Genomic DNA, 144,179 nt, shown 5'->3' on the forward strand with positions numbered 1-144,179 from the left:
TAGATTCAGTGTTATATGCAGTGAATAATCAACAGAACACTATCAAATACACTTATACGCCTATTTCAACATTACACACCAGCACACATTGTATTCACTTATAAAGACATCCTTCTGACTTATGCAAACAATTGATTATACTTACATTTACTCAACTACACACTTATACAAACACCACTTCATCTATTTATATAGATAGTAACTCACACTTAGTGTGTTATAAAATCACTATTACAAGTCTACAGTTATCCATATAGTGACTCATACAATCACTAAGTCTTAGGCACACTTAATTAGATATAACTGTCACATACACTGCCTTTTTTTCCAAGTTTAATGGAGATGTACCATTGAGAGAAACATTTCATCACCACCACACCCATAAACATATACACTCACTGAAACAACAGTTATAACATGTAGTCTTAACCTCATATAACTACTGAATGAACTATTCACACATTTTCTGGCAATCACACCCCCCACCAAACCACATAGACATTCATTTACCCATATAAATACTCAGTTAGGAAACCAATAACAAATATAGTCTTTAACATAGCAATTAAGACAAAGCAATAAAGATTTTCACACAGTTTAGTAACTACACATTATATATAGTGAGACTCTACAAGTTACTAAATCCACCATCAACACATTTATATTTATATATCCACTCATTCTTCAATGCAAAGTAGTGTATTTATAATACATATTTAAATATCAAAGCAAACCACATTCACTGGATGATGTCATCAGTGATGTCATCAGTGATGTCACTGACCATGTCATGAATGATGTAATATGTGACATCATCAGCAGTGGATTGCGGGCGCGTGAGTTATAGTGAGTACAACTAACTATAACGGAGGAAGTTCAATGGTTTTGTATGAGTAAAATGTCCAGCTAACTATAATATATATATATTTATATATATGTGCGCGGACCTTCGCGTGCGCGAGCTGCATGCTGATTGGCTGCCAATGTCAACACTCCAAAACAGAAATTGTTGGCAGCCATCTTGTGCCTCGGTAGACTGTGTCATCAGTGATGTCACTGACCATGTCATGAATGATGTAATATGTGACATCATCAGCAGTGGATTGCGGGTGCGCGAAATATAGTTACTACAACTAACTATATAGGAGCAATTTCAATGGTTTTGTATGAGTGAAATGTCCAGCTAACTATAACACCCCTAAAACTTATAGTTTTTTGAGTGAATTTTAAAGGTTTTTTAAATGCTAATTCCTAACTATATAAGGCCTGAAATCTATGGTTTTTTCAGTGAATATATTTATATCTCTCTCTATATATATATCTCTCTCTTTCTCTATAGATATATATATATATAAATATTTCGTTACGTGATCTCGACTCAGGAGTTCAAATTCCTTGATGTAGAACATCCAGTGATGCCCAGATTATATTTAATCCCTAAGATCCACAAGGAAACCTTACCCGTTCCAGGAAGACCCATTATATCGGCAATTGACAGTATGGCGGAACATATTGCCATCTACGTGGATTACTTTTTGCAAAGTTTGGGCAAGGATCTACCCACCTATGTGAAGGACACGGGAGATTTTCTGCGTAAAATAAAAAATACTCCTTGGACATCTGACTCTTTACTCATTGCCCTTGATATAGAGTCCCTATACACCAGCATTGAACATAACAAGGGACTGAGGGCATTGGAATTCTTTTTAGGGATTAGACCCCTTAATTGTTAGAACCACAATAAGATGATTTTAGAGCTTATCACATGGAGTTTACACAACAATTACTTTATCTTTGGTAAAGAGATTTATCTGCCGAAAAGGGGTGTTGCTATGGGGGCCTGTTTCTCTCCCAGCTACGCGTTCTTGCACGTGGGCTGGTGGGAGAAACAGGTCCTCATGGGAAAACATCAGGATACCTACTCACAACACATAGTACAGTGGATACGGTTCATTGATGATGTTTTTATGATTTGGAGGGGGATGAAACCAGTGCCATCGGTTTCATTGAACAACTTAACATCAATCAAGAAAATGTGAAAATTACTTATAAAATGAGTAAACAAACTATAAATTTTTTAGATGCTAAAGGTTTTGTGAAAAATGACAAGATTGCAACCACCCTGTTTAGAAAGAAGACAGCGGGTAACTCAGTTCTCCACTCTAGCAACGCACACCCTTGCCATGTCGTTGACAACATCCCCTATTGGGAGTTGCTCCGGCTTAAAAGGATTTGTAGTACAGAAGAAGAATTAACAGTCTGCACCAATGAAGCTCTCAAAAGATTCAAAGACAGGGGATATAGTGACAGGGTGCTCAAAATAGCTACCAAAAAATTAAAGGAAAGATCTAGGGAATCCCTGTTAAATCCCGCAGTAGCTCCCTGTCCAGAGAATATCAACAGTAAAGACGATTCAAGTCTAAGATTTATGCCAACATATAACTGTCAGGAATGGCGCATTAAAGCCATCTTAACTAAAAGTTGGCCAATATTGATGACTGATGGTGTCCTAGCACCTCAACTAACATGTGGACCCAACATCACATATTGAAAGGGTCCTTCAATGCGCCAACATGTCTCCAATTCTTTCCCTGAACTTTTGAAAACTGAATCCTGGCTAAAACCCCGGCTGGGGTTTACCAAATGTTCTAGTTGTAGAGCATGTAAGTTTGGCATCAACACTACCAAGTATGCCACTCCGTTCAGTCCAACTCTGTCACCAATCAAGGGCATTTTCAATTGTAAGACGGAGTATGCTGTTTACGTTCTGACATGCACCTGTGGCCTGAGATGTGTCGGGAGTACCAGGCTTCAGGTGCATGTCAGAATCTTGCAGCACCTCCAAGCTATTGTAAACAACGACAGCTCCTATCCTGTCGCAACACATTTTAAGATGGTCCATAATAACAACCTTGACTGTCTTACATACTTGGTATTAGCTGCTGTCCCCAAACCACGCAGGGGAACGACAGAGACAGAATGCTCAGACAATTGGAATCTAAGATGATTCTTGAACTGGACAGTAAGGTCCCAAATGGCCTTAACACAACGGAAGATCTTTATCATTTCCTATAAAATGTGCAGCTGCTTATTCATCTACTTCGTATCTGATCTCAATTTGCTTCCTATTAACATTAGTTTAATCACTATTACCTTCCAAGCTCATGTAATAAAACACTGTTTCTTAGCCATTCTTTTTAACTGTATATATTTTCCACTTAGGGGCAGAAACTGATTCGTAGTCTTTACTGCACCATGGAAATTCAACTGGGGTTTTTTTTGTTGTTTGTATAATACACATATAATTGCTAACATACACTTCAATACAGTCGTATCTCAAGAAGGGTTGCCATCTTCATAGATGTCCCTACTGTCTTTATCTATTTATATCATTCAGACATGTATATCCATTGTTATAGTCTATTGTAGTATACATATAATTTTTTACGTATTTTGCACAATCATGATGTTTACATTTTCTATAAGAACTGTCCAAATTTTATTATGTATGTTATTTAAGTTTGAAAAATTTTAGCCACTATTTATTGATTTTTAATCAAATCGATAAATTATTATCAAACTGCATATATTTGCACAGTCAATATGTTTACACTTGTTGATATAGAATGTTTAGTCTATACATGTTTACATTTGCAATTTTGCACTAATACTAGTTAGACTATTTCGACGATTATCTTGCATTTAGGCAGATATATTTATTTCTACATGTTTTAAATGAAATTTGACAATAGAGAATAACACCACTGAATTTATTCGGTACAAGATTTTATTTGATGGGTTCATATTTGCATCTATTACCCTTCTGTTCGAAACCTAAGAACTTGAGACATTGTGAGTAGTATGTTGTCTATATTTATGATCACATGGTTTTCACTAACTCATTTAAAAATAATGGCACACACCGGCCAGACTATCTGTAAATACGATCAAATAGTCACTGTTAAAATTGTAAACTGACTTGCATATATCAAGAATGGTAGTATGTACACGAAATATGAATACTTATTGTTCTTAATGAATTTTTAACTATGCACTTTAAGCACTTTATTTAAAATTGCCATTACAAGTCACTGATAATGAATGTAAAATTGCACACTATAAGATGGCCGCCGCCTTTTTAATGTATAAACCGTCTTTTATGTTGATGAATTAATTCAGGTTTATTTTCCTGATTGATGCTTGAATTTTTTTGGTATCGTGCCTAGCCCTCCGGCTTTCAGCTCTGGCTTCTGTTTGCATTTGCTTTAATGTAGCAAACATTATATCCAACTTCCCACCTTCACTTTGAACATCTTGCTCATCTTCCTTGTACATACTAGAGGTAACAGAATAGTCCCATAGCAGTTTTTTTATGAGTATTCTTAAATGAGCTCATAGGAGAACCTGTTTTCCTAGAAGACACCTTGCGCTTTTTTTGCGTACCTCTCCCCTTAGAGCCACCAGTATCGCCTGAGCTTGACCCTGAGTCTGATGAATCTCTTTCCTCTTCGCTGCTTGTTATCGTGGACTCCGACTCTTCGGGGACAGAGAAAAACATATCCCCCTCGGCTCCCTCTGTAAATTCAGGGTCTGCCAGATCATTTTGCTCTCTCTGTGGCCTGGGGCTCGTAGCGCTGTCTCTCTGTATAACTCTTACAAGTTGGGCTTGCTCCTCTAAAATCTAAGCCTCCACTTCTTGCAGAGCTTCTAGCATTTGCCCAGTGCTCAAAGCCTCAGTCAATCCGGCCCCGCCAGCGCTCTCTCTCACCTCTTTTACTGCATCTGAATGCTCTTCGTGGCTCTCCTGGCTCCCCTGCTCCGATTCTCTCCCAGCAGCATTCGACCGGCTTGCCGCCGGGCGCTCCGCAGGAAGCGTTAGAACTGTTTGGCTTGGTTGCCTGGCAACTCCTCCGCTTGCATCCTCGAGGACGCTGCTGCTGGTTCCGTCGGGTGGAGGGGTTGCTGTATTTTTCGGGATTGCCGTGCCAGCTCCTAAAGCCCCCGGGGATGCCTTGACGCTGAAGACTTCCGACATCGAGGGCTGACGGTAGGTGGTATCGTTTTTCTTTTTATCCAGGATATCTCTTTCCGCTTGCTTGTTGTTACCACTGCGAATGTCTTTACACAGCTTCAGGTCTTTGTCTCTCTTGCTGGCTTTCTCCATTTTTCGCTGCTGGGCTTTAGACGCCGTGGAAATTGTGGGTGTCGATCTTTTACCAGAGAGTGGCATTTTTGTTTTCGGGATGGTACCGGTCTTCCCCAAATCCTTCTGACATGTTTCTTTAGTGAAACCGCTAGGCGTAGGCTGTTTATCCCTCCCGCGGGTTGCCATCTCCGCCTTAATAACCTTTAGGAATGTGGCGATCAGAGACTTTGTTTTTGTAAAGGCACGTTTAAGGATGTCAAAACCGCCGCTTTGCTTCTTAGATCTCAGTCTGTTATGACACTCAAGTTGGCCCCAAGAACTCAGCTGCATACTGCCTTCAAAAGCCCATCAAGTGCCTGGGACTAGCCGTGGGTTGGAGAGGGGTTGAGATGCGACTAACACCTACAATGCTTCAGCGGCCATCTTGCCGGTACCCACCAATAGAAATCGGCGTTTGGGCAGATATGACCCACGGACACGGTTTATGACTTTTCTTGAGAAACATTTGGATTTGGATTATCATGTCCTATACTTTGGAAATTTTGAAAGACTGACTTTGAGGAATCTATAAATTTCTCAAGTCCATGGATGCTGCTGGGAACGCCCCCAGCAACACCCATTGCACACCCCTTTAACGCAGGACACTGCATTAAAGGGACTGATATTTATCAGGCAGGATTACGCCACAAAAAGTGGCTTAGTCCTGCCTGATAAATATCACTCAGTCTTCTGCACCACCAGAACGTCACAAAAATTGCATCATTCATGACATGGTCAGTGACATCACTGATGGCATCACTGATGACATCTCAAATGACATCACTGATGACATAACTGATGACATCATCCATGTGACAATCAAATAAACCAACAAATAAGAAAGGGAGTTAGAGGAACTTTAGCTAGGCTCGCCCTCCAAAAGTTAAATCAAACAAAAAGGTCTCCGTTTCCAGATACCTAAGAGCCTTGCTAGATCGCAGTCAGCACACACTGGGGTTGACTGTGGAAATATGTTTTTGTGTATAAAAAAGGAGAAATGCTCCTTTTTTAGGTGTCCCCTCACTCACCGGGGTTGCCCCACGGTGACATGCTTCATCATTGGGGCCATCCCAGTCCTCTACGGGCTGGGGCGTGCTGCGACTTGCGAAGTTACGTAGGAGCACTTTTTGAACCTATGTGTAATTGTGGGGAGTGGACTATGTGATGTATGTTAAAAATACCTGCCCAGTAGGTTTTCAATAAACTTTATTCTTGCCTCTAGGTGGTAACATTAAAAACGGGGTGGAAAGATAGGCTGCCCTAAACTTAATGTGTCCAGATGTACCTATCAACTCCTATAGTCGACATGTTTCGTGCATACCCCAAGCACTTCTTCGGGACTACACAGGGACCAGCCCTGTGTTCGCCACTCCTTAACTCTTCAATGAGATATTATAAAAAAAATGTAAACTCTTAACTGCAGCAAACTCTATTAAGTGCATGCAATGATACCTACGTATTTTGTTCCAAAAAACACGTGGTTCCTGAAAGATAAAAAACAACTTAAGAAGTCACGGGTTGAATATCCCCATATCTTATCACACATAGTTTGCAAGCAGAAAATGTGATGATTTCCTGTGATCCATAAACGGACATGTTGACCGTGGTTGTATTCATGCACAAAACGTGATTCATTTCGTGCATTGTAACGTGATTAAAAACACACCTTTCTTAGTGACACGCCCAAGCATTCATCTGTCATTCACACTCATACATACATTTCAAGAGACCTAACTGGGCCCCATGGAGTCGGAGGGGTTCGATATCCTAGCAACTCTGGTGAGAGAAAATCGGAGTTTGTAAATAACCGAAAATGCGGGCCGATTAGCGATGTTAAACTGACCCATTGATGGTCTTCGCAGCCCCGTTTTAACTTACTTGTGCACCGGATACCTCCTACATTTAGGCACCTACTTGTGTCCCACCGGCATAATCATACCTTAGGTATAATTTCTGGCGTTGTATAGGGTGTTTGCCGTATTATCAAGCTATTGGGGCAGTTTACTTAAATGTGAGATGTCTGTAACAGGAGAACTGAATCATAAAGAAAAAGACTCATTGACTGTCCTATATGTAAAACAATACCATCGACCCAAACTGCTCAGGAACTATGATGGTCTAACTTGACTCTTTGAGTCATCACTAGCAATCCTTAGAATTTATTTGAGAGACTTGAAATAACCAACAGGGCAGAACTGTTTGTCTTGGTCTGCCAAAAAATCCCCCCGTTTTTCTTAATGAGTTGAAGCTAGAAAGTAGCTTATATGCTTTAAAAAATTAACATGCTAGCAAATAGCTTGATAATACGGCAAACACCCTATACAACGCCCGAAATTACACCTAAGGTATGATTATGCCCGTATATCCTATTTAAGAACGTTTCCAAATTATAAACACGGAAACGATACACCAAAGATGGCCGCCACCCACAACGTCATGTATCATGACGAAGGACTGCACGCTCTAGTCTGCGTATGGGCGTTCCCACGCTAGCGTAAGCAGACCGCGAACGGCACTTCCTTAAAAACAATCCTGAAACCCTCAGTCCAATACCATCCGGACCGGAGGGACACAAGTAGGTTCCCAAATGTAGGAGGTATCCGGTGCACAAGTAAGTTAAAACGGGGCTGCGAAGACCATCAATGGGTCAGTTTAACATCGCTAATCGGCCCGCATTTTCGGTTATTTACAAACTCCGATTTTCTCTCACCAGAGTTGCTAGGATATCGAACCCCTCCGACTCCATGGGGCCCATTTAGGTCTCTTGAAATGTATGTATGAGTGTGAATGACAGATGAATGCTTGGGCGTGTCACTAAGAAAGGTGTGTTTTTAATCACGTTACAATGCACGAAATGAATCACGTTTTGTGCATGAATACAACCACGGTCAACATGTCCGTTTATGGATCACAGGAAATCATCACATTTTCTGCTTGCAAACTATGTGTGATAAGATATGGGGGTATTCACTCCGTGACTTCTTAAGTTGTTTTTTATCTTTCAGGAACCACGTGTTTTTTGGAACAAAATACGTAAATATCATTGCATGCACTTAATAGAGTTTGCTGCAGTTAAGAGTTTAAATTTTTTTTATAATATCTCATTGAAGAGTTAAGGAGTGGCGAACACAGGGCTGGTCCCTGTGTAGTCCCGAAGAAGTGCTTGGGGTATGCACGAAACATGTCGACTATAGGAGTTGATAGGTACATCTGGACACATTAAGTTTAGGGCAGCCTATCTTTCCACCCCGTTTTTAATGTTACCACCTAGAGGCAAGAATAAAGTTTATTGAAAACCTACTGGGCAGGTATTTTTAACATACATCACATAGTCCACTCCCCACAATTACACATGCACCACACATAGTCTCAAAAAGTGCTCCTACGTAACTTCGCAAGTCGCAGCACGCCCCAGCCCGTAGAGGACTGGGATGGCCCCAATGATGAAGCATGTCACCGTGGGGCAACCCCGGTGAGTGAGGGGACACCTAAAAAAGGAGCATTCCTCCTTTTTTATACACAAAAACATATTTCCACAGTCAACCCCAGTGTGTGCTGACTGCGATCTAGCAAGGCTCTTAGGTATCTGGAAACGGAGACCTTTTTGTTTGATACAATCAAATAAACCTCGTCACACACTAGTATAATCTTCCTTCACTCACTGTAAAATAGAAAGCGCCATATTTGAAACCATTGACACACCAATAGAAATTTCTAAACACCCACTCAGTTATTCATAGAACTATACACACATCTAATCACTTACCTATAGATTCAGTGTTATATGCAGTGAATAATCAACAGAACACTATCAAATACACTTATACGCCTATTTCAACATTACACACCAGCACACATTGTATTCACTTATAAAGACATCCTTCTGACTTATGCAAACAATTGATTATACTTACATTTACTCAACTACACACTTATACAAACACCACTTCATCTATTTATATAGATAGTAACTCACACTTAGTGTGTTATAAAATCACTATTACAAGTCTACAGTTATCCATATAGTGACTCATACAATCACTAAGTCTTAGGCACACTTAATTAGATATAACTGTCACATACACTGCCTTTTTTTTCCAAGTTTAATGGAGATGTACCATTGAGAGAAACATTTCATCACCACCACACCCATAAACATATACACTCACTGAAACAACAGTTATAACATGTAGTCTTAACCTCATATAACTACTGAATGAACTATTCACACATTTTTTGGCAATCACACCCCCCACCAACCCACATAGACATTCATTTACCCATATAAATACTTAGTTAGGAAACCAATAACAAATATAGTCTTTAACATAGCAATTAAGACAAAGCAATAAAGATTTTCACACAGTTTAGTAACTACACATTATATATAGTGAGACTCTACAAGTTACTAAATCCACCATCAACACATTTATATTTATATATCCACTCATTCTTCAATGCAAAGTAGTGTATTTATAATACATATTTAAATATCAGAGCAAACCACATTCACTGGATGATGTCATCAGTGATGTCACTGACCATGTCATGAATGATGTAATATGTGACATCATCAGCAGTGGATTGCGGGCGCGTGAGTTATAGTGAGTACAACTAACTATAACGGAGGAAGTTCAATGGTTTTGTATGAGTAAAATGTCCAGCTAACTATAATATATATATATTTATATATACGTGCGCGGACCTTCGCGTGCGCGAGCTGCATGCTGATTGGCTGCCAATGTCAACACTCCAAAACAGAAATTGTTGGCAGCCATCTTGTGCCTCGGTAGACTGTGTCATCAGTGATGTCACTGACCATGTCATGAATGATGTAATATGTGACATCATCAGCAGTGGATTGCGGGTGCGCGAAATATAGTTACTACAACTAACTATATAGGAGCAATTTCAATGGTTTTGTATGAGTGAAATGTCCAGCTAACTATAACACCCCTAAAACTTATAGTTTTTTGAGTGAATTTTAAAGGTTTTTTAAATGCTAATTCCTAACTATATAAGGCCTGAAATCTATGGTTTTTTCAGTGAATATATTTATATCTCTCCCTATATATATATATCTCTCTCTTTCTCTATAGATATATATATATATATATATATATATATTTCGTTACGTGATCTCGACTCAGGAGTTCAAATTCCTTGATGTAGAACATCCAGTGATGCCCAGATTATATTTAATCCCTAAGATCCACAAGGAAACCTTACCCGTTCCAGGAAGACCGATTATATCGGCAATTGACAGTATGGCGGAACATATTGCCATCTACGCAGTAGCGGTCGGCAGTAGGTGTTTCTATAGGGCGGTGACGTGGGCAGGAGGAGGGGGCAGGGTGGGGGGAAATAATGTATGGATTACGGAGTTTTACAGGTAAGTAAACATTTAAATACATAAAACGAATTTCGTTGCGCACACTGCATCACCAAATGTGATGCAGTGCACGCAACGAAATTCGTTTTATGTATTTAAATGTTTACTTACCTGTAAAACTCCGTAATCCATACATTATTTCCCCCCACCCTGCCCCTCCTCCTGCCCACGTCACCGCCCTATAGAAACACCTACTGCCGACCGCTACTGCATCTACGTGGATTACTTTTTGCAAAGCTTGGGCAAGGATCTACCCACCTATGTGAAGGACACGGGAGATTTTCTGCGTAAAATAAAAAATACTCCTTGGACATCTGACTCTTTACTCATTGCCCTTGATATAGAGTCCCTATACACCAGCATTGAACATAACAAGGGACTGAGGGCATTGGAATTCTTTTTAGGGATTAGACCCCTTAATTGTTAGAACCACAATAAGATGATTTTAGAGCTTATCACATGGAGTTTACACAACAATTACTTTATCTTTGGTAAAGAGATTTATCTGCCGAAAAGGGGTGTTGCTATGGGGGCCTGTTTCTCTCCCAGCTACGCGTGCTTGCACGTGGGCTGGTGGGAGAAACAGGTCCTCATGGGAAAACATCAGAATACCTACTCACAACACATAGTACAGTGGATACGGTTCATTGAGGATGTTTTTATGATTTGGAGGGGGATGAAACCAGTGCCATCGGTTTCATTGAACAACTTAACATCAATCAAGAAAATGTGAAAATTACTTATAAAATGAGTAAACAAGCTATAGATTTTTTAGATGTTAAAGGTTTTGTGAAAAATGACAAGATTGCAACCACCCTGTTTAGAAAGAAGACAGCGGGTAACTCAGTTCTCCACTCTAGCAACGCACACCCTTGCCATGTCGTTGACAACATCCCCTATTGGGAGTTGCTCCGGCTTAAAAGGATTTGTAGTACAGAAGAAGAATTAACAGTCTGCACCAATGAAGCTCTCAAAAGATTCAAAGACAGGGGATATAGTGACAGGGTGCTCAAAATAGCTACCAAAAAATTAAAGGAAAGATCTAGGGAATCCCTGTTAAATCCCGCAGTAGCTCCCTGTCCAGAGAATATCAACAGTAAAGACGATTCAAGTCTAAGATTTATGCCAACATATAACTGTCAGGAACGGCGCATTAGAGCCATCTTAACTAAAAGTTGGCCAATATTGATGACTGATGGTGTCCTAGCACCTCAACTAACATGTGGACCCAACATCACATATTGAAAGGGTCCTTCAATGCGCCAACATGTCTCCAATTCTTTCCCTGAACTTTTGAAAACTGAATCCTAGCTAAAACCCCGGCTGGGGTTTACCAAATGTTCTAGTTGTAGAGCATGTAAGTTTGGCATCAACACTACCAAGTATGCCACTCCGTTCAGTCCAACTCTGTCACCAATCAAGGGCATTTTCAATTGTAAGACGGAGTATGCTGTTTACGTTCTGACATGCACCTGTGGCCTGAGATGTGTCGGGAGTACCAGGCTTCAGGTGCATGTCAGAATCTTGCAGCACCTCCAAGCTATTGTAAACAACGACAGCTCCTATCCTGTCGCAACACATTTTAAGATGGTCCATAATAACAACCTTGACTGTCTTACATACTTGGTATTAGCTGCTGTCCCCAAACCACGCAGGGGAGGCGACAGAGACAGAATGCTCAGACAAATGGAATCTAAGATGATTCTTGAACTGGACAGTAAGGTCCCAAATGGCCTTAACACAACGGAAGATCTTTATAATTTCCTATAAAATGTGCAGCTGCTTATTCATCCACTTCGTATCTGATCTCAATTTGCTTCCTATTAACATTAGTTTAATCACTATTACCTTCCAAGCTCATGTAATAAAACACTGTTTCTTAGCCATTCTTTTTAACTGTATATATTTTCCACTTAGGGGCAGAAACTGATTCGTAGTCTTTACTGCACCATGGAAATTCACCTGGGGTTTTTCTTGTTGTTTGTATAATACACATATAATTGCTAACATACACTTCAATACAGTCGTATATAATCTCAAGAAGGGTTGCCATCTTCATAGATGTCCCTACTGTCTTTATCTATTTATATCATTCAGACATGTATATCCATTGTTATAGTCTATTGTAGTATACATATCATTTTTTACGTATTTTGCACAATCATGATGTTTACATTTTCTATAAGAACTGTCCAAATTTTATTATGTATGTTATTTAAGTTTGAAAAATTTTAGCCAGTATTTATTGATTTTTAATCAAATCGATAAATTATTATCAAACTGCATATATTTGCACAGTCAATATGTTTACACTTGTTGATATAGAATGTTTAGTCTATACATGTTTACATTTGCAATTTTGCACTAATACTAGTTAGACTATTTCGACGATTATCTTGCATTTAGGCAGATATAGTTATTTCTACATGTTTTAAATGAAATTTGACAATAGAGAATAACACCACTGAATTTATTCGGTACAAGATTTTATTTGATGGGTTCATATTTGCATCTATTACCCTTCTGTTCGAAACCTAAGAACTTGAGACATTGTGAGTAGTATGTTGTCTATATTTATGATCACATGGTTTTCACTAACTCATTTAAAAATAATGGCACACACCGGCCAGACTATCTGTAAATACGATCAAATAGTCACTGTTAAAATTGTAAACTGACTTGCATATATCAAGAATGGTAGTATGTACACGAAATATGAATACTTATTGTTCTTAATGAATTTTTAACTATGCACTTTAAGCACTTTATTTAAAATTGCCATTACAAGTCACTGATAATGAATGTAAAATTGCACACTATAAGATGGCCGCCGCCTTTTTAATGTATAAACCGTCTTTTATGTTGATGAATTAATTCAGGCTGGGTGGGCTTTAAAATGGCAATTAGGCACTAACACGAATTGACACTGACGAAGCTTCTATAGCGAACGCGTCTGTCTGGGGTGAGGGAGGTTGCAATTAAAAATACTAAGTATACCGAAAAAAAAAAAAGACACGACGAAGCTTCTATAGCGAAACGCGTCTGTCTGGGGTGAGGGGGGTTGCAAATAAAAATACTAAGAATACCCGATTACCTGGGTGCTTGCCGTTTCTTCCGACGACACAAAGTTGGACTGTGTGGTAATATATATATATATATATATATATATATATATATATATATATATATATATATATATATATATATATATATATATATATATATATATATATATATATATATATATATATATATATTATTCACTGAAAAAACCATAGGTTATAGACCATATATAGTTAGGGATTCGCATTTACAAAACCTTAATTTACTCGCACAAAACCATTGAAATTCGCATATATAGTTAGTTGCACTAACTATATATCGTGCACCCGCACTAACTATATATCGCGCACCCGCAATCCACTGCTGATGATGTCACATATTACATCATTCATGACATGGTCAGTGACATCACTGATGACATCACTGATGACAACATCCAGTGACTGTATGTTTCTGTAGAGTTAAAATATGTCTTACATATTGAAGAATGAGTGGATGTATAAGTGTCTGGATGAAGGATTTAGTAGGTGCATGACTGATTGTATGAGTGAGTGATTAGATATGTCTCACTGAGTGCATGGGTTAGTGACTAAACTGTCTTAATTTGTACATCATTATGTCTGTTGTTCGGTAAACTGCTGCATGTGTTGATCAGTAGCTATATGAGTAACTATATGGGTTATTGATTGGTTGCCCAAGTATTTGTATGGGAGACTGAGTGTGTGTGTATGGGTGGCTGGGAGGTGTGTGACTCTGTGCATAGATGTGTGAACAGTTGATTCACTAGATGGATGGGTTCAAAAGTGCATGTGGAATTAGCTGTATGGGCGGTTGACTGTGTGCATGAGTGTATTGGTGAGTGAATTGATATCTCAGTGCTACATGTCAAAGTAAGTACATATGTAAAACACAGTACATGTGAGAGTTGACATATATAAATAACTGTGCATAAGAGCCAGTGAATGTGTGAGTGGCTGTATGGATCATTGTGAACTTGTATCAGGGATTGTATAAGAGAGTAAATATGTGTTAGTATATGTTTGAATAAGTAAGGTGTGTATAACTGTATAGTTGAGGAAATGGAGGTGTGATTGATTCTTTGCATGACTGACTAGGTGTGTGAGTAACTCCATGGATGAGTGACAGTCTGTGAGTGTCTGTTTACACTGATTGTATCTAAGGTTATATTAGAGTCTGAAGAGATTCATTGTATTATCACATAAATGATATCATCAGTGATGTGATCAGTAATGTCAAATGAGATGTCATCAGTGATGTCATCAGTGATGTCATTTGAGATGTCATCAGTGATGTCATTTGAAATGTCATCAGTGATGTCATTTGAGATGTCATCAGTGATGTCATCAGTGATGTCACTGACCATGTCATGAATTATGTAATATGTGACATCATCAGCAGTGGATTGCGGGTGCGCGATATATAGTTAGTGCGGGTGCGCGATATATAGTTAGTGCAACTAACTATATATGCGAATTTCAATGGTTTTGTGCGAGTAAATTAAGGTTTTGTAAATGCTAATCCCTAACTATATATGGTCTATAACCTATGTTTTTTTCAGTGAATTTTTAAGGTTTTGTAAATGCTAATTCTAACTATATATGGTCTATAACCTATGGTTTTTTCAGTGAATTTCAATGGTTATTTAATAGCAAATATCAAAACCTGTAAAATGTATTCTTCTTTTAAATGACACTTTTTCCCCAAACTGCCTTGGTATATTCCAATATATATCAAAGATAAAATGAAAGTGGTCAAATTAATTTTTTTCCACAATTTGAGAAAGCACAGAAACATGTGAATAAATCTATTTCTGCTTACATGAGAGACTATGGAATGGGTTTAATATACAACAATAACTTGCGTTCCAACATTCAACACATCTACAAAAGAGATGGTGTACACTTCTCTGATGAAGGGAATAGAATATTCGTCCTTTATTTAAAAGTGTGCATTGGAACCTACTTGTAGGTACCTAAATTAGCCACAGAACACAATAGCTCTTATCAGAGCTACCCTACCTCTAATCATTCAAAACGTTTTTTTTTTCTTCACCAAAGTACGCTCCCCGGTTAGCTTACCGGTGCGCGTACCGGGCGCTCTCCCCGCGAAATTTTTAAAAATTTTATTTTTTTACTTTTGCATATATCAGCGTCCTAATCCCCCCTCAGAAAACCTAGAGGGTCACAAAGTGTCTACCGTGCCCCCTTCTACCCATTCCGTACATTCATTGTCCTCCATCTTATGACTCAATTCTACCAATACAGAAAATGGAGGACTCCCGTAACGCTGCCGGTTCGCGTACCGGGGAGGGCACCGGTAAGCTCTCGATAAAAAAAGGTGGGAAAGTAATTTACAGAAAAACTACTACAGACACTTTCATCAAATATAGAATAGGGCCTACTACTTAGCAGTCCCTACCATTTACCCAAATTTGATGGAATTCCATTGAGAAAATTATGCTGTTAGCCTGACTACATGAAGTGTTAGAATTGACAACCAATCAAAATGCTTCTTTCAATATCTTCTATTATTTTATGACATTTGATTGGTTATGTACCTGAATATATATAAAGAAAGAGAGAGAAACACAGCCATTTTGACTACTACTTCCTGAAGTACATATCAAGTGCATTTCAACTGAGAACTTAAACTTCTTTTTGAAAGGTAAGATGATATTTTAAAAACTGAAGTATGTTCTGCACTTTAAGTTAAGTAGGAAAACATGTCTGATAGTTATATACTATCCCTCTGTAATAGTTATAGAATAAGATAGACATCTCTGTTTTAGTTATGGATGGAGTTAGGCTTGTCTTGTATAATTAAGAATTAACTTAGGCTTTATCACATACATTTTTTTTATATTTCTACTTCCAGTCTGATACCATATACTGCCCAAAGATAAAATCACTGTTTAAAAAAACAAACTACCTGTCTGTACTTAAACCCAACAGTGCCCTATCTGTACTGATATATTTTTTAAAAATTCGTTTTACAGCACAAAAATGGAAGGAGAGAACAAAACTAACTTGGAAATTGTTGCAGGAAGCAACACAGATACAGAAATTGACTCTGAATTCTATGATGATTCACGGGACTTTGAACTTCTGCAATGTGTGGAATCTGTAGATTTCCTACTTGAAAATGAAAAAAAAACTGACAATGAATTATTAGAAGTTCTATTTAATTTTGAAAAAGAATCAGAAAAATAAATATTTATTTAATAATTCCAAAATTGTTTGAGACATTATTCATTTTTATATGTATTTTGTAAACTAGTAGCAAATTGATTATAATGTAAAATCAGACTTTAAAAATACTGTGCAACTTTTTTGTGTCACATAATAAGTTTGCTCATAGTTACTTCCTTTCTCCCACTATATTATCTCCAATGTGTATTTAACATCTCTTTATCATCTGCTGCCTCCATGGTGTTTCTGCTTTCCTGACAGACTACGCTATGAATTCCATATACCACAATAACTTCTGAAACAACATGCAAGATATTTACAAAGAAAACAGTGTTTTTTTATTTTTAGACTCTGCATTGGTACCTACATCTTGGTACTTGAATAAAATAAAAAAAAAAAGAACAATCACATACAATATTTGAACATTCTTTCATCCCATTTCCCCAATATTACGCTTCCCGGTCCGCTTCCCGGTGCGCGTACCGAGCGCTCCCCCGCAAAAAAAACGATAATAATTTTTTTTTTCTTTGACCCGCGGGGCCCTTTTAAAGCCCCCTCATCAAACCTAGGGGGTTTTTTCCACCTCTTGTCTCTCGATCCTACCGAGAGACAAGATGGCGGCCGTTCCGGACTGTTTAGAATGTTGACAGACACCGGAGAGCCAATCAGCTTCGCTTCGCGAAGTTCCGTTACGCGTCAGGTACGCGAACCGGAGCGCTAACCGGACCGCTGTCACAGATATATCTGTTTTTAAAAACGTTAATTTCTCAAAATTCACTGGAGCACATATATTGAGACATAGCAAAGGCACGTCGGGCAAACCATATCTACAATTTTGCCAAGTTTCGTGTAAATCCATTCAGCCGTTCGAGCTAAAAGTGATTCCAACCGCCCTATGGAAAACTCAATGTTTAAAACACGTTTTGGGACCCCATTTTTTCTCGACCCCCCCTTGATGAAACCCCCCCAAATTTTCAGGGGCTGCTCAGAAAAACAAAATGTGCCATTTACCTGAAAATTTCAGCCAATTCCGTCCACAAACGCCAAAGTTATTCGACAATTTTCAGAAATCCCATAGGAAAAAAATCCTAACTACATATACCTACTGGCGACTGCCAGTAGGTAATATATATATATATATGTTAGATCTGTCATCCTTGGCATGGGTTCCCCAAATATTTTGTATTGAGAACTCCTGTGTTTTTTTACTTTGGGACTCTGGACACTTTACCACTGCTAATCAGTACTATAGTCCTTGTGGTCTTTACCTAAAATATGGTTACATTAGATTATACCCAATTGGCATATTCAATGTACTTATAAGTCCCTAGTAAATTGGTGGTGCAAGTACCCACAGCCAGTATATCAAATACTACTAGTGAGCCTGCAGCACTGATTGTGCTAACCCTTGAAACATGTCTCAGGTCTCCCATCGCAGAGTCTGTCTGTGCAGTTTAAACTGTTATTTGGACCTGGCAAAATAACCATTTGGCAGGCCCAAACCTTCCTTATTTATACATATAGGTCACCCCTACCACAGACCCTGAACACCCCCAAGAGCTGAGTGCAATTTAGTTAAAAAGTAGCACATTTACTTTCAAATTTTACATGTCGAGGTAGTGAAAAATTCTAAAATTTGTTTATCACTACTGCAAGGCCTATCTCGTCCATAGGAAAAAAAACTGGAATTGCCTTAAAACATTAAGGGGGATATTCTCAAGAACGCATGATAATTACCAGAAAAGTAGCTTAACGCAACTCTTCTTATCGCAGTCTATCTCAGGAAAATAATGCTGCATTAACGTTGTATTCACAGCACGGCAGTACCATGTGATAGGCCCACGATAATGCATCAAATGTCTGTGATAAAGTCAACGCTATGCCGCAAAAATGCGAAACACGAACTCAAAAAACGCCATGATGAGGCCAATCGCAATAAAAAAATCTGTGAAAACCAGCGACAGGCCTGCATTTCACATACGTTAGGCAGGAAAAATCACCATAAAAGTAGAAAAATAACATAAAAACAAAAGCCAAACAACAGCGAAGCACAATGGATGTTGCCGGATCAAGTACACCCGCCCCCCGGAGGACCAGCTTGTGACCTCGGGGTCAGGGAAGGGCAAGGACAAGAAGAGTAGGAAGAAGTGGTTCAGTCCACAGGAAAACAGGATCCTGATAACAGAGGTGACACCATCAACTACTGTGCTTTACCTCCACTGTGTCATTGGCAACAAAAAATGGAAAATGGCAGTCCATCATGGAAAAGGTGAATGCAGTCAGAGTGCTGAAGAGGACAATGGAAGAGGTCAAGAGGTGCAGGAATGATGTCAAGCGCAAAACCAAGCAGAAACTCACCAACAACCAGAAGGCAGCAATGCAGACTGGAAGTGGGAGTCCAGCGCCACAGGAGGAGCTGGAAGATAAGGAGGAAATGGTGTCCACAGTCATCAGTTGGGAGACAGTGGCAAGAGTTGGGGGACCGGATACTGCTCAACATGACCGAACACAACAGCACCAGGGTGAGTAACGACCAGGGACTGGTGGGACGGGCAGAGATGGGCACAATGGCACACATGCACAATTAAGTAGAGCTTAACTGCAGACAAACCTTGCTCCAGACCCCCAACTCCCACCCAGAGATCAATGTACCCAAATTAGCAAAATCACAGCACTGTACAAGCAGAGAAGTCAAAGAGACAGCGCATGTAAGGGAGAAGGGGCAGCAAAATGAGAGCTGCAGGGGCGACTTACACAAAATGCAGCAAACACACACACAACATGCAGAGCATATCAACATTGACAACGATGTGGTAGAAATCGCAACACGTACACAACAGAACACCGGACACAACTGGTGATGCATGTGTGTAGAAACTGCCCAATCACATTTGGCATTGCAGGGAAAAGTTGAAAATGTACACGTACCAACACACATCCCTGATGTTGTCGAAATGTCCATTGTTCCGCATCAAATAGGCAGCTCCTCACAAACAGCCACAATGAACACAGTCATGTAGTCTGTATGTAAACATGTACAATGCGACAACATACATGTGAACACAATGTTAAACTGCATTCCCCGTTCACATTTCAGAGTGAAGTCCAACACCTCCTGCAGAGCAGCCCAAACCTCTCTTCTCTGATGACGAAGAAGACCACCACACCTTCGACTCCAACGCCCTCCAACAGCTCATGGAGAACCTCCGTAGCCCAGCTTCAGGAGCAGGGCAGCCCAACTGCTATGAGGAGACCCCACCTCCTGCATAGACCACACAGCAGGCAGCACCCACCACCACTGCTGCGTCCCAGAACCCCCACGAACAACACATGGCCTTCCAACACCGTGTGTTGGGGTGCCAGGAGAATCTGGCTGAACAGGTGCCGGTGGGTGGGGTTCGACCGCATGGCTGCCAAACTAGATGCCATATGTCGGTGTCTAAGTCCCATCAGCAACCACTCACAGTCCCTAACAGACACCCACAGTCTGCTCCATACTCTCCAACGGACCATGGCTGACATCGCTGGAGCCTTGACTCAGAGACTAGATCAACTGTCCAGTCAGAGTGGCTCTAGCGATGTCACACAGGAGTTGGGACACATGCGGAGGTTGATCGAGAACATGGAGTGGACTCAGGCAGAAAGAGCAGATGCCATGGCTGCACACCAGCAAGAGGTAGCTGGGTTCCTAAATGACCTCAGGACCATCCTCATGGCATTGCTGCAACAAGGCCTGGCGCTGACGCATGCTGCTGCTACCACAACATCCACGTCTACACCCCCAGAAGTGTCAGTGCCACACAGTGCAATAGACATTCCACCTTTGGCCCCTGCGGTATCACTGCCACACAGTGCTGGAGACAGAACACCACCGCCCACACGTGAGACACATGAAACAGCAGAGGACGAAGATGCGGATGAAGCGGTCTTACTGGTAAGTAGAAAACTGAAGCATTCATCCCCACCATATGGCCAGTTTTTGCTTGGTTCTGCCCTCTGCATTATCACCTTCCACTGTCCCCCGATACACTGCGACACTCACCTTGGACCTCGAAATGGACTGCCATATTCTATTTGATCGCCAAAGACACAGAAATTAGACTGCGGACGAAACTCTTCCTCTTCCTTTGGACTTGTCATTCCCTGAAGGACTCTGGCTGGCCCTGCACTGGCCAAAATTGGAATGTGGGCTTTGCAAGGCCCTGTACTGCTCCAGCTGCAACACTCCACTGAATGTGCATTAAACATTCAGAATCACACAGATGTGTCATGTTTATGACCTTTCAAGTGTGGAATTATGGATAAATGTAGGGTCAGTGTTTCCCCCTTGTGTCCAGGTTGCTCATGTCATTGGACTTGGGTCAGAGGGTGACATATTGCCAAATGCGCTCTGGGTGCCGCCAACACCACAACCGAGACACACGCATTAGTTATTTCCTTGTCTAGCCCAGTATGGAAACACATCCAGAGCCCCGAGGTCATTGTTCACACCCTTACGCTGGACTGTCATACGCCAGGCCAGCCCAATCTGCTTACAGGGGGGACAATAACGCTACATGTCCCAGGTCTTCCTTTGTAGTGATCTGCTGATCACAGGTCTAAATGTCAGCATGCCACAAACACTCCATCCCGGCTAGTATACACCCACACCACACCCATCCAGTACACGCGGCACAGGACATGTGACCCTGGTAATGAAAAGGGCAGGGCGCACGTGCTCTACTCCATTTCCACTGTCTCTCTTGGTGTATCCGTGTGGTTATTAGTTATGCATGAGGGCCATGCAACATCACATTCCCCAGGGCCGGAGGTGACATGATGGCATCTGTACAATCATAGAGGGTCCATGACTTGTGGGGCACAGACTTGGTGGCCCAGGATACACTACAGCCAGCACAGGCACACCGCCACGGGATGGTGACTTTCGGTGCACTGAGGTAGGGGCACCTTAAGTGCTGAGCGGGTGTGCAGCCTGTGATGATGCTCCATCCTGGTGGTCCGGACTGGTGACAAGCGCTGTGAGACCTGCTGGACCACAGTGTAGACCTGAGCCTGCGGCTGTGCGTGCCTACAATCACATGGCCTTGCCTCATGGGTCACAGAGTTAGTTATGTTATGTTATGTTACTGAAGTTTATAACACACACAGATACTCCAGGGAGTGTCCCAGCGTGAGCCCTGAGGTGCTGAGAATTAAAACTGATTAGAACAGGAAAGTTTTGAGCTGTTTCTTAAATTGCCCCAGATCCTAAATGCTGTGCAAGGAATAAGGCAGGAAGTGTAGCTGCCCTAAAGGCAAGAGACCTGCCCCCCATTCTTAAAAGGTGCACACGGGGTATCTGTGCAAGAAGCTGGGATGCCGACCTAGTGTCTGGCAGGCGTGTAAAATGCAAAGCGCTTCTTCAGATATTCAGGCCCCTTCGCATTTAGTACACGGTGCGCGATAACCAAGACCTTGAACTTTACACGTTTGATGACAAGCAACCAGTGCAGCATACGCAGATGTAGCCTGACACTGTTTCTGATAGGAATGTTAAACACTGCTGCATTCTGGGCCACCTGCAGTTTTTTGAGACTGTAATTTGGGAGGCCAATGTACAGGATCAGTGCTCGGGTCACTGTTTTCTTCGCAGCCCTGGGAAGCAGTGAAAGGAATTTCTTAAGGGACTTTCTTATCCCAAAGGGGCCTTCGGCCAGTTTGTTAATTTGGGTCAAGAAGGACAGCTGTTCCTCGAACCAAACACCCAAGTTCTTAACTGGTTGGCCCAAGGAGGATGGCAGAGGATAGTCGGACAGCCAAAGAGATTCTCTGAACCGGGGAGGGAAAATCCCTTAAAGATGGATTTCCGACTTATACTCATTGCATATGAGCTGAGCAGCAGAGAGCCACTGAAAAACAGCTGTCAGGTAATCTTTTGCCGCCACAGTAGAAAATTCGGATTTACCCCAAGTGAACAGAAGTTGGGTATCGTCGGCGTATGCCACAATCTTGGCTCCCTGATCTTCCGCCAACTGGCCCAGAGGAGTGACGTTGATATTAAAGAGCAGGGGACTCAAAGAGGACCCCTACGGCACTCCCGTGGTAACTGATTGAGGCGGGGATGAAAATGGCAGGAGCCAGATCAGTTGCGAACGTCCCTCCAGGAAGGATTTCAACCACCTCCATGCCAAACCTGAGATACCTATGTCTGCCAACCGGGCTAGAAGCAGCTAATGGGGCACAGTATTGAATGCCGCCGAAAGGTCCAGCATTATAAAGGCCTCACTTCCACCAGAGTCCAAGCAGTCCTGAATAGCTTGGGAGACTTCAACCTAGAGCGGACTCAGTGCTGTAGGCAGCTCTAAAACCAGATTGTGCTGGGTGGCATAAGATAGAGCCTTCAATAAGCTGTTTGTTAATTGCTTTCTCACAGATTTTTGCCACACAAGGGAGCAGAGAGATAGGGTGGTAGCTCCCCGGGACCCACGGATGCAACAATGTTTTTTTTAAAAGCGGCAGGATCTTTGCCTGTTTCCATTCTGCTGGGACAAGTGCCTCTTGAAAGATAGATTGATAAGTGCATTAAACTCTGGGTTGACAGCCTCTGCAACGGAGGCCACGAGCCTGGCCGCACAGGGTTCAGACCGAGACCCGGATTTCATGGACTTAAGAATTTTAAAAGACTCTTGCAAGTCAATGGGAGAAATAGCCTCAAGCATGAATGAAGAAGCTAGCGCCCCAACCAGGGCACAGCTTCTGGCCTAGGCAAGCTCTGACCTGTAAGCGTTGCCTGTATGACGCGAATCTTATTAACAAAGACATTGGAAAGCCTTTCGCACCAGGAATGTGTCCTGAGTGTGCTACAACGCATGTATTACCGCGGAGCGGGTATTTTGCGGAGTGTGCGGTGATGGTGAAGTGAAAGTGAAGTTTAAAAACTATCCAGTGGTCCCAATACCCAGAGGGTTTATCTTTAATATATGGACCTCTGGTAGTAATAAAAACAAGGCGTGAGGGAATCTCCTTCCCACACATAGTGCACCTTAGCGCGGGCAACACATTTAAGATCATACACACATTTTTAGTGTCAATCTCACATTTCACATATTCAAGGTCCTGAGGAAAGTCAGTTAATAATGAAGGGCTTGGCTGAAACATGTAGACCACCCACTGGATGCAGGAGTTTCTAACCACCACTCCACCTACATTCAACGCCTTGTTTTTATTACTACCAGAGGCCCATATATTAAAGGTAAACCCTCTAGGTATTGGGACTACCTGATAGTTTTCAAACTTCACTTTCACTTCACCATCACCGCACACTAAGCAAAATACCCGCTCCGCTGAAATACAGGCGTTGTAGCACACTCAGGACGTATTCGGTGTCACCAGGTGGGCCTGATGATGAAGCATGCCAACAACTAGGTTGGTGAGTGAGGGCTTCATAAAGAATTAGAGTGTTTCTCATCACCCCCATACCGTTATGAGTTCTGTATCACTTAATAATAGATTAGTTCTCCTTGATGACACATGCATGTTACCTGTTGTGATCTGGGCTCGGTTTCCTTTTCGAGTGCAGGCTGTTGTCCGACCTTACACCAGGATTTTCTGCTGCTAACCTGCCTTTTCACCTGTTGTGGGCCCTTATCCCCGATCAGGCTGGTCGTTGAGAATATTGCGGAGTGGTGTTGTTGCTGCTTTTTGCACGGGAACGCCTAATCTGAATCTCATTAGCGATAGTTGCCAGTGTCATCAGTGGCAATGTTGTTTGCGGCTGCTTTCGCAGGTAAACTGGTGATATTGACTGTAAGCACCAGCTTGTGAATGGGGTGATAAATTTATCACCACTTTGTCCGAAATAAAGTGCAGATAACTCGCGATAAATCCTTGAGAATATGCCCCAAAATGTGTATTTGTAAAGCAGACGTTCAACCACGGGTATCTTTGCGCTAAATAACAGATGTTAATTAGATTTTGTAAGTGTCATTTCCAATTGGAAAGAGGTACCAGTTCATGTTTGGTGTCTCTGGAATCCTAATTTAAAATCCCAATTCTTGGTGAAGTTGGATTTCGAATTACATTTCTGAAAATACCACTTTTAGAAAGTTGCCATCTTCTTCTCTTAGGAATTGGGTGCATGCAGCCGGTCTCTGGGTAACATGTCAGAGTGTGAGTGACAGTTGAGCTTTGCGTATTCCTCATAGATAGCCATACACAATGAGGACTTAAATGTGACTGGAAGGGCCATCACTGGCAAAATGGGAGGAAGAAGCTGGGCAAGTGACAGCACCACTTGGGTTTCCAGAACTCACTGCAGCTGGGTCTAGGAGCTGGTTGAGGATCCTTTTATATCCCTAGGCTCATATCCGGAGGCCTGAAATTATCCTGACTAGGAACTGCAACTTTGCTGGACTGCAGCTCTAAAGGCACTGCTGCCTTGCTTTGCTGACCTGCTGCTTGCTGCCCTCTTGCCTGAGGAAGAAGAGCTGGACATTCAACTTCATCTTGAACCAAGGACGCCAGAAGGACCCAAAGGGCCGGTCTGCTAGTATTCTGATCTGAGCCTCAGGAACATGAAAGGACCCCCACCAGCTCCTAGAACCAGTTGCCGTGAGTTTCCGACCCTTAAATGATGCCTCTCAGGCACCTGCACCCTTCGTGTGGCTCACATGCTCTCAAAATTAAGCTTTTGTTCTAATCGCACAAATGGGCCCATCCACACAGTGGCATAGCAGGTCAGGTGGCACCCGGTATGGAACATTTCTTGTCCACGTCCCTCCCCCCGAATTGAAATTCTTAAAAGAAGGAATAATATACTTACAGTTAGACGTGGTATTTTCTGTTTGATTTATCTGATGGATTTCACAGGTGGGAAGCGGTGACGTGTGTTCCGGCACAGCTCCTCGGCCTCCTGGCCTGGGAGGGGCCAGCTGCAGAGGAGGAGTGCCCCTGGTGCATGCTGTTAGGAGCTCTGAGGGGCAGAGGAGGAGGAACCGGAGGCTTAAGGTCCATGTGCTGCACTTAACTGTCGGGGTACAGACTCAACTTGAGAGTAAAGCTGCGCCAGAGAACTTCAAACTGTGTTATATGAAGAATGGCTCCAACCCTTACTGCACGCACGGGGCGCCATAGATGTCATGTGGAATTCCGACCACCCACAAGTCAGCACTCCCTGATGGATCGACTCTGTGCTTTTGTTGTGAGGTCAGTGGTAAAAATATGAGAAGTTGCCAAATTCAACAGTTCAGTAATTAGAGCCCTGCGGCTGACCTCTGTGTGAAATGTGACACCCTGCCGCCAAGAGCAGAGGCTTCAAAGGACAGCTCAGATGGGGGTAAGCGAGGGTTACATGCCCTGCCCTTCGCAGGCAATCAGGGTGCCTGCCATCCAGATATAGGCAGGGAACCGTAGCCTTGGTATCACAACTGTAGCTACAGGAGAGAGTAAACTGGACACTATGAACTAATCCACTTGAACTGCCTGTTCACTCAATCCCAGACTGATCTTTTCTTTTGGAGTCCGACCACTCACCCTTTATCTTCCGACAGTCTCTCCCACAAATATTTTGCAGTTCTTTCACCTTTCCCTGGCATTCATGAAGCCTGTGCCTATTGGCAGATTAATCAGTCTTTTAGATGAAATCCACCCCATGGCACATTTCTCATAGTGCCCAGACCGTCATCCTCTCCCACCCAACATCATGCACATTTTGCCCTTACAATGATTACACTGTACACATTGTTTATGGGTAAAGAACTGCTGCAGGTTTATTTTCATACAACAAGAGTATGCCGTTAGTGGGTTATCTTACGGGTGATCCAGGGCGGGCAACCCCTCGCTGCCTACCCGCCTAATGAGCCAGCCAGCACGGTGGTCGACGCCCGGACAGTGCAGCACCTTGTAGATCCTTATCTTATACTCCCGCCCCTTTCAGGGCGGTGTGGCACACCCCCGGTTGGTTCCGGCCCCCCAACCGCCCAAAGGACTAACGGGGCGCCGTCACGGTTTCCCGGAACCTCCTGCGTCTCCAGGTCTTTGGCTCTGGCACCCTTACTGTGCCAGGCAGAGGTACCCTTACTGCACCAGTCTGCCGCAGAGGTACCCTTACTGTACCCGTCTGCCTCCAGATCGCCCTGTAACTCCGCCTGCAACACAAGCATAAACATTAAAACATTCAACATATCCGCGCCACCTGTCCAGTCGCTGGGTAAGAGGATAGGGTGGGTGCAGAGCTCAGGCGGGCGGAACAGGGGCAAGAACAGAGGCAGAGCCAGGCCGGCACGCCCCCACGGGAAGCCCTCCCCTGGCCACGCGTCATGGTGACCTCGAGGAGGGGCAAGCGAGGCTCACCGAGCCTCCCCCCGAAGCCCTGGAGCAGGGGGTGGGGGCTCCGACTAGTGGCCACTAAGGAGGCTGCCCTGCCAATGTCCCCCTGCATGGGACGCGGGCAGCGGCATAGTGCCCACACTGTCACTGTCATGCGCCAAAGGTAAGCCCGTCTGCGCCCGTCCGTGCCTGGACCGCACCCAGTGCCAGGACCCCTGGCCCCCGCAGATCCCAGCCCACCCGCCGGACATACGACGCCGCCACCCTCATCGCACTCAATGACGGACGAGTCCCAGGATGCTACCGTGCCACCCCGAGGCGCTCCCACGGACCCTTCTGCTGCACGGCCTGCAAGTTCACCTGCATCCGGACCTGCCTCGCACCAGCACCCGCCAAGACGAACACCAGCAGCAACCACCTCAAGTGCATCCTGCTCAACACCCGCTCAGTCCACAGACACGCCATCGAACTCTGGAACCTCATCGACACCACAGCTCCTGACGTTGCCTTCCTCACGGAGACCTGGATGAACGCCTCTTCAGCGCCCGACATCGCCATCGCCATCCCAGAGGGCTACAAGATCACCCGGAGGGACCGCACCGCCAACCAGATGGGAGGAGGCATCGCCATTATCCACAGGGACACCATCTGCATCACGACCTACACCGACGACATCCTGACTACCGCCGAACACCTACACTTCCAGATCCACACCGACCGAAGACCACCCTCAGAGGCACCCTGATCTACCGACCCCCGGGACCACGCACACAATTCAGCGAGGACATCGCCGACTTCATCAGCCCGCATGCCCTCCCCTCCGCTGACTACATCCTCCTGGGGGACCTCAACTTCCACCTGGAGAACAACAACGACCGCAACACCACCACCCTGCTCGACAACCTCGCCAACCTCGGACTCAAGCAGCTGGTGACACCCCCACCCACCTCGCCGGACACACACTCGACGCCGTCTTCTCATCCAGCAAAGACATTGCCTTCAGCCATGCCACAGGATTCCACTGGACGGACCACAGCTGCGTCCACTTCACCTTCAGAAGAACGACGATCCACCACCACCAGCAACAGGTCGCCCGCAGAAACTGGAGCAAGATCACAGTCGACCAGCTCGCCGCTTCCCTGAGCCAGCACCCTCCCGCCAGCTCAGCGAACCCCAGCCAGGCTGCTGACAACCTCACGAAGTGGATCAGCAACTGCGCGGACGAACTCGCCCCACTGAAGACCCCGCCCAGCAGACCCGGCAGCAAGACGGCCCCATGGTTCACCGACGAACTCAAGAGCTCCAAGAAGAACTGCCGAGCCCTCGAGAAAGCCTGGAGAAGGGAGCCAACACCGGACAACATGACCACCCTCAAGCTTGCCACCCGGAAGCACCACCAGCTGATCCGCGACACCAAGAAAACTGCATTCAAGGACCGACTGGACAACAACGCACACAACTGCAAGGAACTCTTCAACATCGTGAAAGAGCTCTCCAACCCCAACGCCGGAACCAACGACATCACCCCATCGCAAGAACTCTGCAACTCCCTCGCCTCCTACTTCCACAACAAGATCGCGGACATACACAACAGCTTCAACACCCAACCGACGAACGCCACGTCCTACTCAACCGAACCACCGCCCCCCACCACCACCCTCCGCGCCTGGACTCCTATCAGCACCGAAGACACCGTCCGCATGATGAACTCCATCCACTCCGGATCTCCGACCGACCCCTGCCCTCACCACGTCTTCAACAAGGCCGACGCTGTCATCGCACCCCACCTGCGGGACATCATCAACACCTCATTCGACACCGCCACCTTCCCTGAGAGCTGGAAGCACGCCGAACTCAGCGCTCTACTTAAGAAACCAACAGCGGACCCCCCGAACTCAAGAATTACCGCCCCATCTCGCTCCTCCCGTTTCCAGCCAAAGTCATCGAGAAGACCATCAACAAGCAACTGGCCGCCTTCCTCGAGACGAACGGATCCCTCGACCCCTCACAGTCTGGCTTCCGAGCCAACCACAGAACCGAGACCGCCCTCATCGCTGCCACCAATGACATCCGAACCCTGATGGATAACGGAGAAACAGCGGCCCTCATCCTCCTAGACCTCTCCGCGGCCTTCGACACCGTCTGCCACCGCACCCTAGTGCAGCGCCTCTACAACGTCGGAATCCAGGAGAAGGCACTGGAATGGATCATCTCCTTCCTCGACGGAAGAACCCAGAGAGTCCGCCTACCACCGTACAAATCAAAGGCCACTGAAGTCATCTGCGGCATACCCCAAGGATCCTCGCTGAGCCCAACCCTCTTCAACGTCTACATGAGCCCCCTCGCGGCCATCGCACGCCAACACAACCTGAACATCATCTCCTACGCCGACGATACCCAGCTGATCCTCTCCCTTACCAACGACCCCGCCGCCGCCAGAGCCAACCTTCACGAAGGAATGAAAGAAGTAGCCGAGTGGATGTCGACCAGCCGCCTGAAGCTGAACTCGGACAAGACGGAAGTCCTCATCCTGGGATCCTCGCCCTCCGCCTGGGACGACTCCTGGTGGCCCCCCGCCCTGGGAACTGCACCCAAACCGACAGACCACGCACGCAACCTGGGCTTCATCCTGGACTCCTCCCTCTCCATGACCAAGCAAGTCAACGCAGTCTCCTTGTCGTGCTTCAACATCCTGCGCATGCTACGGAAAATCTTCTGGTGGTTCCCCACCGAGACCAGGAAGACTGTCACCCAGGCCCTCGTCACCAGCCGACTGGACTACGGCAACGCCCTCTACGCCGGAACCACCACCAAGCTCCAGAAGAGACTCCAACGGATCCAGAACGCCTCAGCCAGACTCATCCTCGACATCCCACGACACAGCCACATCTCCGGACACCTAAGAAACCTGCACTGGCTCCCAGTCAACAAGAGAATCACCTTCCGTCTCCTCACCCACGCACACAAAGCCCTACACGATCAAGGCCCGAGCTACCTCAACAACCGCATCAACTTCTACGCTCCCAAACGACACCTCCGATCAGCCAGTCACGCCCTCGCCGCCGTCCCCCGCATCCGAAGAACGACAACAGGAGGAAGGTCCTTCTCCTACCTGGCCGCCAAGACCTGGAACTCCCTCCCTCCCGACCTGCGCCTGACCCAAGACCACCTCGCCTTCAGGAAGAAGCTCAAGACCTGGCTGTTCGGGCAGTAGCAGCACCCCCCCCCCCCTAGCGCCTTGAGACCCTCCGGGTAAGTAGAGCGCTCTATAAATGTCTATGATTGATTGATGATTGATCCTCTCCCCCCCAACATCATGCACATTTTGCCCTTACAATGATTACACTGGACGCATTGTTTATGGGTAAAGAACTGCTGCAGGTTTATTTTCATACAACAAGAGTATACCGTTAGTGGGTTATCTTACGGGTGATCCAGGGCGGGCAACCCCTCGCTGCCCAGTGCCCACCCGCCTAATGAGCCAGCCAGCACGGTGGGTCAACGCCCGGACAGTGCAGCACCTTGTAGATCCTTATCTTATGCTCCCACCCCTTTCAGGGCGGAGCGGTGTGGCACACCTCCGGTTGGTTCAGGCCCCCCAACCGCCCGAAGGACTAACAGGGCGCCGTCGCGGTTTCCCGGAACCTCCTGCAGCTCCAGGTCTTTGGCTCTGGCACGCTTACTGTGCCAGGCAGAGGTACCCTTACTGTACCAGTCTGCCGCAGAGGTACCCTTACTGTACCCGTTTGCCTCCAGATCACCCTGTAACTCCTCCACAGCTCTGGAGGAGGCTACCGTCGATGACAGAGCCCCCCACCTCCGAGCTCCCTACTTACATCTCGCAGCTTCCAGTGCTTTGGACAGGTGCACGCCACCTCTTAATAATCTAGCCTTTCACTTTTGCCTGTAGTAGTGCCTGCTTGATGGACCCCAAGCCTTTCCATTCAGTGAACTACTACCTGGCCACGTTGAGCTATTTTGCATGCATGATCTACCGCAGCTAAGGACCTGGCACTCCGCCATTCCCTACGTGGAGCAATCTCCGACCACACTCGCTAGTATGGCCCCAATTATTGCTGATAGTCCCTATATCAGTTTGCATGGGGTAATCAGGACATGTGAGGGGGAGTCCCTAGTGAGACTTGTTGTTCGCCTGGTCCTGTGTCTGTGCGAGAACCTGGGTCTAAGCCCCGTGCGTTGCCCACTGTGCCAACCTAGCAACGTATGAGTGTCCCCGCAGCCTCACCTGACAATCTGGTGAGTAAAAGGGACGCCATCTTGTCACCACTTGTGTAATTGTTTGCAAACACTGCGCACCATAATTATTGCACTATTACTAATACTAAATGAAATTAGCTGCTCATTCTACCCAAGGGGGACTTCATTGCTTACAGCGTTGCTGCCCTACCCAGGAAAGTAAAGTCATGCCTCCCCAGTGTATGCCAAATTGATGGGGAGGGGGAACACTCCCACCCCAAAGATTGCAGCAATTTCTATCGCAAGCTGTTCCAGCGTCTGCTGAGGATCCCAACCAAACTATCTCAGTAGTGAGCAGCAGCTTCCCCTAAGCTATGGACGCATGTGCCTCCCTTACTAGCCCAGACCTAACTGCTGGCATCTTAACGGGCACCGCACACCATTCTTATACAGTTACCAAATCTCACACCTACTCGCATGGCCGTTGGCCCTGCGCCATGCCACTGTTCGTGTATACTAGGAAGCGGAAAAGTGGGTGGTGACAGTCCTATACAACCTTCCTCTTCTTGCCGCCTAGCAGCATTCACTGACGGCGGTGTCTTATTGAAACCACTACCCGCCCATCTAGACAGGTCATTGTTGGCCGTGCTGAAGGTGTGAGGCTACCTCTCATCAGTGTATGTGGAACGTATAGCATGTGTCCCAAAAGCCCAATATGTGTGTTGTTGTGCAGGTGCAGCAGAAACCTTACACAAATAGCAGCGGATATTCACTCACTGGTACTAATTTTATCACGGTTCATGGGTGTAACCTCCCGCCCCACACCCAGGGACAGTAATGGTATTGGGGAGACAAGGGTCAGCTTTTGGCTTCATGGGTAAGCCCTCCTCAACTGTCGTTTGCGCCTTCTTCCGCACTAAAATAAATAATCACGAAACCTCTCATAGTGCTGTCAGATCTAGCCACTCACATCACCTTCCTGTTGAGGCATGAAAATGAACAACCATTCTTGGAAGCAGGGGACGTGTTTCTTCTCTCTCTGAACGTTGATGTAATCCTTCTGAACAGAATCCTGTTCTCCCTTCAGGGGAATTGCCCCAGTGTGCTATGACCTTTATACCTGTTGAAAGTCAGGTGCCCCCCCCCCCCCCATGTGCGTCGGACTGTTCTCCAGCGGAGACAGAAACCTTCATAGGAAGCCCTGCCTCCCTTCCATCTACCACTCAGTATTCTCTGCAATGAGACAGGGGCCTACAATGCCCCACTCACTACCCAGGCCAAGCCTGTTTGGAGTTACTATACTAGCTTGTCAACATTACCTTCACACTTCCCAGTTTTACTCAAGTCTTCCCTATTATCTGAAGAACCACGTTTCAAAATAGAAATTCTGTTCTCCCTGCCTCTGAAGGTCTTTCCAGTGTGTTCCAGTGGTTTGCTAGTCTGCCCCTCGTTGCAGTGATATCCCTCCCCTGAGGTTGGTACTCAATTGCGACCCGCACCCGTCACCTCGCTCTTGTAACCCACTGTTTGCTACCTCTGACCTAGTCTTTGCTGTCGTACTAGCACAGTGCCACCATTGCCTATGTGACGTGTGTCTGTGTGTTTTGACCACCTGCCATGTATTGCAGTATTGTCCCTCTACTTGTACTTTGTACTCATCTGTAACTTGCACACCTGAGTTACCAGAACTATTTTTCCCACTATACATTCTCGTAAGGAGTTAGGTGGAGCACCTACTTGTATACCTCCAGCGCCCGCTGCAGGAGTGTAATGTCTAGAAACTACGTCAAATATCCACATGCTAATTCTGCTAACGAACATTGCATTAGGGGGGTGTGATTTAGGGTCACTTCTTAACTCATCTCCCAACTATCAAACACCTCCTCCTCGCAGGCCTCCCCTCCTAATTTACTGGATGCCCTCTCTTATCTGACGGAAGACCTTTTTAATATAGAAACTCTATTCTCCTTGACTACGGAAGTGTCCTCCTCGTGTGTTACTTGTGGTTGGGGAGTCTGCCGATTCTAGCAGTATTATCCTTCTACCCGTTAGTGGTACTTTATTGTAACAAGCACCCGTCACTGTCCACTTGTACCACACTTTATGCTACCCCTTACCATGTCTTTGCTTCCGGTACATGCACAGGTGCCACCATTGCCTGCCTTACGTTTGTTCCTGTGTTTGAGTGTCTGCCCTGTATTGCACTAATTTCCCTCCACTTGTACATTCATCAGCTGGGTGTCGGTTTCTGCAGCGTTTTGAAAACTATTTTAGTGAGTGGATATATGCGTAAGCGTTTAATTTAAAGGATCCTTATCTGCCAACAGTTTGAAATCGAAAGGAGTACCATTTTCAAGGCAAACCATTTCTGTCCTAAAGGGGGTCAGTGATATTTTCCAAGGGGGGAACGAGACGTTTTTGGCAGCTCGAGATCACGCAGTGGTATTGGTGATAGTCTTTCATCCCGTAATAAAACTTCTCGCCGTTTGGATGTACTGACTCTTCAGGAAGGGATCGCGGTGACCTAGATTCTGCCGCGCGGTGGTGCTGGGGAACGCCTGGGGAGTACGTACCCGGATGCTTCTCAAGTGACAGAGCGCTGTGCTCCCCTGGCGCCCTGTTGGAGCTGTGAGAGTTTGCGAGAGCAGGTGAAACGTGCCCGCCCCCGCTCCGCCTGTTTTCCAACCCCCTTTCACTCTGTCTCAATACATTCCAAGACTTTCGTAAGAGGAAGGGAGTTCAACCCGGCCAACTGATCTAGAGCAAGCTCCAAAACTTGTCTGAGATAAAGGTATGGACCGAACCGGGACCTCGGGATAAGGAGCCATTTTAGGGCTGTGTCTTCCCCCAAACCGCTTCCGTGTACCTGGACGATGGAGCTATGATGTGTATAAAAGGAGTCACCTAGCACGTTCTTAGTAAACACTTGATTCCCCGCTCAAGTTCTGGATTTAGCCATGGCACCTCATTTGCAAGGTTGTTTTTCTAGGCCTGCAGTAGTTTCCTGTACTCCTGCGTTAGTCTTGTGAACCTTTTGTTTCTTTTCACATAGTTTTTCCATTAATATTTTCTGTAACCTCTGGTGGTGACACTTTTTAACATTAATTCCACCTTGCTTCCTGCCTAGTTGCTAAAGAATGGACACCCAAGCACTAAATTGTTGCTTCATCAGCTGTTTCGTATTTCTGTCTAGTGTACTGTCAATCGCACCACTTCTTTATAGGCTGAATGCAGTTTAAAAAATTGTTGCTTTTCTTTCTCGTAATAACGACACCATTTTACGTAACCCTTCCACCTCTTTTGACGCAGACAGACAGTTACGTACTAACCAGCCATAAAATGTTGTAGTCTTATCACCATAATAATTCTTTCTGTAATTCATGTCCCGACCATTTGTTGCTGCCTCTGCAATCACAGTAACATTACATCCAATTTTTTCTAAAAAAGCTTTTGAATTTTAATGCAATCAAAATCAAAAGTCCATTAAGGATTTTATAACATGTGCTGTTGTGGTACCTTTCACATAGTGAACACGGAAAAAGACTCTGTGATTCTTCTTTTTCAATAAACTAAGGTCCATCGTAGGCTCACCAGTAATTCTGGTGTAGGGTCATCCTCTGATGACAGCCTCAAGTTAAGTTATCAGTACTGGACGTCATGGAACACAGCCCCATCTTTGGTAGGCTGTGACACAAAGACCAGGGGCGTCACCGAGGTATAGTCGGTAACCAATGGCCACTTACAACCAATTTAACACTAAGGCCATTGTTGTACCTGGACTTTGTTTCTTTTCCCCGGGCTTGTATTTCCTTGTTGCTCTCTTGATGTCACTGTGAGATTACCTGGTGACATCATAGAATGTTTGGGGTTTTGCCTGAGCCTACTGGCAGTTGGAGGCAGGCTGAGTGACAGGGAGGTCACTCCTGGTGGGGTCTCTTAATTACCATCTTAACATCTGGACCTGTAACTATCTTGAATAAAGCAACATGAATATATTCCTGACTCAAGGATTTCCTTTATGTACAACATTTTGGCGACTTCTGGACATCTTTAAAGAACCTACAGCGTGCAAAAGAAGATTAAAGAACCTACAGCGTGCAAAAGAAGATTCAAATAAATCTACAGCAAGAGGGGGGTGGTGTGCGTTACGTTATTGGTGGCTTTTGTGTCCTCCATGTTCTTCCACTTCTCTTTCTTTCCCATGGCTTTTTATATGTTCGTATCTTCTTGTTTGGCGCCATAGTTTATTTGCTTATTTAATAACGATATTAGTATGTATCAATTTGTTCTTTTCCCTAAAGAAAGGAGATATGTTGTACCTGGACTTTGTCTCTTTTCCCCGGGCTTGTATTTCCTTGTTGCTCTCTTGATGTCACTGTGAGATTACCTGGTGACATCATAGAATGTTGGGGGTTTTGCCTGAGCCTACTGGCAGTTGGAGGCAGGCTGAGTGACAGGGAGGTCACTCCTGGTGGGGTCTCTTAATTACCATCTTAACATCTGGACCTGTAACTATCTTGAATAAAGCAACATGAATATATTCCTGACTCAAGGATTTCCTTTATGTACAACATTCATGTGTTGCATAAGGACACATTCATATGTTAGACACGGGGGGATTTACAATTTACCCTGAAGCTCTGGAGCGTGGTTGCCGGTTATCGAAACGAGTCCCCGTGGTTTGCAGTGGAAGGGACTAAACTGAATCATTTACAACATCATCCCGATAGCATGGAAGCCATGCTCGATTTCCATTGCAAATTGGAAGATGTATGTATCGAGGTACCTCTGAAACCTCAGAATTATTTTCTAGTGTTTAGTGAGTAGGAAAAGGCTTTCCTATTTACTTCAAATATCCAGCAAATTACTCTTGGGATGTTTCAATCATCCCTCTATTCCCCACTCACACTGTGTTCTAGACACATGCATGGTGATCCGAAGCTGACAGGTCTCACGTACTGGAATGCAAGTCATAACATGTGGTATGAATGTTAATGCCTTCCTTTCTTCAAGCCCCCTTCTGACAAGAGCCCCCAGGTCCCCTCTCCTCCCATCACTGTTCTTCTCCTACAACTCATGTAGCATGTATTTCAATTATACAAAAGGGGGGAACGGCAACACGTGTGAAACTCAACATCACTGTGTGCTCACTATTAATGCTCTGCAAGCGGATTCCGTCTCCGTCTTTCCAAGCTTATATGCATTGCACACGGCTGGATGGTGAACTTACAAAGTGCTATGTGTACATGCAATAATAAAAAGGGGGGCACACTTGTCCCTTCACTAAAAAACATCCATTTAGGAAGTCGCGCTGGATTTCATAGGACGGAAATGAACCCACCTAAGGACAAAGCCATCAATGATTCAGTTGGTGAAGTGGCACCGGGATCAGAGCAGCCCATTATGCGTTACCCTTTGCTTGAAAGGGGCCTTTTACCCTTGAAACGCCACTGCCCTCCAGAATGGCCAGGGTGACCCATGGAGACCAAGAATGGGGTGATGTCCTGTATAGGTAGATCCATACAAACTCCTTCCGACCTTCTGAGTCAAATTCACAAATTCAAGGAAAAGAACAGGATCACAGGGACCACCTTGATTATCTAGAAACCGACCCTGGATTCTGCATGGCCGCTTTGTAAACAGATTTTATTCCATGCCTGGAAGAGATGAGCATTGTGGATGTAGGTACCCGGTTAATTGACATCTTTCTGAGCCTCGAGCTGTTTTGTGCAGCCTGCAAGCCTCACTTTCCCATTTCGTTTTTGCTTAAATCTGGGTTTTATATGGTCGCTTGCAGCAGGGAACATGTGATGTTTCCTCTTGTAAAATGTTTGTTATCCTCTTGAGGAAACTTGCGATCACACCTCAAAGTCATAAAATTAAACGAACAGCGGTTCGAACGGCCAACTCAAGGAGTCGCTTGCTTCACCGTAGACAGAGACAAGCCTTTCAGCCTGTCGGTGAATTACGCGTTCTTTGACCACAGGCTCTTCCTGTCGGAAATGACCCTGGGAGACAAGTAAAACCTGGAAAGAACACGCTGTAGTGTAAGAGAGGCCAGAAAATTAAATAGCTGAGTACCGGAGGGTCCGTGAGTGGGAGCAGTAAGCTTTGAACCACTGGTGAAACAATTACACCGTTTCAAGACACTCCACATGAGCGAAATATTAACATTCTGCTAGTTATGTAATGCTATCCATCCACAATCATTATTAACCATCTTTTCAAGTTTACAATATGATTTTGCAACAAACACAGCATCCGCATCAGGTGTTTGCTGGGGCCTCGAGGGAAACGTGGACACAGCATCCGAATCAGGTGTTTGCTGGGGCCTAGAGGGAAACGTGGACACAGCATCCACATCAGGTGTTTGCTGGGGCCTAGAGGGAAACGTGGACACAGCATCCACATCAGGTGTTTGCTGGGGCCTAGAGGGAAACGTGGACACAGCATCCGCATCAGGTGTTTGCTGGGGCCTAGAGGGAAATGTGGAAACCTGTAACACTTGATTATCGTGAGCAGCTTAGCATATTCCAAGTATTAGGATGTTGCTTTGCGGTAACAGCGTGCGTGTCATAAACGGGCTCGCCTGAAACAAACCTAACGTGTAGAGGCATAACAGCTGCTGCGACAGGGATACTCGCCTTCTTGTGCCTGCACACAATGCAACCGGGATCGGGCCTCAATTGGCCGAGAGGAGCCCGCTCAGGCGGGCACAGGCACAACCTGGCACCGTGACCATGCGGACTACTCAAACGAACTGTGACCGCAGGGTGTCTACCGTTGACCAGCAAGGTACATTCCCACCCTGCCAAGTATCCCATGTACCGGGACGATACCCGCCTCTGGCAAAGAAAGGCTGAGTCCGGTTAACGGAGGCTCGCTGCAAGACACGAGCAGTACAAGGCAATCGGGATCCCACCCCGCATCCCTGACCCTAAGCTCGAGGAGCCCGTAAGTCTCCTCGTCACCGCTTAGCTGGTCGCACCCCGGGCATTGAGCCGCTGGCCACTAATAAAATGTGCTTCCAATTTCGTAAAACCCGATCACAATTTCGGCCCAGCCGCATGGCAGCAAGCCGCCGACGTCGGCTCCCGCTGCACACCACATGGCTGGTCGCACCCCGGGCCTTGAGCCGCGGGACACTGATAAAACGTGCGGCCATTATAGTTCCCGATCGCCAATTCGGCCCCGCCGCATGGCATAAAACCGCTGAGATCAGACCTAGGGTGGCTTACTGAGCCCCACATTCCTAATAAATTAAAGAGCACGTTCATGACCCAATAATGAAATCTCTGAGCGCCCTCTAGCCTATGAACCCGCAGTTGCTGTCCTCAACTGAGGTCACCTCTCCCCCCCGTGGTATCCAACCCCACCCTGCCGCCAAGAGCAGAGGCTTCAAAGGACAGCTCAGATGGGGGTAAGCGAGGGTTACCTGCCCTGCCCTTCGCAGGCAATCAGGGTGCCTGCCATCCAGATATAGGCAGGGAACCGTAGCCTTCATATCTCAACTGTAGCTACAGGAGAGAGTAAACTGGACACTATGAACAAATCCACTTGAACTGCCTGTTCACTCAATCCCAGACTGATCTTTTCTTTTGGAGTCCGACCACTCACCCTTTATCTTCCGACGGTCTCTCCCACAAATATTTCGCTGTTCTTTCACCTTTCCCTGGCATTCATGAAGCCTGTGCCTATTGGCAGATTAATCAGTCTTTTAGATGAAATCCGCCCCATGGCGCATTTCTCAAATACTTCCCATCCTCGGTGCACACAGAGACAGACGGTTCTGTGCATGTGCGTGTGCTCAGGCTGCTCTCAAAACAGTGTTTTACTTTAAGGAGTGGAGCAGCCCAAAAATGGAGTCCTGCTACACCGGGTGTGAGCTGGGGTGGTGTGGGGTGGAGTGCTTATGTAGGATGTAGGGGAACAGGTCAGACTACAGGTGCAGGCACTGTTGTTTTGTTTTACTTAACATTGTGAGCATAAGCATGTGAAACATTTCTCGGCAAAGAGCAGGAAAGATGTACCGCTGTTCTACTCGTTTCGTTTTCAAAACTTTATTCGATTCATAAAATGGATCATAAAAGTACTGAACATACAAACCATCGTACCTCATATAAAAGAAAAATACACAATTTACACAAATTTATAAAAGACATAATAAAAAGGACCATTGTAAACATATATGCAGATTTTTGGCCAGAAAACATTATATGCATTTTGGTACTAGCCATAGCCCTTCCTAATCTTTAGCGAAACTCTAATAAAATTTAACATGGCACAGCAGGTTTCAACAGAGGATAGTGAAGACAGGTAATCGTACCCTTCCTTATAAGTACAAGGTTGCCGCCCCTTCAGAATTGGTTTAATAAACCAGATTCTTGGCTCTTGATATAAGGAGCAAAAAAGGACCACATGTATGGTGCTTTGGCTAACCCTGTTATTACATGGACAAGGGGGCAGCCTCTCACACCAACCCCCTTGTTTCGGAAAAGCAAGCAGAAAATGCAGAATATCCAATCTAAACCTTGTTAGTAAGAACCGCCATTGCACATTGAGAGTAAATGTTAAATAGAACTGAGGTTGGGGCTTACAAACATGAACATTAACATTGTCCAAAGGTGGTGAATTCAATGATTTCCAATACATTGTCTTTATGTCCGCCTTTTGGTTTCCCTCTATTTTTTCTGGGTTGTCATAAAAGGAACCCAAACCAATCTTATTTAACATATTGCATACATAGGACAACCAAGGGATCTGTTTTGAATTTTCTAAGGCCATGCAATCCATGATGATGTCTTTAGTAAGTTGTACAAAGCTCACTCTATTGAGAGAGAGCACCTCTGTGCACAACAAGAAAGACTCGTGGGTCTAATTCATTTAAACATCAAGAGTTAATGCAGATTAAACGACGAATAGTTCATTAGGTCTTTACTGTTTATTCAACAGTTGTTGAAATTGCTGCTTCATAGTCAACGTAGCAGATTATCACAAATCCCGATGCATTTCGGGCCACGCCCTTCTTCAGGGGCTTACTCTACAAAAACAATCCAAAAAGCACAATTCAATCAAGTATCCAAATGTCATTGCAAGCAAAATAACATAAAAAAGTACTCATTTACAAGCAGTGCGATAGGGAAAAGGGTGCAAGAATAAAGGTAAACGCTAATTTAGAAGGTGTACACGATGGTAAAACAATAATAATAGTCAAACGTAAAGTAAGGTTAAAAATTAGTCACCCCGTGTGGGAGAAAGAATCACCAAGTGTTGATACATGTGAAATAAAAGTGGAAAAAAAGTGAAGCGGAATTAGCAGTAGAAAGATAAGATAAAAACTAACGGAACCCAAGTGAAGGGAGTTAGGCGAGGAAAGGAGTAGTCCCAAGGCGGGTACTTACTTAAAGCCGAGGTTGGAAAACTGCTGAGGAAACCGAAAAAACTCCACCAGCAACAAAAGTAAAGAAGCCCAACCGGAGACGATAAACTCGGATGAAAATCTCGTGATCAACATCTCCTCCGTGGTTTTATCGACTGAAGAAATCAACACCCTACAAAAGGGACAATCATTTGTGCCTACCACTCGTACCAACACGCTTGAGCTTGAAGTCAGTGCCTTTAAATTAGTACGGAACATCCGTCTGAGACATTACTTTCAGAACATCTGTCCCACACCTTTGTTGGAAGAAGATATGCTCAGAGGACTTCGCCCTCACAGTACGTTTTTGGCACCTCAAAGCCACAAGATCATTGACTCTTTTGAAAATTTGATCAAACAGGAGATCTTACGTTTACCGTTTCAATCGACCATGAAATACGGGAATTTGTCCAAAAAGGAGAGAAACATTCTCAAAAAGGTTGCTGACAATCCCACCATTACCTGTCAAAATGCGGATAAAGGAGGTGCGTTGGTGATCATGGACATTACTTTTTACGAACAACAGATTGAGGCTCATATCAATGATACCAACACTTATGACACATTACCTGGAGACCCAACCATTGAATTTTCCAAAAATCTGGTCCAAATCATCAACTTGGCATTTGAAAATGGAACCATCAATGACAAGACCAGAAGATTTCTGACTCCTATCAATCCCAGACCTCCTGTTATGTATATGCTCCCCAAGATGCATAAACATCCCACTAAACCCCCCTTTCGGACGATTATATCCACAAGAGGAAGCATACATGAGAACACCGGTAAATTTCTAGACAGGTACTTGCAACCATTTGTCCTGAATACTCAGTCACATGTACGTGACACCACTGACTTTTTGTCTAAACTTGAACCCATCATGAATGAACTCAAGAACACTGAATTGATCATGTGTACAGTGGACGTGTGTTCACTGTATACCTCCATCCCTCATGATGGCGGAATGGAAGCAATTGAACAAACTCTAATCACATCAGATCTGGATCCAGACTTGAAAGTTTTCCTCATGCAACTCACTATGTACACTCTGTATCATAGTTACTTCACGGTGTTAGACAAGTGGATACTACAGTTGAATGGTACTGCCATGGGCAATTCGGCAGCTCCTTGCTACGCTAACATCTACATGAAAGTATTTGAAGAATCACATATCTTATGTCAAAACACCTGGCTACAACATGGGAGACTGTACCTGCGGTACATCGATGACGTTTTTTTGTTATGGGAAGGCCCATCTGACACCCTAACTAACTTTTTGGAATCATGGAACAAAGTTAATGAACGTATCCAATTCACTTGGGAATACAGTGACAATTGCATCCATTATTTGGATGTGGAAATACACAGACAACCTAATGAGTGGTTCACTACAATTTACAGGAAACCTACGGATAGGAATTCCACATTACATTATAACAGCTTCCATCGACCTAATCTGAAGAACAATTTACCTTATGCACAGCTGTTAAGAGTGAAGCGAATTGTTTCTAGTGAATCAGAAAGTAAGAAAGAACTCACCAACACACTGGAAAGACTGAGAGCACGTGGGTACCCTACACCCATTCTGGATCTGGCAATGGAGAGGACTAACAAATGCATGAGGTCTGAACTACTCAAACCCAACCCTAAAGAACCTTCGAACCGTATGGTTGTGGTTTCTAAATACTCCAAGATGTCCAAACCGTTCCAAGACATCATCCGGAAGCATTGGCCCATATTAACTATGGAACCTGACTTTCAGGGTCTATTCAGCCAACCCCCGATGTTCGCTTTCACCAGAGGTCGCAATGTGAAAGAAATATTGAGTCAACCTTCTTTTACCGTAATTCCTATTGTCTACACGGGTCTCAAACCTTGTTACAACTGTAGCAATTGTAGTAACTGTATCCCTGGGAACAAAACCACTCACCCCATGAAAGGACACACTATAAAACTCAGAGTGAATGCTACGTGCAATAGCAGCAACGTCATTTATATGTTGAAATGCCCCTGTGGCAAATGCTACATTGGACACACTGAGAGAAAAATCCGTGTGCGCATCCCTGAACACAAAAACAACATCCGCACACAAAACTTGAAATCCAGTGTAGCCGCTCATTTTCTGGAAAACAGACACAGTGTGGCTCAATTGAAATTTCAAATACTTGAGCAAGTCAAAGTCACTGGGAACAATAAGAATACCCTTCTCAAAAGAGAGAACTTTTGGATCCGTCTTATGTCTACCATGGTACCCCATGGACTTAACGATCGCATGGAATTCTTATGCTACCTGTAATGCAATGTCATACTTTATTGATTCATTTTTCTGTATTACTCTTTTTAAGTAACGTTTTTTCATAATTTGATATCTTCCTCTGTTTGATACCCTCCTTTCCAACATGGTCTCTGCCTTTCACCTTTCTAGTGAGTGGTTACGTCTCTTCCCATGTTCGATCACCAGTCCTCTTTTCATTTCTTTGCTCCCACACGTCTGTATTTCACTTCGGCTCAGCTGCTCCGCTGACTAACACTGACTCCGCGGAACTCCGCGTAGTTTTCCAACCTCGGCTTTAAGTAAGTACCCGCCTTGGGACTACTCCTTTCCTCGCCTAACTCCCTTCACTTGGGTTCCGTTAGTTTTTATCTTATCTTTCTACTGCTAATTCCGCTTCACTTTTTTTTCCACTTTTATTTCACATGTATCAACACTTGGTGATTCTTTCTCCCACACGGGGTGACTACTTTTTAACCTTACTTTACGTTTGACTATTATTATTGTTTTACCATCGTGTACACCTTCTAAATTGGCGTTTACCTTTATTCTTGCACCCTTTTCCCTATCGCACTGCTTGTAAATGAGTACTTTTTTATGTTATTTTGCTTGCAATGACATTTGGATACTTGATTGAATTGTGCTTTTTGGATTGTTTTTGTAGAGTAAGCCCCTGAAGAAGGGCGTGGCCCGAAATGCATCGGGATTTGTGATAATCTGCTTCAGAATGATTTATCTGATGATGGAAATTTAATTTTGGATATCTTACGTTGACTATGAAGCAGCAATTTCAACAACTGTTGAATAAACAGTAAAGACTTAATGAACTATTCGTCGTTTAATCTGCATTAACTCTTGATGTTTAAATGAATTAGACCCACGAGTCTTTCTTGTTGTGCACAGAGGTGCTCTCTCTCAATAGAGTGAGCTTTGTACGAGTTCCTTGGATTTCACACTGCTTGGCCAGACAGTGTTTCCTCTCGTAGCACACTACACATTTACAAAACGGATCACTTGTAAAAAACTAAGCTGTGCGAGCTCCCCCTTCACTCTAGTCTTTAGTAAGTTGCAAGTCTTCAGATCGCCATATTTTGCCCCATAACAATAAAGGGGACAAACGAATCGTATCAGATACGCTGACCATTCCCATTTCTTTGTGGCAAAAGATGTTTGAGGAGCCTTTGGGGACTGATAAAACCCTTTTTATGAAATTATTTTCCACCACCTGTATCACAGTTGGTGTTTCAGTTCCCCAAACCCCTGCCCCGTAGGTGGCCACCGATAAACATTTAGATGTATAGAGGGTTTTGAGGTGCGTAACATGTTTTTGGCCCAATTCGCTACAAAAACGGAAGATGCCCTCTATTGCCCGGGTCGCACTCTGGGCTGGAACCTTCATAAGTGGAGTCCAGCTTAGTTTGTTATTAAACAAATTACCTAGATAGTTGAAATTATCCACCTTTCCAATTGTGCGATTATTTACCACAAACTTCCTGATGTTTGACCCTTTAGGACCACAACACATTACAAAAGATTTGGTGAAGTTTACCTTTAAGTCAAGGTCCAGCATGAAAGTATTAAAGGCATCTAAACATACTTGCATGCTATTTCCAGTTAGGGTCATTAAGACAGTATCGTCTGCGTAGGAAAGCATGGGGATCCTTTTGCCATTAATTTTTGGAAAATCGCAACCCTGGTCTAATAAGTACTTTTCTAGCCCGTTCATGTATACCAAAAAAAGAAAAGGCGCCAAAATGCATCCTTGACGCACACCCTCAGTTGATGGAATTGATTTTGTTATTTCGCCTCCAGGACCAAATCTAATTGCTACAGTTGTTGCTGCATGTAACCTACGAAGCAATGTGACCAAAGGTTCCTCGAAGCCCATGTCATCCATCATCTGCCACAACTTATGTCTACAAACAGTGTCGAATGCACTTGACAAGTCCATGAAGGCAAGATGTATTGCAGACTTTTTTGCCTTCATGTACTTGCCTATAATTAGTGCCAGATTCAGGCACTGCTCGACAGTCCCCTTTCCTCACCTAAATCCATATTGGGAATCAACTATAAGACCTGTTGAGTCTGCCCAGCTTTCTAATCTGGCTAGGATAACCCTGCCCAAGATTTTGCATGAGGCATCTATTAGGGATATAGGACGATAGCAACATGGGTCGCACCTATCACCCTTCTTGAAGATCGGCAGTACAATTGCCTCCTTCCAAGAACCAGGGATGCGACCGACCACAACAGCCTTAAATACATTCAATAATAAGGGTGCCCACAAACTAACATTATGTTTAAAAAGGTCCAAGGGGACAGCATCTGGGCCTGGAGCTTTTAGTGATAAACCCTTCTCTAAAGCTTCCTCAATCTCTGTCAGTGTAAGTGAAGAGCTGAGGGTCAAAGCCGAGGATGGTATCGCCAGATCCCCTGTGCTATCCGATCTTTCCATTATTGGAATAGAATTAGGATTAAAAATCTTACTAAAATGTAGTTCCCACTGATCAGCGGTGACCTGCTTAACTATAGTTTCTTTATTGTCATTCTTAAAAAGGGGGCGGTTTAGGACCTCCTAAAAGAGCTTACTATCTTTGAGTTCTGCAGCCTTTTCTAGGTCTTCCCAAGCAGTGTTATTTAGGTCCTGCTTTCTTTATACAATAGCCTCCCTATAAGCCTTTCTACTAGTTCTTACAAGTTCTCTATTTCTTGGTTTTTGGCGCAAGGCTAGTTTTAGGGATTGATGTGTGGCAGAACACACAGAATCAAACCATCTAAAGGCCTTTTGGCCACCCTTTCCCTTGGGTTTCCTAAGGTGCTTTGCTACATGCCCACACAGTTTCTCAAAACTCTCAATAACTTTGTGAGGGTCAGGTACTGGGAGTAGACATGATTCCATTTCCGTTTTGCACCTATCAGAGATATCTTCCTCCAATTTTATCGTATCTACCTTCCCCCATTTTAAACTAACACCCTGATTCTTGCTGTACTTGATTGACTGGTCCCAAGTCTTTGATGATTCTTGTACTGGCAAGCACAATGACAACATTAGGGGATTATGGTCACTTGCGGGATTGGCCACCACCTCGAGCTTGTCAACATATTTAAGAAAGCTACTGGACACCAGGACAAAATCAATGGTGCTCATCTCTCCCCTTGTACCCTGGAAAGTTGGTATTTGTGGTATATTAGGGGCTGACCAGGGTTCCACCACACACAAGTCATTCAGGATAATAATATTGTTCAAGGCGTCCCCCTGGGGTGTGTGTTTGAAGTGAGTCAAGGGCTGTGTGTTTGAGTCCTCCAGACCGCACACATTCGAACCTCCAAAACTGCACAACGAACAGTTAAAATCGCCAACCCAAATGACAGACGATAATGGATGCTCACTTCGTGCTTTGCCCACTGCGTCCTCCAGACTTTGAATTATCGATGTGTCACGTCCATTAAAGATATTGTGATACCAGTTGACTAACAACACAGGTTCTGGGAAAAGATGCTCCAATAACAACAATTGATACCAATTTGTGTCCACTAGTTTCGAAGTTGTCAACTTCTGTAGTTTTATGGACAACGCTGTTGTTATACCACCCTTTGCCCTCCCAGATGTCGATGGAACGGCCAAAACATTAAATGATTGAAAGCCCTCAATGTCACAGGCAGTCTTAGTCCAAGTCTCCTGTAGACACAGGATCCCCTGGGCTCCTACATAATCCAACCACGCATCATCCTCCAATCTGCCTATAAGTCCAGCAATATTCCAAGATATTAGAGACAGCCCCGGTTTCCCATGAATGCTTCCTATAGTGTCTTTTGTACTTGAGGGGTCTTGCCCAGACAGTAGTGGGTAATTCTCACAACCCAAGATGGTATCTCCTCCATAAATAACATCATTCTCTACATATGGGGGGCCAATACTCACAATATCACAATCACCAGTCACCACAACTGGGTTATCATTGCGGGCTATCCCTATGTTTTTCCTCTTTCCCAAGTCTAGCGTGGGTAGAGCGTTGCCCTCAGACCTATCTGATGGTCAATCCACCCCCTCCATACCCATTAATGGGTCAAAGCGGTTTCTCAATGGGATATTATTATTTGACATCCATCCTGGGTACTCCTCACCTTGATACCTTGGTCTTCGTGGGTTATACGGGGCTTGTGTGAAATGACCCATACTCGGTGGTCCCATAAAGGGGCCGATTATCTCATGCCAAGGGCCACAATAATTTTGTGTGCCTTGGTTCATGGTCAAGCTATGTACCCATCCCGAATGATTACTGCCGCGTGTTCTTTGCCCGCGGTGGTTGGGGTTTGGGATGGTATGATAAAGATTTGGGTAAAAATATTCAAGTCCCACACACTGGATGTCCCCCATCCTACCGAACCTTGCTTTGCTGCAGATCATATCCTTCACCCAGATGTCTCTAAAATTTATCAGAATACAGTCCCCCTCCAGATCTTTCTTGCTTGGCCCAACCCAGGGGACCCTTCGCACACTTAAAATTTTTGTAGCAGTGTCTTGGGAAAGGGGCCTGTTATTATTTAGCCAGAATTTTGTTTTATTTAAAAGGTCCTCCATTTTCTCATATTTGTTCGCTGCAATTAATGGAACACCTGTCAAAATTGCCATGTAGGGGGCAGCATCAGGGGGTATATTTACATAGATCTGTTTACCAGGCAGGGGTGTTTTACTAGGGGCTAAAGGTTTGCTAACTGGAGTTTCTCTCCCCTCAGTGGCATTTAACAGGGCAGGGGCAACTCTGTTTACTGGTGATGCTACCGCCAAAGAGTTCTTTCGCTGAGATCCCACAGTAGTCGCCAGCGTAGTTTTAGACAAAGTAGCTGGCACTATACGAGGGGTAATACCGTTTGAATCTGCAGATACTGCAGTTTTCGGTTGCTGAGCTTGTAGCTGACTTTTCTGGGCCCCCCTTTTTGCTGTGGTAATATCACCCCCAGTAGCAGCAAGTTGTTTGCTATTGTCTACAAGACTCTCCAGTAAAAGGGTATTTTTTAGATGTTAAGAACTCTAGTTGATCTAGTTTTAAGTTAATGATTTGGGTTCTTTCCACCAGGGGAGTCAACAGACTTTTTACCAGCTTCTCTAGACTGGCCATGAGATCCTTATTATTATTTTCACAGCAATGTATCCAATGGCCAAATTCCTTCGACATGGGACCCCCTTGTTTTGGAAATTTGGCAGCGCCTCTAACGGCAGAAGTCTTAGCCGTTTTAGTTCTATTTCCATTAAGGTGTCCCCCACCTCTCTTACGTTTACATTGTTTGTTGACTGTAGGATCAAGTTCATGAGCATGAGATGGTGAAGGACTACACTGTGGGATGGCTGGATTTGGGATCTGATTTTTAACGTTCCTACTTGCATTCTCTTCTGTTACACAATCCGCTATATTCTCCATCAATGTTGGTGGGGTATCCAATATTACTGCTGAAATAACGGGGAGTTCTAGGTCACCAGTAATACTAATTTCAGGGGTGGTTGATGAAGCAATCCTTCCCAAGGAGGAACGTCTCCCAGTAAGTAAGTCTAAGGATAGGCGTATTTCTGTTAATGCAATTTCTTTATCTAAAATCCCCGTGGCCCTAATAATGAAATCGTCTAGGGTTCCTGTAGCTTTACCACTGCTTGATTTCACCGTTACTTGTCTACTCTTTCCAGATCTCAGAGACATCATGAACAATAAATATATATACAATGCAGGTCACAATAATCTATAGAATGTCCACTTAAAATAGAATTAAATATGGTACCAGGTTACACGAATGTTTAAGAATGTCTTAATAATCATGAGCAAGTCTTGAGTTCCAACCTGAAAGAGGGGTGGCCCGGCCCATCCTTATACGTCCTTTGACGGCCTTAGACGGTCCCGCCCATGTCCCGGGCTTCTCCCGGCGCACTCCCGCGCAGCAGTACCAAAGCACAGTAATGAAGAGAGAGGTGATGCGGGGGGCGGGGCAGGCAGGGAGAGCGACCCAGGTGTTGTGGGTTCACCTCACGCAGGGACTCCTGGAAGTTTAAGTCCCTGCGGGTCCGCTCGCAGCCCTGCACTTCCCTCAGTCAGCACAAGCGCCCGACAGCAATGCCCCTCCGGTCACAGGGCGCCTCTGCCCGCCTCACGAAGCTGGACCCGCAGAGCGGGTCCGGCGAGAAGCTGACGAGGAGAGAAGGAAGCCAATGCAGAAAGAAAGGGCCCACAGTGACAGCCGGACAGGCAAGAAATCCCCCGACGTGCAGAATCAAGGCAGGTTTTAGTGCTTGGGCGGGGGGCGGGGCAGGCAGGGAGAGCGACCCAGGTGTTGTGGGTTGACCTCATGCAGGGACTCCTGGAAGCGGGTCCGGCGAGAAGCTGACGAGGGGAGAAGGAAGCCAATGCAGAAAGAAACGGCCCACAGTGACAGCCGGACAGGCAAGAAATCCTGTTCTACTCCAGCTAAACACGAGTCAAATGCCATTTTGTCACCCCCCTCAATGAGGACCCCGGGGCGGCCTGCCCCCACTGCACCCCCCCTTCCTACGCCACTGCATCCACATCAGAACTGTGCCACTCACACCAAAGTTCAGCATGAGCCACCATCAGCCTGTCTCTTCACTCCGAAAGCATTGATCATCCATGGAAGACCACAACCATCTAGCAAAGCTCTAGCCCACCTTTCCACAACGCCATGTCTGCTCCTCATGCCACACCAACCACAGACCGTGACACTTTTCCTGCTCTATGTGACCCTCTCCAAATCAAATGAGAGTCTAGGCACAAAGCTTCAGAAGGGAAAACTTCAGCAGGACTATTCTGGGACTGTATCTGAACCGTGCCCCAGCGCAGTCAGACTGAATTTTTTTCTTTGACCCGGTACAGTGCAACCAAATAGGTATGGTTGATGCTGTTAGGTGTTATTTTGCAGTTTTGTCTGTGAAAGTCCAAAACTCCAGTTCTATTGATTGAATTGTTGTTGTTTTGGTCTTCTTTTATTTAATATATTTTTGGTCTTGGTCGTGTTTTATTTATTAAAATAAACTCTATTTTTCTAATCTTTTGTGGGATCTTTTGTGTGGTGTTTTCACAGTTTTTCTGTTTGAAGTGTTGCAGAAATGTTTTGCTCATTGCCTTTAAGTTAAGCCTGACTGCTCTTTGCCAAGCTATCAAGGAGCTGAGCACAGGTTAATTTGGGGTTTTCTTGTACCTTACCTTGACTATCATTGTGGTTGCTGCTTGACCACGGCTCACACCCCAGTCAACCAGGAACCCAATTTCTGACAATATGCACAAAGAAACAGAGAGAATGTGGCTTTGAGCTGTCTCCCTTCTTCCACTGGGTTTTTCACTTTCACTTGCTATGGCAATTGGCTTTTTAGAGTTATCCATCTTGTTTACTAACATCCCATGAGATTTTATGGATCTCTACATTTTTGGGAAGTGCCAATAACAGCGGCTGTGATGACCAAAAAATAGTCCATTGATGTTTCACAGTACTTTATCGTGAAGCATGTGTTATTTGTCTTTTTTTATGACGTGTCTTTTATTGTAGCGGTTGCAATACTTAATGATGGTTATTTTGCAAGCTGTATTGAATGAAAGGTATATTTCCATGAAAGTGCAGCATGGAGTCACAGCAGTTTAGCAGCTCCGCAGCAGTGTCTGAAGTCCTTTTGCCACTGCAACCTCAAATGATAGTAAGCAGTTGATAATGTTTACCTGCCTTTCCCAATGTGTATTGGTCGTATTGGCCTGAAAAAAGAACATTCTCCAGTAAGGTCATGTATGTTGCTGTAGCTGATATAGGAATCATCAATCGAGCAGTGTTTGAAGGTTGATCTATGAACGTCAATTCACCAAAATGCCAGGGGCAGCAGAAGTAAGATGACATGCTCTTTGATCTTCATTTTAACTTACACACACACATACACAAATTCACACTAGCGCACACTCACCTGCAAGCATACTCAACATACATTGAAAAGCATTTTTTTTCCTTAGCTCTGCTGCCAGGGAAGGTTATAGTCCAACTAAATGTACTCCATTGTTTACACTTACAGTGACAAATCAAAAATTATTACCTATTAGTGCATTTTTGGGGGAAAGAAATAGAGTCTGGAGCCTCAACCAACGTCCTTAAGGGCAAACTGCTATTGTGTTCCTGATGCAGATTTTTTCGCCCATGGGGACATGGTCGCAAAGACCTTGCGATGGTTGCAAGAGGCAAGCCAGGGGTCAAAGCTCTGACACCAAGTGACCCTTAAATGACATCTATTCGTTAATCATCCATTTTTTGCACCAAATTCAGTTCCTCTTGTATTCTTTCATTTCTTGTTATGTCTCACATACATTCCTTGTTGCCTTGTTTTAACTATGCTGTTTTCTCCACTATCTTCTAGGTTCCTTAACATTATTTTTTTAATGCTGACTCACTAGCTCATCACCGATATGCACTTCTCCTTTTCTCCATGCTACTCTCTCCATATTTTGTTCAGTTTTCTTTTGTTCTCTTTTTAACTTTCTCATCACTTAGCTTTCCTTCCCTACACTCCTTGCTCCCTTTCTTCATGCTATGTCATCTTTCATGTCTGCACGATAATAAATTATAAGGAAACCGTCAACATCAGATGCACTACAATTGATTATTTATGCGTTGCATATTTTATAATTAAACATGGAAACAGCACAGCTTTATTTATCACTCAACTGAAAAAAAAACTTTTTATGCACCATATGTATTGCATGCAAAACAAATAATTCTAACACTTCATTAAAAACATTTTTGTGTAATATTTTAAAAATACGGCAGCCTATGCCCACGTTTCGTTTTTCTTTCGTCCAGTTTATTATTTCTGTTTCCAGGATCTGTTCTTGCTCTGTACTTCCCTCTGCACTATGTTACACTTCCCTCCACTCTATGTTCTCTCTGTACAAGTTTTTTCTATCAACTTCATTACTTTCCTCTACACACCACACTCCTGTCCTGCACCCACACTCTGTGCTTTTAGAGTGCGCTAAGATCTGTGGATAGAATGTGATGCCCAGCGCTGCCCCCGTGTGGATCTGGAGCAGATCTGTGGATTCAGACCCCAATTAAATAACAAAAATACACCCACTCATGCACTCTCACACCACCACACAACCACTCACACACCCTCTCAAACATTCATAAGCCCACTCACACACCCATACAGTCACTCACACCCCATTTCACACACCTATACAGTCACTGATACATCCACTCACAGACCCAGAGAACCAGTCACACATCCATTCACAGATCCATAAGTCATTCATACAACCACTCATTCACCCAGTCACCCATAACCCCATGTAAATCTGTGACAGATCCACAGAGCCAAATCCCAATTAAAAGAAATACACCCACTCACAGACTTACTCACACACTCTCTCACACCCCCACACAACTCACACACCCACTCACATCCATACACCCACTCACACACCAATGCAGTTACTCATACACCTTCGCACACACCCGTACAGCCACTGAATATCCACTCAGAGACCCAAAGAACTACTCACACACCCACTGCAGAGACTGACACAGCCAATTAAATACACAGCCACTCACACACACACTCACACACACTCATACATCCATTCACAGACTCACAGAACCACTTACACACCCACACAACTCACACAGCTACTCACACACCCATCCAGCTACTTACACGCCCACTCACAAATCCAGAAAACCACCCACACATCTAACCAGGCACTAGACAGAGAGACACACAGTCACACAATCACTCTCACAACCAGTTATACACCCACACAGCTACTGTTATACCCACTCACATACCTATATAGCCCCTCACACACCCACACAGTTACTTACACAGCTACTCTGACACCCACACACAGGCAGTGATACAGTTATATATATTGTAATAGAATATGTCTGTATTAAATATGTTATTGTTTTGCATTGAATGTGTGTTTTTGTTCTTGATAGATCCATGGTTGATCAGCCTGCAGCATAGCCAACAGACCCATTATTTGTCTGCAGATCCCCGGTAGATCTGCGCTTTTGAGAGATAAATTAGAAAAAAGGGTTTGAAATCTAAAAGAACCAGAGTTTTTAAAAAAGGGTTGGACCTGAAAAGAGCCTTTGTGTTTATGGTATGTAGATGACAACTAAACATAGAACAGGAGGCAGTCTTTTAAGATGTTGAGGAACACCCTGTTGCCTGTGTCTGTGAAATGGACTCCATTATGGATATGGTATATAGAGCCCATTTTGTGGTCTCGTAGGGATGCAGAAACAGCTTTATTGACATGTGTCCTGGTTTTCTCTATCTGTGGACAATTTTGGGTTGACCACTGACACTTTTGCCTTTGCAAATGCCTCAGAAAAACAAGGTAGTACTTGGGAAAAGTGACACTAATTTACCAAAGGTATCCTTTATTAGGAATTCCAGTACTACCCCAGTAATTGTGTGAAGGTCATTGCCAACACAGTGCACAATCATGAGGTCAGGTTGTTCGCAATCCACAAATCTTTCAACCAAAGGCAGCAAATGATGCCACATTAACCCTCTCTGGCCACCTGAAGTGATGTATACGTTAGCTAAACCTAGGTCCTTGTCAATGTCACTTTTTCTAGTAACTCAAAACTATGGCCACAATACAGACTCCGTCCATTTGGAGACAAGCAGGATTAGCACACAGGAAAAGGTTGCTCCAGAATGAGCCAGTTCTGAGATGAAAGGCAGCTACAATGTAGGACAGCAAGTAAAACATAAAAGAATATATTTGATTGAATGGTGCATTTATGCAGAGAACTAAAATTAGTTAGTGAATTTATGAAAAAAAATTACTAACTCTGTGATTGGCTTTGGAAAACTAAAAATGCATTGTGGGGTTAGGATACGCTTGGAATTGCTAACAATCAATCACCCCTGCTACAGTTAATGTGATGCTAGTATGCTGTTTAGAGAAAGTCTTTTGAACCTTTGACCTACTGGTAGGCAGAGACTATTGGAAACATTTTGTGGCAAATAAAGATAGCTCCTTGGTAGGCAAGACACTTAGGTTATAAGAGGATAGTTTATTGAAGATGACACGCTCAGTTACACATTATAAGGTAATTGTAAATGCCCCACCTGGATCAGCATCATACTGGTCAGCCCACTCTCTCCAACTGACACTCTTCCAGGCCAGGCACTCACTAACATTCTATTACATCACACACGCTGACTGAGCAGCAAGTAACAGGGAAACTAGAGGAAGAATGCATTACACTTAAATCATGATATAACACATTTCCCCCCTTGGAAAATAATAGAAATAGATCAGGGAATGTAAGATAGAAAATTTCAACAAATAACAAAATACTTCTTATTGCGTTCCCTCCTAGAGCATCTTTTCAAATATGACACACTTATATGACTCAACCACAAAATGGGTATCTTCTAACCCCAGTCGGCAAAGAATATCTTTCAACTCACTTGAACAGTAAACAAAGGGTTTCTTCCAACCCTCGCTCAACCCAAACAACAGGGTACTATGTAAAACTGAACGAAAAAAAAATAGGAACCACTCATCCTCACTCAAACAGTAGGAAAAGAATGTCTTCCAACTCTTGCACATCCAAAATAACATGATACTATATAAACTTAGAACCAACCTAGAAACATACATAATAAAATGAGTATCTACCAACCCTTACCACAGCAGTAGGCAAAGGGTATCTTTTAACCCTCACTCACCCTAGCAACAGGGCACTCCATTCACTTTGAAACAAAACCAGTATAACCTTGCACAATATTCCACAAGCTATCATACGATTACCATTCAGTATATATATCATATAATCACTATTCAGCATTACATCTCATGCAATCTCCATTAAACATCTTCTAACAGCTTTACTCAAACCCAACATGACAAACATAACCATAGCAGGTAACACAATGTTCATTACTCCGGTGAGGGATATCTTACCTGGAACAAGGAGACTTTTCATTGTTTCCACTGACAACTATGTGGGGCATACACATGCCGTGCTGCAGAATGTTCACTGTTCGAACTGTTATTATTCCACTTATGTACAGTGATTACAATTGGAGCACAAGTTAATTATTCCAATCAGTTCTCCTAATGTTTTCAGGTTTCTACACACATTGCATACAGATTTTATTTATCCTTAGATGCAGATTTTGTTTCCACAATACAGCATGCACCTTACCCCACACAAATATTCGACTGTACAAAGCTCACCACGCAAGGAGAAATATCTCAAAATCAGAGTGCATGTGTTCTACAATTGGTTCAGTGGCAGACCTCAATTCCTCTTCAAATGTGGGGGCATATTACCAAGCAATAGCGATAATTATCGCTATTGCTTGGTTAGAGACAAAAATGTACCGCAGAGCTGCGGCGATTTTTATCGCAGATAAACCTTGGTATTACCAAGGTTTATCGCAAATGTGATAAAAATCGGCCGCAATGCATGAATATCGCTGAAAAGTCAGCGATATTCATGCATTACCGAGCTAATGCTCTTAGCCATGTTATCCACCTCCCATTGGATAACATGGCTAAGAACTGCTCAGGGCAGCTGTTAGCTTTTGGAGATATTCGCGCTTAGCGCGAATATCTCCAAAAGTTGGTAATAGGAGATAGCGATGTTAGCGACTGTTTCCAGTCGCTAACATCTTGGCACGCCCACTTTGCATGTCATTAGTTATAAATATCACTGACATGCAAAGTGGGGCCCAAGATGCTCGCTATCTCCTACTAGCTGTCGCTAACTGGTGTTAGCGACAGCTAGGTAATAGGGAGATAATTTTATCTCCGCTTTCTTGGCTTTTAAAGCCAAAAAAGAGGAGATAAACCCCCTTGATAATATGCCCCATGGTTCTTTATTTTTTCCTACCAATCTCTGGATGAGCACTCCACTGTGCGTCCCACTACAGAAGCATTTCCTGGACAATACGCATGATTGTGCCACCAGCCACCGTATAAATCCAATGTCGACAGTGTTCTAGTCTTTCCACCTTTGATGTCACTTCATACGATACATAAGCATTCTTCACGCACACTACATTTCATGTTCTGCTCTCACACTGGGGATTTACTGCAATACTATTATGTCAGTATTCCGAGCAGCAGCAGATGCCAACCTCACAATTCACTTTAAACACCGCATCCATATGCTTTTGTTCCCAACGGCATAAGCATGGGGTAAGGGCCAAACACAGTAATATTACAATATTCGCAGCTGGTTTGTCTCCCAAAAGTGAGAAGGTGCTCATACAATCCCAGCGACTCTTACTATATGTTACTAACCTTTTTCCAAATTGCACACTGCACTGCACACTGCTACACCGGGGTACTTCTTGTTGTTGATCCTCTTCGTTCATCAGTGATCATACGGAGCTCATCAACCCTCACTTAGGCTATGAGTCTTCAGTTGCCGTAGGCCATTTACTGCGAATCCACAGTCAAACTCTAATCTAGTGATCACTTCAGATCATCAGTGTACAGTCAAGTAGATCACCCTGTCAATGCTTAGTGTCAGTAGGAGTGCTACACTTCCTAAATGCTGTCCATTCACAAATAGTTTTACAAAAATGCGCTCACTGCCTGCAGATTCTTAAAAAGTGTTAAAGTCTCTTGTTCAATACACCTTTGTTGCAGCGCAGAAATGATGCACTCGCTGCTGGTTCACTCCCCACCGGCATGACTTGGCCAAGCGATGAAATACTATATATACCAACTTCAACTTGTTGGCACACAAGTCACCTTATATTAGCATACTCTTTAAACCTGAGGCCTGGGAGTAGAACTCTGCTCCACTCGCGGAGTTTGTGGAGTAGGTCAACTCTACATTCCACATAGAGTTACCAATAAACTCCGCACTCCACAACAGAGTAGAGATATTTTTTGTTAGTGCGCTCAAAATATCCTTTTGTACATGCAGTAGTGACTTGCCAGACGTTTGCACACAAGATTCCAAAGTCATTCTCTAGCGCCACAAGATTTGCTAGCTGGTCGCATGCTTCTGTGAAAGTTTGAGGTCACCAACACTTCATTCAGGCGCACCAGAGACTTCCGGGGGAAGTTTTCTGACATACGCAGTCCCGGACATACAGAATCGAATACATCTGCAATCTAGGGAAGATTCTCACACCGAGAAGCATACAAATCTTCCTGAAATGATGATTTGGAGTCAAAAACCTCCTCAAATGGATGGTTGTAGTTGGCTTTTTGTGAGACGAGTCCTTTTATAAAAAAAAATCCAACAGAAAGGAAGTGCCCCAGAGTTTCCAACTTCCTGGTTCCTGTTCAACAGGCTCATCCCAGTGCTTTATCCCTCTCCTGGTCACGTTTCATTGGGATTTGGAGCTGGAAGGATTACTCTCCTTGTCTGCGGCATATATAACATTGGATTTAAGGACTTTGAGATTTCACAAGTAAGTTGAAAAACTGGTGTATAATGGTGTTGTTTCTTTGATTGGGGGCTTGCACTTGGATTTTATTGCACTTTTAATTGATTTTTTAAATGTATTCTGGTGGGTGGCCTGCAGTTTCAGTAAGGGCCGAGTAATTTTGGCATGTAATTTTTCTTCTTTTATAAATGAAAAATGTTGAACAGTTCACTACATTTTCTCCATGAATTTTAACAAATTTGGGATATTATCTTAAATCACTATATGGCCTAGTCTGTCAATGGGACCGCCAGCCAGTAGGCCTAGTGACAGTCATGGGTGAAACTGTTTGTGGGGTTTCTGTTGAATTTAAACATAATTTAAGTTATGGATGGCATTAGATTGAAATACAAAATGGTTTTATTTAGGTATTGCAAATGTTTTCCTTGCAAACAGTGTGTAGGTGGGGTAGTCCCTTTGGAGGGTGTGTGTTGTTTAGCCCTGTTAATTTTCATTTTTAGTATGGTCTTACCCACTGCTGACCAGAAATCTCCCAAATTTGAGCAGTTGGCAAACATGTGCACTTCGTCAGCATCTCCGCTGCCACATCACTTGCACTTTGAATCTGGGCCTCCTTTCATTTTTAAAGCCTTTTTGGAGTCCAGTCGATTCTATTCAAGGTAAAAAAGTGTTTTTCTTTAAAGCAGCAGGTTTAACCAGCAAACAAAGTGTAGCGCAAGATACTAGCCATAATTTTTTTTACATTTCTTTTTATTGTAATCATAATTGTTTCAAAAGTTTTTAATTTTAGTAATTGTAATGTTTTTTAAAAAATCATTGTTTTGTTATTTTTAAATTACATTTTTTTAAATGTGTAACTTTTTTTTACCATTTTCATAACATCTGGCATCGATTAATCAATCCCTTGGCCCATTCCTGATATAGTTGTACACTATACAACATCATTCATTGTCTAGGGATTATTTCATTATCATCATTTGTCAACTGCACCTCCCTGAGTGCCACATCCCAGATGACGCACACAATTCAAACAGTTACATATGTATGTTGTTGTTGTTGCTCTTTCTTATCCTTCAATGAAAGTTCATGTAGATGTGGTTTTACAAATGGATAGCGGATACACTGTATTGTTAATTATTTATAATAACTTAAGTAACCAGTGACTACACTAAATTATATTGTTTGTTTGCACTACTAATTGAACTGCAACAATGCCAAATTTCACTAATGTTCTAATGTTTGCTTTTAGGTGCTCAAGAGACAACATCACTCTCAATTCTGCAAGACAGAAGGTCTGTGCACGACGTGACTCATGACCACACATAAAGAACATTTATTCCTCTTGTGAAGCTAAGTGCCACTGCCAAATTAACAGCCTCAAGATGGCCCTAAAGGAAGGTGCTACCAAGAAATTGGCCAGTGATAAAAAGAAGGAGCTTACCACCACTGGTATGTCCACTCAGACCTTTTTCAGGAAATAAACATGTGTCTGCTGCACAAGCCTTCAGGGAGGAATTTGGGATCAGCAGCCCGCATCAGGGGACCCACTCCAACTTACGCCCAAACCCATGTTTGTTGCAGAGGCAAAAAGTCTACTCATGGCAACGCTGATGAGCAGTGAGGTTGAAGTTGATTTATCTCTTTCGCAAAACAGTATCCAATCATTGAAGGAAACTCAAATAAGTGGACAACAACAACAGCCACAACCATCAATAATAGTTCCTCTCAAAGTAGGAGATGTTAGGTAGATTGAGCTTCATACTGAGGAAGTAGAGGAATCTGCTCTTTCAGAAGATTCATTGTCTTCCAGATCTACAGCAAGAAAAAAGAGGATTACATCATTTTTTTTCCAAGCCCCCTTCTGATGATCTAGACACCATTTGGATCCCAAATCAGTCTGAGAGTGAGACCCGCCACGAGAGGCTAGGGAAAAAAAGGTTCCTGAAAGCCTTAGAACTATGGATGATGACAATGAGCCAGTCATCATGGATGTTAGCTGAGCCCCAGTGATGACCGGCGTTACCCCATCCCAAACTGCTGCAAAGTATGTGGCACCACAGATACCACTACTGCAAAGAGGCAAATGTTTAAACGTCCACCTTCTGCCAGTTCATCTGACTTTGGCAGTGTCACTAGCATCAGAAAGTGGACCTCCCAGTTTGAGACTTCTTTACGGTTAGCTATAAAGAGGTGAACATTACGATATGCTCCCTTTGCAGAGCAAGTGTTAGTCGGGGTAAGCTTGGTACAAACTATGGTACCAGAAGACAAGCAACCGATTTGAGAAAATGCCAATCAATCCAGTGGGAGGCTCAACTTAGTGGCCAAAAAACTGCAACTGCAAGGCAGTTTGAAGACCCATTTATTTCCTGCTGCATAACTGTAGGCTTGATTTAGTCCATGTGTTGTTGCTGTTTTGAGTCTGGTACCTTAGCGCGCGGACACACTGGCCCAGTGTAACCAGGCGCTCTATATATGCAATTATTATCATTATTAGTGCACTACTCTTATAATGTGGGCAGGGGACCTTTCATCCATTGCAAAGCGGCTCTCCTTTTTGCAAGCAATACGCCAACCGCCACTAATCCCCAGGATGCCCTCGGCACATCTTTGTCATATCTCATGAGAGCTACTATTGGTGTCTCAGGCAAGGTTGTCTCAAACATGTCATGTAATGCTTCGAACACTGCAGCCCAGAACCACCGGATCCCAGCACAAAACCAGGCAGGTGAGCAAAGTTGGCTCCCTGGCCCACATCTCATGCAACAATCCTCCTGCCTGCAACTTGTATTTATGTAGCTGTGCCGGGGTATAATACAACCTCTTAAGGTATTTGAAGTGTATTAAATGGTGTCGCCCGTTCTGATATAGTCTTCGTAACTGAACAGCAGTGAGTTCCTTGCTCCTCGGTTATTAACACCCGATTCATCTCGCCACTTCTGGTATGACTTAACCTGTGCCTAGTCGATCTTTGTCCTCGCTAATGTATATAATGTTCTGATCCCATGCTGAGGGGACCGATCCTGCATTAAGTATGTCAATATGTCTATCTCCTGTGCCGCTGACATCTGGTCTCCCAGCAGCGGATGCAACAACTGTCGTACACTGTGATAATGGTATTTGTTGAGCAGTAATGTCTCAGGCATTGCGTTTGAACTTGTACCCAGGTGCTGACCACCCCATCCATGAACAGGTCCCCCATGCATCTGATGTTTAGTTTATGCAGTACCTGTATAACTGCCTTTTCCTCCCCAAATGGAAACCAGCTACATTACTCAACTTGCAGTTTCCGGAATAGAGGATTGTAATCTTCTGTGCATCAGCAGTCTTTAGTAATTGATACCTTGTGACCTCTATGGGATCAATTACATGGAACCGCCGTTGTAGCCTGCTAAGTAAGCTTTGCGGAAGGGTGAGGGGGCTTACTCTATCTCTTTCCGAATACAAGTGCGGCAAGTCCCGGTGGCCATATATCCAATAATATGCATGGATTTGTTGCCCTGCACTATAATATGCCTCGAGGTCTTGGGCAATGTGCCCCCCTGATGAATAGGGTACTACCAATATCACCCATTGGACACGGGGTTGTTTACCATACCAGCCTAATCTAATCAGTAAGGTGTGAAGATTGCGGAACAGCGTCTTCTGTAATACGATCGGTATATTCGCAAAAAATCATAGAAATTGCAGTAGTACAATAATTTTCATAAGTGCGATACGCCCCAGCAATGATAATGGTAGGCGGATCCAATTTTCAATAGCATCAAAGAGTCACTGCACTACGCGCCCATAATTTACCTGCCTCACTGTTTGCTGGTCGGTATGTACCCGGACTCCCAAGTAGCACACTGGGTCAGTAGTCCACATTAAATGGTATTCCATCTGTATGGGGGCAGTATTACCAGTGAGGGGAAATATGAGCATTTTATTCCAATTGATGAGTGGCGACCAAACCTCTCGCAGCATTGGAGATAGGTTGTGCTCTGGGTCCCGCAAATACAGTAGTGCAATCTGCAGTTGCAAGTATACAACAATGGGGAAAGCGGGCAGCCCTGTCTAGTGCCTCTTGTGATCGTGATTGGGGTTGATAGCAATCCATTTATGTGCACCCATGGCAGTGGTTCTGCATATAGTCCTTTGACCAACTTTATAAACACCTCACCAATGCCCATGCACCTCAGCACTGCTACCAAAAAGTTCCACTCCACTGAATTGAATGCTTTTTCATCATCTAAAAAAATGGATGCAGCTCGAATGTTTGGGTCTATGCAGAAAATAGCACAAAACAGAGTGCGTAAATTACTCATGACGGAGAGACCAGGGACAAACCCTTTCTGCTTTGGCCCCACCAGACCAGGGAGCAGAGGGGCCAGCCTTTTTGCCAGAATTTTACCAAAGAGGTTCGTATTGGTGTTAAGCCAAGACAACAATCTATATGAGGAGCACTGCTCCGTTGGTTTACCCAGCTTTAGTAGGGTGATATGCATAGCCTTTCGCATGGTCGGAGCGATAATAGCCACCCTGGACATCTCCTCAAATTGATTTACTAGATGTGGAATTAGCTAGTCCTGGTAGGCCTTGTAGATGGCCACTGTCATGCCATCTGAGCCGGGCACTTTGTCAATATGAATATGAGGTGTGTGCTGTGGATGGGTATATCTTTGTGTTTTTGGCCATTTACTTGTTCTTTTGGGGAAGGGGATGTGTTGTGGTGTCAACTTGCTCTTTTACTGTTGTAGTTCATCTCGAGGACAGTGCATAAGGACTATCGTAAAGTACCAAACACGCAAAATCTCACGCGCACCTCCCACGTACAAGAACTTCATCAAGGTGTTGTGTGTGTGAACTTGTGCATCTTCAGCTTGCTCAACATCCCATTGTGTAGTGTATTCTGGGACAGAGATGCTGGGATGGAGATGATGTAACGCTACCCAATGACCTCACTGTGCATAGTGTGGCCATTTTAGATGCACATTTGGGGCCCGATGTAGGTAGGGCGTTACCGATCGGTAACGGCCGATAATACCGATTTTTGGCCCTTACCGATCGGTAAACAGCCATCGAGATGTAGGGAACCAAAAACAGAAAGAATCGGATAGAAAACCGAATCGGAATGAGTACCGAATGAGAAAGAATCCGATACGTACATACCGAAAATCGGATATGTAACGAATCGGAAAAACACCGAATCGGATGCAAAGACCGAATCGGTCCATGTACCGAATCGTTAGTGACACCGAATCGGAAAATCACCGATTCGGTCCAATTACCGATTCGTTAGTGACACCGAATCGGAAAATCACCGATTCGGTCCAATTACCGAATCGTTAGTGACACCGAATCGGAAAATCACCGATTCGGTCCAATTACCGAATCGTTAGTGACACCGAATCGGAAAATCACCGATTCGGTCCATTTACCGAATCGGTACAAATACCGAATCGGACATGAGCCGAATCGGAAAACATGCCGATTCGTATGAATCTCCGATCGGGAAATTCCCCGATTCCGACAGTTGGGGAGATGTAGGGAGGCACAGAAACACCGAAATCGGCTCAAAATCGGTAGAATTCACTCGGTATTTACCATGGATTGCAATCAGGTGGTAACCAACTCCAACCCATATAAACAGTCCCAAAATGCATTGCAACTTGCAGGATGGCAGCTTTCTATTTCATTGCGAGGCGGCTACGGCTACAGCAGGAAGGACAGAGGGAATGGCTAAGAAATGAACAGGTCTACAGACAGAGGATAACCCTGTTCATGCTCACTGAGGCTGAGATCCTACAGAGATACAGGCTGGACTCTGACACCATACTTGAGCTCATCAGGGACCTTAAGCCATTCTTGGACCACCACACCCCAAGGGCACACGCCATCCCTGCGCACGTCCAGGTGCTATGCAGCCTACACCTGCTTGCGTCTGGCAGCTATCAAAGTGGAGTAGCAGCAGCAGGAGGGGTGAGCCAGAGCAGCCTGTCAAGGTTCTTCCACATATTCCTTGACGCCATGATAGACAGGATGGACCAATACATCTCTTTCCCTGCAACCCACGCAGAACTGCTACAAACTAAAGCTGACTTCTACCAGATGGCACAATTTCCCCAAATCATCGGTTGCATAGATGGCACGCACATTCCGATTTGCCCACCAGCGGACACCGAATACATATACCGCAATCGGAAATCTACACACACCATCAACGTGCAGGTGATCTGCAATGCCAAGTGCACCATCACAGACCTGGTAGCAAAATTTCCAGGGAGTACCCATGACTCCTATATATTCCAACAGAGCGGCATATATGCACGGCTGATGGCTGGCGAATTTGGAGAAGGATACCTCCTAGGTGAGACACATCATCAGACCCCCATAACACATAGTAGGTAGGTGGAATACAGGTATGCATGTGTCTAATGTGACCCCTTTCTCTTCCAGGCGACAGTGCATATGCCCTCCGCTCATTCATACTCACCCCCTACCTCAACCCCTCCACACCCAGCCAAAGGAGGTATAACCGGGCCCACATACGCACAAGGAATGTTGTTGAACGGACCTTTGGCATCTGGAAAAGTAGATTCAGATGCCTGCACAAGAGTGGAGGTGCAAGGCAGTATACCCCCATCACCTGCTGCAAGATCATAGCTGTATGTGCAATGTTACACAACCTTGCGGTCAAGAAGGGCACTGAGGTGGAGTTGTCTGACTACGAGGACTATGACGACGACGAAGCTGTGCCACTGACACAGCCAGCTGGGGTGTGTACGCCAAGTGATGGCAGATACAGACGTGAGGAGATCACTGAGAACTATTTCTGACTGAGTACAGATGCAAAGACAGCTAAATGTTGCTTGCAAAAAACAAATTTTAATAGTGTTGCACCACAGTTACAGCACTGATGTGCATCAAAAAATGGAGTATGTAAAATCAAATAAAGTCCAGGGTTCTGGTTGCCTCATCCCCCCTTGCCAGGCTATTTTTTTGCCCGCTTGCCAGACCCACTGGGGTGTCCCTCAGCCCCCTCTGAATGCCCAGCAGCATCAGCGGATCGCCTGGTGCTCCTCCGTGGCTCAGATGCAGCGCTGGCCGGGCTGCTGCGGCTGCTGCTGTCTCCAGCATCACCCAGGTCCAGGGCAGGATTGGAGGCGGTGTTTGAAATTATCATGGCCTCCATAGCCGTGGTGATCCTGGCCATCCCCCTAGTGAGCTCAGCCGTATGCTGACTAAGCACAGATTCCTGGTTGGAGCTGCGATGGCACAGTTGTGCCGTCGCTGCTGCAAGGCGGGCCATGGCCCGGTTCAGCACCCGGGCATCCCGCCTGCGCACCAGCTCATGCTCCTCCTGTCTGGCAGATGAGTGGGTGATGGCAGTGGTCAGCCTGCCTAACCCTGCTGCCACCTCCTTGTTGGTTTCCACAACAGCCTGGAATCCCTTCACCAACTCTCCCATCTGCATGTTGTGCTGCAGGAGCTGGCGTTGGCAGGCCATGGTGGATCTTGCCTGTTGCCTCTGGATTTTAACCATCTGTCCCTCCAGGCCCAGGAACACACTGCCCTCCCGTGCTGGTGCAGCAGTGGTGGTGATGGCACGGCGTCGGGCACTGCTGCTTCCGGCCTGCTGAGTGGGCTGGGGTGCCACTGGTGGGGGTGTGAAGCTGGCCGGTCCCTGAGCCCCTGCTCCCAGGACAGGTTGAACAGGTGGCAAGGCCACGGTTGTGGCAGGAGCTGGTGTAGGCGGAATGGTGTGCCTTGTAGGGGAGTTTTCTGGTGAGAATTGCAAGGGGGGTGTGCTGGGCAGTACTGGGGAGTGCACTGCTTGGAAGTCAATGACCAGGACTCCCTCCATACCTAGCCCTGGGGTGTCTCCTTCCTCATCCTCCTCCTGGCCAGCCTGGCTGGTGCTCGGCCCTGCGACTGCAGTGTTGGACGTTGCTGCTCCCTCTGCTGTCACAGTTGTTCCGCCTGATGGGGCCCCTAGGTACAAAGAAGCATTTGTAAACTGAGTGCCGATGTATTACAGTCAGTACAATTATGGCATTCCACATGTCCTTGCATCTCCTTACACTGTGTCACACTGTTTCCTGTCTTGTGATTCTGCACTGACATATTTGGCTAACTTCTGCTGACTACATGTACCATGATGCTTGTCTCTTGTATGTTGGTGACAGTACAGTGCTGGTGTTTGCCTATGCATTGTGTCTAATGGGGAGGTGTCTGGTAGGGTGTGTCATGATGCGCATGCTTCTTACCTGTAGCTGTAGCTCTCGCAGAGCTGTCCAGGGTCCCGATTCCAACGACACTCTCCCTCTCAATGGTGCTGGAGACCAGTTCCTCCAGCTCGGTGAGGGGTGGCGCCGGGTTGTTGCCTCCTCCAGTGAGTCCAGCCTGCCTTTGTATGTCAGCCAGCTTCCTCTTCGTGAGGCTGCGGATGTCATAAAACCTTTTTTTCAGTTCCTCTATGGACCTGGGGGTGACACCCGCAGCATTCACCTTCTGGGCGATGTCGGCCCAGATTCTCCTCTTGGTGCTGTCTGGCACGTTGAGGGACAGCTTGCCAAACAGCTGGCGCTGCACCCTCACCACCTCCTCAACCAGCACCTGAAGTTCGGTGGTGGTGAACTTGGGCTTCCTCTTCTGGGAGGACTTCTGGCTATCAGACTGCTCTGCCATGTTCTCCAGTTCAGTTGGCAACCTCCTTCTCCCACTGCTGCTAACTGTGAGTGTTGGGCTCAGGCAGGCTTTCCAGAAACTTCTTAATTAGCTGCACCTGCCAGGGTTGCCACTCCCTGTTTGGGTGGGGGAGGGGGAGCCACCTCATTGGCTGAATCGCCTATTGCCGAATCGGCTTTTACCGATTCGGTAATATCCGATTCGGTAAAATCCGATTCGGTAAAATCCGATTCGGTATTATCCGAATCGGTAAAAGCCGATTCGGTTCATTCAATGCATTCCTATGGGCTTTTTCGCCATGGGTCTGTTTTCATGGCTACGAATCTATGATTGCCGAATCGGATTTTACCGAATCGGCTTTTACCGAATCGGTATTCGCCGAATCGGGAATATCCGATTCGGTGGTAGCCGATTCGGTGATTTCCGAATCGTTGTTGGCCGATTCGGTACTTTCCGATTCGGACCGAGCAGAATCGGAACGTACCGAATCTCATTACCGATGCCGACCGAATCGGTATTCATTCGGTTTTTTTTCCCTACATCTCGTTTTCCGATTTCAGAATACCGATTCGGCCCGCCTCGGTATTTTGAAATCGGAAAATCGCGTTTACCTACATCGGGCCCTTGATCTTTCCTGTGGCTGCCGGGCATTACAACATCAATGTGCACTGTTTGGTTATTTTAGATGCACAGCTGATTGTCCATGCGGCTGCCTGATATTAATCAGCATTTGGTGCCTGAATTGGTTCACTGACACAACATCAATGTAAAAAATATCGATGTTACAAATATTGAGTAAAAAATATTAATAACAAAAATATTGACTCCTATTCTTAAACAGGTAAGTACAAAAATATCAACTAAAAATATTGATGTAAAAAATATAGATGTATAAAGTATCGACTTCCATATAAATATAAAATACCATAATATATATTATATGTATTAAATATTACATATAATATTAACACAATACAATACATTTAATATACATTTTAAAAAAATATAACAAATAAAAGTAATAAAAAACGCACAAATATATTAATGTATACATATATATTTAATTTAAAACAATTATTAAACTATTATTTTTTATTTATGTTAAAATTTTAAAATAGTATAAAAAATCAAAATATATATTAATTATTCAAAACATAAAAAAACTAAAATCTATAATAAATTAAAACATTAAACTATTAACATTGTATATTGAAACCTACATTTCACAGTACAATCAGTGCAACAGTAGGGAAAGTGTTGGATAGCAAAGGGGTAAAAATAACTATTCCCACTCCAGAGAGTGCAACAGGAGGGAAAGTGTTGGATAGCGGAGGGGTACAAATGAATATTCGCAGTCAAAAGAGTGCAACAGGGGACTTTTGGATAGCAGAGGGTTAAAAATTACTAATCCCACTCCACTGAGCGCAACAGTAGGATAAGTGTTGGAATGCGGAGAGGTACAAATTACTATTCCCACTCCAGTGAGTGCAACATTAGGGAAAGTGCTGGATAGCGGGGGGGGGGTAAAAATTACTATTCCCAGTCCAGTGAGTGCAACAGTAAGGAGAGTGTTGGATAGCAAAGGGATAAAAAACTATTCCAACTACAGTGAGTGCAACAGTAGGGAAGGTTTTGGATAGTGGAGGTGTGTAAAAGAAATGATTCCCACTCCAGTGAGTGCAACAGTTGGATAATTGTTGGATTGCGGACGGGGTGAAAAAATATATTCCCACTCCGTTGAGTGAAACAGTAGGAAAAGTGTTGGATAGCGATGGGGTAAAAAGTACTCTTACCACTCCAGTGAGTGCAACATTAGGGAAAGTGCTGGATAGCGTTGGGGTAAAAATGACTATTGCCACTCCAGTGCATGCAACAGTAGGGGAAGTCCTGGGCCAAAGCTATGTATATTGGGCTGCTGAGGTTACAAGAAAGAGAAGTATTGACAGGGACTTGGGTATGGCTAATGTGAGCATTACTGGGATTGGGCAGAGAGGATTAAAGTGTCATCAGTTGATGCCTCTGGTGAAAAGAAGTGTGGCTTCACCAGCTCCTTACATCATGATTGAGCTCTGTGGTGGCAATGACCTAGACACACTGACTGGGGTAGGACTGGAAATCCAAATGAAGGATACATTTGCTGAATTGATGATGCTTTTCCCTCACTCTATCTTGGTGTACTCTAACATATGTCAAAGCAGAAGTGGAAGTGGTCTAATCAACTCTGTCTGTAGATTTCCAAAGCCAGGAAATATGTTAATTAAACTGTTTCTGCATGCCTCACAGACCCTAACATGGACACTATCTACAAAAAAACCTGTGTTGCAACATGCATGGAATGTATAGAAAGGATGGAGTGCGTTTTACAGATGAAGGCAACAGGGTGTTTCTAAGCAACCTGAAATTGTGCATCCAGTCTTATGTGTAGCTGTCATACACACGCAATCAACACAAAGGCTCTCGTCAGGGCCACCATCGTGCCCAAATATTTTTTATTGCCTTTATATATCCTTTTTGTCACTCAATTTTTAGGGATAATCGTGACAATGTTACGATGGTTGAAAATATCTCATGAACATGCAAACCAAAACCAGGCATTCAATGGTCACCAACACATTCAAAATGTATTACTTAAAAACAATCATTCTAACCATTATACTACATGCAATACTATCTACATCGCTGTCTAAAAATATGTTCAAGGTCATGTTTTTCTAGTGAGTTTCTATAAAAACCATTTTCCAAACGTATTTCCATTTTCGCAGCGACTCCAGGAGTCGCAATGATGTTGGTAACATTGATGATCGCGAAACATTGCAAAAATGCAAAGCAAAAGCAAGAATTCCATAGCCACCACCACATTCAAAATATTTAACTATATAATCGATTGTCGCATCACACTAGATACATCACTAGCAAAATAACTCTATAAAACCATATATCAGTCTCTGAATGTCTCTGTGACACTGGGTATAAATGATTGAATGGATTATGTGACTGGGTGTATAAATGTGTTACTGACTTCCTGAGTGGGTGTATGAGGGTCTAAGGGCTTCTGTTACTGGATGTGTAAATGGCTCAGTGGGTCTGTCAGTGGATGCATAAGTACCTTTGTGAGTGGGTGTATCAGACTCTTAGTGAAAATTTCAGTGTGAACTGTGAGTCGATGTATGAGTGTCTGACTAAGGTCTGTCAGTGAGTATATGAGTCTCTGGCCGGGTCTTTGAGTGGCTGTATGTCTCTTATCATCTCTGTCAGTAGGCACTTACATCATTGAGTGGGTGTGTGAATGGAGGCATTGGTCTCTTTGTGGGCCTATCACTCGGTGCATTAGTGTCTCAATGGGTATGCGATTGGGTGTCTCAGTCTCTGACTGAGTCTGTGAGTGGGCGCATGAGTCTCTCAATATGTCTCATTGTGGGTATATGAGTATCGGAATGGGTGTGTAAGTCACAGCATGAGAATAACAATAGGTCTGTTAGTTAGTGTGTAAGTGTTTGGATTGGTGTCTCTAAAGAGTCCATGAGAATATGACTAGGTGTCTCAGTGACTGCATGATACTCTAAGTGAATCTGTAAGTGGATGCATCAGTCTCTCAGTGGGCCTGTGAGTGGGTTATGAACCTCCGAATGCCTATGTAAGTGACTGTATAACTTTTTTAGTGGATCTGTAAATGGGTACATGACTGTCTAAGTGGGTCTTTAATTGGGTGTCTGACTATACCAATTGGCCTGTCAGTAAGTGTGTACATCTTTGAGTGACAGTGTCTATCATAGCATGACTCTCTGAGTGGGTGCGTCAGTGTCTGAATGTGTCTGTAACTGTCTGTCTCAATCTCTGACGGGGTTTGATACTGGATCCTTGTGTCTGACTACGCCAGTGAGTAGGAGCATAACCATTTCATTGGTTTCATTGGTTGACTGAATGGGTACATAACTGTCTGAGTGGGTCTGACAGTGGGTGCATGAGCGTTTGATTGCGCTCCTGAGTGGGTGCAAAAGTCTCTGACTGTGTCTGTGAATGGGTGCATGAACCTCTAAGTTGATAAGAGACTTGGTGCAAATGTGTCTGAGCATGTCTGTGAGTAGGTGCATCAGCTCCTGACTGGGTGACCGAGTGGGTGCATAGCTGTCTTGGTGCATCTATGAATGAGTGTATCAGTGTCGGAGGGAGTCTGTGAGTGGGTACAAGAGCCTCTGACTGGATCTGTGAGTGGATGCATTAGTCTGTGAGTTGTTCTTTCAGAGTGTACAAGACTGAGTGGGTCTGTGATTGGATGCATAAGTATGTAAGTCGGTCTGTGACTGAGTGCATCACTCTCAGTGGATCTGTAAGTTGGTCAGTTCATAAGTGCATCACTCGGTGTGTCAGTGTCTGAGTGGGCCTCTGACTGGGTGGATCAATGTCTTACTGGGTCTCTGAGTAGATCCATCAGTGTCTCGGTGGGTCTGTGAGTGAGTACATCAGTCTCTGTGTGGATATGTGATATTCCCTCCATCTAATCAGTTTTTTTAAAACCAGAGTGTAAGTGAGTCTCTGGGAGGGTGCATCAGAGTTTGAGTCAGTCTATGAGTGGGTGTCTGAGTATCTCACTGAGTATCTCAATGACTGCATCACAGTCTCACTGGGTTTGTGAGTGAATGTGTACATCTGTGACTGAGTGCATACGTCTAAATGGGCCTGTAAGTGGGTGTGTGACACTTTAACTATGTCTGTAAGAGAGTGTGTTTCTGAGTGTGTGAGTGTATAAATAAAATTGTTGCCAAGTGTGTCTGTCTATCTATCTATCTATCTATCTATCTATCTATCTATCTATCTATCTATCTATCTATATTTTAATTTTTACCAATATTTGTGATGTCATGGCATTAGTTGCGACTTGCCCACGAGGTACACAAAGGGCCATGCTGAAGGTCGCGGCAGTGTCACGAATAGCACATGTGATGAGGTGAATGAGTAGATGAATAGGTGACTGAGCAGGTACATAAGTGTCTGTATTTGTTAGTAACAGGGTATATGAGAGACTGTATGGGTGCAAAAATGGGTGTGTAAGTAGCTGTATGGGTAAGTGAGTGGGTGTGTGAGACTGTGTGGGTAAGTGAGTGTGATAGAGAGGTTGTTTATGAGAGTGTGCTTATCTCAGTTAGTGTATAGGTGCGGGAGTACATGTGTTAGCACAGAGTAAGTGAGTGGATGTAAGAGAGGCTGTATGCGTGAGTACATGTATGTGTTAGTGATTATATGGGTGAGTGAGTAGGTATGTTAGTATCTGTATGGTGGAAGGATTCAGTATGCGAATGGCTCTAAGGGTGTTGAGTGGGTGTGTAAGTGTCTGTCTGTATGATGTGTGAGTCGCTGTATTAGTCAGTGAGTAGGTGCATGAGTGTCTGTATATGTAAGAGCTCATTTATTAACATCTGGGAGGTGGTCAATACTATAATAACCCTGCAGGGTGTGAAGGTTCATTAGAAGCAGAGTTGATGGTTTTACCACATCTGTATAAGGGCTCTCCAGGGCTTTGATATATAGTGGCCTAATGCAGTAGAAACAATAAAGTTGATATTAAACGTAGAAAAGAAGACATAAGACAAGAGGCTTAGATTGAACTTGCTGATGTTTGGTCTCTCAACCGCCCCCTAGTTGTCGCCCTTAATGAGTACTCAATTCTTGTCTGGAGGGAATTGATCCAATAACAGGACATGGATCTTCAAACTTAGGGCCTAATTTACAAGTCCATTGTGCTGCCGGTGCAGTAACAAGGCCACATAAAGTCGCACTACATGACTTTTCATGGCCTTGTAAATATGGGGCTCTTTCACGAAGTACTCTGCATGGAAGGGCATTCACATGAGTGTTGCTGAGGGTTTTCCCTCACAACTACCATAGAACCTGACACATTCCCAGAGTTAAAAAGTGTCATAAATCTGGGAATGCATCAGACCCCTACGCATTTCCAGGGGAGGCCTATGCGTAGCGCAACGAGGAGAAATCCTTTTATTTCTCCTTGTTTTTTACTATTTTAATGTGTGCTGCCGAATGCACACATAGAAGGAGCAAAATGCCATTAATGATTGTTTATGTGCAGGAAGATGTCCTTTCCTGCACAACAACAATCATCCCTGCAACACAGGCACCCTTGCACCATGGCACAAGGGTGTCTGCACTGGCGCATGGCTGCTGTTTATGCTCCGGTGCAAGGTAGAAGGACGGAAATGCAATGTATCTTGCAGATGCAGCGCATTCCTCTCCTTTTATTTTGATGCACAGCATCAATGCAGAAAGACTTGCTGCACTGCTTGCATGAAAATATAGAAAAAGAGGCCCCTCATCTTTAATTAAGGGAGTTTGTTAAGAAATTGCATGGCTTAGTAAGAGCAAGCGCCAGGCCCTCAGGCCCTATAGGATCCCTCCTGACCTTTTCAAATTAGATATTAGTCTGTGGAAGCCTCATCTGAGTCTGACTTTAAAGGCTGTAGTTAGATCAGGGATTTCCTTGTCTTGGTTACTCTTTGTTACTTTATCTATTTTTAAGAAGGGAGACAAGACAGATCCACAGTACTACAGGCCGATCTCCTTTCGAGACTCACAGTGAAGTTCATGGGTAGGGTGATTTTACTGAGTCTCTAGGAGTGGGTAAAGTAAAATCATATACTTTCTGATATCCATTAGGGTTTTAGGCTGGGCAAAGGTACTACAGATCTATGTATAAGTTTATAAATTCACATTTGTTAGATCTGTTGTAGTGGAGCTGCTAGGTGATGGGAGGAGCCCGCCCAGGCATCACTTTTTTGGGGGCAGAGGCAAGGTGGGAGCTGGAAGGTAAGTTTTTTATTTATTTCCCCTCGTCGGCGTCGAGCCCCCCTCCACTTATTGTCATCTGTCACCACCACCCCCATTCATCGTGGGCTTTTGAGCGCACCCCTGAGCTCTCACAGGCACTGGGCAGTAAACTAAGGGATCACTTCGAGTCTGTTGGTATCCATTTGTCTTTTATCATCCACTTTTGACACTGTGAACAGGGATGTGGTGTGGGCCATGATGATTTTGTTGGTGATTGATATTGATGAGGTATATTTCCTTCCTGGTGTACATGAGAACATTACAGCTTCCTTAATGTATAATGTGGATGGGGACTGCACAGATGAGTTTGAGTAGTAAGGCCGGGGTGCAATTTTCCCCCCGTCTAATTTACCTTGTATATTAACCATATCGAGACCCTTTTGCTTTGAGCAGGTTACTATCTACCAATCATGGAAAGAAAATATTCCCAGTTCTCCTGAGGATAATGCATTTTGTTAACAAGGACTATCATGTGCCTTTCGCTCTTACTGTACTTCTTCAGGAACTTCATGGCTTCCTTTGACGTATCAACTAATCTGGGGAAATCCCATATTATGACTATTGGCCCCAGGAATATCAAGTCCAGAAATATAAAAAAGAAGTTGGAGGTAGAGGTTTTTTCGAGCTAGGTCTGCCCACCTTTACTGTGCTATAACTGAAACCTGAGGTGTCGGGTTAGAGGACCTAGTCAAAGGGTAAGGATAGGGCATCTGATCAGTGAGATCAGAAAATGCCTGCAGGAAAGAAAGGTTTCTTTCTTGAGTGCCCTCACTCACCAGGGTTTCCCCACGGTGACATGCTTCATCATTGGGGCCATCCTAGCTCTCTACGAACTGGGGCGTGCTGCGACTTGCGGAAAATACGTAGGAGCACTTTAAGTGGAAGACAATTTGTAGTGCAGAAAATGTGGTGGAGTGGGCTAAAGTGATTAAAAATACCTTGCTAGTGTGCTAAAATACTTTATTATTGCTCCTAGATCGGTATGTCTAAAATGTGGTGATACAAGGAAAAACTAACTATAATGGGTTAGAGGTTCAGTGTATTTATTCAACATGTTTCGAGCCTACCCCAAGCTCCTCGTCAGGACCACACAGGGACCAGCCCTGTGCAAGCCACTCCTAATGAACCTAAATACGGAAATAAATAATTAAATAAAGAAATAAACGCTGCAACTAATAAAGCATGTGTTGATGATATACATACGATCACAATGTATCATGTAGTATATCTGTGAAAATAGAAAAGACACGGTTAGGGGAAGACAGCCCCCTCTCTCTCACAGAATAGGTGGGTACATATGTAATTTAATACACTACCATGCTCTAGAGATGCTCCTTAATGGTGCGTGCAGTCGTCCAGATCAGAGCGTGGTTTTACCCTGTGTAGGTATAAACATGCTGGGTAAACGTGCCGCTTCGTGAAGGGTCATAATATAAGAACAAAACACACATATGGTGATTTACAAACAACACACACAAATAGGGCTAGGTTGGTTATGCCTGTTGAGTAACACATACTTTTTTAAGAGCAAAACTGTGCTTCATAGACTGTGGGGGGCGTGGTTTCCCTGAAAGTACTATCTGAAAAAATGAGGAAAAACGGGGAGGGCCTTGTTAGTATCAGCAGAGACCTTCGGTATTTGAAATCGGGTCTCTCATCCTGCCGTTTCATTCCAGTGGAGGGAAAAGCACTTACTTCAAAGTGGAAAGTCCCTTTCCAACAGACTTTCCGTGGCAGTCGAACTGCCATGGAAAAGCTGTCTGAAAGGCACATCATAATCCCTACGGCGATGTCTGAGTAGGCACTGCCTTTATTGTAGGGAATACAATCTGACTGACAAGCCGATGGGCTCGTTAAGCCCTTTGGAAGAGTCTGTCGGTCCCTCTGACTGATGTGGTCAATCGAACCGCCTCAGAACGTGGCAGTCGGCCCGCTCTGATGGATGTCAGTCAGACCGGCATCCGAATGAGGCCTAAATCTGGATTAATCTGGATTTTGAATTTAACAGGTTATGTTTAAGGGACTGTGCATCTTTTGACAATGGAGACAGGATCCCTTGGCTGGCTTTGTGGTTCTAGGCCATCCAGATTTCTTCTCAGCCCCGGAATCAATTAAAAATTCCGATTTGTTGTGGTTAAAAATTATGTTTATCCTTTACGAAAGTCTATTAGGGAGGCTAATTAATTTTAAAAAGTATTGTTCGTGCTTATTCCTAGTCAGAACAACTTTGTATAATGAGCCCTATTTGTTTCTTGTTAGCAATAATTATCATTGTTTTCATTTAACTCAGCTCAGGTTGAGCCTGCTACATAACTTGCTCTCATTGAACGTTGGCCCCAGGTAAAAGATCCTGCACCATGTAGGTGTGATGTGTTCTCTGATCAAAACACCCTCCACGTCATCATGTTTTGTGAGATTTATACAGACTTCCCTGCAAATATATTGCATCTCTTTTGAACGGCATGCATTTATTAAGATGATGCCGACACTTACCTATTTGCAGATCCTGACCACTTAACTTGCCTGTTTGCAGTTTTTGGAGGTTTAAATAGGGCCCTTTGTAAAAGATTAACTATGATCAGCTAATTGTTCTGTTGGTGGGTGATTAATTATCTCTTTGACATGTTTATATATTTTTTTTCTGCGACTGAAATGAATAGTATATTGATGATGACAGTAATACTTCTACAAGATCTACCATCTAACTTCCAACAAAAAAGGTTTTAGCCATTTGTCTTGACTACAATACATCGTTGTTACAGTTACAAATTACTGCTACACCAAAATATGCCACATGAAGGGAACGTTAGGGCATCAAGTGCAAGTACCGGTAATGTTCCTTTGTGGATTCATAGGTCCCCTTTTTGATCTGATGCAAGTTTGCTGGAGATGTGGTAAAAAACAGCAGTGGAAATTGCCAGTTTATACGACGATGGAACCACAGTGTACTGCTATATTGATTGATTGTTTATTCAGTCGTATTTACTTAGGTGAGATGTTGTTTATTCATTTACTTTATCAAAGCTTTACCCATTTTGTTAAAATTGATCAGGAGATTGAATCTTGACCTTCATTAGTTTGAGGGACTGCAGGAATATATCTTTATGTATTATTCTGTGACATTTTTCTCTCATTCTCATATCCCATCTCAGTCGTGTTTGCATCAACACTTGAAATATGCGTAAAATCAATATGGCTGAGATACCCGCCACCCCCTCTCAACACAATCCCCAAGAATGGGAATACGGAAACATTCCTGAACTTTTGGAAGGCGGGAGGGAGTTACCCTCCCGGCCGTATTTATTAAAATATGAAACAAAAATTAAAACATTAAAATAACAGTTTCATATCATGTACAATTTCATTTCCACATTACGATGTTTTGGCTGACCTTAACAAATCTCTAATACAAAGGTTCTCCTAGCCGATACTAACATCCTACAAATGCATTTTAACTTGAAATTGTACATCCTAACGTTAAGGGCCAACGGCAAGGTCGTAACCGGTGTCAGATCCCTAACCAGAACTCCGCCCTCACTTGTGAGGGGCAGCCGCACAGAGGACTGCACCTCATGTGCACATACCAATTTCCCTTTTCTTGACGGGGGCCCCATTAACTCGACGCCATCTTATTGGTCGTCCGAGGACTCGTGTGAGGTGTCTAGAAGGTAGCGTAGACCCCCCTCCCCACCCCACACAACTTACCACATCTGCCGTCGCAGATGTCCTGGCCCCGGGAAATTCCCAGGAGGGGCTCGTAGCCCCTCCTATCCAGGAAGGGGCCTTGACCGCCTTCCCTTTCCTTTCGGCGTCCCCTCCTTAGAAGAGACCGCCTCCCCATTGAGGGGCCAATGGCCACCTCCCCCCGGGCGCTCCCATCCGTAATGGGTGACGCCCCCCCATAGGGATCTTCCAATTACTGCTCACCGATCATGACCTTACCGCCCGACCAAAATAAATACGACAAACTAAACTAGAGAGACTAAAGAAAAAAGGACACTTATTCCAAGTATGAACTGCTAAACATTACTGACCAACTTAGGTGTCACATATTTTATTCGATAAAACAGATTAAACGAAATATCCACTTTATTGCATACTGAATCATAACTTTACTTAGAACGACCTGAAAGAAAAGAATTATCACATCATATAACTTTATTTCAAAAACAACTTGCTGTCCTCAGGGGCTGGTGGGTGGGTCAAAATTGGCTCTTCGTTCCGTCTCGAGCTCACGTGCAGCGGGGAGGTGCAGCTTCAGAGCACAGGAACAAGAGGATGCTTCCATGGCTCGTCGCTCTTCTTATCCTTCTTCGGGCGGGCGTAGACCCGCCTCCGCCCGCCTCCGGGGGCGTGGCTGGCGGCTTCAGTGTCTAGGACAACCCACTCTTGGGCGGGAAAAAGCGCGCCCCGGCTACGCCGCTTTGGGCATACCAGCCGAGACTCGCCTCTCGCCCAAGATGGCTTCCCGGGGGGATCGGGGTACTCCACCATACGTTCGGGGGGACCGAGTGGTCGCCCCTTTCCATATGGCTGAGATACCCGCCACCCCCTCTCAACACAATCCCCAAGAATGGGAATACGGAAACATTCCTGAACTTTTGGAAGGCGGGAGGGAGTTACCCTCCCGGCCGTATTTACTAAAGTATGAAACAAAAATTAAAACATTAAAACAACAGTTTCATATCATGTACAATTTCATTTCCACATTACGATGTTTTGGCTGACCTTAACACATCTCTAATACAAAGGTTCTCCTAGCCGATACTAACATCCTACAAATGCATTTTAACTTGAAATTGTACATCCTAACGTTAAGGGCCAACGGCAAGGTCGTAACCGGTGTCAGATCCCTAACCAGAACTCCGCCCTCACTTGTGAGGGGCAGCCGCACAGAGGACTGCACCTCATGTGCACATACCAATTTCCCTTTTCTTGACGGGGGCCCCATTAACTCGACGCCATCTTATTGGTCGTCCGAGGACTCGTGTGAGGTGTCTAGAAGGTAGCGTAGACCCCCCTCCCCACCCCACACAACTTACCACATCTGCCGTTGCAGATGTCCTGGCCCCGGGAAATTCCCAGGAGGGGCTCGTAGCCCCTCCTATCCAGGAAGGGGCCTTGACCGCCTTCCCTTTCCTTTCGGCGTCCCCTCCTTAGAAGGGACCGCCTCCCCATTGAGGGGCCAATGGCCACCTCCCCCCGGGCGCTCCCATCCGTAATGGGTGACGCCCCCCCCCATAGGGATCTTCCAATTACTGCTCACCGATCATGACCTTACCGCCACAGGCCGGATAGTTGACCGGCTATCCGGACCCCCCACAAAACTCCTACCTATAGGTCATGCTGCAAACTCTTTAGCCATGCCACGAGGTCTCCTATGAGTAAAGAATTCCCCACCCCAGACAAATGTACCCCATCCTCTAGATACATACTGTCCCCCCTAATGCAACCATGAGGAATCGAATGCAATGAACTAGAACGGAACAGTCTACCCAATTTGTTATTTACCTTCTTCACTGAATGATTTATAGCAGACACAGAATTCGCCCCCCGCCACACCTTTCGTGGAATCATATGGGACCATGCAATCGTGCACCCTGGAACTCTTCTCGCCAACCAACTTACTGTGGATAATATCGCCTCGAGAAGTAGTCGTCTACCAATGGTCACCAAGTCATTGCCCCCGAGATGTACTATGATTATAGACGGCGGTGACCTTGTCCGCCCTAACAAACCCTCAACAAAAGGTTGAAACTGGTCAATACAGAGCCCGCCCCTTCCGTAGAAGGTCACCCTGTACCCGTATTCCCCAGCCATGTGAATCATGTCACCTGCTTTGAATACGTCCGCGGCACGCCTCACGTATGAGTGGCCCACGACCCACACCACTTTTTCCTCAGCCGGTGATCTTTGACCGCTGGTTCCCAGGTGTCGGGTCGACTGCACAGTCCGCCCCGCCTCGTAAGCTTGCGAAACTGTAAACCAAACAAAAACAAGAAGCGTGAGTACATGATTAGAGCTTCACAACATGTGCAACCGCACATACCTTTTGTAACAATTCGAGGACCAACGCCCCAGTTGTTTCACTTTTTCCACACTCAGACCCCTGGCTGTAGCCTCTGTAGCAGCCCCTATCCAGAAGGAGTGGGTTCCAAACTCGCCCGGGTTCAAGCCCGCGGCAGAGATTGCCATTGCAAGCACCCGCTGGAACTGAAACCTCGTCAGCGGGGTGGCATCAGTGTGTCTCAACAGGGTCCCCCCCCACGATGCCGCCCTCTGCGCCAAATATTCCTCAACGCACACCACGGAGCACATGGGAGATCCGGGAATCCGCTGGATTACTACACTGTCCCCGATCGCACCCTGATCGGTCTTGGACCTGGCAAACGAGACAATCATAGTGTCCCCCTTAACTAGAACATGCTCTCGGCACAGTCCCCCCCCGTATCCTGCTTGCTTCTTGCCACCAGCTCGCTTACCCGCATAGCCCCATGGAATGCTAATGCAAAAGCGGCCCTTAATAACACTGTTTCAGACTGTGATGAACAAGTCGCAGGGAGAACGGAAAATAACAGAGCCAACCTCTCCAGACCTATCGGGTGCCTTTCATCTACTCTGCGACCCTCAAGGCGTTGCCACCCACGCAGCGCTTTCTGTACTACGAAAGATGCAGTAGGGTCCTGGATCCCATGAGCCCGCGCCATGAAGGAAATGGCGGCCCGATGCCTCTGGGCCGTGGCTACCGATTTGCCTGCCTGATGTAACGACAGCAAAAACTTTACAACATATTCTTCCTGGCCCCAAAGCTCTCCCCTAGCCGAACCCAAAAAGGACTGATAAGAACGGAACGCCCCTTCATATGCCTTCCTCGTCCTGGGTGCTAAACTCTCTCCCACGAGGTTTTGTAGTTCGGGGCACCGAGAGACCAGAGAGCTTCGGGGAATGGTGCCGACACCGGGTCCGCTGTGGGCAGAAAACCCCAGAAGGCCTGCATACGGAAACGAGAAAGCGCATCAGCCGCCTGATTCAGTACTCCTGGCACATGTCTCGCCCTGAAGAGTACATTCAATTGCATACATAGTAACACAATTTCCTTAAGCAATCTCAGAATCCATTTGCATCGAGCTGCCTGACTATTGATACACTCAACCACGGTCATGTTATCCGACCAGAACACCACAGAGTGATCCCGGAACCCCTCCGGCCATGTTTGTAGGGCCACCAGAATAGGGAACAGTTCGAGAAACGCAATGTTGCTCGTCAGCCCACATTCGTGCCACCATGACGGCCATTTTTGGGCCGACCAGTGAGTACCGAATATGGCGCCAAAGCCTATACTCCCTGCCGAATCTGTCCACAGCCCCAACTCCTCGGAGGACACAGCCGGCTTGTTCCAGACCACCCGACCATTGAAATCCGCCAGAAATGCCAACCAAATGCGCATGTCCTGGCGAATCTCGGCCGAGAGCCTCGTGCGATGGTGCCCTTCTTTAAGACCGACCATGGCTTGAGCAATCGAGCGGGAGAAAGGGCGGGCCATTGGCATTACTCTAAGGGCAAAATTCAACTGACCCACAGTTTGCTGCAATTGATGCAAATTCACCTTGGTTTCCAGAATACATGCCTCCAGGGAGGCCCTGAATCTCGCCACCTTTTCTTTGGGCAGCCGGAAGCAACCTTCCAGTGAATCGAGCTCTATTCCGAGAAACTCGAGGGAGGTTGTGGGCCCCACCGTCTTACCTGGTGCCAATGGCACACCAAACTGGTTCATCAGACCACAAAATTCATTTAGAGCTAATGCACATTCTGGATCCCCAGCTGCCCCCAGGAACAGAAAATCGTCAAGATAATGCATAACATGCTGAAACCCCGTCATTCTTGTGAATACCCATTGCAAAAAACAACTGAATTTCTCAAAATAAGCACAAGATATGGAGCATCCCATTGGCATACATTTATCCATGTAATAGCGCCCTTGAAACATAAAACCGAGGAGACGCTGATCGTCTGGGTGTACCGGGAGCAACCGGAACGCTGACTCAATGTCTGATTTGGCCATCAGCGCTCCGGGCCCCAGGCGATTCAACATGGCGACGGCCTCATCGAAAGATGCGTACCGCACCGAACACACCTCCGGGTCTATCGCATCATTCACCGAAAGACCTCTCGGGGCGGACAAGTTATGTATTAATCGAAACTCACCCGGGTCCTTCTTGGGGACCACTCCCAGGGGGGAACAAACAAAATTAGCAACTGGTGGCATGTCGAATGGTCCGGCTACCCGACCCCGGGTCAACTCTTTCTCAATCTTCACCTGTACCACCGCCGTATTCTGCAGGACCGACAGTTGGTTCCTACACTGTGCCTTACCCTGAAAATTCCCCACTGGGATGCGGAAACCATACGAAAACCCATCTCGCAACACCCCAGCGGAGACATGATCCGGGTATTCATTGAGCCAAGGAATCATTGCCATGGTGTCAACCGGGGTAGGTAAAGGCGCCCCTCGGACTATTTCAGACCTGTTTAGCGCTTCCCCTACCTCCGTTATCACCCGTTTTGGCTCTGCACATGGTCTCAGGATGCGAGGATTGCCCACACCCCCCACAGTCGTGCCTAAACTTGCATGACCCCTGGGGCCTTGTACACTTTCCCCTGTTAAAATTCCAGCAGATGCCTTTTTTGCCTGTATTGCCACTTGATCTCGAGTGATGCTCATTACTTGAACCTGCCCCAAAGGGCGCCCCAGATGAATGGCGGGAAAACTCTCTCCCGCTTCCCCCCACCAAAGGTGCCTTTAACATGCCTGTTTTCTCCATCTTTTGCCAAGAAATGGAGTCGTAACAATCCCACGTCAGAGATGTGTCGAACTCCTTGGCCTTCCTAAAAATATTATCGTAACAAAACCACTGATTGCCCTCATATGACTGAGAGTACTCAAAAATACGTGTCTGGTACACGGGTAACTCGGCCAACATTTCCGGCCTTCGTTCCCCCATAATTGAAGTAAAAATGCCAAATGCTCTGCCCCAATTACCTATGTTTTCATCGACCTTAAAAGCGGCCATCTTGGCGCGCCAAACACTCGGGTGCATAAACTCTTTTTGACCTTTCACGTGCTCGATCTCATAATGATCAGTTAGCAAAGAGAACATGTTCACATACTTCTCACCCCATATCCTCTCCTTTATTTCAATCGGGATATGCTGAGCCACTTTCTCCCTTCTCGAGGGTACAGACCCCTCCCCCGCAATCGGCAGTCGCTGCGTACCTGAACTAGAGGCTGTAACCGTAGTCGCTGCCGAAATCGTGCCCGCTGCGGTTTCACCCACTGGAGCCTGCGGGGGAACAAAAGGACATGGTGCCTTCGCGGCTTCTTTGGACTGTCGCAACTGCCTCATTACTGCCCTGGCGTCATCCGCCGTGGTGCCTTCGCTATCTTTTCCCAACCACGCTGCCAGCTGTGCCGCCAACTCGGGAGGCATATCCTCCCCATTCCCGGGGGTGACTACAACCGGGATTGGTTGCCCCTCCTTCGGGACAGGGATCGGGGCTTCCGTCGGTGTATCGGGGCGCGCAGGCGTCGCCTCAGGAACCGGGGTCTCTCCCCCAGTTGCCCCCCTCTTGGACCTTCTACCTCTCCCGCTAGGGACTATCCCCGGCAATGCTGGTCCGACAACTCGCTTCGGGCCTCCAACACCGTTCATTGCCGCCATCTGCTTCTTCATCTCGGCCATGTCTTTCACGAGCATGCGGAGCATCTGATCGGTACCGACCCGCTTTCCGACCTTCTTGCCCGGCATTCTCGAACGATGATCTCTGAAAGAAAAAGGACAAAATTACAACGCTCAAAATTGGCTCTTCGTTCCGTCTCGAGCTCACGTGCAGCGGGGAGGTGCAGCTTCAGAGCACAGGAACAAGAGGATGCTTCCATGGCTCGTCGCTCTTCTTATCCTTCTTCGGGCGGGCGTAGACCCGCCTCCGCCCGCCTCCGGGGGCGTGGCTGGCGGCTTCAGTGTCTAGGACAACCCACTCTTGGGCGGGAAAAAGCGCGCCCCGGCTACGCCGCTTTGGGCATACCAGCCGAGACTCGCCTCCCGCCCAAGATGGCTTCCCGGGGTACTCCACCATACGTTCGGGGGGACCGAGTGGTCGCCCCTTTCCATTAACCAAGTACACACAAGAAATGGCAAAATCATCTACTCTGAGTGTTATATACTGTCGCATGTAGGTTTCCTCTGTGCATACCTGTATTTCTGTGCATTATCACATTGAAGCCAGAACTACTGGCTTGGCCAATCATTGCTTTATTTACTATTGCAGTGGTTTATTTTTTGTTTTTACTCTCATTTATTATATGCTGCCTTTTGGTATTGATCAATCAAGAATGTGTCTGCTATCCCGTGTTCCATACTATGATGTTCATACTATGTAAATGCAGTGTTTTGGTGCTGAAAAATAAATATAACTAACACACGAATATTTTTTTCTAAGTAGTTTAAAGCGCACTTTGAAAAAAATCGTGTAGTGAACTTTCAAGGCACGAAACGCTAATTAACCCTGTAAACAGATACTATAAACCGATCATTAGCCCTATACTCTGGCTTGCAGGCTTTTTTTATTATTGAATTGAATAGACCCGTTTAATTATTCATGCCTTATTTCAGTGCATAAATAATGTATACAGATATGTCTGGACCGAGATGTAGCTTTAACAGCAGATAAACTGCTATTGTATCCGAAAATAGTTATAATTCTATTCTATATTTAATATTTTAAATCTGAATGACCTAAATCAAAGATGGATTCTAATGTATTTATTTCATGCACAACAAAATGCCTTTGGGGCAAGAAGTCTTCAAGAATGTTACAAAATGAATACATACTGTTTTAGTGATATGTGTTTAATGTAAATAATGCTTTTTTATAATGCGGTGTGTCCAGAAGACCTAATTTCACATTTCTATTTAAAGGGGTTTGCAGCATAATCGTTAGAATAACAAATTATAGGCGGAAATATTATTACATGCACGGGATGCATATAAAATGTTCAAAGAATTTCTGTTATTGCAGTGGTCAAAGATGCTTTCGCGCTGCAAGAAATACAGTGCATGGTTAATATCAATAGGTGTCAAATAGGTTGAGGATAATAAGTTCATCTAGAGTTTCTACCACATACCGTTAGCATGGAAAGTGATAGTTTGGTCCCCGTTTGTGGCCTACTGATGACTTTGCTAGTTGGAGAACTAGATCAATAGTATTTTAGTTATTTGTTTATTTGTTTTTACATCTTCTACTTTGTGCCTTTATAGAAAAGTGTTACGGTGCTTTAAATTAAACAAGTCGATAGCTGTAGGTTACAATGAACAGTGCAAACAATTGCAATATGAACCAAACAGAATGCAACACAATTGTACTACAATTCAACAAATCTACAACGAATTAATGCAGTAGAAAGACACGACTGCGCAAAAAACATAACTTTGCCACCGCAACAAAATGCAACTCAACTAAAATTAAACAAAATATTCTTGTCACACATTGGCACCTCCACCTTATTATGGTGGTAAAAGGTGTTTGCATCAGCACGGTGTCCACTTAACTCTAATTACATACATAGTAGCACAAGTCAAAAAAGTTTTGTAATCTGGCCCTTAATTTTCAAACATTGTGACATGTTCTGCTTGCTTAAAAAAAAATGCCAAGGCCAATGCCTAACGTTTATCTATAATCTGCTGATGTTACGAGCCACATAGGATAATGTAGATTTTTCTAGTATTCTTGACGGAAAATCTTAATTTTATTAAAGACACGGAGGCGAGTATTATGCTTTCTTATCTTGCTTTATTACACACAGCAGCCAAGATAAGTAAAAAACTACAGTTCCCAGAGGGCCAGGGGACAAACTGGGCCATGGGACTGAAAAAACGTGAGAATACATTAGCCAATCACAATGAACCTATGAGATAAAGACCCTAACTGACTGCGCAGCTTCCTCTTTTCGCTGGCGAGCAGATCAAGAATAGTCATTAAACAAAGGGAAAATGAATAAAATTAAGGATATAGCCAAAGTCCAGGAACATAAGTCTTGCATCAGGGGAATCCAAGGGAGAAGACCAAACAGGCGTCCAGGAGGAGGATCCGGGAGCAATGGAATCGGAGCACTTGCAGGAGAAGATCGAAGAAGGTGCAGGGTAGATCTTCTAAGATGAAGCCGGTGGCAAGGCTGGATTCGCTGTAGGGAGGGAGAACAGAAGTTAAGAAATGTTGCGGCGGGATAATACTCGCCTCCGTGTCTTTAATAAAATTAAGATTTTCCGTCAAGAATACTAGAAAAATCTACATTTTATGGCAAGACCGGAGGCTCCTATTATGCTTGTTTAAAGCATATTAACAATATCAGAAGCCACAGTATGAACAGGTTTGCAATAGAACATGCGAAATATGCTGTCATTTGACCAGTCTGCTGATCTCAGAATGTCTTCCAGGCGAGAGCCAGACCAAAAGGCTGTAGAAGCCATGGCTCCCCTGGCCGAATGAGCCCCGAAAACGGAGACGTCAATTCCGGCAAGAGACATGACCCAACGGACCCAGCGGGCCAGAGTGGGAGAAGAGACAGGAAGATGGGGTTTAATAAAAGAAATAAGGAGTTGAGAATGAGAGGGCGTTCTGAGATCAGCAGTTCGGTGTTCGTACACTTTTAAACATTGTCCCACACACAGTTTGGGATGAGCTGGAAAATAAGGATAAAACACTGAATCCAAATTAGTCTTAGTACGTCTGCGTATCTGAAACAGCACACCTGAAGGAGAATATTGGCGAGCAGAAACATCTAGAGCCTTAACATCAGAAACTCTTTTAATGGAAACTAGACACAGTAACATAGTGAGTTTAGCAGATAACATCTTTAGTGAAAGAACAGCATTGTCTGGCCAATCATTAAACAATTTAAATATCACTGTAACATCCCATAAAGAGGTATACTTAGCCAACGGAGGTTTCGCACAACGGACACCCTTGAGTAGACGACAAATCATAGGGTGAGCACCAACTGGTTTACCATCAATTTGGGAATGGTATAGGGAGATGGCAGAGCGATAGAGATTGATGGTGCGGTAAGCCTTACCGGCACTGGCTTGTGAACCAAGGAAGTTAATTATGAAATACAGAGAGGCTGAAACGGGATCGAGGTCCCTTTCCAAACACCAGCTTGTCCAAAGAGACCAGGCGGATCTGTATGCTTTGGAGGTTCCCGGAGCCCAAGCTTGGTTGATAAAGAACGAAGCCTCTTGTGAAATGAGGACGTCAGAAGGGGAAGGCCGGAAACTTTCCAGGCCGAGAGTTGCAGGGAGGAATCGAGAATGAGATTGTGTTGATCGCCCTGAGGATTGAGAAGTAGGTCTCCGAAAGAGGGAAGAAGGACCGGGAAGTCCACTGCCATCTCGAGAAGAGTCGGAAACCAAACCTGGGCTTGCCAGAAGGGGGCAACTAGAACCAGGGACGAGGACTGGCGGCGAGCCTGAGAAAGAACCCTGTTGATCATCAGAAAAGGAGGGAAGGCATAATGAAGATGACGAGACCAATCCTGCAGGAAAGCGTCTGTCGCCAAGGCCAGGGGATCCGGGCGCCAACTGTAAAACCGGGGCAATTGGGAATTGAGACGGGAAGCAAAAAGATCGATAGAGAAAGGGCCCCAAAGATGGGAAAGAGAAAGGAAAACGGATGGACAAAGCTTCCAATCGCTGGAATCTCGAAGAAATCTCGAGTGCCAATCCGCCACGCTGTTGAGATCTCCAGGGAGATACTCGGCGGTCAGAGAGAGATGATGGGCGAGGCAAAATTCCCATAGACTCTTTGCCAAGTCCGCCAGGGGTTTGGACCGTGTTCCGCCAAGATGGTTGATGTAGCGGACCGCAGAAACATTGTCCATGCGGAGGAGAATAGAACAGTGAATCCTGTTTTTGGAAAGGCTTTTGATCGCAAAGGAACCTGCAAGCATCTCTAAACAGTTGATGTGCAACTTTGACTCCTCTGCGGACCATGAACCTCCAGTCGAGATTGGTCCACACCGGGCGCCCCAGCCCGACAGGCTTGCATCTGATTCTAAGACTAGATCTGGGGCCGTGGCGAAGATAGTGCGCCCGTTCCACGCATCTAAATGGTCTATCCACCATTGAAGCTCGGTGCGGGACTCGGGGTCTAGAGCCACGAGATCTGAATATGCAAGGCCTTGACGAAGATGACGGATTTTTAGGCGCTGAAGAGCACGATAATGGAGAGGTCCCGGAAAGATGGCCTGAATGGAAGAAGAGAGAAGGCCGACAATCCGTGCCAGAGATCGGAGGGACAAAAGAGAGGACTGAAGAACAGATAGGATCTCCGCTTTGATCTTGGAAACCTTGGAAAGGGGGAGACGAAGGGACGTTGCAGCAGAGTCCACCAGGAATCCCAAGAACTCCATGTTCTGAGAAGGAGTTAAAGACGATTTGTCTTTGTTGATGAGAAAACCCAGATCTAGGAGAAGGGACTGAGTCAAAAGAAGGTCGGAAAGGAGAGATTGTTTGTCCGAATTCATGAGAAGGATATCGTCCAGGTAAATAATTAGCCTTATGCCAAGAGATCGAAGATAAGCGACCACTGGTTTCAAAAGCTTTGTGAAACACCATGGCGCGGAAGATAGGCCAAAGGGAAGAGAGGTGAAACAATAGTTGATACCTGACCACTGGAATTGAAGAAATTTCCAGTGAGAGTGATGGATGGGGATCGTGAGGTATGCGTCTTGAAGGTCCAGACGGACCATCCAATCGTTGGGACGAAGAGTGTCCCTCAAATGTAAAATGGTCTCCATTTTGAAATGGCGGTAAACCACAAACTGATTGAACCATTTCAGATTGATGACCGTGCGGAGCTTCTTGTTTTTCTTCTGAACAAGAAAAATGGAGCTTAGAAAGCCTGAGGAGTCGAAGGGAAAAACTTGAATTGCTCTTTTGAGGAGAAGAGTCTCGATTTCGTTTGAAATTTGAGATGCCATCAGAGTTGAAAAGACGAGAGGGGGGGGAAGAGAAGTTTGGACGGGAGGAGAAAGGAACTCTATCAGGTAGCCTTGAACCGTGCTTAAGACCCACGGATCTGAACTGAGTGTGCACCATTTTTGAAGAAACAGTTTTAAGCGACCCCCCACAGGAGGGGAAGAAGAAAGGCTTACCTTGTTGGTTGGAGTTTTGACGATAATTTCGTTGGCCTCTGCCTTTGAATCCGCGGCCACGTTGGGGATAGAACTGAGGCTTGTAGTCCTGGTTGTTGTTGGACGAACCTCTGGAGCCTTGGTTGTAGGGACGGCCGGAAGAGCGACCCCTGCCTCTGCCGGCCCGTCCAAAAACCCGAGGGGCGAAGACCTTCTTTACTGTTTGCTGGGCTTTGTCCAAAGAAGCAAACGTAGAAACAAATCTACTAAGGTCACGAACCAGAGAATCTCCAAAGAGGAGACCATTTGCCTTGGGGCCAGGATCCATGGGAGCCAGATTAGAAAGTTTGGGATCCAATTTGATTAGGAGACCTTTACGGCGCTCATGGGTGATAGCGGAATTGGCATTTCCTAGAAGGCAGAAGGCGCGTTGGGCCCACATGGAAACATCATCTGCAGAAAGTTCAGAACCTTCTAAGCGGGCAGCTTCCGCTAGATCAAAGATACGGGCGAGAGGGCCCACAACATCCAATAGTTTGTCCTGGCAAGTGGTCCAAGCTTTATCCACCCCTCTGCGGGGGTCCTTGCCGAACTTGGAGAAGAAAGTGAGGAGAGGTTGGTCGATGGAAGGGACCATCGTAATTTTGTCTGGAAGAGAAGGTTTGGGACATTCGGATTTAAGTCTGGCTCTTACCGGTGCCTCCAAAGGGAGACGCAGCCTGGCAGAGATATATTCTCCCACATGGTGAGAAGGGAACCATTCGGTGGAATTAGGATGACGAATAGTGGAGGGATCAAACATGGGTAAACCCTCAGAGTCAAAAACAGGCTCAAAAGAAAAAGAATCCAATTTGGGGGATTTAGCAGGGGGGGGAAGGGTCAGTAGTATCAAACAGGTCAAAAAATTGGTCAGCGTCATCGAAATTAGCATCATCATCATCGTCATCAGTGTCCAATATAGTGGAAATTACCAATTTTCTCTTAGGAGACTCTGCATGTTTCTCTTTTTGTTTGCGTTTACCCTCGGAGCCAACAAACCCCTCCTTAGAAGGAGGCCTGGGAGGAACAGAGTCCTCAGTCAAATGCGAGGAAGACTCGCTGATCAAAGACGCTTTTTTGGGGACACGAGATTGAGCAGAGAATTCCACTTTTTTCTTTCTGCTTTCCCCCGCAGACTGGGCCAACATTTTGGACATGATGCTTAACATCGAATTTTCCATGTTTTTGGACATTCTCTTCATAGAGACTTCTACAGCTGATTCCACTGAATTATTAATAAATTTATTTAAATCCCTTTTAAAAGAATGTGATTCCTGGGAAGGGATTTCCTCTGAGGAACTATCACGTTCCATGATGCAGCTGTCAATAGAGCCAAAAATAACACCCAGGAGGTAGGAGAGGGTTAATGGACAGAGCGGGGGCGTGTACAAGCTGTGGGCTGGGCAGAGCGTGAAGCGACGTCTACACACGGAGCTCTAAAGGCACGGAGGCTGGAGCACAAAGCGGAGCAGCAGGCACACACAGAACGGTGACCGGAGGGAAAGAAGAACCCAGAAAGAGGTCAGAAGGCGCGCGAAGACGCGCGCGCTGAGACGCTACCAACAGCGTCTGAAAACGGGGGGGGGGAGGGGGGAGCGAGCTAGAAGCGCCGGAGCTCCGAGGAGAAACGCGCGAGCAGCGCGAAAGAACTAGCGCGAGGTCGCGCTAAACAGTCACAATTAAAATGTAATACAAGCGGTCACAGTAAATGCATACAAAGCATAAAAAGTACTGAGAGCAAAGATAAAGGCACTTATCTGACTGCGAGCAGCAAGAAAAGAGGAAGCTGCGCAGTCAGTTAGGGTCTTTATCTCATAGGTTCATTGTGATTGGCTAATGTATTCTCACGTTTTTTCAGTCCCATGGCCCAGTTTGTCCCCTGGCCCTCTGGGAACTGTAGTTTTTTACTTATCTTGGCTGCTGTGTGTAATAAAGCAAGATAAGAAAGCATAATAGGAGCCTCCGGTCTTGCCATAAAATTCTCAGGACAGGGTTTTATCGGTTTACTCTTGATGGTGTCTTTTAGTTTGGTGGGGGGAAATATTGATCTTATTTCTAATTTTGATTGTGTCATGATCCAAATATTGCGAATTGGAAGAATTCTCTTGTTTGCTTGTTGTTACCTTCCCAGCCCATTTGGTCCCCAAGCACTAGTAGGGAACCTTGTTACTTTTTATATTTGAAAAATGCTAAACAACAAACCAGCCAAGCAAAAGGCAGTAACAGTTTAAATATATGAAATATGCATCTCCTGAAAGATTTGTTGGTTATGCCTTATATCGAAAGCCCCTATAGGCAATACAACATTTGCAATAATAATTCAGGGCCCGCCTGAAGTCCAAGTTTAGACCTAAAGTTTAAGGGCCCAATTCACAAAGGTAAATGTAGTCTTCAGGTATTTTCTAAGTTTACCTTTGTGAATTGGGACCTCAGAGCCTGATTCTCAACAGGACTTACGACTCATAAATTCCGAAGTCTCCACTCGCGGGATGGAGTCTCCGCACACCTGTGGCCGCCTGTATGTTTGGAGTGGGGTCGGACAGGACACACACACACACACACACACACACACACACACACACACACGCACACACACACACACACACACAGCGACGGCTCGTGGAGGGAATTTCGTAGTGCGCCTTGCATCGCAAAATGCAATTCAGTGCGAGCTACGAAATTCGTTTTATTAATTAAATTGTTTACTTACCTGCAATTATCCATATGCCGGTTTTTAGCAACCTCCACCCTGCCCCTCCCCCTCCCCACCGTAACTCCCTCCACGAGCCGTCGCTGCACACACACACACACACATACACATAATACTCACAACTATGTTTTCACATGCACACACAAACACATCCATTCACAACACTATTTACCAAACATTCATACATACATGCACCAAACATTAAACGGAAAAAACACTTACCTTCAGCCAGCTCTGCCTTGGAGGTTTCGGGAGGCTTGGGACTGCAGCCTTCCCTCATTGGCTGACCTAAGATCAGCCAATGAGGGAAGGCAGCAGGCCCAACGTCATCACAGAGTGGGATGGGGTCAGTGAGACTGCTGGCCCCACCCAACTCTGTGATGAAGTGTTACTGATTGATACTTGACCCTGGGAGCTTCAGGGCTTAAAACTGAAGTACTCAGATGTGAGGCAAATAGTGATGCCACCCCACATCACTGAGGGGAGGACCTAAGGGGCCTTTGCTGAGCTGAGGACGTCATTTCCACAGGAGCCTGCACATTTAGCTCATGTCTGGCTCCTGGCTGCCTGACCTGAAATGAACATTGTTTGTCAAGCTGACCTTTATTCAGCCTGACCCACACTATTTATGAGGGGCAACAGGTGTAGGGGTTGGCCCCTCAGCCCCAATGGACAAGCCATGCTGCCGCACACGTAACAGAATGTCCGCATCTGGGGTGGAAACTCTGCACTGCATTGCTCAGTGTGGAGATTACACATTGATCACAGATTCTGTCCGAGTACAGAGACTTCACATTCTGAACTGTATGAGTCATAGTCCCTTTGTGAATCCAGTTCATAGTGTTCTGTAGTAAGAAAGATACATGGGTCTCTGCTGTAATGCCAGAGTAGTAAAAACTGGAGTTGTAAGCCTTCCCCTGTCTAAATGGACACATGGGAGGTTATGGAAGATGGTGCTCTGTCGTTGATCTGAAACTCTTTATCCTCTCCTGGGTCATTGTAGAACTGAGGGAGGAGAAATAAAAAACATGGCGCTCTTGCATTTACAACAAATATGTTCCTATCAGCTACCAGTCATTACAGAGATGTGGCTGACAGGAGATTTTAAACCATGCTGAAAGCGGTTCAGTCAGAGGAACTGTGAGCACAACACGGCCTCCCATATTCTTAGAGGAGAGTTGCAGGTGGTGATAGAAAATCTGTGAGGGAGAGATACGTTCATTCAAATATGAAATTTATCATTACAGAAAGCAGAAATGTGAATCCAAAGCCAATTCATTAATTAAATGCAATAACGCCACGTCTTTAAAAAATAATGTAGCCACAGCACCTTGATCAAATAATCAAATTAATAACAATCCATAATAAAAAAGGTGCAGGCAGCATGTACTAAAATTACAAATGAGAGTAAGTGAATTGATCCCTCTCTAAAATAAAGAACAGCACTTATAAATATTGTGTAATGTTGCAGTGCAAAATGTGTGAAATAAAGTCTAAGGAAAAAATTAGGCCTAGGTGAAATTTTAATCATGCAGTACTAATTGGAGCAATTTCAGTAATTATGCATTACTCTTGAGATGCGAAATTACGCAATTACACCATCTTGAGTAATTAGGAGTAATTTGAGGGAACAATCCTACCTCAAGAGAACAGAAATAATGTTCTAATAGTGAGCGAGTGGCTGCTGCCTATGCATTCTGTAGCATTCAGTGCAATTTTATTAGCACAAAATGTATCATTGGGTCTATATTGGACACACTTTTTTTCTTAGAAAATAATACTACAATGCTATATTATGATTCTCATATATTTTCGAATAATTATGAGTAAATTTGTTGTAATTACAGGTGATTATGCAAAAGAGAATTATGCCAATGACGCCAACCCCTAGAAAAAATGTCCAGCTCAATCATTCAAAGGATTTATTTAGCGTGGCTAATCACCCAGGAGGGTATTCAGGTACTGGGGCTGGAGGGGCTCAGTCGAACAGCCCTCCGGGATTCAAGAAGAGAGGAGGAAGTCTGCAACTGCAGGGCGAGGTTGTCCCATGTCTTTGCTGCAAGGTAGCAGAAAGAGCGTCCTCCATATCTGCAGCAGTGGATGCAGGGGATGTGGGTGAGGGAGAGGCATGTGGAGCGTAGCTGTCTGGGAGGATGGTGGAAGCTGAGGCGTTGGTTGATAAAAGCAGTTCCTTGGTTGTATAAGCCTTTTATGCATGGGTCAACAGTTTGAATTGGTGTCTTTTCTGTATAGGAGACACTGGAGTTTTCTGAGGGGGGTGATGGCGGTTCCAAGCAAGATGTAAAGGATGAGTCTGTCTGCGGCATTATGTTAGTCTCTGTAGGAGGTGGGTGAAGATCCCTGGGTAGAGAACATTGCCATAGTCCAGTTAGCTGGTGATAAGGGCCTGTGTGATGGTGCTTTTTGTGTCCTGGGGTGCCACTCTAGCCATTAGCATCTCATATCCAACAGAGAGAATTATACAATGCCCTCTCTAATGCAGCATCTAAAGCAAAAGTGATTGAGGCAATGTTTGAATTATTCTCAGCCATAGGTAATCACTCAGGCAACATCCCTTTCCATTTTGGCCCACCTTGCCACCTCAGTTTAGACCCAGCCATATGCAAATCAGTCTTGACACATGATCCACTGGAAACAGTCCTGCCTGACCTGTCAGGCCAGGTCCACACTGAACTGGAAGTTACGCAGTTAATAATAAGATTAACTTGAATGCCATGCAAATCCTTTCCTATGTTATTTTATTGGGTTTTGTAATGCACACTATTAATCGTGTGTGTATTCTGGCGTCAAACAGGTGTGTGTGTCTAGCCCTGATTATGGTAAGGTGCTTAATTGAAAATACATATCTCCAGCTTCTTGCGGAATTCAAAAAAAGAGGATGAGGGTCTGATCTGGAGTGGTAGATTGTTCCAAAACAGTAGAGGAAGTGAAGAGGTATTGACAGAATCACCCTCCAATCTGATATACGTAAACAAAAAGATTCTATCAATGTGTAGTGGTTTATATTTTTATGGGTGGTGACAATCTAGTAAATAGACTCTCTCTTTGGGTTGCAAAGATGAGAGCACAATGTGCTTTTTAAAATACCCCTCACACACTAAAAAAATCCAGTAGTGTCATGCTTCATCATTGGGGTCTTCCCGTCCCTCTACGGGGCGGGGCGTGCTACGACCTGACCGACTACGCGGGAGCACTAGTATGGTGACAGGACTATGTGACAGTGCAATGTGGGTGATGTCAGTGAAGTGTAGGGACCTAACGATGTGTGGGAATAAAAAAATTTAAAAATCCTCTGGCTAGTAGAAAAAAACAATTTATTCACTTCCCTAGCTGGGGATGTTAAGAAGGGGGTTTTGAGGTGGAGCAATTCGCTACAACCTGGTCTACATGTTTCGTAGGCAGTCCCCTACTGCCTACTCATCAGGACCTTCTAGTGGTCCCTACTAAAACAAAGCTCAGTTATTAAGTGTAATGGGCCTGTCGTCCTAAAAACCAGCAGTAAAAATCCACTGTTGGTTTTAGCTTCTGGGCATGAGCTGGCCCTTAATGAAGCAAAAATGTCAAAAATGATGACCTGATAGTGGTCTCTGTAAAGCAAATGGGAAAAAAAGGGGGAGAGAGAAAAGCACAGAGTTTTACACTTGTAACTATGATTTATCTTGAGGCACTCATTAGTGTTAGCGCCACATGTTCCAATTATCATTATCAATTGCCCATCACACAAAGCATACACTTAAGACTTTATGGACAGAGTGATGGTTCAATCTGCCATCCCCTGGGTGTTCGTTATATTCCCGAACATTATGATGCCCCTTGTAATTAGGGCTGTTTTCATCTCAACACACACACACTCACATAACTCAATACATACAGCGGCATCTCACAGGGTTCAAAAAGAGGAACCCGACTTTTTATAATGTCATCAATGGTCTTAGGATCAATCATTAAAATCCCCAAAGCGGGGCACACCCCAATAGTTGAATGGTTGATGATACATACTCCTGTGGCGCATGTGATATGCCCCATGAGCTGGCAATCGGTAGGTAATCACCGCGGCGCTCTGAAAGAGAGGAACCCCGCCCTTAGCGTCGTGAACCAACACACCCGGTAAATATAGCAGGCGCTGTCTCAAAAGCCAAGTTTTTTGAGACCTTTGGCAAGGTCTTAAACTCACATTGTCCGCATAATCTTAAGCCTTACTTCTACCCGCGTTGCCGCTCTGAAGAGTAGTCGCGTCAGGGGCGCGGTGCTTCATATGAGCTGGACCGGGCGCCCGGGTCGCTTTGCAGATCTTGTTGCAACACTAGCGCGCTAACCCAAAATGGCCGCCTCAGATGGAACTGAGGAGTACTATTAGCGGAAGTCTTTCTTTTGTGCCTGTAGAATTACCAGAAGTTACCAACCTAATAATATGTTTTAGAAAAACTTAATTATTGGAAAAGTGATCCCTATAAATTGGCATGTAATATGTCAGTGATGATTCTGTTTAAAACTGACATATTTATTTAATACTTGAGAGTCAAATTGAAACTCCTTGAGATGCGAAAACGGGCCGAGCTGAGTGGCAGGCTCGCAGTTAGAATGTGTCAATATTGGAAAGCTTTTGAAGGCAGGGAAGTCTCTGCCCGGATTATATTACAAGTTCGCTATTGGGAACTGACCAATATATGAAAAGAGGGCGATAGGGGCTTCCCTATGTGGATGAGCACCAGGGGCTAGGTAATTTCTTAGGCTTAATACAGTTAGTTTTATGGGTAGGAAGGCTTGGCTAGGGTGATATAAAAGTACACAATGGTCATTCCACTGTGTTTCGTGAAGGTACGGTCAGCTTGCAGATTTTTCTGGGCTCATGATAGGTAGCAGAGTTTTTGTCAATTGGCCACGGGTAGAGGGGTGCCTCTCAGTGGGGAGTGGGTGTACGCAGTTTATAGCTGACCCCACGGAATTTCATCGTTTAATCCATGTTTGTTGGACTGGACACGGAAAACCCATCTTTGTTCCTTTTCCAGGAGATGCTGCTCATTGTCAATCTGTTCAATTACTGTCCAAGTTAAGTCTTCAGGTTTATGCCCACTTTCTAGGAAGTGGTTCGTTAGTTTGGTACTCGACTTTTTACATTTGATAGTACTTTTGTGCTCGCCTATTCTCAACTTTACCGCCCTGCTCGTCATGCCAATATATTCGAGATTGCAGGGACAGGTGATGAGATAGACGACATTGGAACTGTTGCAGTTGCTGAAGGCTCTCTGTTCCCATGTGGTACCGTTGTTGAAGGTTAATTTCTTACTTTTTTTGGTGAGACAGCATACCTTGCATCCACCACACGGGTAGTGTCCTTGTACAAAGTTGGGATTGCCTCGAGTGCTGACCTTGTTGTCCTTAGGTCTGGTGTGTACCAGTATATCTCTGACACTCTGTGCTCTTTTGTGCGAAAACATAGGTTTCGGAATCTCGAGACCCCCGCTATTAAGGATCTTCCAGTTCTTATTAATGATTTTGCTCACTTGATCCGAATTGGTGTTATATGTGGTGACACATATTGGTCTCTGCACTTCCACTGTTTTCACTTTTTCCTCCAAGAGGCTTTCTCTGCAATTGTTCCTTGCTCTTTTATAGGCCTGGTCGATGATTTTCAGAGGGTAATTCCTCATTTGTAACTTCTTCCGTAGATCATCTGACTGTGATTTAAAATTGGCAACTTCCGTGCAGTTCCTACGGAGTCGCAGGAACTGGCCGTAGGGTAAATTATCCCTCAGATGTCTCGGATGAAAACTTTGGTACATCAAGAGACAGTTCTTTGAGGTACTCTTAAAATGTGTTGTAGTCATCAGTCTACCATTTTTGGGAAAGATGTTCAGATCCAGAAATACCAGATTCGTTTTTGTAGTGACACTGGTGAACTTGAGGAACTCGTCTTGGTAATTAAGCCATGTTAGGAACTGCTGGGCCGTCTTATCATCTCCATCCCAGATGACAAGGATGTCATCAATGTACCTCTTCCAGGTCAACTCAGTATCTTTGTTTCTTCAAGATGGTGAACATAGAGACCAGCTATGCTTGGAGCAAATGTGCTTCCCATGCTGGTCCCATGTTTCTGAAGGTATAGAGTGCCATTGTGCTCAAAAAAGTTCTCCTTAAGTCTGTATACGAGCCTGCCCCACAACGAAACCTTGGCAATAATTGAGGACGTCCTGTTCGCAGACGACTGGGAGTACCAAACCCCACGAAACGTGGTGATGGAGTGCTGCTCCTTGGCACTTAAGGAGAACTTTTTTGAGCACAATGGCACTCTATACCTTCAGAAACATGGGACCAGCATGGGAAGCACATTTGCTCCAAGCATAGCTGGTCTCTATGTTCACCATCTTGAAGAAACAAAGATACTGAGTTCCATTAATCCATTCCGGCAAAAGATCTTGACCTGGAAGAGGTACATTGATGACATCCTTGTCATCTGGGATGGAGATGATAAGACGGCCCAGCAGTTCCTAACATGGCTTAATTACCAAGACGAGTTCCTCAAGTTCACCAGTGTCACTACAAAAACGAATCTGGTATTTCTGGATCTGAACATCTTTCCCAAAAATGGTAGACTGATGACTACAACACATTTTAAGAGTACCTCAAAGAACTGTCTCTTGATGTACCAAAGTTTTCATCCGAGACATCTGAGGGATAATTTACCCTACGGCCAGTTCCTGCGACTCCGTAGGAACTGCACGGAAGTTGCCAATTTTAAATCACAGTCAGATGATCTACGGAAGAAGTTACAAATGAGGAATTACCCTCTGAAAATCATCGACCAGGCCTATAAAAGAGCAAGGAACAATTGCAGAGAAAGCCTCTTGGAGGAAAAAGTGAAAACAGTGGAAGTGCAGAGACCAATATGTGTCACCACATATAACACCAATTCGGATCAAGTGAGCAAAATCATTAATAAGAACTGGAAGATCCTTAATAGCGGGGGTCTCGAGATTCCGAAACCTATGTTTTCGCACAAAAGAGCACAGAGTGTCAGAGATATACTGGTACACACCAGACCTAAGGACAACAAGGTCAGCACTCGAGGCAATCCCAACTTTGTACAAGGACACTACCCGTGTGGTGGATGCAAGGTATGCTGTCTCACCAAAAAAAGTAAGAAATTAACCTTCAACAACGGTACCACATGGGAACAGAGAGCCTTCAGCAACTGCAACAGTTCCAATGTCGTCTATCTCATCACCTGTCCCTGCAATCTCGAATATATTGGCATGACGAGCAGGGCGGTAAAGTTGAGAATAGGCGAGCACAAAAGTACTATCAAATGTAAAAAGTCGAGTACCAAACTAACGAACCACTTCCTAGAAAGTGGGCATAAACCTGAAGACTTAACTTGGACAGTAATTGAACAGATTGACAATGAGCAGCATCTCCTGGAAAAGGAACAAAGATGGGTTTTCCGTGTCCAGTCCAACAAACATGGATTAAACGATGAAATTCCGTGGGGTCAGCTATAAACTGCGTACACCCACTCCCCACTGAGAGGCACCCCTCTACCCGTGGCCAATTGACAAAAACTCTGCTACCTATCATGAGCCCAGAAAAATCTGCAAGCTGACCGTACCTTCACGAAACACAGTGGAATGACCATTGTGTACTTTTATATCACCCTAGCCAAGCCTTCCTACCCATAAAACTAACTGTATTAAGCCTAAGAAATTACCTAGCCCCTGGTGCTCATCCACATAGGGAAGCCCCTATCGCCCTCTTTTCATATATTGGTCAGTTCCCAATAGCGAACTTGTAATATAATCCGGGCAGAGACTTCCCTGCCTTCAAAAGCTTTCCAATATTGACACATTCTAACTGCGAGCCTGCCACTCAGCTCGGCCCGTTTTCGCATCTCAAGGAGTTTCAATTTGACTCTCAAGTATTAAATAAATATGTCAGTTTTAAACAGAATCATCACTGACATATTACATGCCAATTTATAGGGATCACTTTTCCAATAATTAAGTTTTTCTAAAACATATTATTAGGTTGGTAACTTCTGGTAATTCTACAGGCACAAAAGAAAGACTTCCGCTAATAGTACTCCTCAGTTCCATCTGAGGCGGCCATTTTGGGTTAGCGCGCTAGTGTTGCAACAAGATCTGCAAAGCGACCCGGGCGCCCGGTCCAGCTCATATGAAGCACCGCGCCCCTGACGCGACTACTCTTCAGAGCGGCAACGCGGGTAGAAGTAAGGCTTAAGATTATGCGGACAATGTGAGTTTAAGACCTTGCCAAAGGTCTCAAAAAACTTGGCTTTTGAGACAGCGCCTGCTATATTTACCGGGTGTGTTGGTTCACGACGCTAAGGGCGGGGTTCCTCTCTTTCAGAGCGCCGCGGTGATTACCTACCGATTGCCAGCTCATGGGGCATATCACATGCGCCACAGGAGTATGTATCATCAACCATTCAACTATTGGGGTGTGCCCCGCTTTGGGGATTTTAATGATTGATCCTAAGACCATTGATGACATTATAAAAAGTCGGGTTCCTCTTTTTGAACCCTGTGAGATGCCGCTGTATGTATTGAGTTATGTGAGTGTGTGTGTGTTGAGATGAAAACAGCCCTAATTACAAGGGGCATCATAATGTTCGGGAATATAACGAACACCCAGGGGATGGCAGATTGAACCATCACTCTGTCCATAAAGTCTTAAGTGTATGCTTTGTGTGATGGGCAATTGATAATGATAATTGGAACATGTGGCGCTAACACTAATGAGTGCCTCAAGATAAATCATAGTTACAAGTGTAAAACTCTGTGCTTTTCTCTCTCCCCCTTTTTTTCCCATTTGCTTTACAGAGACCACTATCAGGTCATCATTTTTGACATTTTTGCTTCATTAAGGGCCAGCTCATGCCCAGAAGCTAAAACCAACAGTGGATTTTTACTGCTGGTTTTTAGGACGACAGGCCCATTACACTTAATAACTGAGCTTTGTTTTAGTAGGGACCACTAGAAGGTCCTGATGAGTAGGCAGTAGGGGACTGCCTACGAAACATGTAGACCAGGTTGTAGCGAATTGCTCCACCTCAAAACCCCCTTCTTAACATCCCCAGCTAGGGAAGTGAATAAATTGTTTTTTTCTACTAGCCAGAGGATTTTTAAATTTTTTTATTCCCACACATCGTTAGGTCCCTACACTTCACTGACATCACCCACATTGCACTGTCACATAGTCCTGTCACCATACTAGTGCTCCCGCGTAGTCGGTCAGGTCGTAGCACGCCCCGCCCCGTAGAGGGACGGGAAGACCCCAATGATGAAGCATGACACTACTGGATTTTTTTAGTGTGTGAGGGGTATTTTAAAAAGCACATTGTGCTCTCATCTTTGCAACCCAAAGAGAGAGTCTATTTACTAGATTGTCACCACCCATAAAAATATAAACCACTACACATTGATAGAATCTTTTTGTTTACGTATGTGTGGTAGATTGTTCCACACTTTAGGAGTAACATAAGAAATTGCTGATCCTCCGTTTCAATTTTGTGTTTAAGTGACATGTGTGTGAGTAGTAGTCCTGCAGAGCAGAAGTGTCTCAGTGGTGGGTGGAATGGAAATGCAACTGTTTATGTATGTGGAGCTTAAGTTGTGTAGTACCTTGAATGTGTGTGTAAGGAATTTGAAATGAGGATTGGGAGAAGGAGATGGGACTGGTTAAGTAGGTGGGGCTTAAGTTGTGAAGTGTCTTAAATGTGTATGTAAGAAATTTAAAATTAGCGCATTTGTGTATCAGGAGCAAGTGGAGCTTGCTGAGGTGTGATGTGATGTGAGTTATGCGGTAGGTTGAGGATGAATCTGTCAGCCGATTTCTGGATGGTTTGTAGTGTTCTTGGGATTTGCTTGGTGATACTGGAGTATAAAGATTTCCTATAGTCCAACTTGCTGATGAATAAAGAACAAGGGATCTCTTATCTAGTGTTACTTGAAAGCCTTTTGAAGATCTTCTTTAGCATCTTCAGAGTGTGGAAGAAGGATGCACAAACAGTGTTAACTTGTGCGGTCAAGTCCGGTTTGCTGTTGATGATAATTCTGAGGTTCTTGGCGTGGATGCTGAGTGTGGGTGTGTGCCTGAGTTTGGCTGGCCACCAGTTGGAGTCCCATGGTGAGGTGTTCGTGACAAAGATCACACCTTCTGTCTTGTTGGGTTTGAGCTTAAAACAGTTGGCTTTCATCCAGTTAGTGACTTCGGTCATGCAGGCAGTGAACTTGTTTCTTATTTTGGGGTCATGTTGGAGAGGTAGAGTATGAGTTGAGTGTTGTCTGCATAGGAGAGGATGTTCATGTTGTATCCATATATTTCGTCAGTCAGAGGAAACATATATGCGCTGAAGAGGGTGGGGATGAGTGATTCATTGAGAGGCACTCTGTATATGCGTTTTATTGTAGACATTTTCTTCAGTATTTTCAATTAATGTCTATTCAAAAATCATGTCTTCTAAATGCAAAAATATGGGCAAGTTCAGATCGTCAACACTATTAATAATAATCTGTAGCTATATAGACAAAAGTTAGTCTAAAAAAATCAAACCTATCAAGAACCCATTCAGAAGTGGTTTATTTCTTGTTTAGAACTCTCTTCCTTGTTGATCTTTTTAGTACACCAACTGTTGTTATTCACCCTCTCATAATTATCCAGTGCTTGCATAAAATGTTTTGCCAGCTCCTCCATTTTCTGTTTCAGCTAATTTCACACCATTTGTTCAGGATTTCTTTGTACCGCTCTATTTCTTTTTCTGTCACCTTCAGGCAGATGAACTTCAGGTAAATGAACTTCAGGAAAATTAGCTTGATTAAGTTTCCATCTCTCTGTTTTTTCAATTTTTATTTATTGCATTTTTTAGGAACAAACAACAAAAACATAGTGCATCCATATCATATCATGATGCGTGAATCAAAAACTGTACATGACATTTTCCAAAGGTAACATGGCCTGAGACAAGGAAATAGACACTCAATAGTCAGTTCATGTCCCGCATGGCCTCTTGTCCTCTCGCTCCCTCCCCACTATCACATCCCCCAGTGGTGCCACCCAATCCCCCTACTCTCAGGTTGGCCTCTTTCTGTGCTTGCACCTTCTCTTCCTCGTTCCCTTCTCCTAAAATCTTCCCAGATTGAGGGAAACTGTACCTCCCCCCAGCTTGACTCGCATTCCCTCACCCAGGGAGTCTATGGTGGGTGAGTTAGTACATACATTCGTAGGGGGTCCCATATGACCCTCAGACTAGAGGTAGGCAGAAGAAGATCGGCATATGTCAGTGTTTGTCCTTGCCATATTATGAGGTCTTGGATCCAATCTTTGAATTTCAGTGCTCTGACCCATCCCCACCTGCCGGTGACCCTTCTCTTAGCCAATAAAAGTCCCAGAGCAGTGAATTTACTATGGGCAGCATCAATCTCTTAAGTATACTCTAGCAGTGCCATAGTTGCCAAAACAGGCAACGGCAGCTCGATCATCTATCCGAGTACCTCTAAAACATGACACCAGTATGTCTTGATAGGTTAACATTCCCATGCTAGGTGTAGGAAGTCTGCATTCCCATGCCCACATCTGTCACATCTATCATCTGCCTGAATCTGAAACCGGTACATCTTAGCCAGTGTGTAGTACAGGTGATGGAGGAACTTATAGTGTATTATCCGCAAGCAGCTATTAGCAGAGATGCTTCCAATCTGATTGCAGCTATATGTCCACTACTTGTCTGACAGGGTGAGGAAATGGAAAATCTTCATTCTCAGGGGTCTTACTAATATCAATAAAGAATTTGGCACAGAAGCTGAAATATGAAAAGACATCTTTATTAAACTTAATTAAGTGAGGCTACGTCACCCAACTGCCTTAGCAATTGAATGAGGCAGTCTGAGGAATACAGAGGACAGAGACCTTTTATATGTTGTAGGGTTACATGACTCAGCACAAAGGGAAAAGGGCAGTCCTAGCTTAGGCAAGCATGCAAAAAACCCAACATACCTTCCCACACAATCTGGAAAAACCCAGATCGTAAACAGGTCATTAAAAGGAACAGAAACAGATGAAGAAACAAGATAGAAGGGTGTGTGCATGTGCTATAAACATTGCAATGTCCTGCTCTTTGATCTCTATCTGACCAGCTGTTTAACAAGGAACTGGCTCAGCGAGGTCAGCCTCGGGCAAGGGAGTCAGTTCGGCGAGGTCACTCAGAAGTCAGCTAAGATGTACGTGTCCCAAAGACTTGTTTGGCCACAGTCATCCTGTAGTCATCAGCCTATGTGAGGGCAACCACACAAAATGGCTGCCATGCACAAAATGGAACCCAAGGGTTCAGACAAGATCGTCAAATACACAGTGAATCCATCGGTGTAACATGACGAAAACACTCATGCATAAAGGACTCGTCATTTGCGGTTCGCTGATACCAAAATCGTCTAGATACGACGGCCTTTGTTGAACAGGTTCAGGATTCACGGAACCTCAGACCCTCCTTTTGCCCTTACATAGGCAATAACCTAAACTCATGTCAATCTGAATCCAGGTCTATATTCATCAGATCATCAAGATGTTGCTTAGCAACTCTCTCGTGACACGTCTCCTTACACATGTAGTAGCACAAAAGCCACATATGGCAGGACAAAATAGCGAATACCTCTATCTGTAGTAGGTGACATAAGATCAAACATTTCAACAATTAGTGATGTTCACTACTAACTGGTGTTGATGCAAAAAGCTGTACAAAAGAATTGCTTACGAATTCTGATCTTCTAACCTGCTCATGTTCAGGAAAAGGGTGAAAAGAGTGCAAAGAAGCAGTAGAAGGAAAAGACATAGGTTGGGAAGTGGGTGCAGAAGTCAATTGAGTAGAGAAAAACAATCCCACCCATAAATGACAACATCATGTTTAAAAAAACACTAGAAAACACGTTATTAGGAACATATAGACAAAAGGAGAAAGTAGTGACCACTATTACAAATGAAATAATAATTTTTCACACCCCTAAGCAAAAAGCAAATCCTAAAATTATCTAGTAACATTTTTAGGGCTTCTATGTATTTCAGTAATTTTTGTATGTTCAGGTGAAACAGTGGTGACCCTCATCAATGCTCTGAGGTGAAAAGGGGGTACTCTTCCACAGAAAATGGACTTTATTCTGCTTTTACTAAAAAGAATAGTACTTTAAAACAATGCCAGCAAAACAATCGGTCTCCTAACACCTAGTCTATACAATCACACAGAAACCTCTTGTGAAACCAACTATGCCCAGAGTCCGTTCAAAGAGCCTCTCTGGCAGGCTTCTATTGTCCATCAAATCTTCCTTTGTTGTTTTCTTCCGCATGGGCCTCTCCATTCAGGCCTTTCATGATCCGTTGGAGTGCCCTCCTGGCAAACACTCATAGCTCATTCAAAAGTCTCAATGTCTCAAGGCAGTGCACCAGTATCTCTCCTTTGCGGCAGGCACTACAGGTATTATGCTCTCCATATATCAAGGGCACAGATCATCTCGTGCAGACCCGGGACCATTCTCAGGCTCCAACACTCATCATTTAGTGTCAGAGGACGCTCAGGCTGCTCCTTCATGGGCACCAGAAAGTAGTGCCTTTTGTCAATCTTGGATCCGCCGGTGCACTGCACTTCCATTAGAGCAAAGGAAAAAGGGGTGTGTGGCCAAAAACTCAGGCCAAGGGGCTCAAGGGACTGCACACTGTCAGAGGTTAACCAGCACATAACAGGCGCTCTTTTGCACTGAAATTCTGGTTCTGTGGCAAAACCAGCTCCTCCTTCTTTTCTGATGTTGAACGCCTTCTGATGAAGCTAGTGCGATGCTTTAAACAGTTCATTGTATAACAAGGGGACTGCAAACAGGTGGCCTGCGATCTTCAAAGGAGTGGCCACATGCCCTGGGACAATTTTGGTCTAGAATAAACTGCCATTCTCAAAAAGCAATACAAACATAAAGACAGTAGGCAAAACAGTGTCTCTAGGCTTTTCAATTGGGTTTCCATGTGAGAGCATATCCTCCATCATCTAAGGGTAGATAACTACACGAGAATTCTATCTAAATGGATGTCTTCACATGTGGTGGCATTGTCTAATGGGGCAGACACATTTTGTTTTCAATGATTACATATAGGTGTTCTAAATTCCTTATCTAGAACACCTCAAAAGAGAGATCACATGATACATTTTATCAGAGACATGTAGATACCTCCCTTTAATAATTGTGCATCAGGTGGACTATGCAATACAAAAGCTAATGATCAAGATGTGGAAACAAAAGACAAGAACTAGAGAGTCCTGGTATTTCCATTATTTAAAATACATCTGGTCCATCAAAATTTAAAGCAGCAGAAAAAGGAACTAAAAACCAAATTAGAATAGGCATTGAATTTGTCATATTCAAAAAAACGTAAGGTGTCTCCTATTGAGGTGGAAAACTTATCTTACTATAATATTGAGTCCGTTAACAAGTCCGTCACTACCCTAACTGTTAGACTGGGACACATCAAAGTAGGCCTAAAGAAAATTCTAAAACAAGTCTGATCATACAAGTGTGAACCTGAACAATACATCAACAATAATAAAAAGCTGACTAGTGAAAGAAATATGGAAAGGAGAAATGGGACTAGGTTACAGGTAAAATCCCCAATAACTAGGCATGATGCGACATTGGTGAGGGGAGTAGTGACAAAAGAAAAATGTATAGGAAGAACAAGAAATTACTTGGGTGATAGTCAAGCATGTGACACAATACCGCTGGCCGCTACACCATATACGGTAACCTTATCTAATGTTCCAGTTCCTTCTTCAGGGAAAAAATGAAACCTGGTTTCCTTTGTGGTACAAAGCCATACACTACTTAGGAAGCAGAACAAAACTGAGTAATGTAATATAGAAATTAGGTCACCATGTACAAGAGTCACAGTTCTATAATGTTATCCTTAAGTCCAATCAGGATACATCATTTTAGGGCTGCCTGTTCCTTTAAGGGCAGAGGGAGCAAGTGACACATTTTGATCCTGTATATCTCTTTTATTTGTTTGAATACTATTTATAGCCACATTTGACATACACTGGTGAAGTGTTGTCTGTGCCGTGTTCACAAAAATGAAAATATCATACTTGTGAAATTTAGCAAATCAACCCAGCTGTAGTGTAGCGATACACATCGTCATGTATATCCCTTCACAACACAGGTAAACTTGTAATTATATCAAAAGCAGCAACATGAAACAAAAACATGCATAACGCACATGTCAAGCCATCAGATATACTTGCTGTATATCAAGCATCAAGCACAAAAAGCATAGACAAAACAGTAGCATACATAAATGAGGGGTGGCGTACAATACCATGTCCCTAAACCCAATATTCGGGCCATTCGGGCCTTCTTACCCTCCTTTTGACAGTAGATCACCAGGTAGTGGATATCTGCTGTCAAATATAACTTTCTAACATACAGGACCAGCAAAAACAATTCATGATTGGACCAAATACACAAACATAAAAAATTCATCAACATTTCTTTCCAAAGGAGTTATGCAAAAACACATCTCCTTTCAACCAACCAAACTCATGTGTCTTGACTTCTTTAAATCACCCAGAACAATCCATAAATGATCTGTAGGCAGAAGCGAGAAAAGAAAGAAAAAAATACACAACACACAAAAGAGAGACATTCTTATGACCAATGAATATCAATTATAACTTTTAATCAGAAGACAAAACATGATATGTATTAACAAACACAAAAATAAATTTCCATTACTTAACTGTTACCATCTTGTCAGTCACCTTGCAACTTGAAGCCATTTGAACTTTTCAAAAGTAAAATCCTTTCACTGATACTCCATGTTAGCCTTGTGCCACAATCTCCACTATAAAAAATAATTCTTAATTGGCAAATCGTTCTCACTTATTTATGTAGCCTTCAAAATTTCAATCATTTTCTGTCAAATAAAGCAACTAGCAGACATTATTTCTTAGAGCAGAAATACAAATGTCATGATGTTGGGACTTTCAAAGAAACCGTTTTTTTATATTGTCCCTTTGGAATTAGGTTCTTTAATTTTATTGATGTACTTGTGGAGAAACCAGAAATCCCACCTTTCAGAGGCCGGCACTGTTTAGCAAGGTCATTCTGCATTCCACAGAGACAAGGCTCGAATTTAAAAGTTCACAAATGTCAACATGACAGCCTCTTCCATTGTTTACAGGAAAACTAAAGGTAGCATCTTAGCGCAACTTGAGCAGCCTGTTCTCCTAGCCCACAGTGTCTGCTCATTCTGAGGCTGACTAAGACAGAAGGCCTACTACATTTACTGTGAATGATTCACAGAACCTATTAACACACATACCAGTTTTCAGAACAAATGCTTGTTGCAATGGTACTTATTTCAGCAACCCTAATTGGATCTCACTGGGCCATTTAAAAGTAAACCCAAATGGGGACAACCTGCGAATTTGAATTATACCTAAATGTATGCATTTACTGAGGCCTAATGCACTTTAAAGCTATTTTAAATGGCAAAAATACTGTTTTAAATGGTCTATTTTACCCAAATTCGACTTTAATGTTTGGGGCACTTAAAAATAAATATCCTATACTTGTTATACATATTAATCATCCTCAGAATGTTCTTTACAAATTACAGAGATTTTTAATCAGACATATCCCATGTAAATCTTTAGAAAAAGGAGTTTTGTACGCCTGCGCTAAGTGAAATTCCATATACTAATGTTCTCATTATGCGATATAGCACAACTTAAATTAAATGTTAATGCTAGGATGTCATAGTATGAGCATTAAGCTTTATAAATTTCAAAAAACGATTTTTAAAAGCACTTATTTTTTTTCAAATAATTTTTCCATAATTAATAATTTCTTTCAATGAAACCAATTATCTGTTTTTATGATAATTCCACATATAAATGTAAGCTGCATCCCCGCCCATCATGTTTAGATGCATTCATTTATGAGCCTAAGCACAGAAGCCTAACTTAAAACAAGACAGATTTTTGCGCCACTTTTTATAAAAGGATTTTCTTATTTAGCAGGAGAACCAAGAATGCGTAAAAGAAATGCTTAAAGAGAGGAAAACCACAATTGAAATGTCTTCCTGTGATACAAAATAATGAACCTTATTTTTGTAACCTTGTAAAACACTATTCTGAAATGCAAAATTCAAACCGTCATTAACTAACGGCTAAACTCTGGCTAAATAAACATTCCGATGTTATCCATGGCCTTTGAAAAACAACATCTGCTTCCTTAACGGCAGTCAGAGCCCTGCACATCTGAGCACGCTATCAGTCTTACTGAAAACAGACATTTCAAGTTTTAAAATGGGTGTGCAAGAAGATGCATTTAAATGTAGCAAAAATTCACTTTAGCTGAAGTGTTTGCCTTTTCCATGTAGTACAATGCATGTAGGTACAAAAATGCTATAAATTCGTTTTTCTAAAAAAAAACACACAATTTATTTTTGAGGCCTTTCATATTCCTAGTGAATGCGAATTTTAACTTTATCTATTTCAAGCATTTAACATTTTGCACATATGCGTTTTTGCTTAGTCTATAAATTAAATAGCAACATATAGCGATTTTAGCATGTCGCATGGCAAATTGCTGCATTCTCATTTAATTTCCACCTAATATTAATTAATCTAACATTTTACTTAACAGACTGAAAACATCAAGAAACCCACAACCACACATTGAGCTCATTTCAGACAGAAACAGAAAGTGTTCAAACATTCAGGACACACAATACGGCGCGCCATGCATTTTCGTGAATAGCGCCATTGCTATTCACTAACAGAAGCTGCACTAATGGGAAAACCACATAGACATTTAAACACACGTTTGACCCACAAATCAATACTCAAGACAGAAATAAAGAACAGCTCACACAGACTGTACTTGAACCAAACCATTTGCGAATAATAGTTGTACGTCATATTTACAAGAAACGCTTCTCAATAGTGTTCCAAAAGACTGCATAAACAGCCCAACAGACCGCTGTATGTGCAGGAAGCCAAAAATACACTCAATTCACTAGCTTTGGCTGGCAGAACACCAAAAATCGTTCTGCATATCTCCATTCATAAAATTGCACAGAACAAAGGAACCTTGTTTTGTATTATGTCATATTTTAATTCCCTGGGGATACAAAATCACCAAGGAAGAAATATGTTTTTAAATCTAACCTATTTAGATATTCCCTTTAGAAACGTATACAAAGTTGGCCAACACAAATCTTCAAATTTGCTAAGACCAGCCATCTTATAGCTCACTAATCTAGCTTCAAACTTCAAGGGGTTATCTCTATTGATACACTCGTAAATATACAAGACCCTCGTTTTTTGAAAATTGCAATCTTCAAATAGAACTAAGGACCAAACAAACTAAGCAAAGAACCACAGAACCAAAGAACAAAGGACTGGGAGCGACCCACTTATACTTAACTCTTGCTTTTACTAATAAAAACGTTATCCAAATTCTAGCTGTCAAGTTCTACATGACCTAACGGTATTTTTAAAATACTCACGCCAAAAAGGTTCTCAGTCAGGAGTGACATCACGTGGAGGATCAAAATCAGGAAGATCAGAAATATACTGAGCCGCAGAAAAAGAATCTCCAGAATCCCCTTGCACAGAGTACCTTCTTAGTAGAATCCTGTTCTGTCTTCCTCAGTAGATTTCAGTCTCCTGGCAAGATCACTCCCACAGAAAGTCACTTCTCTGATGAAGCCCGCGTTGGCTGCGCCATTTGAGGAAATGGAAAATCTTCATTCTCAGGGGTATTACTAATATCAATAAAGAACTTGGCACAGAAGCTGAAATATGAAAAGACATCTTTATTAAACTTAATTAGGTGAGGCTACATCACCCAACTGCCTTAGCAATTGAATGAGGCAGTCTGAGGAATACAGAGGACAGAGACCTTTTATATGTTTTAGGGTTTAATGACTCAGCACAAAGGCAAAGGGCAGTCCTAGCTTATGCAAGCATGCAAAAAACCCAACATACCTTCCCACACAATCTGTACAAACCCAGATCGTAAACAGGTCATAAAAAGGAACAGAAACAGATGAAGAAACAAGATAGAAGGGTGTGTGCGTGTGCTATAAACATTGCAATGTCCTGCTCTTTGATCTCTATCTGACCAGCTGTTTAACAAGGAACTGGCTCAGCGAGGTCAGCCTCGGGCAAGGGAGTCAGTTCGGCAAGGTCACTCAGAAGTCAGCTAAGATGTACGTGTCCCAAAGACTTGTTTGGCCACAGTCATCCTGTAGTCATCAGCCTATGTGAGGGCAACCACACAAAATGGCTGCCATGCACAAAATGGAACCCAAGGGTTCAGACAAGATCGTCAAATACACAGTGAATCCATTGGTGTAACATGATGAAAATACTCATGCATACCGCACTCGTCATTTGCGGTTCGCTGATACCAAAATCGTCTAGATACGACGGCTTTTATTGAACAGGTTCAGGATTCACGGAACCTCAAGGGGTGTGCCTAAATCTGCTTCCCACCGAGTTTTTGAGGCAGTGGGGGATATGCCAGGGATGCCTGCATGTGATGATGCAGAAGGGAGACTAAGTGTGACGGGTGCATTGTAGTATAGCATGCAGTTTCAATTTCTGTTGCATTCTTAGGCAACCTTCCTCCCATGTCACCTCAAGATCCGGATAATATGGAAGTTGTAATCTAGATGAGCATATCATTGGAATCCCTAGTCTATCAGTGATACCCCTCCATGCTGCAATAGTACAGTCTACTGTGGTGGGATCCAGGTCTCTGCTCTTGGGTATATGTGCAAAAAAGCCTGCTAGTGTGGTGGGGTCCATGTATCCCTGCTCAATGGCAAGGTACGGCATATATGAGGGAGGATGAAACCGATATGTTGCAAATTGTGCCTGAGCGCATAGATAATACAGTTTCATGCCAGGGGCTTCAAAGCCTCCCTGTAAAAAGAGACCCGTTAATGTGTCCCATGGAAGTCTGGCTGGCGCGCACGCCATCCTAAGAAGTTGTGATTAGAGCGTTTAAAAACAATTCCGACCTGGGTTATGTGGTATGTTTAGAAAAAGGTACAATAGTTTGGGCAGTATTATCATTTTGATTTGTGATATGGCCCCGCCATGGAGAGAGGCAAGGCGTTCCAGCGCATTATCATATGCATCAGAGAAGTCAGGGCCCGGCCATCATTTGCCCGTATAAGATCTGTCCTGTCCCTAGTAATTGTTATCCCTAAATATTTCATCTCTGCTTGGCTCATGAGGGAACACAGCCTATTCAAGAGCACCTTGGCCAATATTTTAACCCCACAATTTAGGAGGAATAGTGATCTGTATAATTTACAATTATCACCCGACATTCCTGGTTTTAACAGTGAGACAATTGTCGCTTTTCTCATTGACATAGGAAGAACTCCCTTCTCCGTAGCCTCATCATATACCTGCTTAAGGCTAGTAGTCAGGTAGTCAATCCATACTAATATAATAAAGAGAGAACCCAAACCTTTGAGGAAGGTAATCTCAGGAACCAGTGCACCAATCACAACACCCAATACAGCGTTGGAAAGGGCAGTTGCAGCAGAAGGACATAGGCTATGCAGATGCCAACCATATACATTTAAAAGGTAAAAGAACCGTGCCAGCAAAGTAGTCCCTTGTGGGCGTGTCTGCGTTGTGCTGTGAGCGTGTGCTGGGGCGTGACAAACGCTGGGGGAGTGTGGTACGTTCCGCTCTTCATGCCATGCCTCATATCGTGTGCTAATCCCACCCTGCTCCCTTTGAATACCCCTGCACCCCATAATCATAACCCACCCTTACTCCTTAAAATACCCCAACACCCTTAAACACTAACCCTATAAATATACCCTGTACCCCAAAACCCAAACCTATCCCTAAACCCTAAAAATACCCCTGTAGCCCAAAACCCAAACCTAGCCCGGAACCTTATAAATACCCCTGTACCTCAAAACCCAAACCTACCCCTGAACCCTAAAAATACCCCTGTACCCCAAAACCCAAACCTAGCTCTGAACCCTAAAAATACAAAGTACCCCAAAACCCAAACCTACCCCTGAACCCTAAAAATAACCCTGTACCCCAAAACCCAAACCTACTCCTGAGCCCTAAAATACCCCTGTACCCCAAAACCCAAACCTAGCCCTGAACCTTAAAAATACCACTGTACTCCAAAACCCATACCTACCTCTGAACCCTAAAAATACCCCTGTACCCCAAAACCCAAACCTACCCCTGAACACTAAAAATAACCCTGTACCCCAAAACCCAAACCTACCCCTGAACCCTAAAATACCCCTGTACCCCAAAACCCAAACCTAGCCTTGAACCCTAAAAATACCCCTGTACCCCAAAACCCAAACCTACACCGGAACCCTAAAACTACCCCTGTACCCCTTAACCCAAAACTATATCTGAACCCTTAAAATACCCAAACACCCCAAAACATATACCTCAGTACCCCAAAACATATACCCCTATACCCATACTTACCTTATCCAAACATTAAATAAAAACATGCTTTTACCATTCATACATTTACAACGAACTTTGTTGTAAATGTATGCATGGTAAAAGCATATAAAATGTAATGACATGCGTTATAATGGCATTGCAGAGTCATGGCACTTTTGTAATGAAAGTATGCGGAGTGATGGTATGTGGAAAGAAAGTTGCGGAATAATGGGTGTTTACCCTCCACCGGTAAGTACATTGGTGGCACGGCGGCCCACATCTCCAGCAACATACTCATATTTTTTCACCACCCATTTGAAAAATGCACATGTCTCTCTCATTGATGGCCAGCACCGACATACACTTTTAGACACACCTCCCGCCACAAGTTCTAGAATTGCGAACTTTCGAGCTGGGGAGCTACGTTCGAATCTCGGCATCAGCTCAACATCCTGTGATTCCAGGCAAATCGCTTTGTCTCCCCATGCCTACCACAGATGAATGTGTTCTTCTGTAATGTAAATTGTGCTCATGCCATGTTGTCGAGTTTGCGCTATATAATATTGCAAGGAAAGGGAAAGTAGGAAAACTCAAGTTCACACACTACTGAACGCGCACTCTTAAGTGCATCAGCAGTGCACTTTGAATCGAAGTATTTCACAGGCCTGTCACAGATAAGAAATGCTATCAAAACGAAATCCTACAAAACAATATACTACTGTCCAGCAGCAATTCATACCCGGACAACGTCTGGACGGGCTGCTAGTATATGTCTTATAAAAGACAGCTGGTAGGCCATCCGTGCCAGGCACCTTGCCAAGCGTAGCTTCATCACTGATGCTCTAATCTCATCCTCCTAGATCTCCGCAGCCAGGAACTCTCTTTGTCTCTCTCCAATCCACCCCAACCCCACATCCTTCAAATATGTTGCAAGTGAAATAGACTGTCTTCCCCTGGAGGAGTACAGGGATGAGTAGAATGTAGTAAAGGTCTGTACGACATTGGTTGTTTCCTTGTGTGTATTGGCATTCGTGTCTCGTATCTCAAGCACACAATTAGAGAATCTCGGGGCATATTACCAAGCAATAGCGATAATTATCGCTATCACTTGGTTAGAGACAAAAAATTACCGCAGAGCTGCGGCGATTTCTATCGCAGATAAACCTTGGTATTACCAAGGTTTATCGCAAATGCAATAAAAATCGGCCGCAATGCATGAATATCGCTGAAAAGTCAGCGATATTCATGCATTATCGAGCTAATGCTCTTAGCCATGTTATCCACCTCCCATTGGATAACATGGCTAAGAACTGCTCAGGGCAGGTGTTAGCTTTTGGAGATATTCGCGCTTAGTTGGTAATAGGAGATAGCGATGTTAGCGACTGTTTCCAGTCGCAAACATCTTGGCACGCCCACTTTGCTTGTCATTAGTGATAAATATCACTGACATGCAAAGTGGGGCCCAAGATGGTTGCTATCTCTACTAGCTGTCGTGTTAGCGACAGCTAGGTAATAGGAGATCATTTTATCTCCGCTTTCTTGGCTTTTAAAGCCAAAAAAGTGGAGATAAACCCCCTTGATAATATGCCCCCTAGGGAGGTGGATTTGGTCAGGTAATGCCTTCCCCGGTCTCTCCCCTTTCCCATGCCTGCAAGCTCTGAAGTAGAGGCTATGAAACAGGCATTTCTTTCTGCTATATCCCTGTACTTTGTCCTGTTTATCCCTTCGGGCTATTTGTGTCACTTAAGGTCTGTCTCTAGACAGGTGAGCGTTTTGAGTATGTCTCGCAGTACTCGGGCGTGGCTTAGCAAAATGGCCGGCTAGACACGTTTTCGTCCAGCTCCTGCCCTAGTGTCCCCTAAATCCTTAATTATCCTGGCACATTTTGAATTTAAATGGTGCTCCTGATGTGAGAAGCCCCCCGGACCTCAGAAGTCATCACTTACCGAGTAATTAACCGCCGGCGACTGCGGGGGACCCGGTGGCCCATGGCGACCCTGACTGCAGCAGTGCCTGGGAAATGGCGGCCGCCGCGCGGTGAAACAGCCCCACCGGCCACAGAGAGGCGGGAGGCCCAGCAGAACGACAGTACCCCCGCGGAGGCAGGTGGGGGGAGCGCGACCCCCAGTGACCGGTGAGAGCAGCGGAGGGTGACATAGTGCGGCTGACAGGTGTGCCGCCGCGGTCCCCGGGGTGAGCCCCTACGCGAGGCCGGGGAGGAGAGGCCTGCACACATTCTTGCAGCATCGGGGCGTTGACAGAGCGGCTGCAGACAGAGCCCGCTGGGACCGGGCGGCCTGGGACATTGATTTCCTTCTCCCCCCGACCCACTGGGGGACAGCAGGCTTACGGATGTCTCCGAGGGTGACCGGGCGCGAGGGGCCCCCCCCCCGCCGTGAAGGGAGGCGAGATACACCAACCCCCTCAGGGCAACGGGGGGACAATTAGCACGATTGTGTGCGGCCGGCGGAGTAGACGCTGTGGTCCCGGAGTGAGTACTTGCGCGACATGGAGGTGGTGCGGCCTACGCACGTTCCTGAGGCCCTGAGACGCCGCGGAACCCACAGACGACAGGGTGCTGGCTGATCCCAACCTGCCTGGGGGCCCCCAATTTCCCCCAACCCTCTATCCGGCGGGGGGACTAGTGCCTTTATTAAAGCTCCTTCCACAGGGGTGACCAGGGGATGGCCAGCTGAGAAGTGGGGTGGACCGGGAGAGAGGGCCCCCCCCCTGAATGGCTGCGGCTGTAAGATACCTCGGAGCGGCTGCTGCTGGAGCCGGAAGGCAGCACGGAGACTGGACAGCTAGACTTTGACCACTGGAGCCTGCCCCCCTCTTCCCCCGCTCCTCGGTGGCGCAACACCGGGAGAGCCCCTGCTGAAGCAATAGTGAGAACCAGGGTTCGAGAAAGAGCATGGCTGACCGGAGGCCCGTATGGAAAGTACCCCGTGGCTGGACCAGTAGGGACGGGGGTTGCTACCACCAGGGCTGATCTGCGCCATGTAAGTGGGTGCCGCTGGGACCCCGAAATATCTCCTGTGAAGTGCCCGGTGGAGGACCCTCGGAAGCCCCCATTATTATGGGAAAGGACCGACCGATAAGGGGAGCCCAAACAAATAAGATTGTGCAGTACACGGTCCCAGGCCCTCCAGCGGCGGAGCACCCCGGCCTGGATCGGAGGATGGAGGCCCACTCGGATGCGGCCGCCCAGGACAAGGCCGATATTCTGGCGGCAATTTGTGATTCCAGGGTGGCACTAGAGGGCAAAATGGACGGCATGGCCATGGATATTAACCATTTATGCCTTGACACCTTGAAAGTAGTGGACAGGGTCACCACCACGGAGGGGGATATAACTGAATTGCAAACTGAGGTCCGGTAGCTGAAGGAGACAGTGGTGGCTCTCCAGGAACACACGGCCCGATTGGAAGATCGGGCTGAGGATGCAGAACGCCGGTCCCGGAGGAACAATCTCCGCTTCCTGGGGTTTCCCGAACCCATGGAGGAGCCGGCGGCGGACCTCTTCCTTGAGGACTGGATTGGCAAGGTCTTCCCAAACCTGTGACTGTCCAAAATGTTTGCAATAGAGAGGGCCCATAGAACCCTGGGGCCGCCGCCAAAGCCGGGATCTCCACCTAGGGCCATAATAGCCCGGTTCTTCAACTTTAGAGATCCGGACGTGATCCTACAACATATCCGCAAGACCGGACCGCTCAGGTATGATAACCACGACATCCACATTTTTCCAGACTATGCTAGAAAGGTACAAAACCTCCGGAATGATTTCCTTTGTGTTGAGCGACGAATGCGGAGCCACAATGTCAAATACAGTCTGCTCTTCCCAGCCCGGCTCCAAGTGCAACACGGCGCTGGGACACATTTTTTCGACCGCCCGACAGACGCGGAGGATTGGATGGACTCATTGGGCCTGGAGGAACACGAACACACACAGGGCTGGCAGGAGCAAAGACGGCGGAATGCCAGACGGCGGAGCCAACGACGCGGTGAGGGAGTTCAGCCCCTGGGAGGACGTGCCGTCACAGAGAATGGACGTATCACGGTGGGCCCGGATGGTACCCTCCGGGCGGAACTGATGGAAATCCCAACACAGAACCAATTCTCCCCACTTTGTTTGGTGCAGGAAAAGCAATCAGACTCGGGGGTACCGCCGGCCCAGCTGATGAACCTCCACAGGTCACCTGACTGGTAAATCTGATGGTTCGTATCTGATGCAGGGGGGTCATGGACACTGTGAGTATTTTCTATACCTTAACTTGGGGGGTCTGTATAGCCTGATAGACCGGAAATGGGGCTGTTCCCCGGAGTACTAGGAGCAGCATGACGAGGGGAGGGGGGAGCTGAAGACCTGTTGTTTACAGTGACTGTACTATTGTGCAAGTTTCAACTTCAAGAGGCCAATTGTAGAGTGCGGCAGCGGCCGGCTAGGCCTCGGCCGGGCAGGGCAGGGCTGCGCAGGGCCAGTCAGTTGGCTGAAGGTTCAATTATGGGGTGAAGGGAGGGGTTTTCTTTTTTGTCTTTTTGGACTACTACGTACTCAAGTGCTCAGTTTAAAAAAGTTTGTTTCTATTTCCTAATTGTGACTTGAAAAGGGAGGGTCTGTGGGGGGAGTGTCTTTGGGGCGGGGTTTGAGGTCTCCTGGCCAGGTTCGGATTGAGAGATGCGGTACTACCGCCTGTGGGTGGAAAATGTTGGGGTTCCTTGTTTTGGTTCAGAGAGGGATGCTGCCGGGTCATTTTACCCTCCTGCTTTGCAATGTTTAAGTTGTCTGCTTTTTGGAGGGTCACGTCACACTGTGGAGAAGGTTCCAATGGGTGCCAGGTGGGAGCTGCGAAGAATAAAAGTGCTAACTCATGATAGGTGATACATGTAAATACAAACTACTGGCATGGAATGTTAGAGGCTCAATAATATGGTTAAGCAGATCAGAGTAGCCACTTATCTCCGGCGCTATGGGGACAGCTTTGCTTTCCTCCAGGAAACACACCTTTGGGGGGACTGCCTTAAGTATGTCTAGCGTAGATGGCGTGGACAGTTTTTTGCCACGTCTTACTCCGGGTTTGCCGGAGGGGCTCTAATTTGGGTGGCACCGGGGGTCCACTTTAAAGCCACACACCCAAAACTGGATCCGGAGGGCAGGTTTGTAATCGTAGTAGGTACTCTAGATGGGCGTAGTGTATGCTTGGTGAACATTTATGCCCCGAATACGGACAATGGTGAGTTTTTGGGTCAAGTGCTGGGACAGTTAGATGTAGACCCGGACACGGAGCTCCTGATGGCGGGGGACTTTAACTGTGCACTCGATGGGAATTTAGATAGATGCCCCCCAAAGCTGGACGCCAAGCCTAAAATGAGAGATGCAATGGCCCAGATGCTCCAAAGTTATGACCTGATAGATGCGTGGAGGCACCGCAACACTGCTCATCGGGAGTATTCGTGCTACACGCCTGCTGCCAACACGCACAGTAGACTGGATTACTTCTTTCTTCAGGGCATGGTAATGGACCTGGTGGAAGAGATCCACTAATTGGCGCGCTACCTATCTGATCATTCTCCGCTCCTGCTCACATATTTGGTGGGAGGACCTCGGCCCAAGATCCCGCTCTGGAGACTCAACACGGAGGCTTTCGGGGATCCCACTTATAAGGAGGCTATCTCCCAAGGGTTTGAGACGTATCTAGAAGTGAACTGGGGGTCAGCTAACACAAGGGCGACTGAATGGGACACCATGAAAGTGGTCCTTCGTGGGACGTGTATGTCCAAGGAGGTAGGGGTAAAGCGGGTGCTGGAATCGGAACTCCGACAGCATGAGGACGGCTTGGCGGAGATGGAGAGGGACTTCCCCACAGACAAGAAGCAACGGCCCGAATGGACAGCCACGCGGCAGCAGTTGGGGGACACCTGGGCCTCGCTTGGCAAATTTAATAGGACAGCCAGCAGGCGAAGATGGTACACGGAGGGCGACAAAGCTGGAAGACTATTAGCGTGTCTGATACAGGCAGAAACCCAACCTCACCCGATTTTGGCACTGCAGAATGAGTTGGGCCGGATGGTATATACCCAGCAGGCGATTAACGGGGTGTTCTGATCGTATTTATGCAAAATATACTCTTAATCTGAGCCTTTAACGGGCGCCGAGGACGTAGAGGTGTACCTCGAGGGGATACAGCTGCCTGGGATTGAAGCGAATAGCCAGGAGGACCCGGGGGGGCCACTCCGAGAGGAGGAACTGCGTGCTGCAATAGCCCATGTGCAGACAGCAAAATCCCCGGGGATGGATGGATTAGGGGTCGAACTCTATAAAGAATTCAAGGGGGTTCTGGTCCCAAAACTTCGTGAGGTGGCAATGGAGGCCTCTGACCGGGGCTCGCTCCCGGAATCCATGCTGTCGGCGACGATCGTAATGATCCCCAAGCCGGGTAAGGATCCTCTCCTCCCCAGATCCTATAGACCCATATCCATGTTGATTGTGGACTTGAAGATCATCAGCCAGGTGCTGGCTTCCAGACTCCTCCCCTACCGTCCACGATGACCAGTCAGGGTTTATCCCGGGCCGGAACACCTTGCGGAATATCCGTCGCCTGGCCCACGTCATGCGAACTTTAGCGGGACAGGCCACGCAAAGCACGCTGGTCTTTCTGGATATCGAACAAGCGTTCGACTCGATTCGCTGGGCCTACCTCTGGAAGGTGCTTTTAAAACTGGACCTGGGGGAATGATTTGTAAAATGGGTTCAGCTATTGTATACCAGACCTGTGGCCAGAGTCCGCTTGGGCTGTTGTGTCTCGGATGAGATACTCATATCAAGGGGAACACGTCAGGGGTGCCCCCTCTCCCCGCTGCTCTTTGCCCTGGCGATGGAGCCGTTGGCATGCCATCTCCGCACGGTGCTGCGGGCCGGGGTATCAGAGTAGGAGTAGTAGAGCATGTGGTGTCCCTATATGCGGATGACGCCTTGGTCTATCTGAGTCAGCTGATGCAGTCACTGCCCATCTTGATGGCCGAGATATCACACTTTGCGGCTTCTTCTGGCCTCACAGTAAATAGGGTGAAATCCCAGCTCTATGCGATTGGAGAGCAGTCTGAATGGGAGGGGGTCCAGCGCCCAGAGATGGGGCTCCCATGGGTAGACGACACACTTCACTATTTGGGGCTCTGGATTGGTCGAAACCCGACTGATTTCTTCCACCACAACATGGGACAGATAGTCCGGGGTCTGAAGGGAAGTATCGCCTTCTGGAACACCCTTAAGATCTCCGTGATGGGGAAGATTGCTCTAATCAAGATGGTGGTCCTCCCGCGCTGCCTGTACACGATGCAGGGATCCTTTTATGAGTTGCCGCATCAGATTTTTTGGGAACTGGATTCCCTCCTAGTCCTCCTGTTGTGGAACGGGAAGAGATGTAGGGTAAGTCTGGAGGTCCTGAAGCTTAGGTGGGGCACAGGAGGATTGGAAGTCCCCGATCTAGAGCTGTACTACTTCGCATCACATCTACAACATGCCAATGCATGGTTGGATACGGACCCCTCCTGGGAATGGTCATTGCTGGCAGGGACCTATGGAAGTGGACAACTGGGAGCGCTGCTTTGGCAGGAGGGGGGATGGCGAGATCACATTCCCTCGCTGGTGCAGTTAGGGGCCACAATCTGTGACCGTGTGAAGCGACGCCTCATCTGCAGCACGCCGTTCGCCCCTGACATGGATATGTGGCTGATGCCACCCTTTGCCCGGATTGCACGGGTCATATCCATAGACAAATGGGTGGAGGGTGGTTGCCTGATGTTAGCTGATCTGTATCCAAATGATAAATACCTCACTTACCAAGAGGCGATCACTACCTTCGAGCTTGGTCCAGGGCAATTCCTTAATTACGCTAAATTAGCGGTGACTGCACGGCAGTTAAGACCTTCGTTTCTGGAGGCCCCGGCGCACACCCATACCTTAGTCACTATGTTGGCAATGGCGGGGGACGGAAGTTCGTGACTCACCTCTACAGGGCTTTGCGGGGAGGATAAAAGGTTACGGCCCTTGGCGATAAAAGACAAATGGCAGCGGGCGTGTCCACAGGAAATCACCAACCGTGATGGGAAAAGATACATGAGAGTGTGTGAAGGTGTCGGTGAGCAACCGCTTTAAACAAATTCAATATATAATATTATACACATGACCTACCTCTCCCCTAAACGACTCCAGGTTATTGATAATACCAGAGATTCCCGATGCCCGATATGCTGCAGTCCCATGGCGGATTTTGTCCATATGATGTGGACGTGCCCTATCCTCCAATCCTATTGGAAGTCGGTTCTGGAGGTCTTGGCGAAGGTATCGGGTGGGTGATAGACCTAGACCTGCGCCCTTGCTTCCTGGGATTAAACCCCAGAGACCCTAAATGGAAAGTGAGCAGCCGGTTCCTCATACTAGGCCTGGGTACAGCTCGACGTCGCATTGCTATTGCAATGCACTGGCTGTCCCCGCAGTGCCCGATGTTGCAGAAATGGAGGGCGGATCTAAGGGAGTGGGCATTGGCGGAAGAGGCGCACATGAGGCATAGAAGGAGAGATGGGAAGCTACCTGAGGTCCTACAGGCTTGGGAAGTGATGTTTCAGGAATTGATGAGACTAGACGCCCCATTGACGCAAACAGCTCAGACTCCACAAACACGGGACAGGGGGAGACCCAGACTCAGGGCGGCGTGACACACGGTGACTCACCATAGAGAAGGGGTGGAATAGACCCAATTCTTCGTTCATACCTTTTCCTTTTTCCTAGACCCGGCAGCAGAGGGGGGAGCTTGGGGAGGGGTTGCGGGTTGGGGGTGTGGGGGGAAATAAAGAGTTTCTATGTTGTCTAATATTGCTTTTAAGGACAAGGTAACTGGACAAGTGGCAGACAAAGCGCACTTTATTATCCTCGACATTGTTAAGAGACTGGACGACTACTGGACTTGATATGTGGATTTTCATGCATAAGGCGAATATGATGTATGTTGTCCGATTCAATTGTATGCATATACGTGGTGCTGAATCGGTATAAGTATGTAACCTTGCTATGCAATTTTGTTTAATAAAGGTTTTTGAAATTAAAAAAAATAAAAATAAATGTCTCGCAGTACTCCCCCCCCCTTTTGCGATACACATGCCTTGGATTGAGACCTTGAACCACTCCCACACTGTGGTTAGGCGGGGACTGACCCAACATTGCATTAAAAAAAGTATTGTATCTCTTGCCTCACCTCTGATCTAAAACACAAGGCAAGTAAGGTTGTTGGATTAAGTCTCCAGGCGGCATGAGACATGTAGTCTACCAGGGGGACAAGTGTGATCTGAAACGGGGAGTGGTTGGACGGTGTATGAGCTTGATGTTGAGCTTGTGCCACCTAGGTTCCCATCCCTCTGAATACAATACAGTAGACCAGTCTGGACCGGGTAGAGTGTAATGCGGAGGGTGTAAATGTCTGCATGCTTCTATGAGATAATAGTCTGCAATTATAGGCTATACCTGCCTCTGTGTGGCTGTGTAGTAATGTGGTTGGGGATTTGATATATCCTTATGAGGAAGGATTCGAAAGGGCTTTTAGGTCAGATGAGCAACTGGGTGCACAGCCTAGGTGAACGCACTATGTGTGAAAGGGGGCTGTAATTGTTAGGTGCAGAAGGGTGAGTGGATAAGCCTACCGAACCACTCAGTAAAGGGTAGACTAAGCTGCCCAATGGAAAGATTACGGATTTACCCAATCAATCAATCAATCAGTGGCACTTATGAAGCGCGCCACATACCCGTAGGGTCTCAAGGCGCTGGGGGGGGGGGGGGGGGGGGTGCCGCTACTGCTCGAACAGCCAGGTCTTCAGCTTCTTCCTGAAGGAGAGGTGGTCTTGGGTCAGGCGCAGGTCGGGAGGGAGGGAGTTCCAGGTCTTGGCGGCCAGGTAGGAGAAGGACCTTCCTCCTGTAGTCGCTCTTCGGATGCGGGGGACGGCGGCGAGGGCGTGGTTGGTTGATCGGAGGTGGCGTTTGGGAGCGTAGAAGTTGACTCGGCTGTTGAGGTAGCTCGGGCCTCGGTCGTGTAGGGCTTTGTGTGCGTGGGTGAGGAGGTGGAAGGTGATTCTTTTGTTGACGGGGAGCCAGTGAAGGTCTCTCAGATGTCCGGAGATGTGGCTGGTTCGTGGGATGTCGAGGATGAGTCTGGCTGAGGCGTTCTGGATCCGCTGGAGTCTCTTCTGGAGCTTGGCGGTGGTACCGGCGTAGAGGGCGTTGCCGTAGTCCAGTCGGCTGGTGACGAGGGCCTGGGTGACGGCCTTCCTGGTCTCGCTGGGGATCCACCAGAAGATCTTCCGTAGCATGCGTAGGATGTTGAAGCACGCCGAGGAGACGTTGTTGACCCAATGCACTCAAGCAACAGTAACACATATATTATGTTAGCAAATATATATAAAGTACAGTGCAACAAAACAACAGTAGTCAATCAGAAGCTCCAGAGGGAGAGTAGTCCGTAGGAGTCCTTTATTATGTCGAATAGCCAGCCGACACGTGTTTCATCGCTATTTGCGAATCCTCAGGGCTGAAACAGACAAATAAGTAACAATGGAATATTCTCTATACGTATGTACATTTATACAAGAGTCATAATGTGAAGTCTCAAAAGGCAGTTTCAAGGCTTCCACTAGTTGAACTCCCAAAGTTGTGTCTAGTGACTTTCAAGTGCAACCACAAGACATACGTGCCGTAGGTGCATTTATTGTATAACCTTGTGGCCGTGCTAGTGACCATGTGTATTTGTGAAAGAACCTCGGCGATATTCTAAGCTGTACTTTATATATATTTGCTAACATAATATATGTGTTACTGTTGCTTGAGTGCATTGGGTAAACCCGTAATCTTTCCATTGGGCAGCTTAGTCTACCCTTTACTGAGTGGTTCGGTAGGCTTATCCACTCACCCTTCTGCACCTAACAATTACAGCCCCCTTTCACACATAGTCCGTTCACCTAGGCTGTGCACCCAGTTGCTCATCTGACCTAAAAGCCTTTTCGAATCCTTCCTGTACTGTCAGTTCAGGGTAGCCGCCGTGCACTTTCAACTTCCCTTTTGATCTAGAATACTCCTAGATTCAACATCCTTCTTCACCTCTAATACAGGGATGGATCGCAGCAAAATGGCAGAAGAGCTTTTTGAAAACCTAGCTAAGGGTATGTCAACCCAATCAGCTTCTACTAGCACTAATCCCCCTCGTAAGGAAGGTCTAAAAGATAAATTCCTCAAACTAGAGAGACTGAAAAAGCTAGAAAACTCCAAGTGGTGGGACGGAACTACGTTAAAGCAATACCTTAGATTGAAACGTATTCCCAGAGGCCTCAGAGGCCAGATCTTTCCCACGTACGATGATCTTGACACCGATCTCATGACGAAATGGGAGGAATCGCTCACCAACAATTCCATTACCCTTATTGAAATTTTGATTGTCAGTGCAGACCGCAAAGTGGCTAAATTACAAGCTGAAATAGCTACACTCGAACAAAAAATAAAGGATCTGAACTTACCGGAAGCCACGGTTAAGAACTACACCATTTTAGATGAAATCCTACTTAAACACCAATCTGACATTAAGAACAGAAAAGCGAGACAATTAAGAAGGGATGAGTTAGATTATACACAGGGAAGGATTTTCACTTATGATAAAAAATATGATTCCCTGGTCCCCAACAATTCCAGATCCAAAGGCAGTACTGAGCAAGCATCTATATCTTCAAGTAATACCTCTTTGAACTCTGTCAGCACTAATGGCGGAGAACCTGATAACTTAGACAGGGCGGAACAAAGCAGTTCTGCTTTTTTTCGCGAGGTGTTACGCATTCGGAAGGGCAACAGATACAACCCTCCAAGAAACCTATCAGATCCAAAACCCGCAGGGGTAGGGGCAACCAGCTCAGAAGACTACAGGAGAAAACTAAGGTCAGGAACGAACAAGAACTAAATAGGACCAACATAAGTGAAGTACAGGTTATTAACCTCTCCACTTTTCCTCTCATTGAAGACATGATCTCACTCTTAAGCAAGGGTCTTAACTTTAACCCCTATGCTATAGGAGATATTTGCAAATTAAAGATTGATCTTTTCAAATTTATAAGAAATCTAAAACTGAAAAAACATTTTTTTGGGATGACTAAAGAAATAAGAGGGGCTAAGAACATTCCTGAACTGATCACTACTGATTCTCTCTCAATAAAAGACATACAAACAACTCACCTTCTTTTGCCTCTAACTGATATGGAAGATTCACCCTTTGATTTGGAAGAGTTAAATATTGATTACTCTCCCTCTGGAGCTTCTGATTGACTACTGTTGTTTTGTTGCACTGTACTTTATATATATTTGCTAACATAATATATGTGTTACTGTTGCTTGAGTGCATTGGGTAAACCCGTAATATATCCTTATGAGGCTCCAAAGTCATATTTAGGCTTCCCCCCATGGATCCTATATCCAACACCTATATCCAACACCTCCTCCAGAGGACATTGAAAAAGGACGGGTATCTGTATTCGGACCATAACAGCACACCAATGTGTTGGAGTATGTAGCACTCTCCGCCACATAATGCTGTAGCGTCCTTCTGCATCCTGCACTGACCCAATTGCCACATATTGTGTGTTTGTCATTATCAGTATTGTTTTTCCTCTAGCGTACATAGAGTACATAGAAAAATCTTCTATGTTCCGCCCAGCAGGACGCAAATGCGGGATCTGTCCAGGGCGCAAAGTGCATTTCCTGTAACATGTGAATATTGTGACTATCCAGGTAGGTCAGGTACTTCCTACGCTTACGCAAGTTCCCCAACCCACGGACATTCCAGGTAAGGCAGTTTAAGCTAGTATTGTCCCGATGTCCTATCATACAAAGAGGAAAGAGTATAATGTATATTTTAACAAAAGACAGCCATTGCCTGAGGCCCTGACACACCTGACATATAATAGCTTCCATTTGAAGTCATGTACCATACAATTAAGAAGATGCATTTCCCCTCTACCTCCCACAACCCCAAATTGTCTTGGACATGGATACTCCCCTCCCTAGAAACTAGTGCCTCTAATGAACACTTAGTTAGCCTCTGGAAGCCCTCACATCTCATTCTATCTGGGTCTAAGACATCAAACAAGTCCCCTAAAATCATAACAATCCTACATTCGGCAGGTGCACATTTCCGAACAAGACCTCTCATGCCCTGCAATGCGAGGTTAGTATAGAGGCAAAGAGTTTGCAGTGCTGATAAATAGAACTAATAAACCAGTAGTGAGCTACCACTTAAGAAGAAAGAGGAGAAGAATAAGAGGAAAAAAGAAAAGGAGGGAGAATAAAGGAAAGAGTATAATGTATATTTTAACAAAAGACAGCCATTGCCTGAGGCCCTGACACACCTGACATATAATAGCTTCCATTTGAAGTCATGTACCATACAATTAAGAAGATGCATTTCCCCTCTACCTCCCACAACCCCAAATTGTCTTGGACATGGATACTCCCCTCCCTAGAAACTAGTGCCTCTAATGAACACTTAGTTAGCCTCTGGAAGCCCTCACATCTCATTCTATCTGGGTCTAAGACATCAAACAAGTCCCCTAAAATCATAACAATCCTACATTCGGCAGGTGCACATTTCCGAACAAGACCTCTCATGCCCTGCAATGCGAGGTTAGTATAGAGGCAAAGAGTTTGCAGTGCTGATAAATAGAACTAATAAACCAGTAGTGAGCTACCACTTAAGAAGAAAGAGGAGAAGAATAAGAGGAAAAAAGAAAAGGAGGGAGAATAAAGAGAAGTAGAAACAGCAGTGTATTATTGAGATTTCACAAAAGTCCAGTAGGGATCTCCTTCTGGGGTTGTTTGTCCGAGGGGGGCACAGCTTCCAACCCCCTACCACTCCATGGAAGGGGGGCGCCCGGGTATAGTGTCATTGGTGTCCCTTTATCATCCTATATTCTAGAACTGTGTCCTTTAGAGAAGTCTCGCTTCTTGAAGTCTATTACAGACAATTGCCCTGTTACCCCTACATTTGTGGGATCATCAATCCAGGTTAAGTCCATTTGTTCTTCTGGGGCCTGGGGTGTTACCCAGTTCACCCCCACCAAGAACGTTTTTACCCCTGTTCCGACAGGAGAGACGGCGACTGTTTCGGTGATTTCTAACAGTCTCTGCCATTTGAGGCTCTGCCAGCGCACTTCAGATATTCTTCCACTGACTGTGGGTTGGTATAAAAGAATTGTTTTCCTTAATGAGTCGGCTTGTCGGATACAGCATTACATAATCTATTTGGGCGTGCCCCTGCTTCTTCTTTACTGGTAGGAAATTCTTCCTTGGCCTCCAGCACCGCCATTGTGAAATCAGGGTAGAATGCAATGCCATTCTCCTCAAATTCGAGTTGCTTCTTCTCTCTGGACAGTCAGAGGGCCACAACCTGGTCTCGATTAACCCTGGGCGTAGTTCGCGAGGTAGCACTACGCGTAGCTATGCGAAGTGCACTTTGCACTACGCGATCTACACAAACTGCGTAGTGCGCTTTTCGCAATGATTGCACAGTCCCGGATGCTTGTCCACACTGTGCAATCATTGAAAACGGCATCTTGCACAGTGCGAGAAGCCTTTTACTGCCGCTCGAGTAGATTTTTACTCGAGCGGCAGCTTTCTCAATGCGGACTGGTAGTTTCTCATAGCGAGCGGTCGTGAGCATACACAACCACTAGCAATGAGAAACCTGACCTCCCCACATTGAGAAGCTCGCCAGGAGGTTTATTTTCTATGCTCGCGATCAGCAAAAAATTCACACTGGGACGTCATTTTGCTTGCTTGCGGTTGCCAACTTGACGTTGAAGACTGCGAGCAAGAAAAAAATGACCGCTGTACTACGCTACGCTACGTGTGTTTGCACTGTGCTATGTGCAATTCGTGTAGTGCGAAGTAGCCCAAATTTTGCAAACTACACAAGCGTAGCGTAGTGCTCTGCCCAGGCTTAGTCTCAATAGCTAAGGATCAAAGCGATTATTGGCGATAATGGCACTCCTGGAGGGGGATGGGGCCCCAGGGAGCTTTACTCTCTCTCTCAACCATCAACTGTGTGGCAAATCATCCACTCCTACAGGGTTTTCAGAATCCATTCTACATAGTCCTCCATTCGTCCCTTGCTCGTGCTCTCTGGCAACCCTATAATGTGCACATTGTTGCAGAGTGAGTTCGCTTCTAAGTATTTCGTTTTGGCAACAATAACTTTTAAGAGGGTGCTCCACTTGCAACAGGTTTCCGTTTCTGCCATCCATCATGTCCTCCACTTCTGAGATTCTATGCTCTGCTTCTTGCAGCCTGCCCTCATGTTTTTCCAGTTTTTGAGCCAGAAAATTGACCTGGGTGCACTACGAGTCCATGTTGGTTTCTATGGAGGTGAGGCTCTGCTTCATAGGCCATAGGAGGGACTTAAAGTCATCATCCACGGGGTCTTGGGTAATTGGGGGCCTCTCCCCCATCTCCCCTTCCATATCCCCTGATTGGGACCTCACTACTCTTCGGGGTTCGCAGGACAACCTGGACTGTTCGCCCTCTGTTCTGCTCTATGAGTCTCTCACTCTGCACTGTATCATTTGGTCTCCCCCCACCCCAAGGACCAGCAAGCTTGTGGATGTGGCCCGCACAAAGAGCAGGGGTCCAGAATGGGGTAGTCCTCACAAGTCACCTCGGGGGCACCTCACCTGTGCAGTCATCATGTACCTCGCTCCAGCAGGGTGTCTATTCAATGCGTCTCTAAGTTTTCGGTCAGTGGCTCTGTATGACTCTGGACCAGTTTTTTTTATCCTCTCAAAGTTCACTTAGGTCGGGCCTCCCGCGATGCCTCCAAGTAGCAGCTACTAGTGCTAGGCCTTTCTGGCCTGCCTCAATCGGCTGTAGGCCTCTGTGCACAGATATACTGTCTGGAAGCTTTCCTTCTTTTGTTTTTCTTCCATTTGCAATTTTTTTCTCCTCTTTAATTTTTTACTTTTTCTGACTAGATACTTTCTCTGTTAATCTTATGAGGGGTTCTAGCGCCTCTCACAGTCCTATGGCCAGTGCCAGTGCCAGTGTGTTGCACAGCGGGGGAGCATGCCACCTGCCTTTGGTTCCTCTGTCTTTCTGTTACTGTGCCGGGGGTCTGCGGCTTCTGCACTCTTGTCTGCAATTCTCCCTGTCTGGCTGCCGCACGCACACTTCACTGCTTGCTTGCGTTACCTCACCCGTGCAGAGCAGCTGCATTGGTCTGCCATCTCACTCTACTCACCCCTCACTGCTGGATCTTCTTCGTGGGTGCCACAGCTATTTCTCCACCAGGTCCTGGGTCTTACTGTGCGCCAGCCACCCAGGGCCGGACTGGCCGTAGCGGGCACCGGGCAATCCCCCGGTGCGCCGCATGGGTGGGGGCCAGTTTTGGGCCCCTGGGGGCCGTTTTTTTGTTACAGGGCCATTTCTGCAGAATAGCTGCAAAATCGGCACTGTAACAAAATCGGCTGAAAACCGGTCCTGGCAAAGAGCTCGGCGGCACCGTCAAAACACAGGGGGTGGGCGGGGGCGGCCGAGCACTTTTCCAGGGCCGGTTTTGGTTCCAAGTCTGGCCCTGCAGCCACCTCATCCTTCCGCAGCAGCTGCCTCATACTCCACTTCCTGCACTCTCTGCATTGGGTCCCTGTTATGTGCACTTACGAGCCATATCTCTCCCCCTCACCTCATTGGCCACAATGCCAGAGGCAGCCTGCGCAGGCCTTCCTGCCTTTCAGCACCAGGGGGGATGTCCCTCCTCCAGGGCTCTATTGTGTCTGAGAAGCCCGCAAGGATTCCAACAGGCCTTCGATAAGGCTCCTGTGATCTCCGTTCCTGGATGAGATTGTTTCCTTGCAGCAGCTGCTACAAGCCGAGCCTCAGCCTATAGGGGTCCTTCAATGTCTCTCCAGCATACCAACATGGGTGTTTGGGTAGGATATTGTTGGGTTTGTGGCCCAGGCCAACGGAAGCCTCACAGTTGTGTGGCCATCTTGCTTGTGTGCCCCCTAATGCCCCCCAAGTTTCCATATTCTTGGTTTGATTGATTTCCTTGAATTGCCTGAGTTTCTTGGTTTTCTCCAGTTCAATTTTCTCCAGTTTGATTTTCTCCTTGTTTTCCTTATTGTTTTTCTGCTTCTAGGTTCCTCTGGATCATCTTTCTCCGCGCTCTGGTGCCACGTGTCAAACTTGATTTAGTTTTTGTGTTTTAATAGCTTGTCTAACAGTCTGTTTATTGTTTATTGATGCACAGAGAACTCTCATGATTTTTTTCTTGAAATGTGTTCTATTCTCTGTCTCAATCCAAATAGGCATTCTAATTCTAGTGGTCAATTCCCTCAGTAGTAGTTCAACAGTGTTATTGCATCGCATCTCTTAGTATACCTCAAACTATTACATAGTGGCATCTCAACATAATCAGTCGGTAGCCTTGTGAAGGAACCAGCTGTCTTCTCAACATGGATCACTGTACATAAAGTTTTTTTTCCAAGAATGTTCTTTGACACCCTGTACATGTCTGACTAACATTTCAACATTATCTTGGACATGTGGATTAAACAAGTAAGTTTTACGTTTTGAGCAATCCCATCATGGCTTAAATGTGTAGGTCGTAAAACAGCTTGACCATTTGCAATATCAATGAATCTGGGAAGACAAACTACCCATCAGTGTATTTCTAAAAATAATCTTCATCCTTCTTCAGCCTACATTTCCCCACTTTTCCTTTTCTTCAACTGAGATCTCATTTTGTACATCTCTAAATTCATCAAATGTTTGTACTGTTACACAAGTAAATGCCTTTTCAGAAGTTTCTGATTACCCATTCACATCCATGTACAATGTAGTACTTATGGTGGCATAACATTTACCAACTGAGTCAGCAAAATTGTTATCCTAAGTCACTATAACACTACCATGTCCACTGACAGTAGACTTTACAGCTGCTATCCTTGATGGCAATTTCAAAGCATGGAATAAATGAAGAATGAACCGTCCATTTCAAATTGGTCTCCCAGCCAAAGTAATGAAACCTTGCTGTGACCACATTTGCCTGAAATCATGCACTACGCAAAAGCAGTAGTGACTATCAATCTAGCTTTTAGTATTCAATGCACCACCAGTACACCAGTTTCTTGTATTGGCAATCAAGCCATCTATAGGTGTAGAGGTTAAATTGCACAATATCCTTGGCCACCTATAGCATGCTCTGCAAACTGTGTAAACGAAAGAGATTTTACAGTGGAGTGGCTAATTGGACTCAAAGTGTGGAGGCATAGGGAAAGCACAAACTATATGAGTAGACGTTAAGACAAGTGCATGAATATCATCAATGTAACTGATTAGTAAATCATGTCAGTATTGGTACCACAATAAGTTGGAGATTGAGGATAGAATATTCTCCTAAAGGCTACAGGAAAGTATTAATTATTGGAGGCCATTTTGAAAGCTAAAATTGTTAAAGGCACACCTCTCTAACCACAAGCTACTTGTCAATTATCACTCCACCAAGAAGCAGATGCCTGCCACTGACCTTACCTGAAAGGTGATCTCCTTCAGTCCAGAAGATTCCAAGCGGCAAGCCTCCTGCACACAACACCTAGTATGGCACTCACAAACCTGAAAAGAAAAGAAGAAAACACAGTTGAGTACAATTGAACTGTTGTAGCTGTTTTCTGATTAGAATTAGAATTGTTCATTGACATGAACCTTTTGCAATTGAAACAATCATGCTGTGATGTATAAAAAAATATTTCGCTGTTATAGGCCAAACTAAGCTTCAATTAGGCCTCAACTATACGTTGTATTTGCATGGCTGCTTCATAACATTAATTATGTATCGTGTCGTGTCAATATTTTTAATTGACACCACACTCAGCAAAACATGCACCAATGTTTTGCAATGACATGATTTTCTTCAAGAACTGTAGAGACAGATTTTAGTTACTTTTCTAGGTTCATCCTGCTTTCTCGATGTAGGCTATTCATTCATAAGCCTTTTCATTTTTGATGCTGTTGGATTTACTCTGGCACCTCCACTGACATTAGATTAGAAGGAGAATATTATTATTTGTTTGGGGGAATGGCTGGGATGATGGCCATATGTAAAAATGTTATTATGTTGTACTGTGATTTGACGATATATATTGACAATATATTGGGGAGAGGTTGTAGCCTTATGGCTAGTGCGGTCGACCTCGAAGCTAGGGATCTGGGTTCGAGTCTCGGCAACGACGCTCAACATCCTGTGATTCTGGGCCATTCACTTAATCTCCCTGCTCCTAACAAAAATTAATGTGTCCTTCAGTAACAAAACTGGTGCTCATATAAAGCGCTCTGATACTGTATTTGGGTCTAGTTCGCGCTATGTAACACTAAAAAAATTGTTTTATATTTGCTCACTCCATGCTGAACGTGTAATTTCTATTGTTTTCCATTTAACATATTAAAAGACTTAATTTTTGGGGTGATCCTTTTCTCTGTTGATTTACAGCATCCTCTGAACATAGTCTATTTTTCAAATTTGTCCAGTGCTGCCTCTTTTTAAAATGCTGAAAGCCTTTACGGAAATTCCTTTCCGAGCCTAATGACATATTTATTAAGCCTAATCATATTTTTGCCTTCTCTGTTGAACTTTAATATTTTAAGTAAACCTTAATGTTTTTTCTAAATTACTGATCTTGATTCCTTTTTGAATCAATCCTTATTTAATGATTGTTATTTGAAATGCTGTTTTGAACCTTATCTTTAGAGGCAGATTCTCTCATCTTTTCTCGAGGACACCAATATCCCAGACCCTGCATTGGTGCTACGACTATCATGTAGATTATATAAGAGATAGCACCGACAGAACGTAGCATGCAAGCCTGACTATTTGTTGCATGAGACATTTGTAGCCAGTAGTCCAAAAAAGTGACGCCGTTTAATCATTATTGTCAAGGCAAATTGAGACTCTTAACATTGGGGCAGATTTATGTTAACTGGCGCATCCCCAGGGATGCGCCAGTTAACATGCGCCACAGTGCGCCACAGCTCCGCCAGCCATGGTGCGCCGCATTTATAATGCGGCGCACCATGGTGCAAAAACGGCACAGATGCGTGACGCATCTGTGCCGGAAATGTGGCGCATTGCTGGAGTTGCGTCGCAAGCGCGACGCAGCTCCAGCAAGGCTCGGGGTGCCCCATTTTAACACTGCTGCGTCAAGACCTACGCCTGCTTCAAGCAGGCGCAGGCTTTTGACGCAGCATTGGCTTAAAAGTGACTGAGTGAAATCTCATAGATTTCACTCAGCCACTTTTGCGAGGCGCACCTGCCCCGGAACGCCCACCCTGCGCCGGAACGCCCACAAGCGGCGCAGGGCTTTACAACGTGACGCATCTGCCTAGATGCGTCACGTTGTAAATCGCTCGTAGGGATGCGCCACGTTTACGCCGCCTTGCGTGACGCAACAGCGGCATAAACGTGGCGCAAGGGCCTCATAAATCTGCCCCATTGTATTTAAGAGAATGAACCCAGAACATAACTCAAGCACATAAAATGATCCTAAGGTAAAAACCTATAAGTAATGAAAGCACTTGAAAATACGTGAATCCAGCCAGAGAAATTATATAGGACTTGGCTAAGAAAGCATGGAAGAATGCAGAATAGCATTGGGCTAAAGTTTGTTTGCAGCCTTTGGGATAGAAATCAAGAGACATACTATTTATTTTATACAGTGTGTGCATCGACTCCACTCAAAGCATTGATGATTAAAAGTAACTAATTGCCTGCTATTAGGAGCAATTGTTCACCTTTTCATGCATTCTAATCAGAGACAGAAAAGAAACAACCCAAAGATTAAGTGAGAGGAACAAAGAGGGTATCAGTTTGAAAGAAAAGAACATCTCTGAGGAGAATCTCACCAACCCAACATGGGATTTTTGTCTTCTCTCGTTTCCCATTGCTTTCCCCCTTTACCCTCGACACAATCTTGTATTGAGTGTTGATTCCACTAGATCTGGAAGGTGTAGTACGAGTACACTGTTCTTGATTACCTACTCACTTATAATCAGGGCCACAATAAAAACATACAAGATAGAGAGAAAGGGGGAGCGGTGGCGCAGCGAAGCAAGATGGCCGCCACCTGAGGAGCCCCATCCTCTCAAGCAACGCTCGGACGAACAGGGACCTCTTCTGGGACTTCCCGCTTCTCATAGACGACGGATTGGGATGTCGGAACACATGGGGGCCGCATCCTGCAAGTATTAGACCTACCTGAGGTCTTTTTGACTCTATTTGCTCCTGTTTTTTTTGGAGCTTTTGCGGCCGCCATTTTAGGTGTTTTTCCACCGTGCTGTTCAACTCCCTCAACGCGATGTTGTTCTGCTGCTTTTGCCTTTTTGTCCCCACTTCCCGCCTGTTAATGGCTTTATTATGACATTTTCTGAGGAGCAAACTGTCCTTTTATTTGCCACAGTCTCTTATGCTACAGTTTTGGAGAGTACAATGTTGCTGAGCGAGGCACTTCGTACTTTGCTGTGGCGCAGGTTGTTCTTGCGCTATTGCTAGAATTTCAGCGCTCTCCTTTACATCAGCTCTTCAGGTTACGCCTAATTTTTCCTATTTTTGCTCCTCACTTCTCTTGCAATTTTTTCACGGGAGTTTCTCTGTCGTCCATTTTCTGGTACTGCCGTATCACCATTTGGTCTGCTCTATATTGTATACAAACATGGAACAATCACAGAAAACGCAAGGTCCCTCAACTGGTAGTCGTAACGATACTAAGGCTGGTCCCGGTAAACGCCTTAAACAGGATACGCCATCTCCCTCTAAATTGCCCCTTCTAATCATGCTGGAAGATATTATAGAGGAATTACGTAACATTAGGCCTTTTATGACTGACACTACGGCCTCCTTGCAGCGCATTGAAGACAAATTATCAGGCCTTGATTCCAGACTTTCAGACGTTGAACAGAAGGTTAGTGATGGCCAAGACGTGGTAACTACTGTTGCAAATCTTACAAAAGAAGTCAACCAATTGAAGAAGACCACAAAGGATTTGGAAAATTGCAACTGGCGCAATAATTCTGAAGGCACTGACTTGATCACGTTCCTGAAATCTCAAGTCCTTCAGCTTGTTGGTCTCCCAAAGACTATGGACTTCAATATCCAGAGGGCACATTGATTTGGACCTCAGAATGCCTCTAACTCTTCCAAGCCACGTGTTATTATTGCTTATTTCCTCCTTTATTCAGACCTTATGGCAATTCTTAGTGCGACAAAACAACATAAACAACTTTTTTGGTCTGTTCACAGAATCTTCTAGTCAAGATGTCTCCAAGTCCACTGCCAGTCTTCGAATTAATTTCTTGATTTGAGACCTGCACTTCGATCTATGAACGCTCGCTATGGTCTAATCCATCCCTGTTTCTTTAAGGTTACCTACAAAGACAGAACTCTGAGTTTTGAGGATCCAGCCGACCTTCGCAAGTTTATCCATTCACACAGAAGAGACCAAATGGAACTTAGCAAGCCATAATAATATTTCATTATCCCCTAATGTTTGTCTTAATTTTGTTTGTTTTGTTCCGCACAATTGTTTAATGTTTCCTCATTATTCCCTTCTCTGTTTTCCAGGTATATTTTCCCTGTCCTGATTGACGGTTGTCCCGCCATTCGTTGCCCTCCTATACGTTCTTCATGTGCTGTTTTACTCCTCGGCCCTGTTTCTCCATATTGTATGGTAAGCTCCCTTTATTCTTCCTTCTTTTTATTCCTATCTGTAACAAATTCACCACCCAATGTATTTTATGTTCTCATATGTATTTTCTTTTCCTTTTGTCCCACTTTATCACTTTATTTTTCTCGGGTTTCCTCTTTTGTGTGGCTGATTTGCCTTTTGGCCCCCCCCCTCCTTCTTTAATGTCTTCTCCTTCAGATTGCTTCTTGACTAGAGTCTGCGGACTTTTGGTCATCTTCTTTTTGATATCCTTTCTGGTGGAGTACTATCCTCCACTGCCTTTTTCTCTCCTCTTCTCCTTGCCTCTTTTTCTCTCTCTTTCCTGGTCCGCTCTTGTCTTTTTCCAACTCACAATTTGTCTCTCTTTCTTTTTATTATTTCATCATGTATCCTTCCATTTTTCAAAGCTTGGCTCCTTTTATTACTTCTGGCTTTTATTCCCCCTTCACCTTCTTTTTACTGGCTATTTGATTCTTACTTCCATTTCTTCTTCTCCAATCTTTCTTAATCATTCATATTTATTTTTCTATCATTCTTTCTTTAGCTTCATGTCATTTATTGTGTCTGCTCCTTTTTCACATGCTCCCTTTTTTAATTCTTCATCTTTCTACATCCCTTTCTCATGAAAGGATTAAACATTATAACTTGGAATGTCAAGGTATTGCGCAATCCTATTAAACGACAGCGGGTGTTATCGCACCTCGCCAGATTGAACTGTCAAATCGCAATGTTGCAAAAATCTCATCTCAAGACCCAAGATTTATCTATGTTACGCAAATATTGGGTCGGTGAGATCTTTTGATCACCTGCTGTTGATAATAAGAATGGTGTGATTATTTTATTTCACAAATCCTTAAATGTTGTTTTACAGAATGAGTTTGCAGATAAATGGTAGATGGTTATATTTAGATGTTATTGTTAACACTCACCCTTTCTCTCTGTGTAATGTTTATGGCCCAAATGGTGTTGATACATCCTTCTGGAATGATTTTACCACCTTCCTTTCCTCACATTCTGCTGAACACTTACTCCTGGGTGGAGATTGTAACCAACTCATGGAACCCTATCCATTATCGTAAATCTCAAACAAAATATGTCCCCAATAGGATGCAGAAAGGTTTTTACAAGACTATTACCAACAGGGGACTAAAAGATACTTGGCGCATCTCTCACCCTGACACTTTAGAATTTTCCTTCATTTCCCCTGTTCACTAACCTCACTCCCGAATTGACTACTTCTTCCTTACACAGTCGGCTTTTCCATATATGAACAAGGTTGAAATTGGCTCCATACTCATATCTGATCATGCCCCTGTTATTCTCGATATAGATTATCCTTCTCCTCCTTCTGCCTCTAAGAGATGGTGCTTTAATAATTCCCTCCTTTTGGACTCTCAATTCTCCGAACAGTTTCTCTCTTTCTCCCAATCATTTTTTCAACTTAACCTTTCCTCCGTCTCCCAATTTCATGTTCTCTGGGATGCTTTCAAAGTCTCCGCCAGGGGTTTTATCATTGATTTTGTTTCTCGGAAGAAAAAGAAAGCTCTCTCCTATTCTTTATCGCTTCTTAAACAAATTAAAGCTCTGGAGAATAAGTACTTTACCACTTCTTCTCCTGATACCTTACCTCTCCTCACTCAAACCAAGATGCAATATAATAAACTCTCTTGGGATTCAGCTAGCAATACTCTCCTTAAATTCAATGCCAAGATGTATGGTGGCCGCACCAAAGCTGATAAATCCCTAGCAAATTATTTTAAGATTAAGAAACAAAAGTCTAAAATTGTAGCCATTAAAGATGAATCTGGAACTTTACATTTTTCTGATTCCTCCATACTTGATTGCTTCTCTAAATATTATTCCTCTCTCTATACATCAGAGACTTCTCCACCTTCTGACCGTCTGGATTCTTTCTTTCAAAACATCCCTAAAGCTCGTGATAATGCTCCTGACCTTAATTCCCTAGACATACCCATTTCTTTTTTTTTTTTTCTTTAGTTTTTTTTCCAAATTTACAAACCCCTCTCCCCCCCCCCCCCCCCAAGGCAGACAAGGTCAACAAGAATATTTCACATATAAACACAGAGACATTAAGAATTTTAGATGAATTCATAAATCATACAATAATAGCTAAATAGGTAAATAGGTTAATCAAACAGCCAAAACATTTCCAGTCTATTTGGGTAGATACAAACAGCATCTAAATAATTATTATTTAAAAAAAATTTTTTTTTACAGTCATAACAAATTAAATGTTGGCAGTTCTTAGATCACGCTGGTTATGGCCTTATGTTACAGAGAATTACCTTGGGATTGAGACCACGCAATTAAGGCATTCCAGATTTTTAATCCCCGGGCTGCCTTTTCTTTTATATATAGCCATTTCTAAGTTAAATATAGATAACAATCTAGAAAACCACTGTTGAAAAGATGGTGGGTTAGGGTCTAGCCAGGCGGTGGCGATACAGATTCTTAAGACCACCATTGCAATAAATATTAATTTGTGTCCAGGAGATAGTTCTGCGAGACTAGTCGCCCCAAGCAAAATCATTTCATTAGAAAGGGTTATTCCGGTTTTTAGAACATCAGTTAGAAATCGTTCAATGTTCAATTTTAAAGAGGATAGGTTTGCACAGGAGGAAAATATATGTATGCTGTCTGCATTAGATAAAGTACATCTAAAGCAACATGTACCCCTTCCACTTCCCCATTTGGAAATTCTATCAGGGGTATAATACATAAAAAAGCAGGTTTTATAAAACTGTGTTTGCAGTTTAGTTGACATAAGGATAGTTTGAGATAAATCATATGCATATTTAAATTCTTCTACGCTGATTGCTAATTTCCCCTGCCACTTCTGTGCTGTTTTCTCAAGATTGTTCGGAAGGAGGGATAGCAGGTGAGAATATATCTCGCCAATTGTGAATTTGTTGGTTCTTTTTAAGGTTTCTGCTGACGGTATATTATCAAATGGGGTATTTTCCCTAATTCTTCGTGTTAAAAAATCTCTGATTTGCAGATATTAAAAAAATCCCTCCACTCCACGTGATATATTTCCCTCAAGGTTTCAAAAGAGTGTAACCCTTCATTTGAAATAAGACATCCAAAATGTGTAATTCCTGCCATATTCCATCTATCAATACAGGCATCTCTGAATATTTCAGGGAGGGCCGGATTGTTGCTTAGAGGAGAGTAAAGCGAGAGTCGTCCTATACCCAGTAATTTCCTCACAGCTTTCCATGCTTTGAATTCTCCCAATAAGGTTTTTAGGCAGACCTTTTTGTGGTAGCTATCATAGAGAAATCGCCACATATAGCCTTTGCTCTTATTACCTAATACCAGCTGGTGAATCGATGGTTGGTCTTCCCCTGAAACTGTCTCATTATCATCTAATAGAAAGAAGAGTTCATGATTATATGAAAGCATACAAGCCTAATAATATAGCTTAAGGTTAGGAAGGGCTAAGCCTCCTTTTTCTTTCGGGAGAGTCAAGAACTTGTAGGCTCTTTGAGGTTGGAATAAGACCAAAGAAAACTAGAGAAAGTACGCTCCATAAGTTTAAACCAATAATCAGAAATATCCAGATTAATTGCTCTGAACATATAGAGCAATTTAGGGAAGTAAACCATTTTTAGTGCATTTACACGGCCAATCAAAGATAGGTGCAGGTTATTCAAACAGTGAAGATCTTTCTGCATTTTATCTAGCAGGGGGCTGAAGTTTAATTTGACCACTGTATCGAGTTTAGAGGAGATACATACCCCTAGGTAGGTCACTTTTGTTGTCACACGGGGATCCACCATAGTGCATTTGTCGTTTAGGATTACTTGGGTTTTGCTCAGGTTGAGTGCATAGCCGGCCATTTTGCCAAAGTTTTTTGCCTCAGTTTCAATTATAGGTAAGGCTAATGCCGGATCTGATGTCACAATGGCGATGTCATCGGCATAGGCAAGAGTTTTAGTCATATAACCTTGGGTCAGAATAGGGATAATCCCAGCATTAGATTCCAGACTGCGGATAAAGGGATCAATGTAGATAGCAAACAGCAATGGGGAGCATGGGCATCCCTGTTGAGTTCCTCTTGATATTTTAAATTCTTTAGAGAGATTGCCATTTACCATCACTACAGCTTTAGGGTCAGTATATAGTTTTTGTACAGCCTGAACGAATCCGTGTTTAAAGCCCAGATGACCCATTGCCAGCCACAGAAATGACCAGGAGACCCGGTCAAATGCTTTTTCAGCGTCTAAAAGAATAAGCGCCATTGGGTCTCCCGTCACTTCTGTACTCTCAAACAGGGTAATCACTCTATGAGTTTGGTCTGTAGTTCCTCTTCCTGGTACAAACCCGTGCTGGGAATTTGAGATAAGTTTATGTATTAATGGTGCCATTCGATTCACTATTAATTTGGAATATATTTTTGAGTCCACGTTGATTAAAGTGATAGGGCGGTAGGAGCCCATCTGATCTGGTGGTTTATCTTTCTTCAAGAATATGACTATTTTGGCTTTTGACCAGGACTTTGGTGGTTGACCCTTGTTAAATATATGACACATAGATTTAAAAAAATCTCTTTGATTTGATCTAAGAAAGTAATATAAAACTCTAGAGGGATAGAGTCCAGGCCAGTTTCCTTTCCTCTAGGCAAAGCCTTCACTGCCTCTAAAATTTCTTCCAGGACTGGTATCTCTTCTAGATCATCCTGATCTTCTTCGGTAAGTCTACTAGATGGTCCCTGATTTAGGTATTCTCTCATACTGTCTGTATTGGCCCCTGTTTCCTCTGAGTATAAAATACTATAAAAGTGCCAGAATGTCTCTCTAATTTTATCGCTTTCTGTGATTAAGCCTTCCACTGGGTCTGATATTTCCCGTATAAGAGATTCTGAGAGGTTTGTTGCCTCATACGTACGGCTAATTGATGGCCAACTGATTCACTTACTTCGTAAATTTTTTCACTATGAGCTGTGGCTTTTTTCACCGCTTTGGTGATAAATGTATTCTTGATAGCAGCCTTATCTATTATCACTTGATATTACATTTTGGTGAGTTCTTCTACCGTTAAAGAATCGTGAGTTGCCCTAATGAGTTCTTCTTCAGAATCCTGTAATTTCCCTAGTAGCGCTTTATATTGGTCCCTTGCCAATTTATTGACCCTTATTGAGTATTGTATAGTTTCTCCTCGGATTCCTGCTTTTAGTGCGTCCCATACTATCTCTATAGAGGTACTCCCTACATTATTTTCCCAAAAATTGGGAATCCATGCTCGCATGTGATTGCAATAGTCTTCTTCAAGGAGCAGGGATTTCTCGAAGGTCCAATTTCTTGGCTTCTGGCCCCATTGTCTCAGCTCTAGGGTGCATATTAGAGGATTGTGGTCAGAGAATACTCGGGTCAGTTTTTCTATTTGTGTAATATGGCTTAATGTCTGCGATAGAAGAAAATAGTCAAGCTTTGAATGAACCCGGTGTGGATTTGAAAAAAAGGTGTAGCCAGGATCCTCAGAGTTAGAGATCTGCCACCCATCCAGAAGTCCATGCATATGACATAAATGTTTTAGGGCCTTAAACACTTTAGGTTTCCTCCCAAGATATACCCAATTATCATTCATTGACCAGTGGGAGGGTAAATTAATATTGAGATCCCCGAAGATGAGTACTGGTAGTGGCCAATGTGCAAGTTCACTAGAAATCTCATTTATCAGGGTGGGATCATCACCATTGCTCCCATAGATTGAACATATAGTAATTAATTTTGATTGTTCAAGTTGACATTCTGTGATTGCCCACCTGCCGAATTTATCTGTTTTGCATCGGTTGAAGCTTAGGCCCCCGCCTCTAGCTAAGATTGCCACCCCCCTAACACGAGCTCCCTGAGTAGTAGCGCAGATTAATTTGTATCCCAATTTTTTTAAAAGATGTAGCTGTGAGCCTTCGATATGCGTCTCCTGCATACATACTATATAGGGGCTCGAGGTTTGTAGGCCTACCGCTACTGCCTGTCTCTTCTTAATATCATTTAGGCCGCAGATATTAAGTGACATAATCTTCACAGCACCCACTTATTTGTACTAAGTATTTTATAAAGATTTTTACCCATAAGTAAGGTATTAGCTATAATTTTATAATTATCTTTTTCTCTGTGGTTTGTAAAATTCCTGTCTGACCTTCCCCCAAGACCCCCCCTCATTCCCTCCCCCCACCCACCACCACCTTTGAAGGTTACCTGACCCTGTCTGGACCAGGGGTGTGACATCCGTGAAAGCGGGCCCTGCGGGCTGGGCTAGTTTCATAATATGTATTATATACTCATCTAATCCCCACTTAACAGAAACCTAAATAATATGATAACATTTCACACTTAACTTTATAAATTAAATATATTTTCCAGCCTGCTTATTCATTCTATTTAGTTCTTAACGCTTCAGTAGGGGATGGTTCCTAATTAATACATATTGGAATAGTTAATTCAGCTTATCTATTCCTTGTATAAGTCCTTTTATGTGGTTTTGCATTATTTCCCTGAGTTAGTGATCCAGTCCCTGAGATTTCTCGTAAACAGTCTTCTGCCTGTACTTCGCTATTAAAGTATCTCGTTGTGCCTTTGAATATGATTTTCAGGCGTGCCGGGTTTTGCAAAAATACTTTTGCTCCAATTTTTTCAAAAGGTCCAAATAGCTGGCGCATTTTCTATCTTCGCTCGACAGTAGAGTGGGCGAAGTCCGGTCTAGCAAAACATTTGAATCCCTTATGTTCTCTTTGAGTGGTAGGTCTGGCTAGGTCATAGATTGCTTCACGGAGAAGAAAGTTGCCAAAGTAGACCAGCATTGCCCTGGGATATTGATGATGTTTATTAGAATGTTTTGATGGCCTTAGAGGAAACCGATGGGCCCGCTGTATCTCCCTTTCCATATCCCAGGTTTCCAGCTCCGGAAATGATGTTTTAAGAATGTTAATCATTGCTCCTCTGGCGTCGTCCCCTTCAAAGTTTTCTGGAATTCCAAGGAACCTTAAATTGTTCCTTCTAGATCTATTTTCATGATCTTCCACTTTCGCCATGAGATCCTTTATTATTCCATCTTGTTCTTTTTCGTTTTTTGGAGCTTCACGATATCTGTCTCGAGACTCTCGGTGCGAGTTTCCACCATGACCATTCTCTCAGACATCTCAGAGCAAATGTTACCCACTTTTTTTACTGCGCCTTGTAATTTTTCAATAGCCATGCGATTCCTTTGGCTATCTTTCTTCACATCCTCATGAAAAATTTTTATTGAGCTTAGCACCTCGCTCAGTGAAGGCTCAGTTGTTTTTTGACGTGATATTTCTCCTGGTGATTTAATCATTGGGCTTTTTTGGGTAGAGTTAGGTCTGCTTTTGGCATAGTCTGTGTTGTTACCGGGGTCTGTGGTCTCTTCGTTCACCATTATCCATATCATACCCATTTCTGTGGCGGAAATCATTGAGGCGATGTCCCTATTGCCCAAAGACAAAACACCAGGGTCGGACGGCTTTACCGTTCGTTTCTTTCTACATTTTAAAACCCGTCTGAGCCCTCATCTATTGTCATTGGTAAACTCCTTTTTGCTCGCTGGCGAGTCCCAAGGTGCTTTTACGCAAGCAATGCTTTGTCTCATACCCAAAAAAGATAAAGATCCAACTTTGTGTAAGAATTATAGACCTATCTCCTTAATTAACACTGATTGTAAAATGTATGCTAAGCTTCTCGCCCTCCGTATTAATAAGGTCATACCTGATTTAGTCAAAATATACCAATCTGGCTTTGTGAAAGGCCGTTCCATTACAGACAATTCACGTACCCTTCTTAATATCATACACTTAGCCTCAAAATCTGACTCTCCTCTTGCAGCTATTACCCTCGATGCTGAAAAAGCTTTTGATAGGGTAAGCTAGAATTTAATTTTTGGATCTTTAAGATGGCACAGCTTTAGTCCCACTATTATTAAACTTATTAAACTATTATATTCTGCTCCATCCACGTCTGTTTGGGTTAATGGTTGTCAATCACATTATTTCCCTCTTCTTAGAGGTACTAGACAGGGTTGTCCTCTTTCCCCTTCTCTTCATTCTTGCTCTAGAGCCCTTTTTGGAGACTATTAGACGCTCTGAACGCTATACGGGTTTTCAATTTCAACATGTCGACATTAAATGTACTGCTTATGCCGATGACATCCTACTTTTTCTTTATAACCCTTCTGTTTCCTTACCAGAATTTTTTTCCTTATTAAATAATTATTCTAATGTCTCGGGCTACAAAATTGAATGTTGATAATTTTGAAATTTTACCCTTAAACAAATTTTGCCTCCCCTCCATGTATACTGATTCTGGTTTTTGAATAGTCCTCTTCTCACATCAAATATCTCGGTATCTTATACTGTAACAATATTAAAGACCTTGTTAAGATTAATCTTGCTGAAATTTGTAAAAAAACTTCGGCCCTCATTGACAGCTGGACCCCTCTTTTCCTCTCATGGTGGGGTAGATTGGCTACGATCAAAAAGATGCTTCTTCCCATTATCAATTTTTATCTCTCTAGGCTCCCTATTTCTCTCCCTAATACCTTTTTTCATGCCATTAATAGTATCCTTATCAAATTTCTATGGAAAAAATGCAAATCTAGAATTTCTCTTGCTCGGCTTCAACTCCCTAAAGATTCGGGTGGAGTTAATTTCCCTAACCTTAGAAGATACCACTCTGCCTTCACTCTGAAACAAGTTTGGACTTTCCTGTCTGACTCTACCTCTTCTTCTTTTACTGCATGGAGTTCCTTGGAACAAGCTCAATCTTCCCTTTTCTTTTCTTTCTGCCATTCAGATTACTTTGCCTCCAAAATGCATGTTTTTCCCCACTCTTGCTCATTCTAAGACAATAGTTCTCTCTTCATTTTGCACACATCCCTCCTTTAACACTCGCTCCACGACTATTCCTATCTGGTACAACAGACATTTGAAGAT

This window comes from Lissotriton vulgaris, chromosome 3_1 (genome assembly GCF_964263255.1).
Source record: "Lissotriton vulgaris chromosome 3_1, aLisVul1.2, whole genome shotgun sequence".
In the NCBI taxonomy this organism is placed as follows: domain Eukaryota; kingdom Metazoa; phylum Chordata; class Amphibia; order Caudata; family Salamandridae; genus Lissotriton; species Lissotriton vulgaris.